Genomic DNA, 144179 nt, shown 5'->3' on the forward strand with positions numbered 1-144179 from the left:
CATACTGCTGCTGCCTGTCTCCAGGCAGAGCTTCTGCAAGTATTCACCTATATTTGACCTATAATGTACTTTATAGAAGAAAGCTAACTTTACAAAATACATCTATAGAGATCATCAAAGTATTTATCATTAACTGACAGTGTCCAGGAGTAATACCACACTATGAAAACATTTAACTTCATGTAAAACTGTAATAAAATGGCTGTAATATGAAGCCTTAAACCTCTGTTAGGTACTTTAATCTAATCTACTAAATCATATGTATGTAGTGTGGCTGTGCTATAAATAACACATATCTTTTTTTCTCATGTTCAAATATATTACTGTAATAACAAAAAATCAGAGCATCCAGTAAATCAAAGCCAGAAACGTTCAGAATCTACAGGAGACTTGAAGACATTAAAGAATAATAACTGTGTTTAACCTCCTAAGACCCGAACTCTTCCATATCATGCATTTTTAATTTCTCTTTGATATTTGGGCATGTTGGGAACTGACGAATGTAAAAACAAAGAATTGCGATTTTTTTTTTAACCTGATTTTTGTTCCTGACAAAAAAGAGATTCACATATGAGGACACTGGTCTTAAATTTCGATAGAACGGTTGCAGTATAATGTCCTCGTGAGTGGATATCAGGCCCTTGTAGAGCAAAATTGAGTATTTTGGTCTAGACAACCCAAAATGTGATGTCCACATATGTGGACGCCAGGTCCTAGGAGGTTAAATTAGCATTCGTGGTTTAACTTAACAAGTGAGTTCTCATATGTGGAGTGAAGCCCTGCACTGTAAAATGTGCCCATTTTCTAAAAAGCCTACTTGGCGTAAAAGCTCACAGATGATGTTGACTCAAGTCAGTGTGACTAAGGTCTAATTTCTAAAGTTGATCAGCTAATTGTTTTAGGTTTGACTGTGCCCAAACTGTGCCAAATAAGGAGGATGAATGAACTTATGATCATCAGGTGAACAGAAACATAACATTAAATGGGTGCTGCACCACACCAATTGGCTGTATAAATACATAAAAGGCTGTTTAGTTTAGCCTAGCAAACAAACTGAAAAGGTGACATTGTCATCTTTAAAGTATATTTAGATGATGATGCATAAGAATAACTGTAATAAATTACTTCTAGAAAACCGTAAAAATGTAACTTTTACCCTTAATATTCCTTTCCTCATCAGAGGTCCCATGCATGACAAACCAAAAGGCTTTATGTCACATGGACAGCCCATGACAAATGTTTTATAACCTATGACAAATGTAAAAATAATGAAAGGAAATTATGATTTATTTGGCAATTTTTGCACATGTAAAAATAATATCTTATATAAAAACATGCGAGAATGAGCACTATAACTACTTTTTAAATAATATAATTAGGGGTGTTCGGTTAATGGGACCACAAATTAGCCACAAAGAGTAATTCATAGTCAGCAAACTCACTATATGGTTAATATAAAGTATTTTAAATGGGTGAATAGTTTGTATTTTTTATGCATTTTAATTAAAGTTCATTAGCAAATGAACCGCTAAATTAGTTTATTTATTGTTTTCTTTCCTAATGGATGCCCTCTAGTCATTCCATACAGACTTTTTCCAACTCCATATGGTGAAAAATCACTAGCCATCACTGGAAATGACTTCACTAAGGTAAGTGATGAGAAAAGTAAGCACGCTTTTCTTCATAATAAACCCATTCAAGCATATGTTAAATAGAGAGATAGGGTAAACGAGTAGGGAAGAAAATGACAAATGAATTAAGTTGGCTCATGGTTTGAGTAGAGACTGAACAGGCACAGTATGTGTGTGTGTGTGTGTGTGTGTGTGTGTGTGTGTGTGTGTGTGTGTATACGCGCGTGTGTGTGTGTGTGTACACGTGTGTGTGTGTGTGTGTGTGTGCATGTGCGTGTGGATGTGCATGCATGCTGTACTGGTCAAAGGTGGCATTAGATAAAATACTTGCCTCTCTGGCGACCCCACTCCCATCCGTCATGGTAGGTAAACAGCCCTCTGACACCCGCTGACACTCCACCAGGACCCCGATCGTCCCAATGTGCCAAGTCACGGGTGGGCTTCTGTGGATAGTTAAATGAAGGACACACACACAGATTCACACAAAACCTCTTATACGCTACGTTTGAATAACACAGGAATAACCTAAATTTTCTTTCTTTCTGGGTACGTTTCTTAACAAAAGAAAAGAAGGTTCCCTGACTTCAACACATGCACAGAGGAAAAGATAACACACACATTTCCTCCTCACTGAGGGGTCAGTGTGGGGTGTGAGGTTGCTGGCAGTTTGTTGTCACATTCATGACAACAGTGATGGGGGTCTTCCGCCACCTGGTTTAGACTAGCACCTTATGCCAGATGTGTCTTTTCTGCAGCACATAATAAGTGAGCAGGAGTGCTGCAGAGCGGTGGCAACAGAGAGGCTGAGCTCTGCAGCCGCAGAGCGACCGCCTCGTGACATGCATGATTGAATGAGCGGCGCATCTGCTCTCCTTCCCGGCCTCTTGCAATAACAAAGCCTGATTTGAAAATCCTCCGCCTAGGGCTCTGGTTCATGCTTCATATGTAGCTATACGGGCCGGAGCCCTGTACTCTGTAACTGCTTCCAGTGCTTGTTGGAAATTTTAGCACGTCAGTGACGAATGTGGGGGAATTAAACTTTCTAGACACCACATTGAGAAAATAATCCTAGCTCCAGCTCTTTTTTTTTTTTTTGGTGTGTGTTTATGTAAAAGATTTGTGTAACAGGTCATTGTAGAAAAAATGCAAAACTCCTTTTTCGAGTCGGTTGACAAAACAAACTCACTTCAAGGTCCATTTGATATGATACTCTGGAGCTTTCGGTCACCCAACTGCGGAGTTTGCTTGGCTTTTACAGAATTGTAAGTGCTCAAAATTCTACTTTTTGGAAGACTTTTTTCACGCACTTTAAAGATTTCATGTCTGTGTGCTGTTGAAGATGATCTCAAATGATTAAAATGACCACAATAGCTACTAAATGTCCCTTGAGGTGCTGACATTTAATCAGTTGTTGTTTTTAAGGTAACAGATGAACTTTCAAACTCTGATTTCTTAGTGTACAGCAGTTCAAATCAATCCTGAAAAATCAGTTTCTTGGTACTTTAATGCAGTAATTATTACTAAGAGAAGATAAAGAGAAGAGAGTGGCAATCATTACCTTTCCACATCTCTACAAACATACTGTGAAAATAATTTTAATCACGTACTTTAAGATATTATATTCCAAGCAGCATCTTCTGAGTATTTCAGTAAGAAAAGAGTGTACAATAATTGGCTAGATCCTTGTTTTGTCTTTATTTTGCAACAGATTTCTGCATATTTAAAGCAGCATGTCATGCACAGATGCAGACCAAACAAAGGGAGCTCATGTTTCATGCATATCTTCAGCATTTGCATCTGCTGATTCACTGAGGCCACCGAGTCAAATCATGATGGCAAGAGGCAGAGCTTTATAAGCATCTATGTGCTTTGTTCCTTGTCTGAAATCCACCCTGTCCTTAAACCTGGTAGCCTTTCCACGTGTGTTGAATTGATACCAAGTGAGGACACTATTTTAAAATGCTCGTCTATGACCTGACAAACACACCAAACCCAACAAATTGAACAAACTTTAAAAAACATACACTTTATTTAAACCCACAGTGAGGAAATTCACTTGTTACAGCAGCACAAGGGACAGAAGGAAAAGACGAATTAAAGATATATTAGAAAAATACAAATAGAAAAGAGTAAATAAATACGAGAAATAGTGTATAAAAAAGCCAAAATCCTATAATATGTGCAAAGGGTTACTATATACACTAAAATACACCAGGATTTATTTATTTTTTGTATGTACATAAATTGCAGGGGGAGTGATGATAGCTGTGGATATATTTACAGTCTTTGGCACTGGAACCACACCGGAGGTCCACAGTGCAAGGACCTTCTCGAAACTGAGGTTTATACAGACAATCTGCAGAACCGAATAATTCCTCTAACTCTTGGTGAAAGTCCCTTTTTGTGTGAGTCCCCACTGAAGAGACTAGCTTCATAGAACAATTTTGGGATGTTTCTTGGCTCCTACTTAGATAGTAGATAGTCTCCACTAGTAGATAGTGGTTGTAACAGTTGTACAGTCATTCTTGAGTGAGCTCCCAGTGGTCATTTACCTTTAGGAAGTCTCTAGAACTCTTCAGCTCAAATGTGACTATTACCACTGCATTATTTTATATATAAAAACAAGTATCTGCATCTTTTTCCCTGAAAGTACTTTTCTTAAACTCCAAAACATGTAGGTTCAAGGTTAGGCGTACAGTTAGATCTGTACATTTTGGGACAAAAACATAATTTGTGTACTTTTACTTCTGTACAAATACCCGGTGGATTTTAAATGAAACAATCAATATGTAATTAAAGTCCAGACTTTCCTGGCTTTAATTAAAGCAGTTTAATAAAAGTATTGTGAATTATTTTTAGATATAGTGCCCCAATTTCAGAAGTTCAAAAGTAATTCAGTGGTTGACTGACAAGCAGCTCCATAACCAGGTGAGGCCTATTCCTTTAGTATCTCATAGGTTTAAGCAAATAAAAAGATCTGCAGTTGACTCCCAGTGTAGAACGTGATAGCTGTTCACTGGACCTCTAAATATGAGGTCAGAAGAAATGTTGATGCAAGTGCCATCATTGACTGCAAGGATTTTCATCCAAGTAATAAAACAATCCTCATATTCAGAATTATGTTAGTTTGCCCATTTACTTCTGACTCTCTGAAAATGGGGCATTATAAAAACAGATGTAATTCCTAAACAGTTAATCCAATAGTTTTGTTTAACCTCTAAAGTCTGCACTTCAATCACATATTGATTGTTTTATTTAAAGTCCACTGTGGTGGAGAGCAAAATCACAAAACACTGTGTCTTTGTCCAGGTACTTATTAACTTAACCCTAATCCTGAGAGGAGTTAGATCTCAGAGGGTTAAATCCATTTTTAATGTAGTGCTCAAGTAGAATTTAAAAGTCAAGCTGTCATGCTGCTTCATGTATTTGCTCAATTTGTCTGTACTCATTCCAGGGGACAGACAAATGGCTATGATGTCATGCTGCCTAATATTTGCAGAGTGGAAAGTGAAACACAAATGACCAACATACGTCTCCTCTAACAGTCAGCTGGATCCGCTTAACTCTGAAGGAAAATGGCTCTCCTACACTAGCCTCTACAGAAAAGATGTAATCTCGTGGATCTTCTTTGAAAATTAATGAGCAATATATTATGCTTTTAAAGCAACTTTCGGAACAGTTAAGATAACATAAAACTTTAATGATACCTCTGGGTAAACTGGGTCATTTCAGAAGAAAGAGAAGGTTATATTGTGTGAGAAAAGAGAACAAATAAATGCTTGCTACAACACTTTGGTTGGATTTAACAGTCATTAAGTGAAATTCTAAGATGAGTACATATTGTGTTTCCACAGAAGTGCTGATTCTGTTCTTACTATTGTCTGGTGGACTGCCTTGGGGTAAATGGTACGAGGCCAACTTTAATCCAGAAACAGGCTGTCATCAGCTGGGTCCTAAATGACTTAGCGCTCCCTACCACTGCTTTTACCCCAGCTCCAGTCCTTGACTTGTTATCAAGTCGTTAGTCATCGCTAATCTTCAGGAACTTCTGTCTAAACCTACCCCCGACTCCATCCACCCTCCAATAAACATTTTCTGGTGGCTACTTGCAGTTGGATCCAGCATCAACACAGCAATACTTTAACTTCTTTTAAGGTTGTTTTCGCTTTTGGTTGCCTGCTGCTGGCCATCAGAAAGAATTAAGGTTGAGCATTAATTTTCACAATTTTGGGACCCAGAAGCTACAGCTACCTTCTATACAATGCAGGATATGGGAGGGAAAAGTTATATGGTAGGGAAAAGTTTAGAGGTGAAATCGCATTTGAGTTAATTTACAAAGCTGTGACGACAATGTTTACAGAGCTCACCATTTGCACATTTCCATTTGCTATTTACATGTTTATGGGTTTAAATGTTTACAAAAGCCTCTTTTCCACTAGCACCTATTCGATTATGCTCAACACTGTTTTGGTCATTTTCCATTACAACTGAGTAGCGGCTCAATGTGGATGGGGTCTCTGGATTTTAGTTTGACTCCAGTCAAGTCAAGTAGGCACTGGTGGAAAAGAGGGTATGTGCACCTTTCAAAACAGCTATAGAAATGTGCTGACCTCTGTGGTTTTTAGTGGTGCTACAATGCAAATGTACCATATGTCTACTATGCACTATAGAGCCACTATGTAGATTAGCTAATTGTTAGCATAATAATAATGACTCATAATAGCAATAATAATATGCTAATGTTTATGCAGTACTATATTATCCAAGCATCTCAGCTGGCATATGCAAACAAACTCTTACACAAAGTTGGGTTTACAGCTAATGTGAACATGATCACAGGATAAATGCAAATGTTGGCATGTTAGTGGTGGGTAAAGCATCAGCAGACGATATCTGGTATAGATATTTTGATTAGCCTGAGAATAATCTCAATATATGCACCAAATTGCATTTAGTTGGTCACATCTGGTCAGAAATGCCAACTTCACAGTGACACAAGAGTCTCTATCAGAGAGTCATGCAAGTCCTTTAAAACACAGTGTCTGTGAACCGTGAAGATCTGAGTTGACAGGTAAATGTGGAGACACTTTACAGTAAGTGTGAGCCGAGTGGTAGTGCAACAGAAATATTCAGGGTATCAACAAATTCAGGAAGAATATGTTCAAATTTTCAAGGAAATCAAGTGAATCCTTCCATGATGCTACCAGAATTACTCAAAGCCAGTAAAGAAGAATTAGAATTAGCTGGAAAATGGATGAATCACTCAGTGTTTTGGCAAAGGTGAGAAGGGAGCGCTGCTCTCAGGTCAGTTTAATAACCTGATTCAACTGAAAGCACCCATCAATTAGTTCAGGCCTTGAAGATGCTAATGGGAGTCCATGTGTAGCACAAGGAGACAAGGAAACGGGCCAACAGGCTCACTCTCACCTACATACCACCCGACGAATATACTGCCCTTGCTGTCGTTATCTTCAAATGAAGAGTGGATGGGTGGTCTGGGAAAGGGAGGAGAGGGTGATAAAGCACTGAAGTCTTGTTGACAGGTAGTTGCTCGATGGGCCAGACTGTGTCTGACAGGCCTGCCAGAGAAGTAGTGTTGACGTGTCTTGTTCTTTGAAGAGACAGCTGGGTGTCTCTCTGTCCTGGTCATTGTTATAGGAAGCAAATGAGCATCTCTTCCGCTGCCACAGTGTGTTACAGGAAGCTCTTGACATGTTGTGATATATCACATTGTCTTCTTTTAGACTGATTCAGCAATACTGGGCTCAGAGTTGGGAAAATAGCATGTCATGTAATTTCCCAATTGTCAAAAGTGGACAGAACTGGGATAAATATCAAAGGAAAATGTTTCCATATGGAAGTCAAACTCTGATCTCCGACACCAGCTTTAAGCATATACTGTACGAGGTTTCATGTTGTAATAACTCGAGTTAGTGAAGTGAAAAGATTTATATTATAATTAGCGTAGGTGCAAAAAACCTCAAGTGCCTGTTTCTAAAATGCGCTTCAATAAGATTATTTCTTCAAGAGTTGTGCCACTTTGCAGAAACGCTGCTCTATCATTTAGCCTTTTCTGCAATGCTGCACACAATCTCACATTTTTATAAATGAGCCCGCTCGTTTTATTCGCCGTGTCTCAGCGCAGAGTGACCTTGAATTTACGGTTGGTTGGTTTCGGCAGCAAGCGATGATGGTTGGAGGAGCTCAATGGGCTGCGGTGCTGAAACCCAATAGGGGCTCCATATTAGGAGGCACTGAGTGAAACAGTCAACAGCAGTGTTTCAGGGAAGCAGTGGAGCTTTAACACCTACTGTAACGCCCTGTACTGCTTCCTGCTCTGGATTACATCTAGGCTTAGGACACGCACACATAGATGCTGAGACTGTCTCTGTGTTGGCCTCTCTTTACCCTGATTTTTTTCACCTTTCCCACCTACTCACATTCATGCAGGGGTTACCAAAACTGCGGGACTGCACCTACTCAAGCTCACATAAGCGCACGCACAAGCTATGACATCTAAGCTATTTCCCATCCCACTTAATACCTACTTGTTATAATCTGTTTGCAAGTGTTGTTAATGGACAACCAGCAAAACACCCAAAGTACTGAGCATTAGCAACATAAAACACACCATTCAGAACAGCCATGATAGGTTTTCACATACATGCATACACACACACTCACACGCATGGCACATGCACCCTGATGGAAAGCCCCTTCTGTAAGTGCTGGCCTCATTTTAGTAATTACCGTGTGGAAGGTGTAATGGAAGCCTAACCCCTTAAGCAACACACGAATGCAGACAAGCACACACATTCAAACACTTATCAGCATATAGAGCTACATATAAGTGTCTTCTCTACTTTTCCCCTGTTAATTCTCACTGTTACACACACTCACAGCATGAATTGTTCCTCTAGTCAGTCTGCCTATCAAAAATACACACATACACATACACACAAACATATGTGCCATCTGTCAAATGGCCAGTCGTATCTGTTATCAGCATGTCTTGGCCTGTCATACCTGCCTGTCGTCTGCAGCCTGTGTCCCAGAATGCTGACAAGATAAGCCTGTGCTTGTGTGTGCGTGCATGTGCGTGTGTGCTAGCGTCAGCGAACATTTCACGCATCCCACACTCACCCACTTTTAAGAGTTTCCCACGTTCTCAGGGTTAATCTTAGTCCCACTAGGCCCAACTGAAATGGCCAATTTACAGAGACAGCACATTTTTTTAACCCACATAGACATCCACACTACTCTAAGGACATGGATACAACAACACGCTTATGAATACAAGTGAAAGGACACACTGTATGATGTCACGCTGTAGAAACTGTTGTAGCAGAAATACACAGCGCTCACGAAACCATAACATCAGTTTAGCGCTGCGTTTAATGGCATAACTGAGCATAAAATAAAGCCTGGCAATTTAAACTGATACTTGTTATAAGGGTGAAGTTAGAGAAAACAAGTCATACACTGATACTGACTTGGAACATGGCCTTTCTCAAACACACAAGCTCTTAGGAGCTCAAGAGGCCACAACTCCAGAGCTTCACTCATTGAAAAAAGAAGATAAAAAGTGGAAGAGCTGTCTCTAGAGTTTTTTTTAAGTGTGACTTAAAACCGCGTAAGAGCAGATAACGTTCTGTTTTAGTTATGTGTCTTCTTCTCTATGTTGGCCACTCTTTTTCATCTTACTCTTGTTTGGCTAGTTAGGGTGGCTGTAGCTCAGGAGGTAGAGCTGGTCACCTACTGATCGGAAGGTTGGTGGTTCAATCCCTGGCTCCTCCAGTCTGCATGTTAAGTATCCTTGGGCAAGATACTAACCCCAACTTGCTCTCCAATGCATCCATCGGAGTATGAATGTGTGTGAATGTACTTAGAAAGCACTACGTAGAGATAAAGTGCTTGTGAGAATGGGTGTGATTGGGTGAATGAGGCATGTTGTATAGAGCGCTTTGAGTACTCCGGGAGAGTAGAAAAGCGCTATATAAGAATCAGTCCATTTACCATACAGTGGCCCTGAGAGGCCAAACGGACTGCAACTTAAGAAAACACCAGCAATAAGAAAAACGCTGCAAAAGCACAAAAAACACAACGGAAATAGGAAAAAAACAAAACAGAAAGAGGAAAAACAGAAATAGGAAAAAACTAATTTCCAAAAGCACAGGGGAAGTGTTTCTGGAGAGACAATAACCTGACAGACCAGTTGCAGGAACCAAAATATGCTGAAAATTGCACCGGGAGACATTTAAAAGAAGTGGAGGATCTATCGGTTTTGTAAGGAAAGAAAAGATGAAAGGTAAGTGTGTTATTAGCCTAAAAACTAAACTATTAGCCTAAAAATCCGTCATCAGTATTATATGAATCATGATAAAACACGCCTACCATGTTTTGGGTTCCTGCAACTGGTCCGTCGGGTTATTGTCTCCCCAGAAACATTTCTGTTGTGGTTTTTCCTATTTCTGTTTTCTTTTTTTCCTATTTCCATTGTGTTTTGTGTGCTTTTGCAGCGTTTTTCTTATTGCTGGTGTTTTCTTAAGTTGCAGTCCGTTTGGCCTCTCAGGGCCACCGTAAGTCCATATTAAGTGGTTACAGTTTGAAAAAAAATTGCAGCCGTTTGACTAGTGATGTCTTCAGATTGCTTACATTACCTCTGTAAGAGTTTCATTTGAGCTAATTCAATTGAATTAATTTTTATTTAAATAGAGCTAAATCATAACAAGGGTCGCCTCAAGGCACTTTATATTGTAAGGTAAATACCCTACAATAATACAGAGAAAATCACAACAATCAAACGATCCCTATGAGCAAGCACTTGGAGACAGTGGGAAGGAAAAACTCCCTGTGAACAGGAAAAGCAGAAGAAGGCTCAGGGAGGGCCATCTGCTGTGACTGGTTTGAGAAACAGAACAAAGACACTGCAAAAGAGATCCAGAGATCAATAATAACTAATAAATTAATGCAGAGTGATGTATAAACACACACAGAGTGAAAAAGGTGAGTGAAGAAGAAACACTGTATTATGGGAAGCCCACAGCGGCCTGTTGCAGCATAACTAAGGGAGGATTCAGGGTTACCTGATCCGGCCCTAACTATAAGCTTTATCAAAGACGAAAGTTTTAAGCCTAATCTTAAAAGCAGAGAGGGTGTCTGTCTCCTGGGCCTGAAAGCTGAAGACTCCGCTTCCCATTCTACTTTTAAATATCCTGGGAACCACAAGTAAACCAGCAGACTGAGAGTAAAATGCTCTATTAGGGTGATACGGTATTAGAGGGTCTTTACAGATAAGATGGGGCCTGATTATTCAAGGTCTTGTATGTGAGGAGAAGGATTTTTAATTTGATTCTAGATTTAACAGGGAGCCAATGATCCTAACAAGGCAAATTTTCAAAAACTAGGAATTACTATTGAGTTATGTCTCATACAATTTGGCATTAGTTTTCAGCTTCTACATTTGAATCTTTAACCTTTGAAAAGACAGTTGACGTTAACCAGTCTGAAACTCTACCCTTAACCTAAACCCTAAATCTAGCTCTAGATGGGTCATCAGTGACCTGGTGAATGTTAGAAGATCAATACTGAACAAGATGCAGCATTGTGCATATTTTATCCTTTAATAACAACTGCAAACTTGATGTGGTCCTTATATGTAACAAGCCTGTCTTTTTCACTCCCCAATAACCTGTTCTTGCACAACAGCGGTTTTCGCAAATGCACTCTGCAACCCTGATTTGTTTTTCTGTATAACTTTGTGATGCTAGAGATGAGAAAGTAAATATCAGATCCGACATTAAGTGGCATTTGACCTGTCAGCACCTTAAGTACAAAGTCCATGTGAATGGTCCAGAGCATTCACAGCAAGCCAGTGGCTATGCTATGTCCCACCTCCTACACATTATACCCAGGCAGAAATAAGAGTATTTCCATTGATGCTGACTATCTCATGCTGTTTCCTACATGCAAGGGCAGACTTTCCTCACACTGTCTGGAGGTGACATTTGAAAAACCCTTAGTTACATAACATGCTTTCAGCAAGCACAATCTCCCAAGAGCAGTTTGAGACACTCTACATCAACATCAACATCAACAACATCACAAACCACTAACCATGAATTTTTGGCTAGCAATAAGAACAAATAACTGAACAAGATCTTGGTTTCTCTAAATCTGGAACCTGCTTTAATTAGTTGGAGCGAGAGCTTCATTAAATAACATGTAATAACACTGCTGCACTTTCAAAGCTGACTACTTGCTTGCTTCTGATTATAAACTAAATCATCCTTTTCATCTCTTGAGACGATGTTAGCAGCCTGACAATATCACACCCTTGGACACTGTTACTGGTAGTAAAATATCATCCCTGCCTCTTCCAAATCCTTGACAGTGCCAGCAAATGCATGTAAACAGCTGTCCATTTGGATGATGGGTGTGGTGGTCAAAGCACGGTTTGTATTTACAACAGTGGTGTAAACATGAATTGCACATATGGGGCGGTCAGCTGCAAAAAGATGACTTGCACATTCCTGCAATACATAGCCTCGATTTACTATTGTGCATCCCAATCATACGAGTGGTTAGCATCACTATGTTTTAAACAAACTATCTTTTATACAGAAACATTTAGACAAATAGTTGTTGCAATCAACGGCATGAAACACGCTGTCTTTTTATACACTTCAAGTAATGCCAATGAAAAAAAGACAAACCCAGGATTATTACATTGTATTACATTGGAGACACACACACATACGCAGGGAGACCAAACAGTGGACTGGAAGACACAGTGGTGCTTGGAGGTGGGTGGCACTCCTCAGCGACTCTCAGTAATAAAAGTCGAGCGTGATTTGAAAAGGCCCTATTGTGGCTTCATTCTGTTTTTCCACGAGGGTAGCATTCCTCCCAAATTGGACAAAAGAATTTTAATGGGGCGGCTAATGGACTGTGATTAGATAGGAGTAGAGGGAGAGAGAGAGAGAAGGACAGAGAAAGAGAGAAATAGGTGGGCCTTACTGGGAGCTGGCAGGGTGGGGGTCTAAATGCTGTGATGGGGGGGGGGGGGCTTGAGTTTCAACAATCCAGAGAGAGGGGGTGATGGGGCAGCAGATTATCCCATTTACCTGCAACCTGTGAGGGGGAACTGGAGAGGAGGACAGAGAGTTTTTTTGCGGAGGTTAGGTTGCTACGGGACACAGGGGACTCCACTCCAAAGGTATATCTGTACATATAGTGGTGGGATGGATGGAAGCCTATCTGCTTTTAGTTGTAAGTGGATTCAGTGCTGTTGAAGTGGTTTAATGCAGGGCTTACTTACTGCTGCACCTTGTAGGGCTGTGCAGCAGTATATATACGAGCACAAAGATGCTACAAACAGTTTCATGTTTGGATAAACACCATGGTCACCTTTACGTGAAAGTTACCAGTAACATTTCCACTATCAACAGAGAACATGTCTGAACAGAGGCAACGGGACTGATGGATAGAAATGCACAAAATTACAATTTACAGAGGCAGGATATTTCATGTTTAATCACAGTGGCTTAAGAGGTGAGGAAATGGCAGGTTTGACTACAAAGAGTTGTTGCGGTTTTTATTTGGAGAATAACAACATAAGCAAGAACGGTTGGTGATCTGGTCTGATTCTCCTTTACGCTGGGAGCAAGAAAAACAGTCATACATGTACAGAATGAAATACACGGTGTAGTCTCATGAGTCAAGTGCCAAATACTGTGTGCCTACCTGGACACCTGGACTGGTCAGAACATACTGTACGAGTAGACATTACGGAGTAGAAGTTGCCAATTATTATTACACCCCCCCCCCCTTTTTTTTTTTTTTTTTAGGAATAAATCTTTAAAGCTGAGGAAACACTTCATCTTTATAATAGGAGCCATGATGAGCTCTTCTAGAGTCCTACCATGAGAATTTGAATAGTGCGCCAATGTTCTTTACACTTTATTAACAGCTGTAGAAATAATGTACTACTACCACCACTGTTCTCTGTGTGCTGCTGCTAAATCTCATGGCCTTCTCTGTGTGTTTTCTTTTTCCACTATTCTGTTATAGATTTGCTGCAGTGCTTGGGATTATTATTATTATTATAGTCCTGTTGCATGACCCAGTTTGGACCAAGCTTTAGCTGTTGGACAGATGGCCTCTAGAATACTTTGATATACAGGGGAGTTTGTGGTCGACTCAGTGACCGGAAAGTCCCCGGGTCCTAAAGCTGTGAAACAAGCTCATATCATTACCCCTCTATCATCGCGCTTGCCAGCTCACGTGAGGTGTTTGTGCTGATATGCTGCATTTGTTTTTCTCCAAGCGTGGTGCTGTACATCATGCCATGTTCTGTTTAGAGGAAAGAGGCTTTGTTCTGGCATTCGTTTCAACAAAATTATACTTGGTCAGTGTTTTTCCAATCTTACTGCCCTTACAATTAGAAGAAGACCTCAGACAAGCATTGAATTTGCTGGAATGTTCACTACTGAGAAGACTGGCCTTATAACCCTCCCCAGATTGATGGGCAGCAGCAGTTGCTTCTCTAAGATCATTGTTGATATCTTTCCTACTTGGCACACCTGAATGCTCCAAACCAAAGTGCCAAAACCTCTGCTTTTACTTCTGGGCCTTAGTTAATCAAGTGCATTTAATTAGCAGCACCTGGCTGCTACTTAACGTCTTAACTCCTAAGGTAGCAGTAAGTACTCCCAGACAGATTCCATAACAGTTAAAGTTGTTACAAATAAGTAACAATATCAGATTTAAAGATTTTCTGAGCAGAACTAGGGTCATTTTGATTTCTAGACTTATAGACTAGACTGATGAGGATAATGGAAGCATGTGCAGAGAGTATTCATTTTACAGTAGATCAGTTAGTCTGCCAGCAGAGACTCATGATCTGAAGAATGGAATGCTCCCCTGACAGACTAGCCATCAGAAGTGGGGTGATCTCTTCTATTTTCATATTCAGATCTAAAGATTCTTCTGTGTTCAACAGAAGAAATGGATGGCAACATGTAAAAAAGTGTATAAAAGTGTAACTATGCCATAGGATGAAGGATAACAACCAAGAATGTACCTTTTTATTCATGTTATAAATTTCATTTATTTAACTTTATAATTTAGTATTTGATCAAGTGGACTATTTTATAAATCAAAGTAAATTTAATGATGGGTACATATTTGCTGTTACTGTGGACAAATTTCTTTCTTCAGACTTGTCACAAACATTTTAGAGCTGAGACATTTGTCCCCCCTGTAATATCCCACCAGTATCACTATTCCATATAGAATTTTTGTCTTTCATTTATGGTGTTTTCTGAATTAAATTTCAACTGAAAGTGTGGCATTAGTTATGATTTTCACATACAATAATCTCTGACTTACATAATATTATAGCTGCTAATTATTGGGTTAGCTGTCACCACTGTACATGCAGCTTTTCGAAGAATTATGACAATAAAATAAGCTTTAATTATACCAATCACAGCCACTATTCAGATCTCAAGAGAACTGCCTTTGTTTTAACCACAGTGAATAAACATTATATTTCCTGTAGAAATAGAGCAGCTGGTTGATGCATAAAATGTGTGTTTAGCTTTGTGGTTGTAAGAAAGGTGAGAGAGGTTGCTGGGTCAAGGCTGGTCAAAGAGGAGGTGGGTCATAACACTTTATCATCTCCCTGTCTAAGCTAAGACAAACAGGATGTCAGTGATTAACCAGCTACTGGTTACTTGTTATCATTTGACAGTAACTATGAAGACTGCTGAAAGTAAAGTGCTGTGATTGATAAAAAGGTGAAGCTGAACTCTGAAAACAGGATTACACAGGCCTGAAAAACATACGCTACACTGCTAGCTTTTAAGTAAATCTAATTATTTCATGTAATTAAGGCACTTTGACCATTCAACTAGTCACACTCACGCCTTGCAAATTCATCAGATTTTATTGCCACACTTTCACAGTAAGTAATGTAATTGGCGTTAATAATAAATAATTAGAAATGTAACAAAATCATTTTACATCTTTGTGCTTGTATACTAGTGTGATTGGTTCTAACATAATTTCTATTCAGGCTTTACTTATATTGTACAAGTCTTCATACGAAATCCACATGAGATTCACAACATCTTGTGAGTGGTTATTTCTGGACAAATGAATAGGCAGTTATCTGAATGGAGATTGAACCACAACTGACATTGTTGGAAACAAAACCTGTCTTCTATGACTGAACAGGGTTTCAGGAAAGTACAGCTTCATCTATGGCTCAATCTACAACTGCACCCGAGAAAATGTCATGCTGATTCATGTTGGGGATAAAAATCATAAGTAAAATTACCAGCATCTTTACCACAGTAAACACATGCCTGTCACCTCACAATTGAAAATGTCATGAAGCTTAATTGTATACAACAATGTGATTAGCTTACATGTTTGGCAGTTATAAACAGAGGTGCCAAAAGTACACACATGTTGTACTTAAGTAAAAGTGCAGTAAAAGCTGAGTAAAAGTAAAAGTACTGACTCAACGTCTTTACTCATATAAGTGTAAAAGTACAGAAATTAAAAAGTAGCTCCTTGAAGGAAAATTCTACCATCTAATTCTATGCAATGCTAACTGAAACCTGTCCTATATTAATATCATAATAATAAAATAATAGTAGTATGTGAGAATACAAATCTAAATTCTAATTCTAATAAATGTACTCAGTTTGAATCTGCTGTGTAGGACACAAGCAGTGAAAGATCATTTAAAAAGTAAGACTTTTTGTTGCCTACATTATAGGTGGTGACTTTAGCTTCACACATAAACAGGATATGAATACAGTCAGGGATTACAGTGAGATATGCCATATAACCCCAAGATTGTAGTGTAGTGGTTCAGCATGGGAAAAAGAATCACAACTCACAATAATTTCTGTTGAGAGCTCCAGTAGGCTCTGATCAGCAGACCTGCAGTTTTTGTGGAGTTACAACACTGAATTTGAGCATTTTCATGAGCCATCTTGGCTGATTTCCATTTCCTACACTAAAAGTATAGTGTCATTATACTATACAGTATAAAACTGGTATAGAGATGGAATGAATGAATCTAAACATTGTCACCTTAAATACAAATTAGTCTGCAACACTTGATGTAACCTTACACTGACCATAAGGACCACAACCATCGACAAAATAAATAAATTGACAATAAATTTAACATAGTATGGCAAGCTAAGCTCTTTATCCCATACAAGCCCAGTATTTTCATGCCACTTTTGAATAACACAAAGTTACCATACTTAGTTTACGTTTCACAATATGATACTTACATAATACATAATTATACATAATAATCTCAGAACCACATCCTAATAATAAAAAATAATACACAAATAAAGAATTTATCAAAACAGATCCTTACAGGTGATGGCTCTTACCTTTAAATCTAACCTCGCTTCTTCCTCTCCTGGCCTGTCTTTCTTATCTTTCTCCAGTTATCTCTCACTCTTCTCTCCCTGTGAAAAACAAGTATACCTATAGCTAGTAACACACTGTGCTACAGACTGCACACAACCAGTTTGTGTGTTTGCTGTTGGTGAGTTGATAGAAACATTGAATTTGTAATTCCCTGACAGTTAAAAAAAGTTTAGACATTTAAAGTTTCAAAAGTTTAAAACTTATTTCATGATCACTGCTGTTCTGTAGCTAGCTAGTAAATGCTACAAAGTAGCAAGGCCACAGCTTCCAGACACCTGCAGTCGCTGCTGCCCACTTTAATGCCCGCTTATGAGCCTGTTTTGAAAATGTAAGCAGTAAAAAGTACAGGTATTTGTGTAAGCATGTAGGGAGTCAAAGTGAAACGTTTTCAGAAAAAAAATATTCAAGTAAAGTGCAGATACCTAAAAACTTTACTTAAGAACAGTAACGAGGTATTTGTACCTCATTATTTCCCACCTCTCTTCGTTTTAACCTCCTAGGACCTGGCGTCCACATATGTGGACATCACATTTTGGCTTATGTACACCAAAATATTCAATTTTGCTCTACAAGGGCCTGATATCCACTTACGAGGACATTATATTGCTACTGTTCTATCAAAATTTTAAAGAAATATCCTCATATTTCCTCATTTTACTTAGAAACAAAAATCAGGTTAAAAAAAAATCTGGTAATTCGTTGTTTTTACATTCATCAGGTCCCAATCAGCCCAAATATCAAAGAGAAATTAAAAATGCATGCCGTGGAAGAGTTCGGGTCTTAGGAGGTTAAGTAAAAACCTGCCCAAGGTCTAAATTTTTTTGTCTGGTTTTTGATTTCATTGGCATTAAATCATAGTTTTAGTTTATGTGATTTTGAATCTTAGTTCTCAAAGTGATTTCCGAATTTTGGTTTTTCTTTGTTATTCTAGCCTCCCCAGCGTTTGCTTGTGTTTCTTCTGTCTCTTTTGCATTACACGTATGTTATCATGCTTAGGGTAGGCTCCAGATACAGTCCCAGGCTTCTACCGACTGAACATGAACCAATGAACATGCTCCGTTTGCTGTGCATGTTGAATAGTCCATTCTTGAATGCTATGAAGCATGTCAAGAGTGATGAAACACAGGAAGCTCTGAAGGCGACTCGAGATACTTCTCCTGGCCTTAGCCGTTGGCTCTCCATCTGCAGCGTACGGTTCTATTGGGGTGAAAGGGAGACTGGTCCCCACATGTTCTTCACGCCACACTGTGCCATCTTTCGCTGTCTCAGTCCCCAAACAAGCTCTCTTTTTCGGTGGAGAAGCAGTCTCCTCATCTGCAGTGTGAACAAATTCAAATTGTGAGCAATGGGAAGGTCAAACAAAATCACAAATGCATGCATAGATACTAATTATAATTCCAGTATCTCCTCCTCTGTATCAGAATAATGTCTGAAATATCTTACTTACTAACTACATCCACTTACTTGTTTGAAATGAAAAAGGAAATAACATGAAATGAAACTAACCGGAAGACTGATCAGACAGCTCTGAGTCCGAATCCGGCTGAACTTCTAGGTCTTCTCCATCCGAGTCACAAGGGTCGACTTCCGTCAGGATCATTTCCAACGCCTGCTGAGTAGTGAGTCTTCTCTGCATTTTCTTTCCTTGGAGAGGAGGTCCGTACACCACAGAATTCTTTTGTGCCCCGCTAAGTGCCCGGGGCACACCCAGTGCCCCGGTGTGCCCCGGGCACTTAGCGGGGCACACCCAGTGCTCTATGATTGGTGCACAATCATCTCTATGATTGTGCACCAATCAGAGCACTGGGTGTTTTTTGTACTGGGTATATATATGATACAATCTCACTGCACTTAGCCTAACTCTTCATTGCCCTGAAGAATTCTGTGGTGTCCGAGTCACAAGGGTCGACTTCCGTCAGGATCATTTCCAACGCCTGCTGAGTAGTGAGTCTTCTCTGCATTTTCTTTCCTTGGAGAGGAGGTCCGTACACCACTAATGGCATTTATTGCAATTGTCATCTTGCGGGGGGTTCACAAGGTTCCATCTGTAAATGACTGCTGGTCAGCAAACCTGGGAAACCCACAGATAATTGGAACTATGGCACGAAACCGCTTCCAAGACATCATGCAACACCTACGCTTTGATGACAAGTCCACCCGCAGTGATCGAGCAAAGACTGATAAGTTCGCTGCAATTTCCAGTGTGTGGGGATCATTTGTCACCAACTGCATCATGTGCTACAACCCTGGTCTACATATCACCGTTGATGAACAGCTTTTCCCATCAAAGACTTGGTGCTGTTTCCTGCAGTATATTGCAAGTAAACCGGACAAGTTTGGGATCAAGTTTTGGGTGGCCTGCAACCTAAAATCCAAGTACATTTGCAATGCCTTCCCATATCTTGGCAAGGACCCCAATCGTCCCACTGGGGAGAGACTTTCTGAAAATGTCGTAATGAGGCTGATGGAACCATTCCTAGACAAGGGCAGAAATGTTACCACGGACAATTTCTTCACATCGCTTTCACTTGCGCAAAAACTTCTTGGACGGAAAACCACCATCCTCGGCACAGTCAACAAGATTCGCAGGGAAATTCCTCAATCCACTAGACAGACAGATCGCAATGAATTCACCACTCAGGTATGTTGCAGGTCTTTTGTGGTTCTATGTTTATGTGTTTCATTGTGTGTAAAAGGGCTATGGAAATAACAATTTATCTTATTTCTTAGGTGTTTTCAACCTCTGCTGCCACGCTGACGGCGTATGCGGCCAAACGGAAGAAGACAGTCTATATTCTTAGCAGCATGCACAGCGTGGTTCAGACTGATAACACTACCAAAAGGAAGCCAAACACTGTCACCCTTTACAACAAAACAAAGTGTGGCATGGATGTGATGGACCAGATGGTTCGGGAGTACACTGTCCGCAAAGGAACACGGCGCTGGCCAGTTGCCGTGTTTTATAACATGATTGACATGGCAGCACTGAATGCACATGTGCTGTATCAAGCATGCACCGGGACGAAGGAAAGACGGGTGGACTTCCTGGTGGCGCTTGCAACAGAATTGGCTCACTCTCATGTAGCTGCGAAGAAGGCAAGAAAAGAACAGTTGCTTCGGACACAACCCTCCACACCGAGCCCTGGAAAAAGAGCCATGTGTCAGGTCAAACACAAATGCAAGAGAAATCAGGCCACTGTGCGATGTGTTCACTGCTACAGATACACATGTGGTAAATGCAGACGACAGATACCGTGGCAGTGCCAGGATTGTGAGTGATTGCTGATAATGTTGTAATATACTCACTCACTTTTTATCATTATTTGTAAATATGTGTACAAATGGTGGGTTTTTTGTACTGTTTTCATCAATAAATGTCAGCAACAAAGGACATACACCCATGTGTGTTGATTTCTCCCTAAGATGGCAAACTGAAACACTCCACTCCCCCACCCCCTCAATCACTCACCCCCACTCCCCTCCCTCCAGAATTCCTACGTAACAGCCTAATCTACATATGAATGACTAGCCAATTTAGCTTCCACTTCCACCATTTGACTGCTCTCCGGCTTTTAAAGGTAGAAACACAAAATAATGTTGCCGTGGGGGTCTAAGTGTTATCTGTTGTTTATTCTCTGCTTTAAATCTCTGTGCCCTGCATTCTACTTAGTCCACAGCTCTACCCTCTACACACCCACTGTGGCAAAAAGCCATGTCGATAAGATACCCAAGTACTTTTTGACCAAAGTGCAGAATAAACAAGTTGATGCAAACATTTGATAAATTCAAACATTTCTACAAAATGATTTGGGATTTTGAAACTGATTGTGAAACCTTTTAGGCTTAAAGTATGGAATTCCTGCTTTATCTTCCTAAAATGTTGCAATCAATGGGCACAGTATTGCAAAGTATTTTTTATTATGTATCTATCTAGGCTAACGGGCCTCCAGTAAGAAAATAAAAAAGATTTTCACCTGTCTTAAAACTTACATACATTTCAATTAATAATATATTAATTAATTAAGTTATTTATAATATAGTATGTGGAACCAGCCACTTCAGTTGACTAGTCAGAACTGTTCAGACGCTTGTTAATACAAATATCTAAGCAGTAAATCACATGGCATCAACTTTTACATAACTAAATACATTTAGGTATGTAGACGTGGCCTAGATGACCTGCTGACAACACTGCTGATCTGATAGGATTTTCCCACACAAGCATCTTTAGGGCTTACCAAAAATGGTCATAAAAAACAGGCAGTTCTCTGGATGAAAATGCCTTGTTGATGTCAGAGGTCAGAGGAGAAAAGCCAGACTGCTTTCAACTGATATGAAGGCAACAGTAAAACAAATAACTACCCATGACAACCAAGGTTTGTAGAAGAGCATCTCTGAATGTGCAGAACAATGGCCTACAGAAGCAGAAGATCACACTGGGTGCTGAGAACAGGAAACTGAGGCTATGATTCACACAGACTTTCCAAAATTGAACAACAGAAAATAGAAAAATGTTGCGTGGTCTGATGAGTTTTGATTTTTGCTACAAAATTGTAGGGTCCACGTGAAAACATGGATTCATACTGCCTCGTGTCAGTGGTTCAGGCTGCATGTAATGGTGTAATGGTGTGGGGGATATTTTGTACGCTTTAGACCCCTTAGTAGCCCTTAGTGAAATACCACAGCCTACCTGAGTGTTGTTGATGGCCATGTTCATCCCTTTATGACCTCAGTGTGCACATCTTCAGACGGATAATACATCATGTCAAATTCATCTCAAACTGGTTTCTTGAACATGACAGAGTTTGCTGTACTCATGGCCTCCACAGTCACCAGATCTCAACCCAGTAAAGCACCTTTGGGATGTAGTGGAACGGGAGATTCATTCATAGAGGGTAGCTGACAAATCTTCAGCTACTACGTGACGCTGTCATGTCAATATGGATCAGAATATCGGAGGATTGTTTCCAGCAATGGCGAGTTTGATTCTTGTGAAGGAGTTGCTCACCTCACTCATCCAGTGACATCCCTCCCTAGCCAATCAGTGACGTGCAGTCTGTTGATGTCACGTTTTCATTTTGACTCAGCTCACTTGGAACCCTGGGCAAGTAGGTACCAAAAAGAGTACCTGGTACCAGGCACTACCACCTAATGGAAAACCCTAAAAAGTCGAGTTGAATTGAGCCAACCAGAATAGGTACTTGTGGAAAAGAGGCTATAATGACTTGGCCAGTGAGTGAGTATATATAGTTGTTGCTGTTGCTAAAGTACCTCTGACTTGATGTCTCTTGTTTTTATCTACAAAAAGGTTTTATTTGTGGTGTTTCTTCAGTGTACCCACTGAAAGTCTGAGGATTGAAAAAAAAAACATAAAGTAATGATCAGTTTGAGATTGTTTTGGTTCTTTTATGTATCTTCAAAAGAATTCTCCTTTCATTTTCTCTTTTTTAAGCTATATATTGTGATGTGATTGTGAGGATTTTTTTTGTTTCAGACTCTGTTATTTACTCAATAACAAAGCTATCACTATTCTAAATATATGGATCTCTTTTTCCAATCCCACCAGACTGCAACGACTTGAAATCTCTGTTTTCTCAACTGCGTGCAGTGAACACCCAAACACACACTTCGCTCCTACCCTCATCCCTATGCAGATAAACCATTCTGACACACACAAACACACACACATTCACACACTGTCATTCTTTTTCAAATTGGATAGAGACACAGCCATGCGATATTTACATAAGTAATAACAGCGGCTGCTCCGGGGGCCAGAGGCTCCTATCTCACAGCACAGGATGGGTAATTGCTATTTTGGCATGGAGGTGCTACCTGTGTGTGCGCTTAAGCATGACTCTGTGTGTGTGTGTGTGTGTGTGTGTGTGTGTGTGTGTGTGTGTGTGTGTGTGTGTGTGTGTGTGTGGGGGTGGGTGTAAGGAAGCAGCATCTGAATAAGAATCAAAGTAAGAGTAGTGAATTTGTAAGGGATTTGTGTGTGTGTCTGTATTTGCATGCTCGGCTTCTGACAGAATAAAGCTCTTTCTCTTCCTCTTCTTCTCTCTTTTTTTCATTTGCAGCACATGTCTAGATGACTGTTTGTGTTAGTTTGGGTCCAGTGGGAAACAGCAGGCTGCCTCTGTAGCCCACAGCTACACAGCTTCTCCGCTTGATATTTAGTGTTGGGCTGGTGCATGTGTTATCAGCACATATTGTCCCATTCTGCAAGTGTGCTGCTGTGTGTTTTAGATGGTTGGTGTGCGTGGATCTCGCTGCTGCCCTCCCTCGCTTTACTTTGTGTGTGTGTGTGTCTGAATATGCTTTTTTCAAGCAAATATGTGGGCAGCTGTCAGTTGCTCTGGACGACTGCGCTTCTGTGTGTTTTGAATGAGTTTGTTTTTGTGTTAGGATGTGGTTGCGAGATGGGACTCTGAGCCGCATGTGTCTGTTTTGCCAAGTGTGTGTGTGTCTGTGCGTGCATATGTGTGCTCCATCCTTACGAGAACCTTTTACATTTGCACACTAGCAGGTTTATTTTGCAGGAAAACATGCACCCTTTTTTTCTCAGAGGAAATAATTCAGTGGTAGTGCAAGATTAGTTTTAGGCTCTATTTAGAGTCTAAAGTTGTGTCGGAGGATAAATGATACCAATAGAGGGTCTTCACTGGTATGGCAAGCCAAACTGTGTTGTGTGTGTAATCCTCAGTGCTCTCGACACTTCTCCCCTCCTCTGTGCAACTCAGTATGCTGCTGTCACTGTGCAGTGGCGGGACGCCATAGCAACCAGCCCACCTTTAGGTGATTACCATGCTCAGCCCAACCTCATCCACCTCCATCAACACCCATGGTGCAAATACATCCCACCCCCGGGAGGAGAAGGAAGAGAGGAGGAGGAGGTGGTTGGGCAGGAAAGGGAAAGAATTGCTGGTCTAAACAAAATATTTCACCTCTGCATTTGTACAAAATTAGCTTTTCAAGATATTTGTTTTTTGTCATTCTCACCAGCTGTGATGATAAGATCAAAAACGGACAATAATTAGGCTACTAACAATCCTTTGCAGCGAAAGCCTAATGCAAAGATCTGTGTATTATGTAAAATAATATATATGGTTGCTCAGCAGCACACCAGATTTATCCATTTTCTTCCACTGAGTTTGGGTGGGAGGTTAAACCAGTCATCATAGGGGGTATTTTTGGATTTTATAGTTAGTCCTTTGTTTTTACTTCATGTTTTTAATTGAGTTTGGTTTCCAGAGTGGGCTTGTGCATTTTAGTTGAGTTTTTATTTGCTTCAGTGTGGGTTTTAGTTTTCTTTACTATTATTGGATGGAGGGTGTATGCCAGTGAAACTTAGTCCAACTAATACAATAAAAAAGCCTAATTGGGCAAGTTGTGGTAAGAAATTTTACTAAATGAACAGGGACTAAGACTAAGGGTATTTGCTCTATAATTTGCATATTTTAGTTATTTTTCCAACTTCACAAACTCATTTCAGTGAGTTTTGTTGTTTTTAGGAAGTCTAGATTTGATTTTTATTTTAGTTAGTTGAGTGAGTTTATTTTAGTTTAGTTATAACATTGAGAGAGACACTTACACTTTATAATCATGCCTAACCTGTCTTTGGACTGTGGACTTTGGACTACCTGCACATGGGGAAAATATACACAGTTCTGCAAACTTTATCAGCAAAAAAAGCACAAAATGCTTAGTGGTAATGCACAAATGACTTGTTGTGTTATTCATACACTGTTCTGTGATGCCAGGCTGAAATGGTTCAAGGCATAGAACCCTTGAACTAAAGTGATAAAAACAATAAGAAGTCAGTCATTAGTTAAAGTAGACACTGTACCTTTTAGTTAAAGATTAAAGTCGGCTTATTTTAAAGGCATTACCTGAAATGCAAAATTCTTCCAAGAATTACCCCACCTAGTACGATGTGATATGACTTGACTTAAGCTTTAATTTGCTGTGCTGCAATACAGACATGGCATGAAATTCAATATCTGTAAAATGCGCCAGCCCTTTTCTTTACTGTCAAACAAGACAGGATGATGTACTTATCTTACTGCAAAACCCAAGGAGGTTTGTGTTCTCTAGTGAAACACCTCACCTATTTTTCATACTGTTACTGGTTTGCTGTAACACAAAACACTGCCGGGTACACAAGCAGCTGCAATTAAAACATTCTGAAGAAGAAGACAGAAACTTTAAGAGTTCCTCAACACAGTAGCTAATGTCGTCTCACAACACACTGTGAGATAGACATAACCTTTAAAAAAAAGCAAAAAATACCCCACTAGGGTTACAGCACATATTTTTACAGAGCATTTGTATAGTTTTTTTTAATACATAATTGATTGTAAATATGATATTTGGTCAGATGTATTGTATTAGCTTGGTTAAGGTTTGGCATTACAAACTACTGAGTTGAGTTTAGAAAATGACATGGATTGGTTTAAAATACTCTAAAGGCCTTACATTACTGGTTTCCATGGTGATGCTTTGTCTGGATAAAATATGTTCCTCTGACACAAAATATGCTTCCTATTAAAATAATTTTAATAGATTTATGTTACTCATGTGACCATTTCTGTTCATGGAAATAAATAGATCAACAGATTGGCTTATTTGTGTCAGCAAATCACAAATATACATGTTAAAAGAAGTAAAAATAAAGGTTTCAATACAGAAACAATACAGTTGGCTTCCAATGTACCTCCAGTTCTGACTGATCTGGAGAAAACATCTCCATTAAAATACACACATACCTTGTGTTTTTGAATGCTTTTCTCTCTTTTTTCTCTCCATCCCCAGCTGCCCCTCCCTGAGCCTGGTTCAGCCCAGGTTTCTTCCTGTTGAACACGAGTTCTTCCTTCCCACTGTCGCTAATTGCTTGCATATAGGGGACTGTCTGATTGTTGGGGTTTTCCCTTTAATGTTGCATTGCTTTGAATTTATAAGTGTTGAAGTCGGCATGTATTTGGTTTTCATGAGAGACCATTGTTGTTTTTGTTGTGGACATTGTGTCCCATGTTGTATATGCTGCTCTTAATGTTGCATTTTAACATTTTGTTAGTCGGTACTTCTGCAATCTTGGCTCTTCTAGAGATTTTGATTTCAGCTGGACTTCCTGTTAAAATCATGTTTATAGATAGCATTTACTGTAACTGACGAGGCCAGACTACTGCTCACATGTCCGTCATCGTAAATACGTGATTTATTTTTTATGCCATCAGCGATGCCAATCCATGTAATGAATATGCAGATTTATGAATTCAGTCAATTAAATGCAGTGAAGTATGTGTCACCATTTAACATTAGTAAATCACTTATTCATTTGCTGCCTTGTTCTGCTGGTTTTGCAGCTTGCTCGTCTTGAGGCTGAGGTGGATTTGGCAGTAAAATGTGATTGTTTTATGGCTGGAAGCAGGAAGAAGGGGCTGTCCTTACGCCACATGATGATCTGAGGCTTTGCTTGGTTAGCAAAAATCACTGTGGCTGGGGAACCACTGGAAAATACAGTGTCAATTTTTTAAACCCCTTCTTTTGTAACATCAGTAACGCCAAGAGCACACCATAAAGGCTGTCAACTCACTTGTTATGAAGGCACCACAATTCTTCACATAGCACCTTCCATTTGTCCCAATTTGTCTGAGAGTAACAGCTGAAGGGCCAAATGTTCATTGTGTGCTCGTAAACTCCCACCGCCTTCTGTGCCGCCTCTTGATTCTCACTAAGTTGGGAGACGACGCGAGATGGAACGTGAACTCCATCACCAAATCACGCCACCAGCTCCGACGGTCAGCCAAGTGTCAGTTCATTTGTTACCGCGACGATGGTGTCTGCACATGTGCATCTGCGAATTGTTAACTATGCAATTAAAACAATGCATCAGACTGAGGGAGAGAAAGTCTGTGCATGGCTTTTATGGATGCAATGTGACTGACACATGTGCGCCTGAAAAATCCATGTGAAGAGCTATACGTGTGCATTTGTACAGCTTATCTTCTTCCACATGCATAAACTCACCAATCCACCTCCTTGTCTTTGAGGCTCCAAAGCAGCTGACACCATGCCATAAAATAACTTAGAGACACCTTAAATCATCTCCCCTTCAGTGCTTATTCCCTTTTGCGGCTGCCAAATGTATTTCGCGTGTAATCTTTCACATACAAATTCGAAAGCTGCCTAGAATCGGAGGTGATTTGTAGCTTGTGTTGACGCTTTAAGCACTGAGCGATTGCACTGCCACAGACATCTAAATGTATCTAACGGCAGCGGTTTAATCTGGCAGCCAGTTGAGTATGCGCTGGATCGTTACCCAGCCCCCTAACAACCAAAAATGATGCCTCTACAACAAAAAAGTAGCATAAGTAGGTTTTCATGGGGTTACAAAGAATAATTTGTGACTTTGATATGACTTCGCAGGCTTAACGCCTCATAAAACAAGACACAGCAACTTGTAAATCACACATTTTAGTCACAGCTTCAGAATAAAGGTATCCATAAAAGATTCTGTTATACTTTGTATGTATTTATATCAGACTTTCCAGAAAATGCCATGCGACTTCGATATGTCTTGATCAGAGAGGTTATATCAGAGCGTGGAGAAACGCTCTGTGTGAGCACATACCACCTACTGTTCACTCTCAAACCAGTGGCATTTCCCACAACAACAACTCAGGACTGCAACATGAAGGGTGGTAAACAACAGGGTAGACACAATAACGGCCCAGCTCTGAAAACCCCCAGGTAAATCTGAAATGACACAAAGGATCTCTAACTGGTCGCTTGCTTTTCCACAACAGCAGAGAGAGCTCGCGCCTGCTGGGCTCGACTGCCAAACCTGCCGTGATGCTTATTGATTGACACACTGCCGTCGGGGGGTAGAGAGCTGGGTGGCAGGGGCGTGAATAGGTCAGAGAACAGCCGGTCAACATTTCGTGGAGCACACGGATGGATGCTGCACGGTGAAGTGCTTGTGGAGGGAGTTAACATGACAAGGCAGAAGTGTGGCTTTCTCTGTGAACTGTTTACCCAGTTGTGACACTAGCAGGACTTTACCAGTATGGACTACACATGTAAAACCTTAACCCTTTAACACCTAGTGTATCATAAACATACAGGTTTTTATGTAATATAGAAGGTTTTGAGTCTTCTACATTTACAATACATTTTTAAGCAATAAGTAAACAACAAATTGTTTGGTGCAATTGTGATACTAACTAATATGACTATATTCAAATTAATAGATATATTTTTTGTAAATTTGTCAGAAGGTTGAATTGACACACATGCTAATGCTACAACTGTTAGCATATCCTGCTGCCTACAGTAGTAAAGCAGTATTTTTCAAAGGCGAGGGTCTGCTGTTAACTGAGAGACTGTTTGCAGGTCGAGATTACAGGTGTCATTAGAAACATAAAATTTCATCAGTCTATTAATATTTATAGCCATATTGGGATCACGTATAATGAAAGTTTTTTTTACATGCAGAGTTACCTGGTGTAACTTTGCACAGCAAAAAGTAACTTTAATTTCTTGTAATGAGGGAGACAAATTTGAAGCTAATTCTAGCTAAACTTGACCACCGTGTCAGGGTTGTGTTTACTTTACATGTTCGCTTGTAAAAGTAAGGCAGAATGCAAAATTTTTTAAATATTATATAAAAGTAAAACACTTATAAACCAGTACAAAAATGTGAGAAAAGCTTGGCAGACAGCTAGTATCCCACTTGGTGCAGGTTACTTTTTAAGCCCCTCCTTTAAAATTTATATGAGCTGTTAAAATCATCAAAAATATTTTGCCATTTAGAACAGGTCTGCAAGTTGCTTCAGGTAACAGCATCTTCAAATGTAAGTAAAACAACTAGGAAGATGACTGTTTGAGCATCTGTTTGGAAGATAAACATGGGCATGAAGTGGGGCATACAATATGTTTTAAGAGCTTTGCTTGATGGGGATAACGAGTGTCCATTGAAAAGAAATACTGGATGATAAAAACGGTTAATGTAAGGAATGTCTTAATGTGGAGCCCAGTAAATCATAGTGACATGAGCTTAGAATTAATGGAGTTTTCAGAGTAATTGCCTTAGGACATGTGGATGATCACAGGCAAAGATGTGTTGAACTGAACCCAAAACAAATGTGCTTAGAGAGTATAGAGCTTGTAAGAGTGTATCCATGTGTTTGTGTGAGCAATGTTTCCAGTCCAGTGGATTTTATCTCATCTTTGACATTCTGGTTCAGAGCTTCTCTCCCGCTGCTTCTTTGATCTCCTCTCCCCTTTTTCTCTTCTTGTCTTCTCCGACTCCCACTCGCTCTGACCTCCGGGGACTGTCTTCCTGACTGTGGTCTCGAGGAACACGGCATGAAGCTGGGGATCCGAAGGCGGTGGGCTGCGCCTTTAGCCTGAGGGGGGGTCGCAGGCCAGCAGGAGGGACTTTAGATGGAACAATGAACCAAACTGTAGTGGGGAGAGTGGGAGAAGAGGACAAAAGGAAGGGGAAGGAGGGCCAATAAATATGTGGTAAACCTCCTGTAAAGGTGGAAGATTGGGCAAGTTTGTTGGCTCAGTGTGTGATGGGTTTGTTTGGAGACTTTCTGAAGGTTAGCTTTGGTAATTTTTATTTAACATTTTCCTGCTATAATGAACTCAAGACTAAAACATAATGTCTCTGCCATCATGCGCTGTGTTATGAAATATATGCTTCCCTAATCTGAAATTAAAGCTGAAGGTACAAGCTTCTGGACATAAAATGCTGAAGGGAGACGTTGACTTGGACTTCCAAAGTGGACTTGGTGAGAAACATCCAAACAGCAGGCAGGGAAATGAAGATTCAGTAATCTACAGCACAGTTCAGTTCACTTTTGTCTCTGGTTTTCAAGGCTTCAAAGCTGACTTCAGCATCCTCTGATATCATTTTACATTTCATAAAAACAGAAATGTCAAATGGACTGCAGTTATACAGTGATTTTACATTTTTTTTCTACCAGTCAAAACACTACAAGGCGCATTTATCCATTCACACACGCAAATACACATGTGATGCTTTGTGAGCAATACAGAGGTTTGATATCTTGCACTAAGGCAGGTAAAGCTTTAAGGCTGAAAATGAGGCTAAAAGCAAAGTGACAAAAGCTGCAGTTCCCGGAGTGGCCACTTGAGGCTGCTTCCAAACAGGAGTAAACAGTATATATGGTATAGTACAGGGGTCAGCAGCCTTTCACATCCCAAGAGCCATTTGGACCCGGTTTCCACGCAAACAACACACTGGGAGCCGCAAATACATTTTGACATGTAAAATGAAGATAACACTGTATATATTGTTTGTTTTTTTTTACCTTTATGCTTTGTGTGAACAACTAAAGTGTGTTGCTTATGAAATCCATGAAGTGCTACAGAGAAAATTACATTTTATTTATGTAATTAACACATTTTGAACTCTTAAAGAAATATAGCAAAAGGAAAGACGCTGAACTAAAATGATCCATGTAGCAAACAAAAACTGTTGTGAGCCGCCACCCTTATATCGCCTTTGGGCTTTTGGAGCCTTGACCTGACTTTTAAAAAATAATTGGGAAAAAAAAAAGCATTATGCTGCTGAAAAATGAAAAATAGATATTTGCAAAATTCTGCCTAAATATGTATTTTACCTGGTTAATGTGTGTGGCGGGGCGTGGTCTGCAGCGTCGCTGCAGGGGAGGGGACGCACCTGAGCGGCACCCGCAATCACGCCTCACCGCCTTAACGTCTGTGCCATCTATGCTGTTGTGTTGGTGTGCGTCGGGCTGTGAGCTGAAAAGCTACAGCCGGCTGTATACGTACAGCAACCGTGTGTGAAAAGTGGTCAATAAAGACATGCTGAAAAGCCTGCTCATGCAAACATCGTCAGGTCTGCCGTGATATGTTTACAATGGAACTTCTGCTCCTGAACCTCTGCGCACCTCTGCAAATCGGGGCATCTTTACGCAGGACTGTAAGCTGTCGTCTGTGAGGCGTGAGCGGTGTTTGTTTTTAACATAGTTCACGGTGGAGAATCGCTGCTGACATAATGTGGATCCGAAGGTCCATAATTGGCCTACCTGGGGTTGAAAGTTGTAGCATGTTGACCTATGTTTGTATCAGCCACTAGATGGCACTGTGTCGCTGCAATGTGTGTAATTCACTGGCGAGCAAGAAGCTTGAGGGCAAGCGAAAAGAATAAGAAATAAAGTGGAAGCGGAGCAGAGATCAGTGTGTGCGTGCAGTTAATAAGAAGCTCGGTATACATACAAAAACAACACATGGTGTCAGAGTAGCGGATTCTACGCAATCCCTCGCCGTCGGACAGCGCAGACATGGAGGCTTACGGCGTTCCCACACCGCGTATGGATTGGGACTCCAGCAACCTGCCCGAGGCATGGCGGCGTTTCAAGCAGCACGCCGAGCTAATGTTCGCTGGTCCTCTTCGGGGGAAGGAGGAGGCAGACAAATGCAGCTACCTTCTTCTATGGGTCGGTGAGAAAGGACGGGACGTCTACAACACGTGGACGCTCACCGCAGACGACTCCCGAAAGCTTCAGACGTACTACGATAAGTACACTGATTACATCATACCGAAAGCTAACCCAATCTACGCCCGATATAAGTTTCATGAAAAGATGCAGGGTGAAAATGAGACATTTGAACAGTTTATTACGGAACTGAAACTACTTGCTAAAGACTGTGGGTACCCAAATACAGATGAAATGGTCAGGGATCGCATTGTATTTGCCACTAACTCGCCACACGTCCGAGAAAAGCTACTCAGCCAAGGCGCAGAGCTCACGCTAGAGAAAGCTATAGATATAGCACGATCACACGAGCTAGCAAAGCAGCAGCTAAAAACTATGGGTCACTCCAGGGGCCAAGAAACTGTACACGCCATCGGCAGGAAATCGCACAGACAAGAATATCAAACAAGAAGCGTGAGACCAAAAGAACACGCTAATGCAACACTAAAAACGTGCAGCTATTGTGCCGGACAACACAGTAATAAAGACACCTGCCCAGCAAAAGGGAAGCAATGTGCAAAATGCAAGAAAATGAACCATTTTGCGAGAGCATGCAGGTCAAGACTCCCTTTGCAGACAAAAGCCCACCTCAAATCAGTACACACTGTGAGAGAGAACATAGAAATGTCAACTATGGACACAGATGAGGACCAAGACTGTTTCTACATTGATAGCATCACCATAGAAAATGAAGGAAGAAATGATGAGCAAGCATATGCAGACATGCAGCTTGGTTCCCCCCCACAGACAGTGAGGTTTAAAGTTGACACTGGGGCGCAAGCAAACACAATTCCAGCTAACATGTTCCAGACACTCTTCCCACACGTGACACTGAAGCCTGTCACACACAAGCTCACAGATTATGGGGGACACTCACTCAGCGTGGAAGGAAAATGCCAGTTAAAATGCAAACACAAAGACAAGACCTGCACGTTGGAATTCCATGTTGTTAACACAAGCGCCCCACCTGTATTAGCAATGAAAGCTTGCCGTGACCTTAACCTGGTAAGGATTGTGATGGCAGTGACGGAGGAAAGAGGCAAGACAACCAACAGTTCACAGGCAATACTAGACGAATATGCAGACGTATTCAAAGGGATATGAGAATTTCCTGGTGAATGCAGTTTCCATGTAAATCCAGACGTTGCACCCACAGTCAGCCCACCTCGTCGGATTCCCATCGCTCTGCGAGCCCGACTCAAAGACGAGCTCGACAACATGGAAAGGAATCAAATCATATGCAAGGTCACAGATCCTACGGACTGGGTGAATGCACTTGTTGTCGTGGAAAAACCCAAGACGGGCAGACTCAGAGTATGTCTGGACCCCAGACCCCTCAACAAGGCTATACAAAGACCCCATTACCCTCTACCCACCTTGGAGGATGTCACCACAAAACTTGCTGGGGCCAAGTATTTCAGTGTTTTGGACGCCAGATCAGGCTACTGGGCCATTAAGCTAAGCCACGAATCATCTCTGTTAACCACATTTAATACTGTGTTTGGCAGGTACCGCTTCCTCAGGTTGCCATTCGGCATAATCTCAGCTCAGGATGAGTTCCAGCGACGCGTGGACGAGACCTACGAGGGCCTGAGGGGCGTGGCAGCCATTGTGGACGACGTACTGGTCTTCGGAGAAACCAAACAGGAGCATGACGACAACCTGAGGGCCATGCTGCAGCGCAGCAGAGAGAGAGGTGTAAAACTGAACCCTGACAAGTGCACCATCTGCGTCAAAGAGGTCAGTTACTTCGGTCACACATTGTCACACGAAGGGCTGAAACCAGATCCACAAAAAGTAAAAGCAGTCCAAGACATGGCGCCCCCACAGAACAGGGCGGAATTGGAAACAGTGCTGGGGATGGTTAATTATCTAGCAAGATTTGCCCCACACCTGTCAGAGATAAATGCTCCGCTCCGCCAGCTGTTAAAGCAGGACAGTGAGTTTGTATGGGACAAGAACCATGACAGAGCCTTTCAACGAATGAAGGAGCTGATCACTAAAGAACCAGGCCCAGTTCTCTCCTTCTTCGACCCCAAGAAAGCGCTACGACTCCAGGTCGATGCATCCAAAAGTGGCCTCGGTGCTGTGATGCTGCAGGACGGCAAGCCAGTTGCCTACGCATCCAAGTCACTTAACAGCACTGAGCAGAACTATGCCCAAATAGAAAAAGAGCTGTATGCTGTTCTCTTTGGTTGCAAGCGGTTCCACGAGTACATGTACGGTCGACATGTGACCATTGAGTCGGACCACAAGCCACTTGAGTCCATACTCAAAAAAACACTAGCATCAGCACCACCACGGCTACAGAGGATGATAATACAGCTGCAAAAGTACGACATCAGCATCATCCACAAGCCAGGGAAAGACATCCCGGTAGCCGACACGCTCTCCCGGAAATCCATAGAGTTTCACGACAAATCACTATGTGACGGGATGGATGCGCAGATCCACTCAGTCCTCAGCAACATGCCTGTCAGTGATCAGAGACTCTCAGAGATAAGAAACGAAACAGCCCAAGATCCTCAGCTCAACAGCCTGAGACGGACCACATTGAGTGGATGGCCTGATAAACGGTCTCAATGTCCGCCTGACATTCAGGAGTTTTGGAACCACAGGGATGAGATCTCACTGATAGACGGGATCATGTTTAAAGGAGAGAAAATGATCATCCCAAAAAGGCTCAGAAAGGACATGATAGAGCGGATTCATTCCAGCCATATGGGTATAGAAAAGAGCAAAAACAGAGCCAGAGACCTTCTGTTTTGGCCAGGCATGGGAAAGCAGATTGAGGAAGCAGTCGGAGCCTGCAGCACATGCCAGGAGAGACAAGCTGCTAACCCCAAGGAACCCCTGTTGTCACATGCAATACCAGAACGACCGTGGCAGGTCATAGCCACCGATCTGTTCACTTGGAACTCGGAAGACTACATCATCATGGTAGATTACTACAGTAGATTCTTCGAGTTGGAAAGACTGCACAGCTGCACTGCAGAAGCAGTGATCCACAAACTAAAGTCAGCCATGGCTAGGCATGGTATTCCAGAGTCGGTGATTAGTGATAACGGTCCGTGCTATGCTTCCAGTAAGTTTCAACAGTTCGCAAAGTCATGGAGTTTCACCCACACCACTACTAGTCCCCATTACCCACAGAGCAACGGTCTAGCCGAGAAAACAGTCCAGACAGCAAAGAAACTTCTGGACAAGGCCAAAGCGGAACATAAGGATCCCTACTTGAGCCTATTAGAATACCGGAACACCCCCGTGGACAACTTAAAGTCGCCTGCACAACTACTCATGAGCCGGAGACTTCGCTCCATCCTCCCTGCAACACCAAAACAGCTGGAACCCCAAGTAGTTTGCCAGCAAACAGTGCGTGAAAGGAGAGAAGTCTGCCAGCAGCGCCAGCAGACTTATTTCAACAGAGCCGCCCGACCTCTGCCTCAACTATATCCTGGCACACCGGTCCGGTTCCGGCAAAAAGACGGTTCCTGGAAACCAGCTGTGGTCACAAGTTGTGCCGACACATCCAGAAGCTACAACATAACCACAGATACAGGACAAGTTTACCGGCGTAACCGCCGACACCTCCGCAGAAGCAGGAACAGCGTAGGAGGTGAGGAGTTCATTCAACCAACAGGCATCAGCGATGACAGCCCTGTGGTATCTCAGCCCCCGCCTGTGGAGCCCCCTGATAAAGACATTACAACACCTGGATACACGACTCGTTATGGGCGTGTTACCAAACCAAGACAGGTCTTGGACCTGTAATATTGTAAAGGGTGCAGGCAGATCGCTGCCCTAGAAAAAAAAAAAGGCTGTTTATATGTTTGTTGTTCCAATGATGTCACTAAATGCATCTGTTTATTATGTTTGTGATATAGCCAGTATTGAGTCGAATGCTATGTTATCAATGGATGTGCTCAGGATGTTATTCCTGTAATTTCAGTTGCCTTAGAAATTTTACAAGCCTGAGTTGTGTTTTTTTTTTTTTAAGAAGGGAGATGTAGCATGTTGACCTATGTTTGTATCAGCCACTAGATGGCACTGTGTCGCTGCAATGTGTGTAATTCACTGGCGAGCAAGAAGCTTGAGGGCAAGCGAAAAGAATAAGAAATAAAGTGGAAGCGGAGCAGAGATCAGTGTGTGCGTGCAGTTAATAAGAAGCTCGGTATACATACAAAAACAACACAAAAGTCTCGATAAATTTATGGCGTTTCAGCGGGTACACCGGCTTCTGCGAGTGGGACGCTTATTTTGAGCGATGAAAAAATAAAAGAATATAATTGTATTTTTATATTTCAATATCACAATCATCTTCCAATTTAAACTACAAGTTAAAAAACAACTAACATAAATAAAACACACTTCAGCGGAATACTTCCCGAGCCACACTGTAACGACTAAAAAACCGCATGCGGCTCCGGAGCCACATGCGGTTGCCGACCCCTGGTATAGTATATACCACAGGCTCAGCTTGTGGAATTAAACAGCATTAAAAAGCAGGTTTACAACCTACTACAAAGACCTGGTTTGGATTAAAAACAAACAAACAAAAAAACAACAACAACAAATTCCTCCATCTGGATGCTGTTGAGACTTAAAGGTAGGAGTGTGGCTGCTTGGACTTTTTGCTTCTTAATTCAGATAAAACTGAGGTTATTGTACTCGGCCCTGAAAAGCTTAGAAATATGGTATCTAACCAGATTCTTACCCTGGATGGCATTACCTTGGCCTCCAGTAACGCTGTGAGGAACCTTGGAGTCATTTTTGACCAGGACATGTCCTTCAACGCACATATTAAACAAATATGTAAGACTGCGTTCTTCCATTTGCGCAACATCTCTAAAATTAGAAATATCCTGTCTCAGAGTGACGCTGAAAAACTAGTTCATGCTTTTATTACTTCCAGGCTGGACGACTGTAATTCATTATTATCAGGGTGGTAAATGGTAAATGGCCTGCATTTGTATAGCGCTTTTCTAGTCCCTAAGGACCCCAAAGCGCTTCACACTACATTCAGTCATTCACCCATTCACACACTGGTGATGGCAAGCTACATTGTAGCCACAGCTGCCCTGGGGCGCACTGACAGAGGCGAGGCTGCCGGACACTGGCGCCACCGGGCCCTCTGACCACCACCAGGATGTCCAAAAAACTCACTGAAAAGCCTTCAGCTAATCCAAAATGCTGCAGCAAGAGTATTGACAGGGACTAGAAAGAGAGAGCAGATTTCTCCTGTTTTGGCTTCCCTTCACTGGCTTCCTGTTAAATCCAGAATTGAATTCAAAATCCTGCTCCTCACATACAAGGTCTTAAATAATCAGGCCCCATCTTATCTTAATGACCTTGTAGTACCATATCACCCTATTAGAGGACTTCGCTCTCGCTCTGCAGGCCTACTTGTTGTTCCTAGAGTATTTAAAAGTAGAATGGGAGGCAGCGCCTTCAGTTTTCAGGCCCCTCTTCTGTGGAACCAGCTTCCAGTTTGGTTTCGGGAAACAGACACTATCTCTACTTTTAAGATTAGGCTTAAAACTTTCCTTTTTGCTAAAGCATATAGTTAGGGCTGGACCAGGTGGCCCTGAATCCTCCCTTAGTTATGCTGCAATAGATGTAGGCTGCTGGGGGATTCCCATGATGCATTGAGTTTTTCCCTTTCCAGTCACCTTTCTCACTCACTATGTGTTAATAGACCTCTCTGCATTGAATCATATCTGTTATTAACCTCTGTCTCTCTTCCACAGCATGTCTTTTATCCTGTCTTCCTTCTCTCACCCCAACCGGTCGCAGCAGATGGCCCCGCCCCTCCCTGAGCCTGGTTCTGCCGGAGGTTTCTTCCTGTTAAAAGGGAGTTTTTCCTTCCCACTGTCACCAAAGTGCTTGCTCATAGGGGGTCATATGATTGTGGGGTTTTTCTCTGTATCTATGAAGCGCCTTGAGGCGACTTTTGTTGTGATTTGGCGCTATATAAATAAAATTGAATTGAATTGAATTGAACTGAATTGAATTGAATTGAATTGGACTGACAAGTGTTCTGACAGCTGTAGCTGATAGCGGTCTGCTAGGCCTCATCTCTGCTGGAATCACTGAATTGGACCTCTGAGCTGTATTTGTACTTCAGTTTTGTTCAGTGAGGTTCCAGTGTTTTATACGTCTGTTACACATCACTCATTAACACATATTTGCGTCTATTGCATTGTAGTGCAGTTTATGGATGGATGAATGTTGCTTGCTAACCAACGTTGCTAGCATTAGCTAACAGCTCAGCACTTTACCCATTAAACCAAATATGACCACTTCTGACTTCCTAAAAAGTCACACTAGTGGTGTCCATAACGCTGACTTTGAGGGTTCAAAACACAACTCATTTTACCTCCAGTCTTTCTAGTACTCACTACCCTTACACAGAGTTTGTAGGACTGTTAAAACTCTCTGTGGCCCATATGGTGGTCCTCGAGGTGACGATAGACATATCGTGTATAATGGAGAGACACACACACAGGGATCTGACAAAACTGCGGTATGTGTCACATCAGGATGAGGTATAGATAGAGATGAGATATGATATAGCCACTATTGGAAGATAGCTTCATTGTCCTCGAGCTGTATAAGTCCTGTGGACTAAATCATGAAATATTGTCTGTCAGGATGGTTTTTAGTTACTGCATGAGGTATGATGTTCACTTAATTTAATTACTGTTGTGTGCTATGAATTCTGTACACCTTAACTTAAAAATCAAAACTTACACAATGTTAAAGCTGGACTTTGTAGCATATCAGTGTGTTTGTGTGTGTGTGCAAACTCAAGCAAAAGATTTGGAGTCGGTGTGCATGATTGGCACACAATGCAGATGTGTGGGCAGCAGATGCCATCTGGAGAAAGCGGAGTTTGCTGGTGGAGGGAAGAAAGAGGGGTGGTGGTGGTAGTGTGTGTGTGTGGGGGGGGGAGTTACCCCCCCCCCCCCCCTTCACCACCACCACCACCCACCCTCCCTCAACTCCAGAAAAGAAAACCACCAGTCTGACAGGAGCATAAAGGAAACGATGGGAGTGTAATCAATCAAAAACACAGCCGCTCAAATAAAGGGAGACAAGAGACACCACCCGCCCACTAGCAGCCTGTCCCGACCACCACTGCTGCCCCTCGTCATTGCTTCAAACCTTTGCCACCGTTGGTCTACGAAGATCAAAAGCACCACTCCAGTCACCGATCAGGCTCCACATCTGACTGACGAACAAGAGGTATAATGTATATTTTGGGTTGTTTGACCAATTTCAGTGGACACCAGATGCTTTGTCTGCATCATTACACTGGACAAACTAGGAAGACCATAAAGCCACAATGAGACAGAGTGTCCAGGGCCGACGAGAACAACATAAACCCACACACTCATCTCTCCATCTTTTTCTTAAATCAGCCTCATTTTTTGCAATCCAAGATCAGGACTCAAGAGCTGCCCTTTCAGAGCATGTGAGACACAAAAACACTCTATATGTCTTTCTTTTTTTTTATTGGCATCTATGAGGGGGAAAACAAAGCCACAGTATGTCTGTTGAATCACTCAAGACAAAGGCAAGTCTATTTGCCATGAGATCACCACTGTGAGGGAACTCCTGGATGTTTCCTTGTATGGGCACATATAAACATATCATAGCCACGGTTTGGAAGCTTCAGTTTGGTGTGACAGCTACAAAAGCAGATAAGAGCTGGTGCGCTTGGCAATATATCCACACAGACACATTCATATATGTATGAAACGAGAAAAAACTAACAACCAGAAAAAAAGGCATTCACACACCTGCTGAGAGTGAGGAAAGTTTCTAATGGCTCTCGCCCTTGCTGGCTCGCCTTTGCAACCTGGGCTGTGAATGAAGCAGTCTAAATCCAAAATGCATGCAGGTGCATTTTGGATTTTTAAAACAGCAGTTTGCACACAGCGCTGGAATACTTTTCTGATCTTCGTGAAAAATTCTGTTTTGACTTTCCAACCCCCAGAAAGAACAGGCAGCCATACAGCTGATAGGGATACAATGACAAGCCCAAGGACAATGAAGGCAGAGGGCATGCTGAATCACTGCCTTCGTAATCTGTGAAAAGGCCACATTTCACTCCAAAGGAGACACAACATTCAAAGGGTGCCGGTCGTGGTTTGCGGAAGCCTGGCTGCAGTCACCGGCCGCAGTGTGTGGTGATGCAGAAAGCCCTAATCTGCCCACACAGTGACAGTCTTCTCTGCAGATCGTTGAGAGGCCGCCTGTCAGCCACAGCAATGGGCGCATCTCACGGGAGCAGTAGAAAGACCTGTGTAGGAGGACAAAGATGAGTGAGAGCACCCTGGGCAAAATCTTAAACGTGGACACAGCTGGCTTTTCTCAGATGTGAACAATGCCGCCTTTGTTTCAAGAAAAACTGCAGGGGTAACAACCATTTGCTTTTTGCTTTTTTGCAGCAGCAGCAGGAGCTCAACAGACAACCAGGTCTGCCTCTCTCACGCTGCACTGTGCCTATAGGTTTCATCGTAAATACCCATAAAGCCGTGATAATATCAGAATAACAGCAAGTGACAATAATCCAATACAAGCTCGCCACCCATCCTGAAACGTGCATTGTCAATTTTACAAAGTGCAATTCTGTGTAATGTTAGGGGAGGTCATGCTCACACTTGCTCTTTAATCCAATTTTTCCCCCTTTCATTCTTTTGGAGAACAGGCGTCGAGTTGTCCGCTAGGTGGCGACCTTGGTCCGGTGCGGCTCGCTCACCTCGGACTCACCTGGAGCCGAACTATCAGCACAGTGAGAGTGCTGCGGGCGCGAAGGACTGAGACTGACGCAGTGCATTTCACTCCCATACTGGAGAGTTCAGGAGCGCTTTCTACAGTTAGTTAAGGTGTTGCTTTTTCTAAACCCCAAACACACACACACACACACCAGGCAGATTGTATCTTGTAGCTCACAGTCAGTGTGAGTTGGACAAATGTGCGCTATGATTCCCAGTCTCATGCGTCTGAACTGTAGTGACCACTGTTTGGTGTGTGCAGAGGTGTGTGCCTATTTGTGTGAGTGTGTGTGTGTTGGGGGGTAGTTAATGATTATTTTCCCCCGTCTCTTCTCTTCCCACCCCCAGTTCTTCTCGTTTCCTATATGGATTGACGGAGTCCGCGTCAGAGCGCACGGAGTGGACCCGCCTCCTGGCTGTGGAGCGCTCAGTGCGTTTCTCTTCCCCCTCTGTCCGCTTCAGACCCATATTCCACTGGGAGAGAGAGAGGAGAGAGCGAGGGAGTGAGTGAGAGTGTGTGTGTGAGAGAGTGAGAGAGAGAGACAGCAGGACCTGGGAGAAGAGCACCGAAAGAAAAAGAGGAGAGGGGAAAAAACGCAGCACCGACACAAATGGCACTCATGGCAGGGATTTTGTTCACGGCCACTTTTCTTATTTCTGGGATTTCTACATCTCTTTCTTCGTCACGGATATATCCCCCAAATGAAGGTAAGGTCGCTGGGAGGAAAATTAACTGCGGCGGGACTTCATCCCCGCTCCCCCGCGTCTGTGCGGCTTTTGCGCCGCGGAGGCTCACTTCGCCGAGCCCCAGTAGTTGCGAGTGCGTGGAGCCGCGACGAGTTGGGTCACCTTTACGCACTCAGCGGCTTCTGCGGAGCTTTTATGCGAGCGAAACTGGAGTGAGAAGTGCCTGACCGAGCGCGCATCCGTTGTTTTGGGTCGGACTTGGATCGTGCCAGCTGCGGAAAGCCTGGGAGTACTGATACTTTTGCCCCCTCTCCCCTCCAGCAATACGTGCTGTTTTCTGTAGGACAGTGAAGGAGACATCTGCTCCCCCCCCCCCCCCCCCCAAAAAAATAAATAAAATAAATACAATTTAAAAAAGCACTTCGCACAAACATGTGTCGAAAAAGAGAAACCAAATGAATATACGAGTCAGTTTGGAGACTCGCAAACCACACATCCGACTGACAAAGCAGCTCTTAATCCATCATTTTCAGAAGCATCCGCAGCGATGTCTCCTGCTGTCACTTCGTCATTTAGGGGAAAAAATCCGAATAAATTCTAAAAGTTTAGCTTTCCTGCCTGGCGCATTACATTGACGCCGACACAACAAAATATTTGTCGTCGATTCATTCAAGATTTTTTGCCGATGATGTGTCAGATACACGTTTACTTAAAAAGGATCAAGTGTTAAAATGAGAACTATTTAAATGAAGTGTGGTGTATCTCATTCAAAACATGCGCTCGGAGGTCTTCGGGGCTGCAGTCGCCTGCTCGAGTCCCGGAGCGCCGCGTGTTAGGTCCGCTACAGATGAGGCTCAAACCCACTTTCTACTGTAAACACTAATAAAATCAATACTTTATTTTATTAAAGACGAGCCCATTAGTTGCACGTCTGTTCTCTGACGGACTCTTTGGTGTGCGTCTGTTCTGCTCGGCACAGCAAAGCTGTCCGACACAACAAGTCCACAGTTAGAAACCCCGAGCGCCGTTTAGTTGGGACTCAAAAGATTCAAATTTAAAATGAGTCTTCATTGTGCACGATGATGTATTTCATGTGCTTACGTGCTCGGTTTTTTATTTAATTATTTATTTATTTACAACACATGCAGCTGATTAAGCTTTTTTCCTTTCAGTGGGAATTTAAAAGAAATTTTAAAGGACCGCAAATATAAAATAAATTTGATCCCTTTTTAAATTATAAATATATGCGTGAATTTTTCTTGTGCGTGATGTTTTACTTTTTTGGAGAAAGTATTGTGTTCGGTTTTCTGTCTGTCACTGTGTTTTTTCCCCTTTTATAAAATGCTTTTTCTTTTTTTTTAATTTTTATTTTAAGTTTACGCACGAGGATTCAGTCAAACGCGTAAAGCCGACGGTGAGCAACCGATAAAATCACGATGTGAAAGGCTCCGGGGGAAACGCGTTTGTCGTTGATAGAAGATCCCTTTGCTTAACGAAAATCAATCAAACCACATCTCTTAGGCACAGCAAGGAATTACGCAGAACAAAGCCTTCACATGTACATCTTTGTAACACTTGCTGGCCCACAGTTTTTACTCCTGAACCATCATCATGAGAAGATTTCCTCAACTACATAAATCGCTTTAAAGCTTTGTGTGTGTGTGTGTGTGTTTGCTTTAATCATTTAAAAAAAAGGAAGCCATTTCTCCTCCTCAGAGTGTAAGGCCTAATTGGATTATATGCCAGTGCTGATGTTGTGTGGACGGTCTGAGACTGCATGCTCACTTCTCTCATTCTTGTTTTCCAGTCACGTTATTGGACTCCAGAGCTGTACAGGGGGAGCTGGGATGGGTCTCCAACCCGACAGAAGGAGGGGTAAGTGCTGCAAAGAAGTGTCCCCTTGTTAGGACGCATGGTCCCCTATTGGGAAAAAATAGAGAGATGATATCCATTGTTGGCAGGAGCTGTAGAGTGATCCGCCAAATAGATACACAGCCCCCTTTGATAAGATTCTGTCCTGGAGAGCATTTTATGGGAATATCTTTGTTGTTGTATTGCGTGTGTGTTGGTGTGTGTGTGTGTTTGTGTGCATCTGGGCTCAGGATTAGATCATTTCACAAAAAAATGAATAAATTCATTTTTTATCTTATATAGAGGCCACCTGTAACCCACCTCGAGACCCACATCGGGTTCAGGAAGCTGCTTTGAGAACCATGGGGTGTGTAAGCACCCCAGTAACCTCACAAGCCCTGTTCCTCTTTCTCTTCTGCTCCCCTCCTCTCCAACCACTCTGTAATGGTCAGATGCGGGGACCGATACTCCAGCGGGCGTCGGGTTTCCTGAATAGACCGTGGATTGAATCGGCCTTTGTGGAGAAACTTTATATCCCTTTCCACCATTGAGTCGAAGCGAAAGCGAGAGGGAGAGGAACTTGGCAGCTGAGAGAGGGTCCTCTGGAATGGATGAATGAGGGGGGGAAAGTGCAGTGGGGTTCAGCTCTTGCCTGCAGTATGACCAGCTACAAAGCAACGGGGAATAGGATCGACAGAATGTGTGATCTCTGGTGGTTCTAATTGGGCTACAGTGGATCTGGTACGAGAAAGAACAGGGGCCGCAGAGGGCCCCACGATGGCCACAAGTGTTAGATTTTAGTTAAACGTAAGGCACATGCAATGCCTTAACCTAGCCTAAACGTGACTGTATAGAAACAGGTAAATATGTATTCAGATGCATGCTGGGAACTAACCCTCACCCTAACTAGCCTTTTATAAATAAAAAAGTAGGTTTTGATGTTTTAGATAAAATATTCATTTTTTGTCCTCTGATTGTCCAAACCTGGGGGGAAAAAACAAATTTCAAAGGCCAATAAATAAATAAATAAATTTTAAAATCACAAATCTTCAAAGCTTAGAGGTCAGGGTCACTCAAACGACATAAGGTTAGTGATCGTCAGTCAGAAGTCACTTCTTCCAGTTGTCCTGCTTGCACAAATGTGATGAAAACCACAATTAAGCCTTTTAATGTTTTATGAAAATGAATACAAATTAGCAACCGTCATGTCAGCTAATGAATATGAACCCAGGGGAGCAGGATCTCATCTTGTGCATCTGTTGCGAGCTCTGTTGTCGGCCTCTCTAAATGAACTTGATCGGTGCTGCGCTCCGGTCCTCCCCTCAGCCATTTTATCACAAGCAAGTGATTGACAGGGTCCCGGCAGCCGCGCAAAGCCTGCATTCACCCTCTCATTATGACCAATTGGCCTTATTCTCCCTCTTTCTTGCTATCGGCGGGGGGAAAGGTGCAGCGTTATCTCAGCGGTGCTTGATTTCCACAACAAAAGCGGGGCTGAAGCCAGAGAGCAGGAGGGAAATGATAGACATTTTTCTAAATCCTACAGCCACAGCTATGTTTAGCATTATCGTACCACTCTGCTTTGGGGAAATAAGGCTTAAATCCAGATTGTTTATGATAAGGCGTCAAGTAAAATCTGGCAGCCTGACTCACATGTTTCAATTTTTTTTCTTTTTTGTGCAGTTTTCTAAATGGCTGAAACGACAACGGCCAAAAGCTTGTCTGCTCTTGTTTACAGCCCAGCTCAGTCAAAGGCTCTATTTAAAACACACGGTAAAAAAAAAAATCAGAGGCAGCGGGCTGCTCCGAGGCTCTCGAGAAATACTTGCGTTTCCTCAATGGTGCCGTGTAGAGAGAGAAACTTTATTACGAGTTGAACAAATATTCTCCCTGGGTAAAAAATAAGTCAGACCACACCGGGTAATCTGTGCACCCCCCGCGCAAGCTCATACTGACATCAGTGCCAATCATGTATGCAGATGTAGAGCAGGCGCACATTAGATCATTAGCAATCTTCTAATGCCTAGGTGTGTGTTTGTGTGTGTGAGACGAAGATTTTGTGTACAGCTCACCAAGTAATTGAACTGTAGGCATTGCTGAGCCAGAGACCTAATCACATATTTCCTTCATAGTGGAGGAGAAGCAATAAATATTAATATCTTTGCACAACTCTATTAGGTGTCATTCATAAAATATGCATTAATTTAAGCCATCGATGAACTGCTCTGCTTGGCTAAACCAACAAAATGCTCTTTTGCGCTGTATTGCTTGGCGCAAACTGGCACCGTGTAATATGTACTTGGTGCTTAATTGGTTACATATTACACATTGGCAGTTAGGAGAGCTTTTATGTCTGGCATTTTCTAGATGTTCTTAATGTTGAACAAATTTTCTTTACAGGTTCCTTTTAGCTGCTGTTTGGAAAATACCATTTTCACAAGCAGATTTAAAGTTTAAACTCTCGTCATCCACCCAGTCATTAGGGAACCACTTAGGGTTAGGTTGCTGAACAAGCACAGTTTAAACTGGAAGATCTAACTTTTCCAATTAGCTCTTCTATGCATTTGGCCCTCTGTTGAACACTTTTAATTTGGGAAAGCTACATACAGGAAAATTCCATATAAAGGGGTAGATTTGAAACTAACTCTAAACCAGTCACTGGTGACCTGGTGGAGATGAATAAAGTTTAAGAATTTCCCTCTGGGATTAATAAAGTCTCTCTGATTCTGATTTTAACATTTTATTATTTGTTTCCTTTCCCCAGTGGGAGGAAGTGAGTATTATGGATGAAAAGAACATCCCCATTCGGACGTACCAGGTGTGCAATGTCATGGAACCCAATCAAAACAACTGGCTCCGCACTGACTGGATCCCCAGAGGAGGTGCCCAGCGAGTCTACATTGAGATTAAGTTCACTCTCCGAGACTGCAATAGTCTCCCGGGTGTCATGGGAACCTGCAAGGAAACCTTCAACCTTTACTACTACGAGTCCAACAACGACAAAGAGCGCTACATCCGAGAGAACCAGTTCGGCAAGATCGATACCATCGCTGCAGATGAGAGCTTCACTCAGGTGGACATTGGCGATCGTATCATGAAGTTGAACACAGAAGTCCGGGATGTGGGAGCCCTGAACCGCAAGGGTTTCTATTTGGCTTTCCAGGATGTTGGGGCGTGCATTGCACTTGTTTCTGTCAGGGTCTTCTATAAGAAATGTCCTTTAGCCGTGCGTAATTTGGCCCAGTTTCCAGATACTATCACTGGAGCTGATACTTCTTCACTTGTGGAAGTTCGTGGTTCATGCGTGGATAACTCAGAGGAGAAGGAGGTGCCCAAGATGTACTGCGGGGCAGACGGCGAGTGGTTGGTGCCCATTGGGAACTGTCTGTGCAACCCTGGATACGAGGAGCGCAATTCAGAATGTCAAGGTAAGGAACTGATATTTGTCTATGGCATTTTTTTGGCTCCTTTCTCGATTTATAGACCACCGTCCCCCCTCTCCTCCAGTCCGTCCCACCCTTACAATATCCTGTCTCTGTCTTTTTGTCTTTATCTCGTGTGTTTTGTTCTCTTTGTTCTTCCCTCTCCGTTGGATGTTTTTATCTCCTTGCTCCCTAGCTCTCTACAGCCTTCTCTCCAGTGTTTAGTTGGGTGATAGAAGCGGAGATGACTGTAAATGGAGTAATTAGTGGGCCCACTGGGAGGTGTTGTGCAGTGGGATGCATCCCAGGAGAATTGGTGACACGGCGAGAGGAGACTAGTGCCCCAACTGGTTTGCACTAACGCTGTGTCTTTCACCCCCCCTAACTGTTCTTTCTCTTATTCCCAATAGAGCCCCAAGCTGTGGAAAAGAGATAGACAGCTTTAGAGGAAGAGAAGGAGAGAGAGAAAAGGGTTTATAATTCCAAGCAGGTATGAGAGGAGTAAAAATACACAGCTGGGAGATGGGGCTGAAATAGTTCTATTTGGTAGGAGAGGAATAGCCCTTTGTGGACAATTATTCTACTCTTGGCTTGCCGTGATCCTATACCAGGCAGTTTGATGAGGTTTTAAGGTCAGCACAGAGTGCTTCCCCCTTCAGACTTTTTAAAATCACAATCATGATAGAGCTTGAAGCCTGTTGGTGAATTTAAAATGATCCTAGGAATGCCAATCAAAAACCCACCAATGGATCATTTCAAATTTCTGTCAGTTTCCAAGCTCTTCATAAATGGCATTTTTGATTGCCTCTGACCCACTTTAACTCCCTTGTTTCATTGCACCCAGTGGTCTGTGGCTTATGGTATACAGTACTGTGATGTTAATAACATCTAGTAGGATTCAGCAGCTGTTTTGTTGATCAGTCTTTTGCCAAGCTGGGGGCACACTTGTAAGCTGGCCAGATGAGCGGATGCCAGTTCTGCCAGGAAAGTTTATTGGTAAACCCCGGTCGTCACCACCCACCAACATCACACAGAAAGCAGTGGGCCGCAGCAGTGAGGGGTCAGAGGCTGGGCACGGGTGATTAACAGGGGGGCGGACTACTACACCTCTCCTAATTTACGAGGCAGCCTTTATCTCGGAGGACTAATTGCATGACAAACAGGTCTGGTGATTTAGGGCTACCACTGGCTGCTCGGGGGTGGGGGAAAGGCAAAGGGGTTCAAGTAGTCACAGATGGAGGTTTGTGTGTATAGTTCAGAGTTTATTTGTTGAGCGCACTGTACGATCAGTAAGAATTCTCCTGGAGTGTTGCCACCTCCTCGGGGTTCAGATGGCTCCAGCCAGGTTTCTATATCCAGAGTCAGTTTTAGAGAAGCAGAGAGAGAGAAATCTGCAATCAGTTTACCACAACAACCTCTTATGACTCAGTATGAGAACCCTGATCTCATATTGTATACCATAACTTCCATTTTGTTGCATCATTGGAAATGACTTCTTATCTCTTCCCTTTAATTCTCGTTGAGATAAATAGCTGTTATAGTCATCATAGAAGGCAATAAAGGACTTGGAAGCTTTGATTTTATGTGACTAATGCAGTATTGTAGTGTTTGCCAGCTTGGCACCAGCACTGTTGCTCAAGCCAATATATCCATTTAGTCCCCATATCACTGCATCTGCTTGAGTTTGTTTAAGTTTACAGTGCCAGTACACCCACTCTATTCACTTTTACCTACAGTTCTACTCTCTTTCTAAATTTCACTTTCAGCTGGATAACATGTGTTGGCTTTATTTTGATTGTGGGTCAGGGACTTGTGGGTTAAAAGGTGCTGGTCCTCAAGTGCACAGATGAGCTGGTTAATATTTCCCCATGTGACAGGCTCTGGGGGGGAGGGCCTCCGCTTTTCTATGCCCGTGTTGACAAACAGACTTACGCAGAGGTTTGGGGTTTCTTTGTGGTGAGGGTGAAATTAAAGGAAACATGAGTTAAGGTGTGATTTTTTTTTTCAGTATTGTTTTGCTGTTTTGAAAATGTGTATGAGAGTGTCAGCCTATGAGGTGGTTTGATAAAGTTCAAACTGTTTTTGTTTAAAAGGTTTTCTTTGGTGCAGTTGTGTGAGTGGTGTGTGTGTGTGCTTGTCCTGTGTACGTGCAGGGTTACAAGGGCACCCTGGCCCCTGGTTCCCAGCCCAGGATGAATGGGCTCCCCTCCATCATTGTTTGGGGCAGCAGCGGAGCCGTCTGAGACTGGTGATGTTTGAGGGGGAGAAGGATTTAGAGGGGGAGCTGACAGGGGATGTAGGACTTGTATTCTCTACCCCTGGCAGAGGTCAGGGGTCATCCCCTTCCGCATCCATCTTACTGCAGTGTATGACAGGGTTGGGGATCCAGGATTGATTAAGATGTCAGGGTTTTGACAGCTGTGGTAGGGGGAGTGTGTATGGGTGTCTGTGCCTTAGGTGGACCTAGGGTGACTAGGGTGTATAGCCAGGGCCAAGGCAAGAGGGACAACCGGGGCACTGTGGGCCAAGGGGCCCCCTGATCTAAGGAGAGGGGACTGTCTGTTTGTGTTTGGGATCTCGTTCCCTGTTAACCACCTCGCCCACTCTGTGGGGAGGGCGCGGGGGTCAGCTTGTTGTCTCACTCCTCATCTGGTGAGGGAGTCCCTGCTGTTGGAAGTGCGGGAGTGTCTCTGAGGTAATGCAAAGAAGAGATTGGTGGGCACTTTGGCCCATCATGTGTATCATCATGGAGAAATGATAATTGCCCGCTTTTTTCTTGATTAGAAGATTGATCGAAATAACGTTTTTGGCAGTTGTTTTTTCATGAATCAGATTTTAAGTTGTTTCCCTCGAAGCTGCTTCTGTTGTCATGTGTGTTTGTTGGGGATGAGTAGCTTGTTTAAGGTGTGAAGTTGACAGATGCTTCTGACACTGCAGAATGCTTGCACATAGTTGAGCTGTGAAGCTTTCACTCATAACTGCCTCTCATCACAACACAAACAAGTTTCTACTTCTTTGTGAGCTTTCTCTAGAGCCTTATCCTAATCCTAACTATCAAAACTAAATGTTCAACCTTTAGTCTAATTCTGTTGTAAACCCAGTTTTAACGTGATTCCGATTCATCAGCTGTGTGGTCTGTCCCACAGATCAGACAGAAGGCCCTGCCTTGCATGTTTTAAACTGTCAAAGTGTATGAGAGGACATTATATGAACTGAGGCTTACTCTGACCATAATCACTACTTTCCAAAGACCCTAACCCCTTATTTTTTTGTATTTAGGTTTAAATACAAACATGTAATATCGCCCCAAAACCCTGCTTGGATGCATCTTGCATGTGACATCACACAGAGCCAAAAGTAGGAAAAACTGTCTGAAACACTGATCACATCATTTAGTATTATTATAGGGTCTTTACCACACAACATAAAGCAACTTGAGGCGATTGCTGTGGTGATTTGGCGCTATGTAAATCAAATTGAATTGGATCAAATTGAATAATCAAAACTTGTACCATGTTTAATATGAGCATCCACTAATGTAACAGCATATAAAAGACAGAAAATAAGCAAATGCATGGTAAAATCCACTTTAAATTCCATCTGTGCATTTGTGTCCTCTTTAAATCCTGCTTGTGCACGTGTGTGTGTTCAGGACCCGATTGTGATGTCGGTGTGCGATCGGAGCATTTTTGCTTCAGCAGTCTTTGCTGAGCTGGAAACTCTCATTGGTATTGGATTAAGAGGTTTTACGGATGAAGTTTCTCTCCTGTGCTCCGTTCATTATATGTGTGTGTGTGTGTGTGTGTGTGTGTGTGTGTGTGTGTGTATCTAGGTCTCCCATTCTATCCCTCCCTCTGTTGACAGTGTTAAATATGCGCTTGGGAGCATCATTCTAAATTCACCACGTAATTCTATTTAGCCCGCCGGTCCCGGGTGACTTTAAATCCACAAACTCAGTCCCTTGTTCTCTCCCCCCACCACCACTCCTCCAACCCCTGTTTTGCTCCCTTTCTTCCTTCTCTTCTACATATACACAAATTAAGCATTTGCATCTTCCTTTTGGTTGTCTTTTTTTTTTCTTTCTGTTCCATGTCTTCTGTCTCTTCAGATTTCCTGTTGCTTCAGCGGCTATTCACAGGCGTTCCTCCTCTTTTCATATGTCTCTTTCTCCTTTCATAGCCCTCCATTTTTACTGCCGAGTTTCTGTAAGCAATTTTCACCCATTCACGCTGTCTTTTTTTTCCTCCTTTTCTCTTCTTCTTTTAACCCCCCTTTTCTTCTCTCTGCTCCGGCCGTCGAGGTGGTTAGTGTTTGTCAGCCTGTCTCTGGTGGCAGCAGCAGGAAGTGGGCTGAATAATGAGATTACCTTCGCTGTGGGGAGGGAGGCGGCACACCAAACATCATCACCCGTCACTCTCCCAGCGAACACACATGTGCGAGTGACACCCGAGAGCGTGCGCACAAACCCCAGTCATCTACATCTTGGGATAAACATTTGCCACACGTATGCTCGTGCAAACAAACTCTATATATCCAGGCAAATGCATGGAAATAGACGAAGCAGTGAGACGCATGCACGCGCGCACTCACAATCTTTAGTTTTAATTTCGTGCGCACACAGACCCGCACTCCGAGCAGAGTGCAGCAGAATGGAGGTGAATGTACTCATCACTCTCGCTGCCACCAGAGAGGCTCATTTTGTGCCGCTGAATAGAGACGAGGAACGGAGGCTATTACCAACGGAGAGCAGCAAAGAACAACAGATGCAGAAAGAGAGGACAAAATGTCTCACGAGGAATCCTTCAACTCCTCCTCCCTTCTTCCTCGTTCCTGCTAAAATAATTGCTTAAGGGATTTTTAAATATTCTGCTGTTGTTTTCTTCTGATTAAAAAAAAAGAAGCAGTCCTCTCAGCTCACACAAATCTTCCCTCTACTTGAATGGTAAAGAAGGGGAGGAGGGAGGTGGGGTGGGGATGCTGGTGGTAATACAGCCATCATTAGTCGAGGTGCTGAAATGCTTTTCCTGCTCAGGCGGCCGTCCTGCCTCTGTGTTTGTTCCCTTCATGGCTCGACACTCATCACCCTTCTCTGTTTCTTCTCGTCGTGCCCTGTTTAATGCGGGAAGCCACCGGTGATCAAGCATGACCCGGGTTGATAGCTGCAGTACTCCCACAGTGCCAGCTACACCTCAGGGTGTATGACTATGCTGCTACAAGTATCCATGTTTATCCATGTTTTTCCTTCTTTCTTTTTTTTCTTTTTCTATGCAACTTAAGCTCCTCTGTCACAATTTACAGTTGGGCCTCATTTCTGTTTCTAACACCAGCTGGAAGAGAGATCTAGTAACTATATTTAAAATGAGCTAAAGGATTCAATAAATCACCAGGACTGTTTTCTGAAAAAAATTATTTAAAGGCGCACTAAATGTTGTTGTCATTGGAATCAGATTGATATAAGTGTTTTGAATAGATTTAAATCGAGCGCAGCACTAGGTCAAGCAATTCAAACTCCATTCAGTTTTTATTTATACAGTACCAAATCAAAACAACACTTACCTCAAGGGCTTTATACTGTAAGTAAAGACCCTACAATTATACAGAGAAAACCCCAACAATCAGTTGAGTCCCTTAGGGCAAGCACTTGGTGACAGTGGGAAGGAAAAACTCCCTTCCCACTGTCACCAAGAAATCTCCCGGAAAGTGGTGGACTTCTGCTGCGACAGGACAAAGACACACTGTGGAAGAGAGCCAGAGATTAATAATAATTAATGATCAAACGCAGAGTGGTGTATATTACACTAAGGTGAAAAAAGTTGAGAGAAGAAGAAACACTCAGTGCATTATGGGAAGCCCTCAGAAGTCTATTACTAAGGGAGGATTCAGGGTCACCTGATCCAGCCCCAACTATAAGCTTTATGAAAAGGAAAGTAGCTACCAGGGGGGCAGATCAGCTGATCTCAGTGCTAACCCACATCAGCTGACTGCTCAATACATTCTACACATATCTTCGGCCAGACTCTCTATGAGCCCACTCTTTATCCTGCTTTAGCCTCCTGCTGCACATCTGCAAGCAGATTCACAATCCACTTCCTCCTGTCATGCTGCTTCAATCTGTGTCATATCTGTTATCGTCAGGGCTTGCTCTGTTCTGTGCTTTTTGTCTTGCTGCCGCTCTCCCATGACAGAGCACTCCTGCCAAAGACAAGTTACTGCAGACGGAAATCTTTCTTTGATTACAGTGGGTCTGACTGAAAAAGCAACAAGTGTCAAATCGGCTCCATTCGATGCTTTGTTTAGGTTTTTCATTAGGTAGTTTAGCCACACTGGAAAAAATGACAGGTGTTGTTTTAGCTAAATTAATTAGGGAAATTTGGGGACTTCTGTTTTTGGTTGGACACTGTGGTACACAGTGGGAACGAATGATCCACAGAGTACAGAATATACCGTTGCTTCCCTATTAAGGCCACAAATCTCTAACACTGTACAGCAACTGTTGATGAACTTGGACCTGCTTTAAACTTTTGAATAATCCGTTTTTTGTAATGATCTGCTTTTTCAACCTATAATGGAGCATTTAAGCCTTCAGCTCATTTTAATTTCATTGAAATACACTCGATATTGTGAAGACACACTACTTTTCTTAAGTACACTATGTTTGTAACAGTGCAGCTTACATGGTTGTCAGCTGGCATTAACAACATATGGGCCATGAGGATGATAACATTTCTCCTCTCCTCTCCTCTCCTCTCCTCTCCTCTCCTCTCCTCTCCTCTCCTCTCCTCTCCTCTCCTCTCCTCTCCTCTCCTCTCCTCTTTGAAAAGCATCCTCTCTTTGAAGCCCGCGATGGGAAGAGGGAGCGATTAAAGCAGTCAGCAAGCAAATTAGCATGTCAAAAGGCCCTGAATCAATACCCCAGCTCTCTACCAACACAACCCTGCAGTCCTTTCACCCCCACCCCTCCACCCCCCATGCATCTCTGCCATTCCCCCATTCCTCAGGCTGTTCCCCTTCTTCTCCCTCCTTTTTTCCTGCACACTCTCCCTCTTGCTCCTTTGCCCTTTTCTTTCTCCTTCGCTCACTTTTCAGATTTTCCTTACCCCCCCCCCCCCCCCCCCCCTAAAAAAAGCCCTGTTTTCTCCCCGAGCTGGCAGGCAGACGGAGAGAAGAGGTGGCGTTTGTGGAGGGAAATGGATGGATGTATAGGCAGAGAAAGGCCGACGGAGAGGGAGAAGTGGACAGCCATCAAGTGGGCATGGGTGAACTGTTTTGGAGATGGAGAGAGAGAGAGTGGTTATGAAAGAGAACGAGGGCCTCTGCCACCTTCTTTGTGCTGAAAGAGAGGCAGAGCGGACCTCACTCGCCAAGAACAGCAGAGGAGATCCGAGATGAGGAGACAGGGAGGGAGAAAAGGAGGCAAAAAACACGGGAGGGAGTGAAGTGGAAAGAGATTTAGTTCCAGTCTGGCAACCTTGCCTTTCTTTTTTTTTTTTGCACTTCATCTGTCGGTTCACCATCGCACGGAAATCCCTTCGATCTGGGGCAGTGTGTTAGTGATCACCAGCGCAGACGGACGCGGAGTAAATGTGTGTGTGTCTGAACCGTTATCTGGCCCGTGTTTATTCAGTGCATCTGTCTCAGCAGGCGTATCACATGCTGTATCAGAAACTTCTATTAACATCCCGAATCGCAGTGCGCGATCTCTGCCTGCAGACAAAGCAGCTCAGCAGCCCCTCAGATGAACGGCCGGCTCTCCTTCAGTATCTGACAATGGGAGGCTGATTGCAAACACCTTGAAATGTTTTATCTCTCCCTCTCTCTTTCTCCTGCTGATTTCCAACTTAAGATCCCCCCCCCCCACCCCCCCTTCCCACCACACACACAATCCAGCACCATCCAATAGTATCTAGGTGGTCTTTTTCTTCTCTTTCGTCATCATCCTTTTTTTTCCTCAGAGGGCAAAGAGTTCAGTGGCCAAATCAAAGGCAGCTCCGTAGCAATCAGTTAGGGGTTATGACAAAAAGCCTTGCAATAAAGGGCGGCTGTGTAATCTGATGGGCCCTGAGACTGGATGCAGTGCCCATTCTAATGAGCCGAGATCCCCCTTTTCTAATCACAGCATAGGAGGAAGTGGCACAGTGCTTCATTCTCCCTGGAAAAACACACACACACACACACACTTAGAATGTGTGATTAGAATAAAAGACTACATGCAGATTGTTGCAAGGAAAACAGATTAAAGATGTGAAGTGGGAGGAAGTATTCTGGGCATCCAAAGCCTCCTTCATCTTAGACAATGGAAGATGAGTTTGGAGAGCCTAAACTGACATTACGCTCGCCTGCGTGTGAATCGGTGCTTCAGCGGAGGAGTCGGTGCATTAGGTTATGGCTTGTTTTTTGGTAATGAGAAAGCTTAAACAGAGAAGCTGGTTACAACTTACAGGTTACATTTACAACACAGGCTTAAGTGCAGAAATTAAGACATGTAGGGCCAACAATAAATAGTAAAGTTTATTTTTTTAAAACTTAAAACATATGTTTGACTGCTTAAATTGACACTTCTAACAGAATTCAGCTCTAGCATGTTGATTTCCTGCCTGTTGGAACCATGAAGTAAATGTAAAACTGCTCTGACGAGTACCGCCTCTGTTCTAATAATGGTTGAAGCTCATATGTAGTGCCATATTTAGAGCTATCCACATTGCCACACCAATGGACCGTAGCTACATCTGTACTGTAGATGATGAACAAGGAGAGTATTCTCTTTGCCTTTACACTGCAGTCAGTCCCTGCAAGGTCTGCGGCTGAAAAATGAAGAAATACACAAGTGTCAAATGCTTGTAATGACACTCAAGGCTGGCTAAAAATGCAAGTCATTGTTGGAAGCTTCCCATGTTAGAATTCCCATCTTTACACTGCAAATGAACGTGTTTTCAACTCAGTACAAAAAACAAGAAGTCTTAAAGTTATGCCAGATTAATGGTGACGTAAGTAGCTGTGGCTGTGAGCTCTCTGCTAGACCTCACGTTCACTAGCTTGAATAACTGAACAGAATTGTTTTGCTGTTGGTGCTTTTTGGTGCATGTGTTGTAATAGTTATTATATGGGATATGGGATGATAACCAAAAACCATGTGGTTATTTGTGTAAACAGGCTGTCAGTGAAGTCAGATTTTTTTTTTTTTTGTTAATGTGAGAAAATTTGGAATTTATATGTTTCAGTTAGCCGGTATCTGTGTCTGTCTGCCATCTTGTTGGGGTTTTCTCTGCATTTCTCTGTAGGTCTTTACCTTACAATATAGACCAAATATAGACCATTGACCAAATACAAAACTTTCAGATTGTTAGTCCACAAACCAGTTGGTCATGTCTACGTCTGTTATTTTTGTACAGTTGATGATTCCGGTGAAAAAACAGCCTACAACTACATTAGCCCATGTGCTGTATCCTCAAGGTCTGCAAAGCTCACTGTCTGTTAGCTGTAGCTTTATATTTCTATGCAATGTGTGACACCAGTTTCTCCAAGAAAAGCAAAGCTTTCTTTCTTACCTTTGTTAACACGTTTTTTGCCGTCTACAGTTTTGATTTCACCCCAGAATTTTGAGAACAGGTGGCTGACACATTGCTGAGATGGGTATGCACACAAATATGGCAACGTACATGTGTATCAAACACACCGTGGGCTTGCCTCTGAGGTGTAACCTCTGTGCAGGAGAGCTGAAATGTAATTTGGGGATGTGGAGCTCTTGCTGCGCCGGTGGACCCAAAGTTGCTGATCTCCAGCCAGAGGCTGAGGTATGTCCGTGGCAGGGCACATCTCTGGGATTAGAAACCTTGATCCTTCCTGATATCTAGTGAGTTTTCAAATACTGCTAGAAGGGGAAAGAAAAAAAAAGTAACGTGTTCCCTTGAAGACTTGTATCGCTGGAAGAAAAAAAGAGGAAGGGAGAGAAAGCGAGGCAGACAGATAGGATCAAGCTTAAGAGAAAAGACAGCGATTGAAATCAAACAAGGGCACCAAAAAGTGACTTTGTTTGACAGAAGGAATGTGTGTGTGTGTGTGTGTGTGTGTGTGTGTGTGTGTGTGTGTGTGTGTGTGTGTGTGTGTGTGTGTGTGAGACAATAAAAGAAAAAGCAAGATGAATTGATTCCTAGTGGCCTGATAAATGGCTGGAGATGTGAAAGGTGAAGTGGGGAGGGGGTATGGGTGGTGATCCCTCTTTGAACAAGCGTAGTGTAGTCATGTCATGACCTCTGGCAGCTGCGGTAGATATTACAGTCAATATCAGCTGTGTGTATTGTAGACTTGATTCACCTGATCTTGAACCGTTTTCATTGGGCCTACAGGGAGCATGAGTGAACTGACCCTTTAAAGAGTGCATTGAGTTGGAAAGACACCAGAGCTAACCTCCTCAATAAAAGCAGCTTCTGCTGTGTTTTTTTTTTTTAAAAAGGAAAAAAATTTCAAACCAAAGCTATATGTCCTGATATGTTGTGTTTACATTAGTATTGGGTTTTAGTGTGCTGAAATCATAGACTGTATATAGTAACAGACAGACCAAGCCACCAGGGCATTTCTTCATTTTTGGATTCTGCTTTTTGAAACCTCAGCTTAAGCATTTCGGCTGCCACCATGTTGGGACTTTCTTTTAGAGCATTCTTCCATTGGCATCTATGGGCATTGGTTCAGCCTCAAGTGGCCACATTAGGAATTGCAGGTTTTGGCTTTACTCTTCTTGGCTTTACTTTTCAGGCCTGGAGGTTGGAGCTTGATTATTGACGGCATTAAGCGGGAGAATAAAGGAAGTTATGAGCGCTTTTCTTTGCTTTCACAATCAGCAAAGCTGATAAGTGCAGAACGTCAACTTAAGAGGTGATAAATCGCAACGATAAGAAGAGATAAGGAAAGGCAGAGAGAGCTGTAGATATGCTTGTGTTGGAAGAATGTAAAGAGTTAGAGGAATGTGAAAAACACGACACAGAAACTCGACCGCGGTGGTGCCCACACACTTACTTCAAAGCACGCTGTGCATTTTACCTCATATCCCTTTGTTTGCCCCCTCCAATATCATCCTTGTGCATGTGTGTCTGCTGTCACATCAAAGCTAAAGGCTAAAACACATTAGCAGAGTAACCTTGTCAGAGCAGCAGCCATTAACCCGAGGCTCCTGTTACAAACCCTGCACGCCCTTCACCCCACACACACCCTCTCCACTCTGCCCACAAGGCTAGGTTTAACTATTCTGGGGGTTAGGCAAGGTAGCGTATGCATCCAGCTGTTGGACACACATATACGCTGCCAGCTTAGGAGTGTACACACATCATGTCAAGGCATGCAGCATGAGCAGGAGTCAACACAGTTTCAAACTGGGGGGAGGCTCAGGATGGGAGGTGTCATTTCTATGATGGCAGTGACCTCGTTTCTGTTTCAAGAGGAGAGAGAGACAGAGAGAGGGGGAAAGTGGTCTGATGAGGCCTGAGTGACACCAGGTGAGGTCAAAGGGCAGGGCAGGGACAGTCGCGGTGGAGACCAGCAGGCCGTCACTGGGCTGACATGAGCTGTTGAAGAGCCAGTGACCCGGGACAGTTTTTATGTAACCTGTGTGTGTGTGTGTGTGTATGTGTGCACTCACACACACACACATCCAGAGCATCAAAAACGTGTCCCCCAGTGCAGAGACACAATGGCAGCGCAGCATTCCCAGGGCTACACACACACCTCATGTGCACACACATGCACAATAGAAGGTGTTTTGAGGCCCCAGACAGCCTGTCGTCTGGGAGCTACAAGTAGATTACCTAAACAAACAACCTAAAAATACCTCCCTTTTTCACCCATAAGTCGACCCTTTGCAACCTCTGCACCGAGCTGCTTCTGAGAAACCGTCAAGGTTGATGTTAAACTCGCCCCCGAGACCGCAGACAACGAAGCAATTTAAGTTTTTGCATGTGTGAGCTTAAGCGCTGACAGATGTGCGCGCACTTTCATTTGACAAACTGTACGTCCCGTGTGCGTGTGGTGGAGCGTGTTTGATTTACGACGGGGTCGTGGTGGAGTCATCTAAACTTACATGTAAGCTCGGTGTAAATATTTTACGTGGTGAATTTGTCACTGTGGAGTCGTTTTTAATGATCCAAGTGTAAGTCGGAGCCCTTTTTCTTCCGCTGTAACTAAAGATTAAATAAACCATGTGTTCCGTTTGAAAAGACAACTGAAATTAATGTTGAAAATCCACAGCTACAGGCAGTGGTTTAGCCATTCTGCTTTCATGTTTATCTGGATATCAGAATACATGTGATGGAGGTTAAGGTTTATTTTTGCTTTGAGCTATCTGCAGAAATGTAGCAATTACATCATATTTGAACAATTTTCCAGCTGCAATGTTTCCACCTGAGGTCACACACCTGTGTCAACCAGGCCAGAGAGGGCGGATTTATGGGCTTTTTTGGAAAAAAAACTTTAATTAATTTAATTTACGCTTTGTTTAATCTGGACATAAGATGTTTGAGTTTCCCAGCAAAAATGGACATGAGAGTGAACAGTGGTTCCAGAACAACACCCACAAGAACATATTAGTCTTACACACATACATAAAACAAACAGTGCTCATCCAAATCCACATCACCTTAAATTTATTTATTGAGACCAGCTGCTTAGAGTTAGTTTCTTTTGCAGCTGGTTCCACGCCGAGTTTGCAGATAGAAGGAACATTTAGAGATTATTATGTTAGTTAAAAACTACTCATATCTAGATCTTGAAGCACCTTTTAATAATTATTGAGGCTCTTCTTTCTGCAACAGAACAACAGAAATAGAAAAAAACACACGAAAGTTGACCCAACACAACAAAAGTGTTTTTAGGGTGACAAACCAACCAGAATGTAAGAAGCTAACAGGAAAAGGTTAATAGCAAACATGTAACTACAGTATTAGATGAATGATGCAATTAAAAAACACATTACCTTACATCTCCCTCACAGCGCCGGTGAATCCTCCAGCAGTTCGTCACATGTTTTGGTCTCTGTCGCTTCTGTCACAGCTGGTCTGTCACATTAATGTGTCCCCAGAAACACTTCTGTTTTTTTCTTTTTCTTTTGTTTATTATTTATTTTGTGCTTTTGCAACCTTTTTTCTATATGTTGGTGTTTTCTTATGTGTCATGGGCCACACTACTACCAAGAAGTTGTCATAGTTTTGTATTTTGTAATTAGTTTTTGGTTGTTTCATTTTGACTTTTTGCTTTTAATTTAGGCTAGTTTCAGTGAGTTACCAGAGTATTTTGGGGTTGTTGTTTTTTTTGGTTTATTGTTTGAAAATGTTTAGTTTTAGTTTAGTTTTTATTAGTTTCAGTCTTAGCTTTAGTCTTTATTAATTAATAATGTATGGGAGGGCATGTGTCAGAGGCAAGATTTAGGAAAATGATTCCAGGTATTAGAATAAAAACACTGAACCTTTTGAAAATAGCAGATTCACAGTCTTATAGTAATCCAAAGTCTCAATAAACACCACCATAAAGGCCTCAGCAGGCGGCTTTTAATATTGACTTATTTTTTTGGGAAAGTAGCAAACACTAGAACTCAGGATATTTTCTCTATGCTTTCATTTTATTTTAATAATTTTTTTTTAATTCACAAAATTGTTTCAGTTAGTTTTCCTGTTTTGGTGAAAGTCAAATTTTTCTTATTATTTTAAATAACCAGCTAACTAACAAAAATGATTTTTTCACATCTAGTTTTAGTTTTTAGTTTAGCTTTTGTTAATCGTGCTTCCCAGCCTCAGTGGTAATCAGCAGCAAGCAGTCAGTGCTACCCTGCAAGAGAAATAGCAACATCATCATACACATGCATTAATCACAAAGGCACATTTTTTGTTTGTTACTTGCATTAATCTTACCAAGTTCGCTTCGTAGTGTGTGATGTATATATTCAGCTGACGCATAGCTAGATTGTCCTTTGTTTAGCTGTCGTGATATTTTCTCCCATTTTGCGCAGAAAGCTCGTGATGTTGATGTATTTCCCAGTTTCAGAACGTATGTGTGACGTATTATGCACTGTGCAAGAAAAAATGGATATGCGAGTGAACAAGCTGTGCATTGAGCATGTGTCACCTTGAGTCTGTGCAGTGATTTGTTGTGTATTTGTACTGCAATGTCACAAGTGGTTTACACTTGTTTACAGAATTGGCTACGAGGCCCCATTGAGACCGCTTCCCTATCACTTCCTCTTCACCTATTCTTAGTGTGTGTTCTCCTCACACATACTCCCCTTTCCTGCCTCATTCTCCTTGACTCACCGCGAGCAGAATAGTTAAACTCCCCCAATTGTTTAGCAGCGTGTGCGCCCCTGCGAGTGTCCCCTCACACAACAACATTAGCATACCACCCCACCTCCCACACCTATCTACCTATTATTTATTTTTTTTGTCATAACTGAATTGAAATGCGGCTCTTTTCATTGTAAACAATGTCAGGAAAGTATGCTAAACACACACACATGCAGACACACACATATCCAACATGAGACACTAACCCCCCCAGAGAACCTGAGGAAATTGGACCAAGACAATGCCATGATTGTGTTTGTTTACCTCCCCTGGTCCCTGCTGTGCTGCCTGTGCTTAACCTCCTTACACAAAGCCTGTTCAGCTGATATGTGCATCTTTGTGTGTATTTGCATGCATGCATGGCTCTGCAAAGTGAATCTGCATAGTCCAGAGGACGTTTGAAGGGCTTTTGTGTTCATACCTGAGGGTCTGCAGGTGCACAGAAGTTTGCATGCCTCTGTTTGTGTATGTTTCACTTGTCTTGTTTGCCTTGAATTATAGCCCATTACCCACCTGCTGTGTGAATCTCAGGTCACAAAAGGTCCTTAGTCAGTTGGCACGATGCCCGGCTTTGGGTGGTGCCACCCTTGCCGACCTGGCATGGGCGCAAATGTGGAATCTGAGTGGCTCCCACCTAACGCAGCCAAGTCAAATAGTGTTTCACCAGACAAAGATGGATCTGTTTGCCTGCACCTCTTCCTCATCTTTCCATCCTGTTGCTGTAGCTCTTCTCCATTCGTTTCAAAGTCCTAACAATTTCTGCTCTCTACCCTCCTCTCTTGAAGTCTTTTTTTTTTTTTTGAAGTGCCTCATTCTTTTCCTTACATTTACTTTCAGGACTCTCATTCTTTAAGCAATTGTATTGTATGTTGTGAAGTTGGCTGGGTGGAATACTTTAGATTTCTGCGATATGACCATTGTACTAATATTCCTTCTTAAGGTGAACTTAGAGGAATTAGGGAGGAAGTTGGGGCCTACGTGTCAATAAGAACGCCGAGACCTTGGTCTACAGGAAGTCCTCAGAACAATATTGCAATTTCTTTTTACAATATGGCACCACACTGTGCTCTTAGCAAAAACGGCTTCATAATGAAGCAGGAAACTGTTCGTTAGTCTCTTGTATTATTTCAGCAGCAACCCCTTGGGATGAAAAATGAAGACAACATGTCACCACTTGAGCTTGGCTTCAAAAGTACCTCTGTTCACAACTGGTTTAGTTTCTTCGTTCATATCCACTATACATCGGGTTAACTGATGGATACCTCATTCAGTTAAATGCTACGAAAACCCTTCCTGTCTGACATATGCACACAGTGAGCTGCTGTTGGTTGCTAGGCCTAACCTGTGTGGTACAGTGTGGTACACGACCATCCAAGTGGTTTGTGCTTCAGTTCTAATAAACTTAATCGTATTTTATTAGTCTGTTATTTAGCACTGATTAGCAGACAAAAGCTAGCAGGAATTGGTAACTGAGCACTCCATGTGCTCCAAATTTCATCGCTTTTGGCTCCAAAAAAACCAAACTCACCAAGGCTTCACTGGTTTTGCGGAGTCCAAAACCAATAGGTGGCGTCACTGTGGCTGCGTCCATATTTCATATCCAGTCTGCGGTATAGTCTATATTTGGGTGAACAGTGCTGTCAAAGGTCTTTTACAGTGTCTGCAAAAATTCAGTACTGACTTGTGGAAACGCTGCAGGTTAGAACATTTCAGATCTGATGTTGAATTTGGATGAAAGGCCAAGGCATCAGCACGAGGGAACAGTTTGTTTTACGGGCGTAACCTCGGTTCTCGGAGCCTTCTTTTGTTATAATTCTCCTTTTTTACAACACGCTTTGCTCATCTGGTTCATTGGCCGGTGCTCCTATATGTCAGGTACAGACATTTTAATTAGGGCAGCGTCTTGGGTGGTTCTCGGGTGATGGATTGGTGTGGCTGAAAATACAGTTATAAATCATCTGGCCTTCGACAGACAAACTGCTGGCAACCCTCGCGCTTGCTGGCACCGGCCGCCGGTAGCGAAGCATCGGTGATTGTCAGCAAGGTTGGCTTGGGTCTTATTAACGTTGTTAGCCTCGATGGCTTTTGTTTGAAGCCTTCATTAACACCAGTGAGGATGTCGGCCCAGATGTCGCTCCCAGACTTTTTCACTTTTGCATCTTAAAGGATGCTACAGCTAATATAGGACCTTTTCCCCTGCCAGGTCAAGGTCAAGATGTGTGTCGAGTGTATGTCATCAATCATGGTGATCAGTTTCGGTGGCCGTGTGTCCCTCATCCATCACGCTGATGTGTTTCGCTGGCCGTGTGGCTCTGCGTCGCTGTCAGGGCTGGAGGTAATTAATAACCAGAGTGACAGAATTAATGAGTTAACCTGCTCCACTCTCCTGCTGTCCCAGTGACAGACGCTAACGGTCAGCAGCTAGTTAGCCCCGATAATATGCCACTGGCTCAGGTGTGTCGATATGGAGGCTATTTTGTTTTATACATTCATGTTCGTGTGGGGAATATACGTTCAGCTTGTGAGTGTATATTCCATAGCTAGGGGATAAAGAGAAACATTATTGGAATCTTAATCTTTTTTAGCAGGAGTCTCACCTGAGCAACTTGCCTTCCACAGAGAGGGTAAAAAAAGAGATTGAAAACACACAAAGGCAGGGGGATAAGGCAGAAAGGCAGTTTGAATAGAGATCGTTGGCTCCTCAAGGTGCAGGAGAAGGCGAGACTCTCCTTGCCCTCAGGTCCTGAAAGCCGATCGCTTGGTTTTTTGAAAGAGCGGCTTTGTGAGGATGCCTCCGACCGCTCCTCTGAAGAGCGCTCACTGTCTGTTATGACTAAAAAAGAGTGACCGAGTTTTCATCACCTATAGAAGATAAAGCACGGCTTTGAAAGCGGGGGGAAAGGCAGCAGTTTGAACTTAATTCTCCCTTTTTTTGATTACAAGAGAGGCAATTGTTCTGCCTGGGCAGGCCTGGTTATTGTGCGCCGTGCGCTGGGTGTTACATTCCCGGGGTTTTCGGATGCTTATTGTAGTGCAAGTTCGCTCTCATGCTTTCATTCCCTAGTGTATTGGTTACTTTGTTGTGTAGGCTGCAGAATAGCTTGCCTATCAGGCTTAGCATGCGGGTCACTCAAGGTGGGCTGCAGTAGGTGGGTGTGTGGGTAGATGTGGATTTATTTGGCGGCATCTATCGCTGTTCAAAGCCTGGTGTGTGGGTTGCTGCCACTCGGAGGAAAACTTAGCTGTGTTTTTTTGTAGTTGGCTCGCCTGTGGGTAGCTATCATTGTATCGTTAGCTTTTTCTGTGCTCCTATTTTTTACAGATGGACGCATCGATGGTCCCATTTCCCCCCCTCTCCATTAAACTAAATCAGCCAGCAGAGTCCCCGACTGCACAGACAAAACTACTCATTAACTCTTGCAACTCACTCCAGTCTCCTTTTCTCCAAACGGGCTTTAGCTCAGAGACAACAGGGATGGGGCAGGGGAAGGAGTGACAAAGAGGGAAAAAGACTAAAGCTAGAGAGGAGGATTGAATGAGTGAAAGAGCTGCTGGGGTAGAAAAGGGGAAGAATGTGATGTCCCCGGTCTATGAGGGATTCCATTTTTGCCTTTCTAGAATAGAACAGTAAGTCACCAGTCTCTTTGTCTGTCTTTGATCTCTCAGCTCAGGGATTTGGCACCTGACAAACCCCTCTCTGTCTCTGAAAGGAGGCTTGCTGAGAGAAAGCCTCTGAGAGCGGGAGACAGAAAGAGTAAAACAAATTAAGGAAAAAAAGAGTTAGAGAGCATCGGGAGCGAAAAAAGAGACGTATAAAAAAGATGGTGTGGGGGGAAAAAATTGGGTTAGACTTTTGAGGGCTGCATGAGAGGATATGACGAGGGCGTCTCAGCTCAGATCCCATTAAAACTCAATACACATGTGTTCCTGTGCGCCTCTATTTGCGTCTGTATAGGTTTGCCACGGCTGGTCCGGACAGTGATAAATCCAGCAAGTCTTAAGGGAGATTCCTCTCTGAAGCCACGGTCTCTTGGACCACCCACTATTGTGGTCTCTTTCCTCTCACACACACACACGAAGGCTCCTAATAGGAAGCAAATTCCCCCAGCTTTACTTGGATATCAACCTCTCTTTTCTTCCAGTTATTCCCTTTGCAGGGCAGTCGCTGCTATAAACAAGCCCTGATATGTTGACATCACATTTTCAAACACAAGTTCTGAAATCCTGAGTTTCAAACCACAGATGAAGATGCCAGAGCCTGTCTATGGCAAAACGGGGGGATTTGGAGTTCTGCAAAGAATTCTGGGACAGCCTGTGAGGGTCAGCTTGGGACAGCTTAATAATTGACGGGCAAAAAAAAAAAAAAAAACTTCATCAACCGTGCACAGTTTGAGGTAGGCTGCTCTTAGACTGTCTTTAGACTTTTAAGAGGCTCAGACCCAAAGGCTGTGAAGCATGGGACTCAATTAACTCTCCCACCAGCTTTTAGGATTCGGGGGTTGGGTGGGGGGCACCTTCTCAAACAGCTGCTTGACCCCGCTCTCAGCTCCGGACACTTTCCTGGTCAGCGCACATGTACAAACCCTGACTTTGTGTTTTGTCGACTGAAGCGGTCACAACCTCTCGAACAAAACCCACAAACCCTAGTGTCCTCCTGTTTCTAATGATGACACCGGGCGCTGAAAGATTCCTTTAGAGACAGGGAGATAAGACAAAGTACCCCCTTACTAATCTCCTCACTTTTTTTTTTTTGCTACTGTGAAGAAAAAGAAATGGAGGCTTCATGCACCCCTGCGGGCTACAGTCAATGAGGCCCTTAGCTTAGTGCTAGCGAGCAAAGCGACAGGGATTTAGAGCTGATTGAGGGAATGGGACTGGGCAAAGAATGGCTCAGCAGGTAGCAGCTAGCTTTGGCTCTGTTAACGCCACGCTATGCTAATCCAGCAGCTAGGGAGGAGAGTCTGCAGGCTAAATAGCCTGACTTTATTGCGCCTCCAAGACAGGGATTTCCCAGTATTTTAGAGGGTTTGTGGATTTCCTCTGCTGTTTGTGTGTGCAAGTGTGTCAGCCGGGTGGCGGAATATGTGTTTTTGTTGGAAGACCCGGCTTCCCTCTTGGTGCGGTGAACGTGGACAGGCTCTGATTTGATTTCTGGTGTGGGTAACTCATGCAAAAGTTTGTTTATTCGACTATATGCAGGTTTTCTTGATGTATTTATGACTGTGGTGTTGAAATCCATATGCCTTTCAAAACGTACTTTGAGATCCGGGTTGTGCGTGAGCTTTTGAAGAAAAGGGGAGATTGCTTTACCCCTGCAGACTGTGAGTGTGTAATTATCTGACTTATATTGGGTATGAGTTTACCCATCTGTCTTCATTGGAGTTCTTTTTTTTAACACCATAACAATATAGACAGACACTCAAGTATTTCATTCTAACAAAACCCAAACCACAGCCCTCTGGCCTCCATACCATTTGTTGACCCACTGCCAAGCACACGGCTGCCTCACTGACTGACAGGTTATTCGGTCCAATCGGTGTTGCGACTGTCTGCGCCGCACCTTTCGGAGAATTGTTCTATTGTCCTCGTCTTTCTGGTTCAGCGCTCAGGGGCTGAAACGTAACCCTGCTAGGTTTCTCCGACCATTACAGAAATGGATAGAGGAAGGAGAAACTCCTTGAAAGACGAGCCCTCCAATCAAACTGTCACTCAAAGGAAAGGCGAGCAATGTCGCCAAAAGTAGGAAAAGTGTCACTTAGGTTACCATTTCAGGCTGTGAGGTGTGTGTCTGTGTGTGTGTTAGGCCCGGGCTCACAGCCTTGTGAGAGTGACAGAGCTCCCGGTGTGCCAAGTGTGGTGGCATTTGTTTGTTAAATGGTCTGAAATGCCATCGGCTCTGGTTTCATTGCAGCTCCACATCTTGCCAACAGAGCATAGCCTAAATTTGTGAGAGAGACAAGAGGTAGTTATTTGATCTTCTCCTTTTTTTTGGTCAGAGGAAATAGCACCCTTTCCTCCAGTTCTGTTGTTTCTGGTAATGGAACGCAGGCTGGTGAGAAAGGTGAAAAGAGAGAAAGCGCTGAAGTAGAAAAACGAAGACAAAGAGAGAGAGGAAGAGGGGGGGACTGGTGAAAGGAACAGGGGCCTCTCTGCAACATGTTGTTCTCTGTTGCTAATTGGGGGGAATTGGTCAAGCCCACACTGCTCTCTTCTTCTCTTCAGGGATAAAATACAGGTAAATTTCAAGTTCAGTCAGTAGGTAATAATCCTTATTACTGAAACTAGTGTTGAGGGACACGCTGGCGAGTCTACTGATTTAGCCTTTGGGAACAAGAGGCGATTTCTATGGGCTTTAAATGTATCCAAGTGATATCTAATAGTCCATTCGTCGTTTATGAATATATATGTAAATCTGACATAATATTTAAAAAGCTACACAGAGAGATGTTGCTGATGCTTTTAAGATTGCATTTCAGCAAATTCAATTCCTTTTTGGCACACACACTAAAAAAAAAGATTCTTCATCCTCAATAAATGTGATGCAATAATTTTGAGTAAATTCCAACTAATATCTAAAATCAAATAATTAATCACTAAGGAAGATGTGCTTGGTGTAGACAAATCAAGGCCATTTCATTTGACTAGATTCCATTAGATGTTAGTTAAAATTTTACACTGTACTTATGTAACAAAATTACATGGAAAAGTGGCACGTAATTAAATTAGTTAAAGTCAGCATTTCATTATTCATCCAAAGCCTTTTCAAGTGTGATCAAAAACTACAAAGTAGCTACACAACCAGAAACCTTCCAGTTCTAAAAATCGTGACCACTGCCTTCAGATTCTCCACATTTGTTTCCAGTTTGCAGAGAGTACAAACCCCAGGCGACTGCATATATTAACTGTGGGTGTTTCTGCTGTGTTCACCCTCTTTGGTTTGGACTAAAATATCTCAGTAACTATTGGATGTCTTGCCATAGCATTTGCTGCAGTGTAATTGGTCCATTGCAGTCCATACAGTGGATAAAGATTTTGTGGATTGTTGTAATAACTTTGGTGTTTCGCTGACTTTTAATCTTAATCTATATAATCAGATCTAAATTTTTGTTCCATACTTTGATTTGTGAGCAAAAACCCTTCAATGACATTCCAATGAATTTTAGCTGCAAATGCTGTGTCGAAGGACAGAAGCATACAGCTAAAACCACCACTAATTTATTAGTGGGCTGCTTGGGAACTACAGCCTCCCAGCTTCTTCCAGAACTTTCCCCTCTAGTACAAAAGCATTTGAGTCATAAACATGTATTTCATATTGTCCAGATTTGCAACCCTAACCCGACTTCCTCTCTGTGTTTTTGCTATCTTTCAGCTTGTAAGATTGGTTACTACCGTGCTCTGGCCACCGATGGCGCCTGTTCCAAGTGTCCTCTTCACAGTTACTCTGTCAGAGAAGGCTCCACCTCCTGTGCCTGCGACAAGGGATACTTCCGCTCCGAAACGGACCCGGCATCCATGCCCTGCACCCGTAAGTACACCCACATGTAGCATAACGATACACAGCACGCAGTTATGTTACCAGTAGGCCGTGACAGGCTGTGGTTTGCAGTGATTTTCTAAACAGCCAAAGATAGCTGTAACCAAACACTGTTTTGGAAAGGAACCCCGACACACACACTGAGATAGACCGCCTCCACCGAAACACGGGCATTGATTCTAAAACATGCATTGCCAGGCCCTCACACCCACACACACATGTACACGTACACGTATACACACACTGACAGATAATCATGCAAATTGTGCAAACATAAAAAAGGCGCATGTTGGTTTAATAGGCGTCTTTTGATCTCAGGTGGTACTTAGTCATCGGTCACAGTGACATAGAACTAATGAGGGTAAAAACCGCTGCATCCCAGATTCAGTCTTCCAGACGGTGAACAGGAATGAAACTGTTTGGGGGAGGTGATGAAAAAGGAAAACAAGGGCAAGACATATGTAAAATAAAGCAATGGGGACCAGGGGGATAAAGGGAAGAAAGCTAGAAGACAGCAATGAATCAAGCTAGAGGAAGGTGTTCAGTGGTAAATTCATCTGTGTGTGTCTTCACTTTCCTCCTTCCGGTTGTATGAGTGAACTGCTAGTGAATCTGGTCCTTCCAAGCCTACCCCACTAACTCACCACGTCTGTGATAACAAATATTGCCAACAATCCTGCTGCCTAATGATACCTCTTGCCTTTTTTTAGACCTCGTTCCCACTCTGAGTCACAGAACTGGGAGTTCATAGTGGCAGAAATGCACACAAACACGGAGAGAACAGGAAAAGCCACATAACACCCGAATCCCTGCACTCCCATCTTACGGGAAAATAATAAGATTGATACATTCGTTTGAGAGCCGTTTGTGTTATGAATGAGTAATTTTAGTGTCATGAAGTAATTTTAACAACGAAAACATCTGTTAAGGTGCTTAGCTCATAGTTGGCTCGCCTTTCTGTCAAGTTCCTGAGGAGTCATCACTCAGCAAATCAGCTCACTGAATCAGAGTGGATGAAGTACCCCCCCCAGCCCTAATTATTTCCCTCTAGCATAGTATCTATACAGGATCCAAAGCAATACACCACTGTGAGCAATTTGTAAAATTGGAAATGTTCGACTTTGCTACAAAGTACTACAGAGTTTACACGTATTTTCCAACTGTTATTAAACATGAAAGTAGGAAAGTATTTACTCAGAGCAGCGAGTACAAAAGCTTTTATGCAGTGGCTGGATGTGTCACATAAAGTGGCAATAGAAAGGAGTGAAATGGGTATTTTATTTGAAGGACAGACAACAATGTAGAGCTTTAACAAAAAACTCCATTAAAGGGGACCTATTATGCATTTCCTCTTTTTCTGAAGTACACGTACTGTTATAATGGTGGATGCTCATTAAACATGACCGAGGTTTCAAATAATCGGCTCGCATGTCGACTTAATTTTTTTTCGTAGTGAGGATAAATTACTTGCAAAAAACATAATAACACCTACAGTGTGTATATACGTTACATGAGAAATTGGCATTAAAAAAAATCGGAATTTTGTTTCTTTTTTTTTTGGCAATGAGCTTGATGCATAAAGGCCTGAGGCAAAATAAATAAATCTTTTAAATCTTGTGCTGTAGGCTGTTTGAGAGCTTGATATTCTAGCAGGAATTCTGCTTGGATGCTTTTCATGCTGCATAAGGACATGTAATGTTTTCAGCAAACAATCTCCACCTGGGCGTTCAGCTTCCTGTAATAGAAATTAAAGTTGAAAACAAGAAGAAGAAAAATAAGTGCAGTGCTGCTGATTATGAATCACTGAAAAAAACAAGATAGTTCAAAAACAAAGAATCTGTGCTGCAAAACATATTTTTGAAAAAAAACAAAAAACAGGATTCCCTGCTGTTTATTCTTTAATACACTTACACCTGATTTGAATTGTTTTTCAATTGCAGTGCAAATATTGATAAATCCCCAAGTATTCATAAATGAAAGTAACAGACTGCTAATCCACCCTCCTGCCTCACTGTTCAGCAACATCTCATATAAACTGGATTACTAGCCGTCTTTTAATGGACGAGCAGGGAGGTCATCCCCATTGTCTCGTTAGTCAGTACGGCATTTCACAACGGCGGCTGCAAGTAACAGCTGTCGAAGCTCATTACTCGACTGATTTTATAGGACCCTGCTTTGTCATTCCAGCTACATTCCTAACTTGGCGGTTAGGAACTGAACATTAGCCCGACTCTCTCAGCGACCTTTGCCCTGCCTCGTCAGCCGGTCAACATTTGATCTTTGAACTCTCACCCTGTCTGTCGACTGCTGTTTTCCTTCCCCGTACATTTCTTTTTTTGTTTTTTGCACATCTCATCCACATGTTAGAGCTCTGTAATTACAGCTGTCACTCTTACATCCCTACTCATCCACATTTTGTTTTCACTCTCTCCCTCTCTCTGTTTCTCTAAAAACCCACTCAGAGTCACGAACAGAGCAGATGAAGAAAAAAAGCCTCTTAAATTCATTTCCCAGTTTGCTTTGCTGAAGGTCAGGCTGGGAACGAGCCAGCATCTCTGGTAATTGGGGAGCATGTCTTTGTGTGTGTGTGCGCGTGTGTGCGCGTGTATGGGTTATTGAAAACACTTTTCCTCTCTCTTAGTTTGCAGTCTAGCAAAGTAACATTATGATTAAAACTGGATGTTGTAGTTTCATCATTTGCACGACTCCAGCTGTATTCTAGCTCTCAGTGCCCGCACCTTTTTCATTGGGATGTTCTTTTGGCCAGCCATTAATGCACGCTGCATGTGAATGGAAACGTTGGTTACTAGTCAGATAGTCATCTTAGGAGATTTTATGTACTATAACTATTTTTTTGAGAATTCTGGGGTTTCATTTTTCTTTCTTTTTTTTGTTCCATCAACCTTGAGCTCTAGTCTTTTTCATAGTTGGGATACAGGTTTTAGCTGTGGTTACTTTTGTTTTCATTTTTAGGAAAGATTTTTATGTTCTCAGCAGGGGTGCAACCAAGGTTTTGCCAGAGGGGGGGCACTGGCCACTACTATGGCCACCCTAATTGCCAGAATTTTCTGGCAATTATTTCATGCTTCAGGCTTTACAGCCGTAAACAAGAATAATTATTTAAGGACTTTATATTACATAATAATATATAGAGATATGTAGCACTCATGCCTTCATAAGTAAATGACAAAAGAGATCAAAGTGACCAAAAAATTGGTTATTTGGACCTCAGTTTCTGTACCACCCCAGTCTATGTAATAGTGTCTAATAGTCTCAGCCTGGCCACCTCTATAGAAATGATCTTGCTCTGCAGCTGGAGCACTGAAATCCATACACGCATACACTTCTTTTTTTTTTTTAATAAAGTAATCAGGTAGAAGATATCACCGAACACAATTTAGTGTACAATATTAAAACTAGGTAAAATACCCATGTGAGTGGGTATAAATACACCCACACACAAAGCAGTAATGAGGACCAGTGACAGACACCCGTGGGAGCTGCTTGCTCTGCTTGTGTTCAGGTTATAAGGAGGGGTTGTTCTCCATTTTGGGGTTTCTGTTGGCCCTTGATGTGTTTTTCAGATTTTTCCCCAGTTTTCTTAGCGGTGGTTTTGTGGAGGAAGGAGGTACGGAGTAAGGAATGAACGCAGACTGTGGAGGACTCAAGGGGGGCATTGAATGAATCCCAGCCGGATGGTAATAGCAGGGTCGTAGCTCTGGCCAATTTAGCCCGGCTCTTTAACTTGGTCCTGCGCTGCACTAGGCTAACAATTACTGATAGAAAGAGACAGACAGACAGAGATAGGGGTGGAGAGGGTGGGAGCTTGCTGTGGGGAAAGATGGAGAATGGGAGTGGAGTAAAAATGAGAAACACAGATTAAGGTGGGGAGGGGGGGGAGTATGGAAGTGAAAGAGCAGCAGGAAATAAAGAAGTAATGCTCTGAGCAAATTGCTAGGCCATAAACGAACAGAAAGGGAGGGAAAAGAAATCACCAACTTTCTTTAGGAGAAACTTTCCAAGTGTCCCCCTGGATACCTCCCATAAGGAGCGTGAATTTTGAGGCCATGTTGAGCTAACGTTGTATGAAGGTTGTGCGAGCATGAGCTCCCGTCTCCCCCTGCCATTCTTTCTCCCAGGATTAATTACCGGGTGTCAGTCACAGCCGACGGCTCTCCCACGCTCCCTTGTTCCCAATGGTGCCTTCTGGGAGAGCGACAGGTACAGGCAAATGTAGTTTGCGTGTGTGTGTGTGTGTTTGCAAGGAAGAATACTGATATGGTATTTAAGATTTAGATTTTATTTTTATTTGTTTATAAAAGCAAAGCTACATAGTGCAGTTGTTAGGTTTGTATTAGCAGAACAAAAAATTCTTTATGGGATGATTATACACATTCTCCTGTCAATGGACATCCTGCCCCCTAAAGACCTTTACACACCAAAAAATTGCTACTTTTCAAAAAATTGAAATTCCAAACTTTTTGGATGCAAGCTTGTTTTATAACGTACACACCAAGAACTGAATTTTTTCGAAACATTTGTCCTACGAAAATGCACTACGAAAAAAATTGAATTGACGTCAAGCAATGATGAGCTGGTACTGATGTTTCTACAAAAGAAAAGGAAAAAAACGATTCTCGCAAGCAGCAGCAGGGAGAATTTTATTGTTTGATCCAGGAGTTGAAACTGTATCCCGACTGCTTTTGTACACATATTGGGAAGTCAGTGGGACAGTTTGAGCTCTTGCTGGCAGAGTTGGGACCACATCTGAGGAGACCGAGTAATCATTTCAGAGAGTCGATTGAACCGGAACAGCGTCTAATTGTGTTATTTTAATATTTGGATATTCAATGCTGTGAGTGCGCTTGTTCCTAAATGCAGTGGTCTGATTGGTCAGATCTGTTTGTTTCATTCAAAAATCTGAAAAATCCAGCTTGGATAGAAAAAGATGAATGCCACAAATTTGTTTAAAAAAGCAAAGCAAATACAAATGAGTTTGGATAATAATATGATCTATATTTCTCAGTTTGTACATTTTTACCAGGGAGCTGATTTTGGGGTTTGAATCATGTTTGATGGATTAGTTCTGTCTAACACCCTTTCATCAGCACAGTATATGTAATTGTTCAATACATACACAAGGGAAAATTTTTCCTTGTGAGTTGTTTTTTTTTTAGCTGTCTCTTATATGAAAAGCTAAAGAAAACTCAGCTAACATAAGGATGTCTAGTTTTATAGATTTGAGGTAATGGAACTGCGTCTGTGTTTCCATAACATTTCAATTATTAATTTAACAGCGTAGCACTGCTGTGCAAATGATCAGCCACCTTTGTCCTGTTACGTTTATGACACCTGAAGTCCAGATAAGAGCCCAGTATCTCAGCTAGTGTGTCAAGAATTGGTGTAAAGGTAGTAGGTGTGAGTTAAACCTAGCTCACTGACAAAGCCGCTATTGTGATAACGCTTTGAGTGGGCACCTTAAATTAGAAATCCCATCTGTAACTTGTTCCCATTGTCTGGGCAGCAGATGTGGGGAATAAGGTGAAAGAGCAAATGAGGAAAAGTGGGCGAGGAGATGAAAAGGCAGGGGCAAAGGATGGTGGATGAGTCCTTTATCATGATTTTTAATGGGAATGTATTAATAGATTTTCATGGAGGGCTACACTTGGTAAGGGGAGGCTGAGCGGTGGTGCTATTAGCGCAGTCCATTCTGCATCCTTTCATCTCAACGCTCATGTACTGGGCAGTTAAACCGATACCTCTCCTTACCAGCCACGCTCATTATTTGCTCTCCCTCCTTGTATCCAACCCTCCAGACCTGCTCCTTACATACTAATCAGGTTTTTTTTCTTTTGCTTTCTGGGTGAACAGACGGTGTTTGTCTTCTCCATCTCCTTCCTCTCAGCCTCTGCCTCCCCTCAGCATTTGCGAATTTACCGCTATCTGCCAGAATAACGCTGGAGTCGTGTCCATACACGCACAGCCAAGCGCCTTCCTAGCGCACAGTTACTCGTCTCCATTAATACGCTGACACTCAGAGCGCGCTTCTTCCTCCTCGGGCGACCATGCGTGCACAGCCCCACACGCGGTCCTCCCTCTGCTGCTCTTGGTGTCTCTGTGAAATCATTCATTGCCATTCTCCTTCTCCAAAAATAACACTGATAATTAATTTCCGTTGTGAAATGATTCGTCTGCGGACTGACTAGCTTTCATATTTCACCCTGCATCGATCCCCTCAGCCAGCTCGCGTGCGCTTCATTAGTCAGAGGGAGAGAGAGAGTGGAGAGCAGTGAGACAGGGAAAACAGAGACATGGGGAGAGAGAAAGTGAGAGTTAAGTCAATTACCGCCGCTTATGTTTGAAAACAACGCAAAAAAACACACTAATTACAACGGAGCTGACATGTAAATTGGGATTGATGTGCCAGGAAGTTTGTCACATAGCTGCAGAGCTGCTTCCATATAAAACTACAGCATGTGGCTTTTTATATCAAAGCAGGGACTAAATAACAGGCTCCAAAGCAAACTTTGTTTAAAGTTATTCACTGACTGCCATAAAGTCCCACTGTTAGCAGTGGGCTCAGGCATCCCACCACTTTCCAGCTGATTCGACAGGAATCTGAAAGAAAGTCTGTTGGCCTATTGGATTTCTGTTAGCATTCTGAATTAACTGAGGTGAAACTGGATCCTCCCATTCTGTAATGGACAGGACATTAAAAGGTAACTCAAGAAGCCTCAGCTCCCAATAAACGGAGAACCCAGTCAATTACAAATTCACAACTTATGCATAGAGAGGATTAATTGCCACAGGTATTCATGAGGATTATGACAACTGTCCAGATCAGCAGTTAATTTCAGACCTTGATGTTTTTTTGCGGTTTGGTGAATATGATGACAGCCTGTTCCTTTAACGTGTTATTTTCACTGAAGTAAAACCTTGCAAGTTAAGGTTCACCTATTGTGCATTGTGTGTATCTTAAATCTGTAGGCTTAGTCTGCCTTATTAACTCAAGTTAATTCATCATGTTTTACCAGTTGACATAATTATTACATAACATAATTAAGTTGTTCCAAGAATTCTTTTTTTGTGTGTCGTGAACATTAGTAGATGGATACTGAACACAGTATTGCCAACTTAGCGACTTTGTCGCTATATTTAGCAAGTTTTCAGACCCCCTTAACAACTTTTTTCTAAAAAGTGACTAGCAACAAATCTGGCTACTTTTTTCTGGTGTTATTGGAGACTTATGACGACTTTTTGACGTGAAAGCACATAGGAGATATTCACCCCTACTAACTACTACCCTACTAGCTAACTCTGCCAGAGGGCCTATTTCATGTCACTTTTGGGTTGGAATTGTGACATAAAAAAAACCCAATAATTGCTAAAAGAAATTTAATTTCTAGTTCTAAATATATTCTAAATGCTTTTAGGATGATTTTTTTTTACTCACTATGTCTCTTTCACAATGTTATTTCTCTCTCCTACAGGGTCTGTTACAATTACACAGGCATGACCAATTATGCAAACTGGGCGATGACGTCATTTAGTGACTTCTAGCAACTTTTAGGACAGCCAATAGCGATTTTACTTACTGAGGAGTTGGCAACACTGGCTGAACAGGCCTGTTAATATGTGTAAAAACAAAAAATGGTTAACGGGAACACTAGCTGAATGTGTTACGTTTAGCTCATTTAACAGTCTTTGAAAAGAGTCAGTAGTGGGGGTGGGGGTTGGGTTTGAAATTGTGTCCATCTTGCAATAAATTGGCAGAAACCCCGCTGCTTTAAACCATACGCTAACCACTGCCGCTTTAGATAGCTTATTAGCATAAGCAACATGAGCACACAGCTAATTAGCTTATAATTACTTAACACATTACTGAAGCTGCTTCTTAAACCTACAGATTGCTGTTTAAATCATTACAAAAATATGTTCTAAACAAAAGCTGGCTAAACTCAAGCTCAATTAAACTGCATATTCCACCACAAAGCACCGCTAACACATGAGTAGCTAACAGCTTAGCAGTTACTGTAAAAGTAACTGACAGAATAAAGGACAGTAAAAGACAGAATCGTGAAAGTGTGGCTGCTTGTATTATGGATTTCTTCTCAATTTCAGTAACCACAAGTCAATGTTATTGCATCTGTGTGCTTTTTTAGCATTTGGCATGCTGCTTTTTACAACGCCAGCTCTCCTCCCTCCCTCTGCAGGCCCTCCGTCGGCACCTGTGCATCTCATCTCCAATGTGAACGAAACCTCCGTAAACCTGGAGTGGAGCCCACCCCGGAGCTCTGGGGGTCGCCAGGACTTGACATACAACGTAGTGTGTAAGCGCTGCGGTTCTGACGGCCGGCGCTGTCAACCCTGCGGAAATGGAATCCACTTCAGCCCACAGCAGCTGAGCCTGAAGGGAACCAGGGTGTCCATCAACGAGCTACAGGCCCACACCAACTACACCTTTGAGGTGTGGGCGGTGAATGGAGTCTCACCTCAGAGCCCAGGGCCTGAGCAGGCCACATCAGTGACCGTCACCACCAACCAGGCCGGTAAGGCGATGGGAGCTGATTCAGCCGATCCTAACATGGTTTCCTGTGACCCCATAATCATCAAACATCTGTTTAATCACTTATTAACATATATTCCAAACCCTCCTTACGCTTGCTTACTTTAGTGAGTTCAGGGGGGTCTTCTGGTTTTGCAGGAGATCACAAAACATAAACTCTCACACTGTGTGAGAGTTTATGTTACCAGAGTGTGCTGGCTCATGTATGATACAGAGCACGGGTTCATTTGACTGAATGCTTGAAAGTACTTTTTGGGGGGCATGTCAAAAACATGTTTATTAAAGTTGTGAATAATTGGGGGGTAGGTTGGGTGATTACTGAGGAGGATGATGATGGATTTTCAGCAGAGGGAAATGATTTTATGCAATATTTCACTGGAGTTTTGCATAATTAGGCATAAGAAGCCAGGGCTGACGATGGGGGCACCGTGCTATATTTAGCACCCAAACTAATGAATTAGATGAGTGGTATTGATCTGGGGAGGATTCATTACAAATTCTGCTGGATTACATGTGCCTGTGTGTGTAATTATTGTCATAGAATACAACCACAGGCTCCCCTTCTGAGCAGGAGAAGAGCCCTCCAGCTTCCATGCTGTATTCAAAGCCTCCCGTTATTTAGTCATTTAGCCATTTTGTGACCAGTTGTTCTGTAAATGGATTTTATGACCCGGGTCTTTTCTCTTCATCCCTCCCGTCTATCCTCCGCTTATAGACGATCATTACCTTGGTCTGCTTTACTGCTCTGCTCTTGGGTGGCAAGCTAAGTGCCTTTTTGTGTCTTCTTTTATCGCTAATTTCCATCCCTGGGAAAAGCGAATATCTTCAATAGGGCTTGGACTGGCAATTTAAGGACACAGTGGCTTGATTTATCAGCCGGGGTCAGGAAGATAGAGATGAATGGATGTACTGCCTGTGGGAGAGCTGCGAGTACTGCCAGAAAGGCCTATGTGGGAGCTGTAATGCAGCACACCCTGGAGTCCGGGCTGAAGGCTCATAATAGCATGTCAGCGTGACCATGCTGATGCACAGTTGCACAAAAAAATGCAGATTTTTTTTTTCTTACAGAGATTCAGTCCCAAACACACACACACACACACACACACACACACACACACACACACACACACACACAGAGCCCCCTAAGGTTGCTGGAGGCTAATGTGCTGACTTGAAGTTGTAAGATACAGATGATGCTGCCTTTGGCTCGTCACTGGTGCATGTTTCACAAATGTTCGCCAGGATTAGTTATATGAAGCTGCAGCTGGAAGCTCTATTATAGTGTGTGTGTGTGTGTGTGTGTGTGTGTGTGTGTGTGTGTGTGTGTGTGTGTGTGTGTGTGTGTGTGTGTGTGTGTGTGTGTGTGTGTGTGCGTGTACTTGCACATGTGCAGCACTGACTGCATGCATGGTGAGAAGTAAAAAAATGTTTTGCAGAGATGCTTGCATGAATGCAGATGATCTACATTTGCTTCTTAAACAATGTCCTCTGTGTGTATCCGTGTGTGTGTGTGTCTCTTATAATTTGTGTGTGTGTGTGTTAAAAGAGAATAGCTCCAGACTGATTGGATTTCTTCCTGCTAATGCTCGGTAGGGGCTTTAGAAGCTCTGGTTTCAGCCGCTGGTAATCCAGCCGCTGGTAATCCAGCCAGTCATCTGTGGCTGTCCCTCTCTCTGTATCGCCTCCCCTCATCCAGACACCGAGGATTACACAGTTATTATGATAGATTTATTAGGATTTATAAGTGCTGTGGAAAAGACACCCCCGCCCCATTAAAGTTCAAATTTCGGCTAGGGAGGAAGAAGTGAGTTAGGCAGGTTGGAAAGGATCTGGATTTTTTTTTTTTTTCGGCACGAGAGGAAAGTGTAGGAAGGTGCAGTGGAGAAAAATGAATGCCATCAGATAAAAATGAGCAGTGCAGCTTAATGTGCGTGTGTGTGTCTGTGGCCAGGCATGTATTTATGCGCGTACAAGAAGGTCAGATTCCATGTGTCGCCACGAACAATTCCACTGTCGTAAATCAGGCGGGGTGTAACCCTTTCACCCGGGCTACAGGAGGAAAGCGAGGGGAAACGGGGATGGGGAGGGTGAGATGTCCAAGCTTTGAACTGACCCCTGGCTGTAAATGGATGTTTTCTTCCCCTTTTATAAGATCGAGCGCTCTATATGTCGATGTGTGTTTGTGTGTGAGAGAGGGAGGGGGCCATTTATGTCCTGATACAAAATACTTCAGGTGGCTAAAAGTGAATTCATGCATAAGGATTGTGTGTGTGCGTGTGTGTGGGCACTTCCATCAGTGCGTGTGTGTGTTTCCATCGTTCTGGCAACAAATGGGCCGGCATACATGTGGAAATGTGTTCTCGGGAGGTGGAGGCTGACTCTAGATAGGTGGAGGGGGCGAGGAGGGAATCTTGTAAGCAGGAGCCATTTTCTCCCAACACCCTGAAAAATGGCTCCCTCCTCGACTCTTTCTCCTTGGCGGCGAAGGCAAAGAAAAAAAAAGAAAAGAAAAAAAGAGTGACTCAAATCTGGCAACCAGGCTCCAATCTGGCAACCACATGTGCAGCCCCTGTCTGTTTTAATGTCAAACTGTAATCGGCCGCGTATTCGCGCAAATCCTCCACCGCAGATGCTCCTCGCTGCACAAATACTCCGTGATGAGCACGCCCGCTCAACGAGCTGGAAAAGGAGAAAGAAGAAAATAAAAAATAAAAATCTTTTCTGCCGGGAAGGTTATTTTTCAAACCAAACCCTGAACTCTGTGTGCCTCTGCCAGGTTTTTACCGATTATAATTTATGCATGTGCGCAGTGATTGAGTTTTTTTTTTTTTTTGCTGTCTGAGCTGTGTGAGATAATGGGGCTAGGTGTGTGTTTTTCTATGTGAATTTCTATCTTTCTGTTTGTATAATGAGTTCCTTTGTGTTGCTGGGATGTGTATGTCTGTGTGTGTGTGTCTGTGTGTGTTGCAAAGCATTTTTTTTGAGAGAGAGCACAATTCTGAAATAAGATCTGAATATTCATTGCGTCTAACACTTATTATTCCACCGGCGTGTTTAGCCCACGCGTTCAGAGGGGGGCGGTAAGAAATTACAGATCTGTCCCACATATTTAAATTCATCTACAGAGGTGCCAGCAAGTCTAGCACGCTGTGCCTCAGGTGAATGTTTCAATTTTAGGATCTCAAGTTTAGCTGTGCACGATTTGTCTGTATGCATTTGTGCACAGTTTTATTTTGTTTTTTATTTTTACCACGTTTTTTGTTTTTGTAGTTTTTTTAAAGAGACCTTAATGGATCTCTTCTTCTGTGTGTGAGCCGAGCTGCCTGGTCGTGTCCATTAGAAGGGATCACTCAGAAAATCTGTCATCTTTATCCTCACATTAGTCGAGAGGAAAATAAAAACGCAACAGGAGCAGCAGAACACGATTAAATCGCCATATCTGTCATCTTCGGAGGGGAAGATAGATGTGTGGATTACCTCCAGGGAATGAAGGCCCGTGACCTCCTCGGGGGTTTTCCTTTCGGAGTTGGAGCATCCTCAGTCGGCCCCAGGAGGGCCTTCAAATTGGCTCTTGCTGCCGGCTAAGATTGATCGGAGGGCTACAAATGGCCGCCGTGTAATTGTTTAAGGGAGACGCAACACATTAGGCCAACAGGATGACACAACCTTGGGTTAATCTATTTACTAAGAGATGTCTGCAATCCCATCCCTCTCCATCACAGTCGACCCCCACCAGTCGCAAGCCCTCTGCCTCCCCCTCCCCTCTCCCATCTCCCCCTGTCGCTTCTTCACCCCAATGAAACTCAATCCCTTGGTTGGTGCTTGAATTCCAGGCCTGTTTGAACTCAATCCCCCAGCTAAAAGCAGGGTTTTGTTAGCATTAGCTTGTGGGCTAGGCTCCCTGGAGCCCCCGCTCAAAGTGATGAGAATGTATATAATGTCATAGATAATCCAATCATAATCGGTGGACTGTGAACCCCTCATTAATCATCCCCACTGTAATTTTTTAAAAGGCAGATGGTCTGGAACGAGTAAGGTTACAGTAATCAGCGAGGGGCAGAGGTCAAAGATCTGCTCCGTTTGGAGTCGTAAGAGCAGATGCCATAAAAAAACTGTGTTACCTGGGCGTTAGTGGGAATGTTTGTCTATGTGGTGCTTTGTTCTGACTCTGTGGGCGAGGTTGTTGGGAGTATTATTTAACCCTCTGTGGTCTCGGTGCCCTGAGTCCTAACCCTAACGCTGTGTTATTAGAATATGTGACGTTTGGTTTTTGCAATCAGGGGCCAAAACCAAAAGCAAGCATTTTAACTGACACAAGTATCACAAGTATTTGCATTTTTCCCTCTACTTTACAGGAACTTTGCTGATGATAAATCCATCATGGTTTTATTTTGGTCTTTTTGTCTGTGTTTATCTGTGGAGCTTTATTCTATCATCTCGTGACTGCACTGCTATATCTCCCAAAACTCAGTCCTTACACGAGTTGTTCCTCTGTTTACAACTCTATCTCTCCTACACCTATGGATTTTCTCTTCGTAAAGTCGTGAGCGTGTATGACCCAATTTACGTGTTGTCACACTCCCCGGAGATAGAGGTTTGATTTGTGCAGCGGCGACACACTTGGAGGGAGGGGCGAGCATAAGCCATTATCTGTGCTTTAACCTTCATGTGTTAAAGGCGTCTGAACACAGATAGCACGGCTGCTTGAAATATGGCCTCATTATCAGCTGCTGCAGAAAAGGCTCGAGATAAGATCGCTCTCTGGAGCTTTAATGAAAACCAATTGATTTGCTCTCTTAAAGACAAAAAAATGCAAAGGTGTCGAGCCCATTTGATTTTATTCATATACTTTGCGGTTGAGAAAAGTGCCTGAGACGCTCGTGTCACGGGAGAGCTTGTATCGGTTTTATAGACGCCAACGTTTAGTTCACGCTCCTTCTGTCAAATCAACTGTGTGGCCGCATGGTTTCGCAAGACCCCTGATTCTGAATGAGAGCCAAGCTAAAGAGAAGTGGAAGCGATTGCCTCGTGGCTTGTTTGACTTTCTCAGCATGAGCAGGAGAACGCGTGGGACAGAACAGACTCAATGTCTCCAAGGGTGAAAACAACAGCTAAACATATTTTTTCTCTTCTGTTTCCTCTTTCTTTGATCGTCTCACCAGCTCCCTCTCCAGTGACTTCCATCCAGGCCAAGGATATCACAAGACACACCATTTCCCTGGCCTGGCAGCCACCGGAAAAAGCCAACGGGGTCATTCTGGAGTATGAGGTCAAGTACTACGAGAAGGTGAGGGACGGTGCGAGAGATTTTGTTTCTGCTGAACCGTCAAAGCAAAAGCAGCCTCTGAATAAGTTGTATTGTCTTCTTTCTTTTTTTTTTCCTGTCCCGCTGTAGGACCAGAATGAAAGAAGCTACCGCATCATAAAAACCTCATCAAGGAGCACCGACATCAAGGGCCTCACCCCCCTCACCTCCTATGTTTTCCATGTGCGGGCTCGCACAGCGGCCGGCTACGGAGAATTCAGCGGCCCGTTTGAGTTCATGACCAACTCGGGTGAGTTAAGTCACACTGCCTGTTCATCTTCGTCTTCTTCTCCCTGCAGAGCCAAGAGAGGCCTGATTCCAGCTCCGCCACGGCAGTGTCTGAAAAATTCCTACAATGATAGCATCTCTTACAAGTTTGTCTCTTTCATTGGAGAGTCATTAATCAAAATTGCTGTTGTCTATAAAAGATAAATGATATTGTCCTCCGGCACCTGACTGGCAACTTGAATATCTTCCATTATTCACGTCTGAGTATCAGCCTCAGTAGACGTGCCAGCTGATGTTTAAACTGTATGAAGCTTTGAAGAATGGCACCATTTGTGGCGTTTTCAGTCAGAAGCTGCTGCTAGATAATTCTCACTGCTCGCCAGAACTCTTTAATTGAATCAGTTTCAAGCCAAAATAAATGTATTCATTTCTCTACCAGAGTCTAAGGCACACAAACCCTGTGATAACCGGAGCAACAGCGCCTGTGTAGGTGGACTCTGATCACAATTTCAGATTAGCCTCTCAAACCTCACTAACCCACTAGTGGGTTACTTACTACAGTGATATAGAGTGCAGCCAAAACTTGTTCAGACCCTGAGAAGTTTATTTGAAATTCTAGTGGAGATCCCACAGTTTCCAAAGATTTCCATTTGATACTGAGTAGCAAAAAAAAAAAAACTTGGGAAAATCTGTTACAAAATAAATCAAATGCTATAAGACAGAGTGGAATAACATGACCTTATAAAACTCCTTTGAGGGGAAATGAATGAGGAAAACTGTGCAAGATGTAAATGAAAGTCTGTTTTTTCAGGAAGAATTTTACTACTGACTAATGCCCGACTTGTGCTTCAACTTGAAATCTGCATAACCGGGAACCCCTCTTAACCCTGAGGCCACAACCTTCTACGTAACCTGACGTGCACCTCCAGAGAAATGTAACTACACGCAACCCGCCTGCAACGACTCTCATTGGCGTGGAAGGTTTTGGTGCAGGGTTAAGAAGGGTCTCTGATTAAAGTTACGACACAGATTTCTCTCTGAAGCAAAGATTTGGCATCAGACTGCATTTGTGGTGGTGAAAGGGGCACGAGTTGGGCACGTCTATAACAATACATATCGTACATACTTTGTGACGATAAATAACTGAGTAGTAATCTCTCCAGTCTGACAGCACGGTACATACACCAGCCGTCCACCTGCTAGAGCTTCTGTTTATGGTGGACTTGGCCTCTAAGATGATGGTCTGTGTGCCAACGGGTGACACACAAAACAGTTGTTATGCACCCGAGTAGCTTGTAAGTAGTGGTAAACAGCACCATCACTCCAATAATAATATGTGGCCTATTAAATCTAATCTCAGCTTTCTGTGTTTTCTTAGCATTCAGCTTTTGGTCCAGTGAATATATTTCCACATAATGTTTCCCGTTACTGATGACACAGAGGGCTAGAGAGATCCACTAGAAGCCCAGGTGTCCCTTTTGTAATGCAGATAGAGACAGCAGCGCATGATAATGACACGGTCAAGCTCACATCCTAATGGGCTGTCATTGTCTCCCAATGAAGCATGCGAAACAGTGGACTTTATGATCAGAATAGTAAAATGGAGGGAGAGCGAGCAAACACTGCGTGGGGACAGGAGGAGGCGGAGGGATGAGGGGTATCGAGTTACTTTGCTCTTTTTTTGTTGTTTCTCGTCAACCTTTTTTCTCTCCTCTCTCCGATAGTCCCAGCTCCCATTATCGGCGACGGGGCCAACTCCACAGTGTTGCTGGTGTCAGTGGTGGGCAGCGTGGTTCTGCTCATCATCCTCATCAGTGCTTTCGTCATCAGCCGACGGTGAGCTTCGCTACCCACCCCCGCCCTTCCATCGAACTCTGTCCCTTCTGCTTTCTGTCTATCTCTCTTTCTCGGCACACAGATGAGGGATGTCTTACTTAGTGCCGTCAGGAAATGGAAGTCACTCAAAAGAGCACACACATACACACACTAACACTCCCAGACAGCTAGTGCAACTCGCTCACGTCGGATGAGTGATGACTCGCCACACCGGAGATGTGATTGACAGCTCCGACAGCTGAAGGGATGCAATCAGCGACCCTTCGCTCCCTGTCCTCTGCATCCAGCCCGCTCCCTTCGCATAGTCCCACCCGCCTCCACTCCACCCCGTCCCTCTCCCACTATCTCTCAGCTAGTGGCTGTAATCCTGCCGCTAGTTATTTTCTCCTGCTGCACCTTGCTGACCGCCGCGACGAATATGAGAGAGCGACGGGAGGGTGGACAATGAGATAAGCGGGAAAAAGTAGGAGATAGAATAGAGCGAGGACGAGGCTGAGAGGCATCAGGTGGATTTGCAGTGACCCAATCTCAGGGTGTTAACCAGCGAGCAGGACAAAGCACCATCACACAGATGGGATTACATGCAGATGGGGCTGCCTCACCTCAGGGTGTAAAACCACACACACTCTCTGCATGTGTTTGTGTTTGTGTGCGCTTCCATATGTGTTAGGGCTGCGAGTGCGTACATCCTGTGGAAAAAAAATAAAGTTTTGTGTGCGTGTGGTGTGGCAGTGGGGGGAGGGGGGTGTCAATGGCTTGTGTGTTGATTCTTGAATTGACCAAATCACTGTTTGCATGTGTGTATTGGTGCTGTGAATGATAGGGAGTGAAGGGGGCTGTTGATTGTGTGTGTGTGTGTGTGTGTGTGTGTGTGTGTGTGTGTGTGTGTGTGTGTGTGTGCTCTCTTTTCCATGTGATTGCCTCTCTCTGCAGCCAAGCAGGTGGTTGTCTCAGGCTTTTTTATATGCATGTGACGGCCACTGTCATTGTGCTGCCGCGTTCATCCTGTGATTGTGGGGAGGGACTGTAATCACGTAGCCGTTTACCATCATTACACAGCCGTAGAAGAGGACAATGTCTCGCACATCTGGTCATTTCCACCACTGACCTTAACACGTCAATAATAAGCACAGGTGTCAGGCAGCCTGAGGGATTCACAGGGATTTAAGTGCATCTTCTCTAGAATTGATTTATAGCTTTTATATTCGTTCAGCTTCTCTGCTCCATGTTGTTGTTATACGCTCAGTGCCCTTCAGGAAGCTTCAATGTTGGAAGATTTCTCACTTGACTTTGATGCAAAAAATATATCGAAGTAAAACTGTTATCAACAAACATCTAAACTAAAGGCACTTATAGTATTTATTTGGATTATTACTATTATTGTTGCACTGATATGTATTTTATGAAGTAATCATTTAGTTTTTGCATAATACTAATAAGACTGTATTATTATTACACAGTCTTAAAGGGTATCGGTACATATTTGTGCTATATTTACGTCTACAATTGTGGATTATCATCTTTAAGCATGGTCAAAATCTCAGGTAACAGGGTCAGAAAATGGAAAAAGTAGTCCACGTGTGCAATATGAACATAAAGATTAGGGTTTGGTTTCCAGCATTGTTTTTGTCACCTCACGAGGATTTCTTTAGTAACTAGTCACCTGAAACCCTTCCTTTAATGGGGACACAGGTTCATGTTGGCCCCATAGATTTATTCTGAGAGCTATAGATGAATTTCCCTGAAATATGGAGGAAGAGCTAAGAAGTAACGTCTTTTGTTTGAGGAAGTCTGGTAGCCAATCAAAAACACACACATGCCCCTTTTTCCAGCCAACTGGGGGCAAAATATCAAATCAAATCAAATCACTTTTATTGTCACATCACATGTGCAGGCACACTGGCACAGCACATGCGAGTGAAATTCTTGTGTGCGAGCCCCACAAGCAACAGAGATGTGCAAACACAACAACACAAACGAGCAAAATACAAGAATGGCCAACCTGAAACTAATAAATATATGTACAATATATAATAGTGTATGCATTTCTGGATGTGTATACTAAATATTTTCCTACGTGTGTGTGTGTGTGTGTGTGTGTGTGTGTGTGTGTGTGTGTGTGTGTGTGTGTGTGTATACACATTTTTACAAATTAAATAGTAAAAAAATAAAAAATAAAAAAAATATAATAATAGTAATAATAATAATAAAATATATAAAATATATAAAATATACAGAGTTGAATATGTGCAAAACAAGTGGCATTTATATACAGTGTGGAGTGCATAATGTTGAAGTTCCAGTAGTGAAGCTGAGGTGTCTATGACGTGTTCAGCAGTCTGATGGCCTGATGGAAAAAGCTGTCTCTCAGTCTGCTGGTACGGGACCGGATGCTGCAGAACCTCCTTCCTGATGGAAGCAGTCTGAACAGTTTATGGCTGGGGTGACTGGAGTCCTTGATGATCCTCCCCGCTTTCCTCAGGCAGCGCTTCCTGTAGATGTCTTGGAGGGAGGGAAGCTCACCTCCAATTATCCGTTCAGAGCACCGCACTACTCGCTGGAGAGCTTTGCGGTTGTAAGCGGTGCTGTTGCCATACCAGGTGGTGATGCATCCAGTGAGGATGCTCTCAATGGCACAGTGATAGAAGGTCCTGAGGATGCGGGGGCTCATGCCGAATCTTTTCAGTCTCCTGAGAAAGAAGAGGCACTGCTGCGCCTTCTTCACTGTTTTGTTTGTGTGTACTGACCACGTAAGATCCTCAGCCAGATGTACACCAAGGAACCGGAAGCTGCTCACTCTCTCCACAGCAGCGCCGTTGATGGTGATGGGGGTGTGTACTTCTCTGCACCTCCGGAAGTCCACTATCAACTCCTTTGTCTTTGCGACGTTGAGGGTGAGATGGTTGTCTTGACACCAGTGGGTCAGGGCGCTGACCTCCTCCCTGTAAGCCGTCTCATCACCGTTGGTGATAAGACCCACCACTGTAGTGTCGTCCGCAAACTTCACAATGATGTTGGAGTTGTTAGTGGCTGTGCAGTCGTAGGTGTAGAGTGAGTACAGGAGAGGGCTCAGTACACACCCCTGTGGAGCACCAGTGTTCAGTGTGATGGGGGATGAGGTGATGCTGCCCAGTCTGACCACCTGGCGTCTGTCAGACAGGAAGCTAAGGATCCAGCTGCAGAGGGAGCTGCTCAGTCCTAGATCCTGCAGTTTCCTGTCCAGCTTCGAGGGAACGATGGTATTGAATGCTGAGCTGTAATCTACAAACAGCATTCTCACATACGTGTCTCTCTTCTCCAGGTGTGACAGGGCAGTGTGTAGTGTCAGGGCTATGGCATCATCAGTGGACCTGTTGTGGCGGTATGCAAACTGTAGAGGGTCCAGTGAGTCGGGTAGTGCAGAGCAGATGAAGTCCCTGACCAGCTTCTCGAAGCATTTGCTTACGATGGGGGTCAGGGCTACAGGTCGCCAGTCGTTCAATGAGGAGATGGTGGAGGATTTGGGTACAGCGACGGTGGCCATTTTGAAGCAGGCTGGGACTACAGACAGAGAGAGGGAAAGGTTGAAGATGTGTGTGAACACTCCAGCCAGCTGAGCCGCGCATGACTTGAGGACGCGGCCGGGAATCCCGTCTGGACCAGTAGCTTTGCGTGCGTTCACCTTCCTGAAGCACTTCCGCACATCCTCCTCAGACACAGTGTGCGCACTGACGTCATCCGCGGTGCGCACACTGTCCGGTCTCATGGTGTTCGCTGCGTCGAATCTAGCGTAGAATACGTTTAGATCCTCACACAGAGAGGCCGTGGTCTGCGGTGTGCTGGTTTTCCCTCTAAAGTCTGTGATCGTGTTTAGTCCCTGCCACATACTCCGAGGGTTGTCAAACTGTTGCTCCACCCTGTCCCTGTACTCACGTTTGGCTGCTTTGATCGTCTTCCGGAGTTGGTAATGTGCGTGTTTGTAGTCCGATGTGTTCGATGTATTTACTTTACAGACATAAATGTGCCACACATAAGCAAGAAAATGAGCTTGCAAAAGGTTTTAACTATTTTTAAAGGTTTTATCATAACATGATATTTTAAATCATCTTTCCTGAGAGCTTGAAAAAAGAAGGCAAGTGGACTTGGGGCAAAAGACACATGAACTGGATGATTGAGAACCCACAGACAATTAAAATCCTTGTGATGAGCATTGTTTAATTATATTAAAAAAGGAATATCCATATCTCATCTTATATGTATAAGATATAATTGTGTTCTAACTTCCTGAGATTTGAAGCTTGATTCCCTGCCATGAGTGATCATTCTGCTTTTCTTTGCCCCCTAGAAGGAGTAAATACAGCAAAGCCAAGCAGGACTCTGATGAAGAGAAGCACTTACATCAAGGTAACTCATAGTTAACACTCCGCCTACAGACCTTATAATTGTAAAACATTATTGCTGTCAGGTATGCTCGTGTGCACAAATGAAGCCCATAAAATGGGAGGAAAAACAAACTGTTTTGAAGTTAATGTACTTGCAACCCAACATGCTCCAAACACCTCATTATCAAGTCATCAGCATTGTTATTTGTGTGCCACAAAAATTTCAAGTTAATGAGCTCCATCTTCATCGGAGTCAGCCATAGTGACATGAAAAGCGCTGGAGTCAGTGTGTGAAGCGAGGTATGGAGAGAAGAAAGGAGGAGGAGGAGGAGAGGATCCATAGAGGAAGGCAGCGTAGCCTGCAGCACGATGGAAATAAAGAACAGATGGAGAGTAGTAGTCGGAATAAATTAACCTTCACTTTTTTTTTAAACTTCCTTCTCTCTTTGCTTCCTTTTTTTTCAAACTTCGTTCCCCAGGAGTGAGAATATATGTTGACCCCTTTACCTATGAGGACCCCAACCAGGCCGTCCGTGAGTTTGCCAAAGAGATCGATGCCTCCTGTATCAAGATTGAGAAAGTGATTGGCATTGGTGAGGAGATTTTTTTTTCCTACATTACATGCATGAATACCTATTGGAAAAAGATCACATTTTGTATTTGTTTCATACAAACACACCTTTCTCTGTGATATGTGGACTTTTTGTGGCCTCTTTGAGATTAAAATCCATTGTTTTCCCAGACTTTAACATGTGGCTTCTGGCTCTAGAGAGGTCAACAAGTTAAAAAAAAAATCAACAGTGGCTAAATACGTTGTCCATGCTATTCCTTGGGCCAGAGAAAAGTCATCCAATGACAAAATAATAAAGAGAAAGAATCAATATCCATTTCCCCCTCTCTCTGCTCCAGTGGGTGGAGGGAGGAGGGGGAGTAAAGGATTAGAGACCCTGATCAATGTTTAAAGTGGAACCTTTCTAACCTACAGACACACACACACACAAACAGACGTGTAGGGGCACACTCTTTTTGATTTGATTTATAGTCTGTGGATCAGAGTGCTCGTGTATCAGCGCTTCACATTTTCATCTGGTTTTTTTTTTTTTTGCTGTTCTTGCTGTTGATTCAGGGGAATTTGGAGAGGTCTGCAGTGGACGCCTGAAGATGCCCGGCAAGAGGGAGATCTGCGTGGCCATAAAGACTCTGAAGGCTGGCTATACAGACAAGCAGAGGAGGGACTTCCTGTCCGAGGCCAGCATCATGGGCCAGTTCGACCACCCCAACATCATTCACCTGGAGGGCGTGGTCACCAAATGTATGTCAAGGATTCATTTTTACAGAATGTGTTTCAAATGAGGGGAGGAAAGTGTTTTGCGCAGGTGAAATTGCTTCTGGAAATTGCAATAATGCTTAGCTCACACACATACAATTACTATTATATTCTAAAAGGGCAGTCATTTCTGCTGTCTCCCTCGAAAAATGTAGCAATAAATCATCACAAAGTGCAGTTCTGGGTGACTTTGGAGAAAGGTGAGCGTAGGGACAAGCCTGTTTTTACTCACACGCCTGCGCACTAGTGTATATCTTAATGCTTCTGTGCGGACATTTTACAAAGATTTCACAATATTCTCAGATAAATGCGTATTTTTGAGCATCGTCCGCACATCCCATCCTGGCTTATCCCCAGGTGGGTTTCTGTCCAGATGGAAGGGGTCCAGCATTGCCGTGGAGGGGGAGGTGGTTGTAGAGGTAGCTGGGCAGTTGGGAGAGGGGTGGGTGTGGGAGTCTAATGGGCCCAGGAACAGGCCCTGTAGCACGGCACCAGACTCATTAATCATGGTGTCAGCTGTAAATGTGTTTGGGGTTAGGGAGTGATACCCTATCCCTTCTCTATCTGCTGCTGCATGGCCACAAAACACTGGCCAAATCTCCCTCCTCCTGCCCTCAGTGCTCTCTCCGTTTCTCCCCCTCTTTTACACCTTCCCCTGATGTTATTTGTTCGGCTATAGGTATGTGTGTGTGGGTGTGTGCTGTGTGTGTGGGTGTCTTGTCAGCACATGCCAACATCCGGTACCTTTGATTGCATGCATGTGTGCCTGAGTGTTACCATGTAGCCTCGGCTACATGTGCCTTAATGTGTCGTGATACTGCTCATCTCTATCTGTGCTAGATAAAACTGCCATTCTCACTGTAGAACACACACACACACACACACACACACACACACACACACACACACACATATATATGTATAGATATACCCACACACAAACATGCAGCCCAGCCGGAGCTGAAAGTGAACAGCAGCACAGGCAGAATTGCTTATCACCTATCACACCTCACATGGCGGGGAATGACCTCTCAGACCTCGCAGCGGCGGCGTGAGAACGACAGAGAAAAAAGGCGGACAGATGGAGAAAGGAAGAGAAACCAGAGACGAGCTGCTGCCAGGGAAGGTGCAAATAGAGATGCCGGACAGTTAGGAGCTGATGGATGAGAGGAAAGACAGGGCGACGCAGAGAGAGGGAAAGCAGAGGGTGCTCGAGCTACTCAACCGGAGGCTGAAAACAAAAAGATGGGGGGGAGGAAGGAGCGACGCAGCGGTGACAAGAGAGCTGGAGTGAAAGGACGGCGAACCAAACGCAAGAAGGGCGTCCGAAAACTCCCACTCCACCTCCTTCCACTCTTACTTTTGAGAGCTTGACACGAGGTTTGGGCAAATTAGTCCTTCACACTTGAGTGTGTCAGTGGAATCTATTAAAAATCCATTATTTGAATTGCGCCCCACTCTCCATTACAATCAAGTTAAAAGGAATTCTCAATCTGGCCTCAGTTTGCTGGCATGTCCAACAGAGCCAATTAAGGCTTATTAATTATGGAGGAACTCCAAATAGGGACTAAAATACATAAATGTGCAAAAATCTCTCGCTGAAGACTTGCTGGCTGTGGTCCACCATCTTGAAGGCTATATTTAATGTTTCTATCACGTTGGTGTGTAATTAAAAATCGAGCATCCATTAAAGCTTGAAATCAGACGTGATGTTCTTAATGGGTGATTTACATGAAGTAAGAGCGTGCTGGTTTTTTTTTTTTAAAAAGGTCCGCTTTTAAAACCCAGATCTTTGTTTGCTGCTAACGCCAGGGCCTCCGGAGGACATTTGCCCAACGTTCCCCCAATATTGTCCCCCTGACGCGTTTTTTTTCCCCCCTCTGCCATCTCCCTGTTTTGTTGGCAGGTGATAATCGGCCCACTGGTGGGTTCCTCGCCCAGAGTTCATTGCCAAAGGCGGCAGGGCGTATTCAGTAAACAAGGAATTAGCATGCAAATGGACTGGAAGGAAGAGGGCGGGGCTGGGAAGGCGAGAGTTTAAGGTCGCAGGTCAGACTCTCCTCAGACTTGATTGCGGAGCTGTCAATCACCGGCGGCCCTGAGGCAGAGGCACGCAACAAAGGGAACAAAGATGGCTGACAAAGACGGCCCCCTCTGCTCTCATACAACTTTCGCCGAACTTCCTCTTTTTAGGGCATCGCCGGAGTGCCCCGTAATTAATGGAGTGCCAATCACGCAGCGGGTAAGGCAGTGACTGACGGCCTCTTGGCACGGCCAGAGACCCGCAGCAGAGCAGAGGAACTTCACCTTCTCAGCGGGCTTCTGCAGCTCTCGACATTCTGCTGGAGCACTCGAGAGGCTTCATACAAGCTCCCCTTAAGGCGGAGGCTTTAAGTCAGCAGTTTTCTATAAGGCTGTAAGCTTTTAAGTCCACCTTAACTGTGCCACTCGAAATGGAGCACAAAGAGCGACGCTGTTCTAGGAGGCGAATGTGTGGCAGCACTTTTCAGCATGTGTTGTTGCCGTGGCTGGTTAGGCACCAGCTTGCTGCAGTTTTGGGACAAAAACAAGCGGGTCGCCCTTCCTTTCCCTTTTTTATCTCTCTTCTCCTCTGATATGCCCCTCCCTCCCTCCGTCCTAAGAGACAAAGACAGACAGACAGAGACCCACCAGGGAATGTCCACCCTCCCCGCCGCCTGCCCCGGCTCAGATAAAGACGCAGACGCTCCCCCAAGAGAGACAGAGAGGGATGGGGTGAAAAAAGGCCAGAGAGGATTGGCAGGGTTCACGGAGGATAAAAACGAGGAGAGGGAATGAGCGAGGGAGGAGTGGGGGAAAAAAGAGAGCAACAGAGATGAGCTAGCAGGAGAGTGACAGATGCGTCGAAAGTTGGCAGAGGAGAAAGAGGGCAAAGGGACAGTGAGTGACAGAAATAGCGAGTTAGGGGGATTCTGGGTGGGTGACTGTGATGAGACTTTGGATAATACGCCCAGAGTCAGATCATATTTGCATAAACACAAGATGGTGTGTGTGTGTGTGTGTGTGTGTGGTGTTTTGTTTCAGTGGAGATGCCTTTGCATGTTAAGGGAAAAACGGGGGACGTCAGGGCAACGGTAACACACAGCTAATTAAATCACTATGGGACAGAGATGGATGGCCTCATACACACAGACACACATGCATTTTCCCTGGAGAGCCCCCTCCTGCTGCGTTGAGCTGTGATGTGCGTCGTTTACCTCTATAATCATCTGCCTTTCCTTCTCTCACTCTTATTCCCACTCTCTCTCTCTCTTTCTAGGTAAACCGGTGATGATTATCACAGAGTACATGGAAAATGGATCCCTGGATGCATTCCTGAGGGTAAGTCATGCGTTTCTGTCTCCACACACACGTGTTCATGCGTGTTTGTGCATCAACGCTGATCCCATGTTATCCACCAAATTTACAAGTGTCGGTTCACAAACATTCGCACTTTGTCCTTCCCATTTATCGTCTCGCTTTTCTCCTGACAATGAGGTTGAAACAGGTGAAACTTTGTGTTTCTCAGGTTCACAGCACTACAGGTCCACTATACATCTTAACCAGTTGCACAGTGCTAGTTAAAGGGAGATGTGGAATGGAGTGGACTTTTTATAGGTCTTTTCTAATCTTACGGATCTTTACGCTATAAAGTTAAACCTTAAGACTATTACTTATTACTATACCCAATGAGCTATTAGGAGTGACCCTTCACAAGTGTCCCTGTATTTACTTAGCAGACATTTTTGTCACAGTGTGGACATTTAACAGTAATAAGGATGAGCGTTTCTCTTTTTTCCCCCGCAGAAGAACGACGGTCGGTTCACTGTCATCCAGCTGGTCGGCATTCTGCGTGGCATCGCTTCCGGCATGAAGTACCTGTCAGACATGAGCTACGTCCACCGTGACCTGGCCGCTCGCAACATCCTGGTTAACAGCAACCTGGTGTGCAAGGTGTCCGACTTCGGCATGTCCCGAGTCCTGGAGGACGACCCCGAGGCCGCATACACTACCAGGGTGAGTGCAAGCATGTTTGTGTGTTGGCGAGCATCTGTCTGACTGAGTCAGCGGGCTGTCTGTACCCTCACTTGTCGGCTTTCATTAATCAGCCCAGCTTTCAATTACAGGGAGGAAAGATCCCCATCCGCTGGACGGCCCCGGAGGCCATCGCTTATAGGAAGTTCACCTCGGCCAGTGACGTGTGGAGCTACGGCATCGTCATGTGGGAGGTGATGTCATACGGCGAGCGGCCATACTGGGACATGAGCAACCAAGATGTAAGTCAGAAGCAACGTAATCATATGCAGATAGTCATGAATAATGCACAGGGTGAATTACTGTGAGATATTAAGGCTGGGTAATGTCAAACAACTTTATAAGAATGCTTCATCATTTTAACGTAGTTATACAATTACCTGCAGCTGTGATGAAACACCAGCAGAGCGTTCCTCTTCCTTATTGCAGTGAGCTCACATGTGTGGTTCCACTAATTATGAAAAAGGGAAAAAAAAAAGATAATGTATTGTGTAGGTGTGTAAAGTACAGTAATTAAGAAAAAAGTTATAAAAATGACAAAGTAATCAAACTGCCTGAAGTTTTTATAACACTTCTGCTCAGTCATAAAGTCTTACAGCCACATTTATCTGCTATCCAGGTGATCAAGGCCATTGATGAGGGCTATCGACTGCCCCCGCCCATGGACTGCCCCGTGGCACTCCACCAACTCATGCTAGACTGCTGGCAGAGAGAGAGGGCCGACCGGCCAAAGTTTGGGCAAATAGTCAACATGTTGGACAAACTGATCCGCAACCCCAACACCCTGAAGAGGACCGGGGGAGAGACCACCGTCAGGTGAGAGGAAGGAGAATGACGCAAGGGGCTGAAAAGAGGAAGAGTTTTCAGTTCCGTTTGTGCTTTGGAAAATGAACGATGACAGGAAATATCATAAGGTGATGGTTGAGTTAGTGTTGAGTGTGTTTTCAGAGGATATTTTAATCTTAGCAATGAGCAGTCCCAATATTGGTCACACAGTCTCGGGCTTAAACAGTATCAGTCCATATGCATAAAAGCAGGAGAGTGAAAATAAAATAAAAAGCAACATCTTAAAACAGTTTTCTCTGTCAGACTTCTAAGATTGCTCTGATTGCGTAATAGGAATTAATTATTAATAATCAGCTTGCTGCCTTGTGGCTGTTAAGGGAAGATCGCTCTGGAATCCACTGAATGAGCTAATTAACATTATCAGGAAATTTGACAATTATATAGGTTTATTACACTTAATTTAAAATAAATTGGCAATTGTGTTACAGGAATTTCCCATTTAGTTTAATTAAACAGCCTGGAAATGTGCTAGTCACACATTCACTGCCACATTTGCAAAGTACAGCAAATTGTATAAAAGTAATACAAATACTGTTTGGATACTTCAATGGGTTATTTTCTGTTTGGGCTCTATGATGGTTCTCGAGGACCGGCCAGCTGCAGGAAAATGAGAGCCGTATGTTGAGAGTGGGCCTGAGACAAGTTAAGATGCTCTGTGTGAGAGCAGAGTCTGAGAGTGAGGTGACTGCCTGCTGTAACACGTGCGTTCACCTGTCAACCTCGATATCACGTTGACATTCATAATTAATGCATCTGTATTTTATACTCTTCATCATCTGCTTCTCGTCTACATACAGTTCTGTATGAGAGCATCAAAATTTCCATAACACATAATATTTGAGAAGCCACACCAACGTACTGACACGCGCACACACACAGCGTCCCACTCTGTCACCGCTATTTACATTCACCATTAAACATTATCTGCCAGCACCGTGTGGCTCGTTACAACGCAAACAACCTCCATAATGGCTTTCTCTGCAAACTAGCTTTAATGGTGCTTTACACACAGGAATCTAGGCGCTCTAACAGGGGGAGGAATTACAACGTTACACCGAGTTAAAAACAAACACGACCCTACGTCTCCAACACCATTACTCTTGAGCAGCCAAACGTGTTAAGGATGACCTTTGTGTGTTTACAGACTCGACGCAGGCCGACGGGAGTCTGTTTGAGTTTAACGAGTGTGCGAGCGCACACGAGCGGGTTGCGCGATCGCACACAGATGCGCACTCCTAATAGGATACAGCGAGAGCAAGCGTGGAGTCTGTGTAGAGTAATTAGCAGAGCTGAATCCTATAACTGCAGCTCTACGGTTACAAAAAGGAAAGAAGAGTATGTGTGTGTGTGGGAAGGTATCCCTGCGCATAATCTTTTCCACCTACTTAGAAGTGACGACTTAATAAAGAGCCTGACATCCAGTTCTCACAGCTCTACTCGACATCCTTTTTAAAAAGGAGAGAACGATAAAGAGGCCGAGAGCGCAAGACTTACCCAAGCGGGACAAGTGTGACTCAGACTCACCGGCCTCGTGTAAATGTTTCACAGCTGCTGCCACAGAAAGGGAGAAAGGCAGGGAAAAAAGAGGGAGGACAAATATGCTGATGAATATCTGAATGTGAAGAGGGACTCCAAGCACACTGTAAAATTCACCGAAGTGTGCCCAGGTTGTGTGTTTTCCGTGAAATAAGGATTAACTAACTGTATCGGTGACACCAGAGGAGGAGCTGTGTTTGACTTGGCTCAGTTTTTGGGTGCAGCCTGCAAAATACAGACACAAAAAAAATACAAAATTGCTAAGCTGACACATTTGGTGTTTCAATCAGGGAGGACAAGCTAGGGAGAAGTGTAGCTCGGTGCTTTTTACAGCTTGTAATTGTCACACATTTTTGACACTACAGCACAGAAGCATAGTTAAGAATTATGGAATAATTCCCGCAATGTGGCCGTTGCTGCAGTTGAGGTGAATCGGAGGTAATCAAAGATGGAGATGATTATGCTTCAAGTAAAAAGCACTTGAACAACTGGCTTTCATCATCTACATGCAAACAGCTGCATACAGTGCAGTAGCTTTAAACACAACGAGGAGTTTGATTTCGTGAAATAACCTTGTCACTTTTCTCCACCTATTACAGGCCCACTACCACCCTGCTTGAGCCAGGGAGTCCCGAGGTGTCCGCGGCTGTGGGCACAGTGGAGGACTGGCTGCAGGCCATCGGCATGGAGAGATACTGCGATAACTTCACGGCCGCCGGCTACACAACTCCAGAGGCCGTGGTCCACATGACGCAAGAGTAAGCACTTTGCCCACAATCATACTTTTACCATGCTGCAAGTGATTTTGAAGGATGAGGAGAATGAAACAGAAAACTAAAGGAAATGCCAAGCATCACAGTGAAATAGGAAAGTTTTTGTAAAAGTAGGCAATTTTATGATTTTTCTTTAACTTGTTACGCTATTATTGAGTTTGTAATAGCTCACACAAACCATTACAAACAGTTTACAAAGAGGGTGCTGCACCACCTCCTTGTGATTGTTTTGGTTACTAGTGGGTCGACAGGTCGCTCTTAGTTTCCATGGCAGACGGTGACTTGTTTGCAAACACCCACTTATCTACCACAGAGCAGAAGAAAAACCTGCAAAAGTGTGGCACAAACCGGAAACAGAGTAAGTGAAAGTTGTTTCAAAAGATGAAACATCTACTTTTAAGATGAATGGTCTCCCCTTTCAGTTTGCCATCCAGTTTGCAAGTAGTTGGTGAGAGTTTGCAGGCAAGTCAGTGATTTCCACGCAAACTACCCGTGCCTGCAGGAATATCCTCACAACCAAAACAACTGTGAAGAGGTTTTAGGGCAGCATTACAAAGCTGTTTGGGAACACAGTTGCCAACTGGCTGGGGCAAGTGGTGTCACTGGGATCCTATTTAGACATTACTAGAGATCTTAGGAGACATGATTAGCAACAACTGTGTTTATCTATTATTTTATGACAAAACGGTGAAATCACATTTTCTCATTAAACCTTTTCAAAGAGAGACAGATTAAAACACCTTCATAAATATAAAGCTAAACTGAGCATAAGACATGAAAACAGCCAACCTGCTGTTTCCAAATGTAACAGCTTAGAAACATGTTGTGTTCATACGCAAACACTCGGTTTTACGTCAGGCAAAAATAAGCTAATTTCCTGAAATAATCCTGGCAAACTGTGCTTTTAGAATTTACACTAAAATAAGCTAAGCTAGTTTTCAAAAATAATTCAAGGAATTAAGCTACTATGTTACCTCTGCTTCAGTTATATATGAACTAAAATAAACTAAATGAATCTAATCCAGTCACCTCAAATAATTTGAGCACACTGCTAGCGACTTAACTTTGCTTCAGATGTTAAGGATAAGCTAAGCTATGCTAGTTAGCTCAAGTAATTGGAGCATGTTTTTGGCTGTTTCCCTCTGCTTAAGTTTTTAGTCAAGTTAAGCGGTTCCCCCGGTGTCTCTGCTTCATTTTTAGCACACAGTTTCTGTTATCCCCTTATTAAGGTATTCTGTGACACATTTAGAAAGGAAAACATGAGTTAAATTTGTCACTTCTTTATTATATCCACATTTTTCTTCTGCTAAGATTACACGATTAGAGTTGCCGTGTTGGCAAGTGAAATTCCTTATACAGCAGTTAAACTGTCAGACCAGTTTCCACTGGTAGGCTGTAAAATTCATCATGTGGATCAGACCTCCGTGTGCATGTTATTGTTGTCCTCGGTCCTAAAAGGCCTCTTCTCCCAATCCTTTTCAGGGACATGGCACGCATAGGCATCTCCTCCGCAGCGCACCAGAACAAGATCCTGACCAGTGTCCAGGGAATGCTATCCCAAATGCAACAGATGCAAGGCAGAATGGTTCCCGTCTGAGAAGATTAAAACAAAGAAAAAAGGAAGCAAAACGACTTTGTTTCTTATGAAAAAAAAACAAATAACAAAAAAAGATTAAATATTAAAAAAAGAGACAAATCAACTATGAAGAAATAGTTTACCTCATCCATGCACTTTAAATTGGATCTAAAAGAAAAGAAGACATTGATGAAGAAGGGAAAAAGTGTTGCAAATGGCACCTTTTTTTCAAAAATCATACCTTTACCTTGCCCTTTTAGTTGTTTTTGGAGAATGGGACACTTCTATCTGCAGCATTTATGGATAGATGGAGGGGACGGCTGGAAAAGTGCTTCCGAGAGGCCAATCTGGAGTGCCTTTAATGGTCTGGAATGAAAAGCGGGGGAGGGGGATCGTACCTTTTCTTCCTCCTTATGCAGAGAGTGTTATTTCTGGAACTTTCTCTCTGGAATAATCCACAGAGCATTTTTTTTTTTTTTGATTTTCTGTGTTTATTGTACATGAATTGTTTCTGTGGGACTCAGAGGCTGCCCCGGCCACCATTGTTCTCTCTCTCAGCTGGAACTGTTTGATATCTTCCAGAAAAAATGGACAATCCTAGCCGTCAGATATAAACAGTGAATCTCTGACAGGCTGGGGGTTGGATTCTTCGGGGGGGAGGGGGGGGGAGGGGTCAAGATGGCTGTGCAGGGAGGGCTTATTTTAAGGAGCTATTTGTGTTGCGTTTTTTTGTTTTTTGCTCTGTTCTGGCCTGTTTTTTTTCTCCCAGATCGCTGTATTATGTTGCCCTCAGGACATTTCTGAGAATGTCTTTGATCTTCCAGAGGAGCCTTTCCACTCCCCTGTCTTCCCAAAAAAACAAAAACAAAAACAAAAAAAACACAGTCAAAAAAAAAAAAAAAAAAATCCCACCCTGCTACACCTTCGATAAACACGCAGTTCGGATTCTCCCATCCATCTCCCCACGTGGATCGAAGTCTCATCCCCATCACTACTGCAGGACCAACCAACTCTTCCACACCACTTTTGACGGACGCCCGTTTGGACCACATGAGTTGGTTTTATAAGCGGAATGTGAGATGAAGAAATTTGCCAAGACGTTATCGGACACGGGGGGCAACAGGGATGCAGAAAGAGTCATCAACGTCAGGAAATATTCAAAGAAAGAAAAAGAAAACGATGGATCAAGGTGAGAGTTGACAGTCTTTTGTTTTCATTTTGTTACCAAAACTTAGCAAAGAAACAACTCTATTAAAGAAAAGAAAATACAGACATTGGATTAAAGCTCCCTTTATTATCGAAGTGTGCTTCTAATATAACCACAGAGTGCCTGTGAGAGTCATTAGATCCCCCTATCACTGGCCCCTCAGCTCTAGAAGCCGTGTTAATTAACAAGCAGGTTGCTCCACCTCAGGCAGCAAGAGCGGATCAATAGCCACTGGTCTGTGATCAGTCTGCGGGCCTGATGCCTCTGGCATATTAATGAGAAAAATTTATCAGCGGCTGACTCCCATTGAGCCTGACAGAGCCCAGCAGAGCTCCAAGGCACTTTCCAAGAACGAAGAGAGGCGCTCTGGGGTGTTAACTTTCTTCTGAGCCAACACACCAGCACGTTGTCACGGTACCAGAGGGTCCTAACGCAGGGTCTTAATTAATTTTGGCATATCAGATGCTACGTACTGCTCTCTTGTTGGTTAACCCGTGGCCAGATTTATTTGACTTTTTTTTTTAAAAATAATTTGAGCATCATAATTTATGTGCATAAATTAGCACTTGCCCACAAGGTAATAAAGTGAAGGTTAAGCTTACACAGTTCAAGGCTTAGTTTCATTTATTCAACACTGATTTATTGGACACAGCTACCACTTTGATACTGGTAAAGCAGTATGGATGTGAAACAGCTGACTGTCCTCATTGACAAGAGAGAAACTAGATACCAAAAGTAATTGTTCATATTTTACGTGAGTACAGTGCCAGTTAAACCCCCAGATGCAAACCCCCGTCTGGTTCTGTGATGGAAGGTTGTTAACACAGTGGAAAGTAAGATGAACCAGATCTAGAAAATGAATGTTTACATGTAGGCGAGTGGAGTAAAAAGTCCCTACTTTCTGAAAAAAGCCAAACTATCTAACACTGTGTGCAGTATTATGGAAATCCTAAACTTCTCAGTGGCATTTAAGTATACATTCAACTCAATTCAGTTCTATTTATGTATCACCTCAAGACACTTTGTATTGAGGCAAAGACCCTACAATAATTCCAATAAAGAGACATGTAATAAATATCTTTAAAGAGAATGTTTCAGTTGTCAGATTGGCTCAATTAGGAGTGTTTTCATACTTGAGGCAAATCGATCAGTTGTAACATGCAAAAGATCCTCGGTTTGAGATTGTGAGGAGACACGGATCCCTGGGAGGGTTGAGTCAGGAAGGGAATCTGGTGTAAACATTTGATTTATCTGCTGTGGTGACTCCTTGCAAACAAGTGAGCAGCAGAACCCTCACCAGCATTCTCTCAAAAACTCTGTTATTAAAAGTCGAGTGTTGGAACGTTTGGTTACTTCTCGCTGCGTTTTAATTAATTAATTTTTGTCTATGCAGGATTAGCCAAAGCTCAAGCCGGTGTAGTCGCATTGCTTGTTTTGTCTTAGCAACACACCAGAAGAGTGTTTCTGGTTTTGTTACTGTATATGTGTGACTATATACATGTTTTGTTACACAGGCAGTTGTTTCTAATTATTAGTGTTTCTTATTATATCAGTGTCTATCATTTATTAAAGATCTTCTTGAACGTGTGGTCAATCACTTCTTGCCTGTGAAATGTTGACAACTTTACAAAGGAATTAAATCGTTGAGTTTTTGACGTGCGCCAATAAGTCGAGGGCATGTTTCATATATTGTGCGCACAGAGCAACATGTGGCACGCAGAAGTTAGTACACTTCTTGCCTGGAAATCCATATTTCGCCCCCTCAGGCCGGCAGTTCGCAGACTCTGGACGCTCTGGCTTTGGCGCTCGGTTTTTGTTTAGCAGATGAGTCGAATGTTCCATGGAGCTGGAGCCGGAGAGCAGGGTTGTTGGTCAGAACTGGATGCCAAGCAGAAATTGTTTATGTTCTAAACCACCGTGACTGATGCAGCCTCTCATTCCTCCTCCTCTTTTTTTTTTCCTCTTTTCTTCCCAGCTGCTGCCGTCCATCACAAACAGGATCCCATCCTCGCTCGCTCCCTCACCACAACTGGATTTCTTCCCCGCTATTCCTTCTTTGTCTTCCTCCTCCTGGCTACCCTTCCACTCCTCACCGACACAGAGATGACAAATGTATACCCCCTCGAGCGTCTGAGACGTCCGCTGTCCCTCAAAACACGTCAACTTGACAAACTCGTCGCCGTCCATCAATCCGGCCCCGCGCTGGAATTACTCTGAATGAATTTAACAGCATCAAAAAGAGAACAAAGGAAGAATGTAAAATAACGGAGGAGCCCCTCTCCAGCTGATGATGATGATGATGATTATTTTTTTCCTGAAAGTTTGGTTTTATTTTGTGTGTTGTTTTTTGCTTTTTTTAATTATTGTTTCATTCTGTTTGCATGTAAAGTAACAAGAGTTTTATTTGAGCGAATGCGATGACGAGTGTGCACGTGGGTGTGTGCGTCTCTGTGAGTGGCAACGTCTTTGAAGTACTATCAGTAAATGTGTCTGTTTTCATGCCACTGTGCAGGAGGAGGAGATAACAGAGTTGTATAGTTTTTGATATTAAAAAAAAACACAAAAAAGACTTTTTTCTTTCTTTTCTTTTTTTTTTTTTTGCTTTTTTGTGTCGTCTAAAAAGAAAAAAAAAGGAAAAACATTGTAAGGTGTGTCGGTCATGTTGTGCAAACTTTACTCAGCAACAGCATTTGTTAAAACAACTTTCATGGAATCCGACCCATTCCTGCTCCGGCAGCGACGACGGCTTGTGAATGGACACATGGAGACTACAGAGCTGCACGTGACTAACGGTCTCCCCGTGCGTACAATCGCATCAATCTGGACCTCAGACTACTGCGAGCCCGTGACAAGTCGAGGAGGAAACGTTGGCGCCGTCTTCTCCACGTGGATGTGGGGTGGGAGGGGAGAACAGATTCTAAATGACACACCTTTAAAGAAGCAAGTGGCGTGAGGAATATGGTGTCTAAGGAGGGAGAACTGTTTATGCTTTTTTTTGTTTTTTAATTTTGTTTTTTAATTTTGTTGTTGCTTTTTTTTTTTTTTTAATATTCAGACCACAACATACAGTTACAGGTTTAACGATGGATATTTTGCTCATTTATCTCTTTAAACTATACTTATGTGAATGTTTTGAACTCGTAAGTGATGCTTCATGTAATATGAAAGAAACACCTCCATCCTTAATACAGCTCTACTGTTTCCTTTTTTTTTCTTTTTTTTTTTTTAGCAGTGTGTTTTCGGATGTTGGGGTTATCTGTGGACAAAAGGACCTGTTTGGAAATATGCAAGACATGCTGGGAAAGAGAATGAAACTAGAATGTACTGTAAAATACTTTTTTCCTTTACTTAAATGTCAGATGATTTAAAAAGAAAAAAACCAACAAAAAAAATCAACAACAAAAAGCAAGAGTTAATGTTTGTCATTGTATGCCTTCCGATGCCATATGATCTAGCCATGTAGATCTAACATTCTCTCAATCTTTTTTTGTACTTGTTTTTTTTGGGCCGGGGGGGGGGGGGGGGGGGCATGGTCATGATTTTTTCAGTTTTTTTTCTTTTGCTTTGTTTTTGTTTTGGTCAATGAACTCTAGGTACATGTAACTTATGTCATTTATTTATGTCCTTTTATATCTAGTTTGTAAAATAATAGCCTAAAGTGAAGAAAAATAATGGGGTGCCAAAGTGCATTCTTATTAAAGTAGAAAGTACATGATGATCGTTGTGCCTCTCATTTATGCGTGCACGTACGTGGCGTTCCCTTCATCTGTTGTTGGAGCTATTATGCCCGTAAAGGAGAGCTGATAACCTAGCTATCACACATGGAGCACCGTGTTACATGATTGGGTGTAATTGATGGCTTATGTAACTAAAGGAACGGGCCAAGGTAGCACATCAGGCAGATTCGTAGCTGTGGCCCGTCTGTTGGCAGTTTGTTCGCTCTTCAGCACACGCTCAGCAGATATCATGACTCTGGACAACTCCTCTCGGGCCAAGAGGCAGCAGCAGGGGCTGCTCACTTGGCATACAGTATGTCTATTAATGTGTGTGTGTATGTGTGTTTAATCAGAACAACATCTGCTTCCTGCACTCATTTCCAGCAGCGATAAACCACTGATTGTCCTCAGTCTTTGATAAGGGCCGAGGGGTTGAGAGTGGTGGTGGGTACAGTTTCAGAAACAGCTTGTGTGAACGTTGAGCCAAGTGGCATTTTACACGTTCCTTGAGCCATCACCAGCGCAAGGCAAGCGTACATTAAAGCCTGAAGTCTGCAGTGGGAGATGGTTATCGGCCTCAAAGGGGGAAAGTATGCCTCCTTTGGAGATTATTGGCAAGCTTAAAGGGGGAACACGAAAGACGATTAGTCAGAAGACTTGGGTTGATAAATTTTCCCTGAAGCTCAGAATTCTTTTTTTCCTTTTTGATTTTGCATGTGTAAAGCATGCATTTAAACACTGGGAATATTTTGTGCATGTCAAGAGAAAGTCAGGTTTATCTATGTCGTGGGAATTGACAGTAGATTCTTTTCTGGGAAACGGAGACCTGTACAAAATTCTAGGCCAGTGGATCCATGGAGATGTCAAACTATTTCACTGAAAGTCATTTTAAGATATCCACAAGGGAACCTGAATATCTGTAGCAAATTTCATGGCAAGTTGTAAAACAGTTGTCAGGCTTCTGTGCTTGAAGTCAGAAGTATATGCCTGAGATGACCATATTAGGATATTCCTTCATGTGACGTCAATGAGTAGAGAAGACAAAAACAAGCTTTCAGAGCAGTTAGAAACCTGAGATTTTACCCCAAAAAGATTCCTTTTATGTATCTTCCATTTTAACCGTATATGTCAGAAAACAAGGAAAGGCATAAAAGGTTTACTTTAAGATTCGCCATCAGGGGAGCGTGAATGTGTACTACATCTAACATTGTTGGCATATTTCAGTCAAAGTGGTAAATCAGCATAACTAAAATCAAGAAGGTGTGAAGCTTAAAAAAAAACAAAAAACCCAAAAGGCAGGAAATAAATCAAAGAAAAGTTCTTGATGCAGCCCTAATTGAAAGAAAAAAGGAGAACAGAGCAGAAGAAACCGAGACACTGGGAGTGCAGAAATACTTGGCCGACTGCTGGACTTGGCTAACCAAAGTCAGTTAAAAGTTCAGGTAATGGCCATTATTCAGCTGGACTGCTGCCTTCCTCTTAACAAAATCAGTGCAATCCAACACCTCTGTCAGTAAAGATTCTCTTTTAGGGCCAGTTTCTCAGGGAGATACTGAAAAAGAGGTCTCTCAGGTACTTCAGCATGTGGCCCTTTTTATGGGTAGAAATAAAACACAGATGTTGGGGGAAAGAGACAATCCGATATTTGGGTCACTGTTGACTTTATCTACCAAATAATGAGAAGCTTTCCATCTCTAACAAATCTCTAAAGATTACTTGTAATGTGGGATACACAGGCCTAGTTGGTTGGAATTTTCATGTTTTACTCCCAGTGTCAGTGCTGAAAACAATGTTTCTTTTAGTGAATAAGAACATGAATTAACAATCTTTCACCAGGGACACCTATGCAACTATTATTCCCATGAAACATTGTTTCAGGGGTAACATCCAGGGGCGTGGCATCAGAAGGCTCCCTGGTTAACAGACTTGGTACGGTGGTGCAGTGGTGGTGTAAGGTTCTGTATGGATTGCAACCTTTCTGTGACTGTTACCGTGGGTTTCCTCTGGGTAGTCCAGTTTCCTCCCACAGTTCAAAACAAGCATGCAAGTGGTGATTCTAAGTTGGCCGTGGGTAGTTGAAGTGTGCAAAGCACTGGGTATGGCTTGCAGTCTAAATCTCTTCGTGCGGTAAGACTAAAAAAGCCAATTCATTTCCATTGCAATATGTAAACTGTTATATCCAGACCTTCCAATTCCACCTGTTGCTGGGTGCGTTGGTATAATATTTAATAATATATAATTGGGATGGCTGTGGATCATGTGGTAAAGCTGGTCATCTGCCAATAGATCAATCCCTGACTCCTCCAGCCTGCACACTCAAGTATCCTTGGAGCAAGTTGCCCCTGAGGCTTGCATCAGATGCTTTATGATCGTGTGTGTGACTGAGTAAATGAGAATTGACGTACAAAGCAAGAATTACAGTACAAAGTGCCTTGAGTGCTCAGTTGAACAGAGTAGTACCAATCCATTTACCATTTAATAAAATTAATTTATCGCTATTGTGCTAATTATAAATACAGAACATAAACTTCTAATTCACATGCCTACTATTCTCTAACCTACAGACAAATTACCAAGTATTAACCTCCTTAGCTGAAATATAAGGCCAGTGCCGAGGTGCCTATGACAGCAGTTCCTCTAATGACCACTTGAGGCTGGCTTCAAAAACAAATCCCTATAAGGCTCCCATGTTGGGCGATCGTGGCTCAAGAGTTGGGCGTTCGTCTTGTAATCGGAAGGTTGCCGGTTCGAGCCCCGGCTCCGACAGTCTCGGCTGTTGTGTCCTTGGGCAAGACACTTCACCCGTTGCCTACTGGTGGTGGTCAGAGGGCCCGGTGGTGCCAGTGTCCGGCAGCCTCGCCTCTGTCAGTGCGCCCCAGGGCGGCTGTGGCTACAATGTAGCTTGCCATTACCAGTGCGTGAATGTGTGTGTGAATGGGTGGATGATTGTGTATAGTGTAAAGCGCTTTGGGGTCCTTAGGACCAAGTAAAGCGCTATACAAATACAGACCATTTACCATGTTAAAATTGCCAAACAGACAGCATTAGAAAGCATGTTAACAGGCTGCTGCATAAAATGGTTTTGGTTTTTGTGGATAGATTCTTCCTCATAATAACACAGAGGAGGGTGATTTAAAAATACTGGTGTCTGCGTTTATTGACAGGCAGCTATAAGGTCTCTCCTCCATTATTTTGATTCACAAAACTAGATCTTTTCACTTTGCACTATTGGTGCCTTGAACATTTCTAATAGATTATCTAGTACAGCTTGATGTTTGGTGCAGACCATGGTGAAATTCTTCTATTTGATTTGCCCATTAGCGCTAATTATTTAATATATGAGTTGAATGAATGCTGCTTACTAACTAAGATACTTTGTGTTAGCTGATAACTTAGCATAAGGTAACTTCTAGCTCTAACTAACATGGCAAGACCTAAAACTTTAAGTCTAATAATGTGACTTTCAAGGTTAGGGTAGGCCCTAGTCAGCCTGTGCAAGCAGGTTACCCTGGTCTCCAGTAATTTGCACAGAAGACGTAGACTTGCGTGGAAACATTTGCCAACACTTTGCCAAAGGGGTATGAAACTGTGAAAAAAAAGTAACACAAACCAGAACACGGGATGAATTGCCTTTAAATTTGAAGTTATCCCTTTCCAAATGTGTTGGTTGCAGCGGTAATGCAACCAGCTCTTAGTATGAAGACAAACAGTCTCTGTTTCCAGTTTGCACTGTGAGTAAATGGTGAGTGTTTATAGAGAAGTTGACTTTTTCATGCTAACTACAGGCAACCACAGTAATCTGTTAACACCCAAAACAAGCACAAAGAGGTTTCTGATGCAACAAGATAGTATGTCACGCTGGAAACAAATGTTGCCTATCCCTGCTGTAACCCCTTTATTTTATTTATCCCGAACACGACAGGAAGGTTAAGGTGAACCTAAATTAAAGTTTATGGGAGATATTGTTTTTTTTTTTTTAATCTCTTCCTTCTTTCAACCTCTAGCTGAATCTGGTGCCTGAGATGAGAAGTTGTCATTACATCTCCTAATGTTTATGTAGCTACTGTGGCTCTCTAGAACTCGCTAAATTTGTAACCAATTTTTAGGTAAATGTTTTGGGTTTTTTTTTTACCCAACCATGCCCATTCCTTCCCCGGCAAAGGGCCTCTGGCTACATCTCAATCAAGCCTCTCTTCAGTAACCCCTCTCACATGCAGACCTGACAAAGGAGTCTAAAATGATGACCAAGTCAAGACACAACAAGCCTACCACTTCAGCCCTTCTTCTAGATACACCCACACAATGCTACAAGCCTGAGTGCTTTTGTCATCCAATCTAATTAAGAAAGCCTTAGGTGAAGTGGCAGCCCTCAAACAGGCTTAACCCCCACTGTCACTGCAACCCCTTTTCATCGGTCACTTTGCTTCATAATTCAATTTTCTGATCTAAAAGATGAAACCCCTCCAGGCTCGTCCTCTAAGCCGCTCACAACGGGGCACAACACACTGACAATATTACTCTGTCTTTTGTGTTGTCATTCTAAAGTGCATCCTTAGGTCTGAACAATATTATAATCCTTAATCCAAACACTTCAGTGTTAATCCCCAGTTGCGTCTGACTCAAGAGTTTTCTTTTTCGTTTTCGATCGTTTTTGTTTTTGTGAAGGGCGAATGAAGAGGCAAACAGAGTGTTTTTTTTTTATGGAGAAAGAAAAAACCCCAAAACGAAACAGAAAAGCTGGGTGAAGAAAACAACAAGAACTGAAAGCTTCAGTTGGGAAAATAGCCAGGCAGAGCCCCTCAAACGTCTGAGCATATTGATTGAGAGGCTTCCGGCACAGAGTTGACCTTGTGTCTGGTCCGCGAGATATTACGTCTCCGGGCTTTCGATGGACAACACACATGTAGCATTAGATGTGAAGGGCCAAAAAATGTCTGTGCTGGAACAGAACATGAGAAAATTCTGGCAGCAGGACAGAGTGTGTCTTAATTTAGCTACATTTGAAATCACTCTGTTCACAGTCAAATGTTGTGTGTGTGTGTGTGTATCCATCAAGTGCGGCTTTGGTTCGGAGAGACAGAAACTATCGCAGACAAACACCCGAGAACATGAAAAAGCACTTACGGGAGAAGCACCGTCTTTTCGTTGCAACCGCGCCTAAAGGCAGCTTTTTTTCCTTTTCCTCCTGCAGAGCCTCCTGTGAGTAATGGAAATGAATGAGAGACGACTAAGAATCACAGAACAAAAACAAACACAAGAAAACAGAGCTTTGAGTTGGTATAACAAAAGAAACAGAGAGAAAAAGAAGATAAAGGGAAAAGTGAGCGAAGATTGATCGGTGACAACTTCGGCACAAAGCTAAGAAGACTGAGTCGAGAACTTTACAAGTAATTGGCAGCAGATCTCAGAACACTGATTCAAGGATGCTTGAAAACAATAAAAATAAATATCTAACAGATGTTAAATGTTCATTGAAGCTTTTTCAAGGCAAATACAAGAGAAACTTCTGGTTTCTGTTGTGAGAGCAACTTAAAGAAACAAAAGGGCGGAACAAAAATGCATCGCTGAACTTATATGTCCAGAATTTTACATATTTAGCTGTACTGATATCTATTTGGGTTCTTCTGGTGGCTTTGTCAGAGTGATGGATCGATGGTGGACCAGTCCTCCACTGCAGTTCAAAGTGAAATATCACACAGAGGTTCAACACTTACCTTTAGTGCCAACTGAAGACACACAATTGTACATCTACGAGATGTACAGTGGGGCAAAAAAGTATTTAGTCAGCCACCGATTGTGCAAGTTCCCCCACCTAAAATGATGACAGAGGTCAGTAATTTGCACCAGAGGTACACTTCAACTGTGAGAGACAGAATGTGAAAAAAAAATCCATGAATCCACATGGTAGGATTTGTAAAGAATTTATTCGTAAATTAGGGTGGAAAATAAGTATTTGGTCACCTCAAACAAGGAAAATCTCTGGCTCTCACAGACCTGTAACGTCTTCTGTAAGAAGCTTTTCTGTCCCCCACTCGTTACCTGTATGAATGGCACCTGTTTGAACTACTCATCTGTATAAAAGACACCTGTCCACAGCCTCAAACAGTCAGACTCCAAACTCCGCCATGGCCAAGACCAAAGAGCTTTCGAAGGACACCAGGAAAAGTATTGTAGACCTGCACCAGACTGGGAAGAGTGAATCTACAATAGGCAAGCAGCTTGGTGTGAAAAAAATCAACTGTGGGAGCAATCATCAGAAAATGGAAGACATACAAGACCACTGATAATCTCCCTCGATCTGGGGCTCCACGCAAGATCTCATCCCGTGGGGTCAAAATAAGATAAGATAAGATAAGATAACCTTTATTAGTCCCACACGTGGGAAATTTGTTTTGTCACAGCAGGAAGTGGACAGTGCAAAAGTTATGAGGCAAAAATTAGAATACAATAAGAATAAATACAGTACACAACTGTACAGAATAGAATAAAATAAAATACTATATACAGTAGAATAAAATAAAATAAATATACAATAAGATAAAAATAGAATACAAATACAAATACTATATACAACTGAGTAAAAATACAACGATGACAGAAAGGATTATTGCACGCAAAATGATCATGAGAACGGTGAGCAAAGATCCCAGAACCACACGGGGGGACCTGGTGAATGACCTGCAGAGAGCTGGGACCAAAGTAACAAAGGTCACCATCAGTAACACACTACAACGGCAGGGAATCAAATCCCGCAGTGCCAGACGTGTTCCGCTGCTGAAGCCAGTGCATGTCCAGGCCCGTCTGAAGTTTGCCAGAGAGCACATGGATGATACAGCAGAGGATTGGGAGAATGTCATGTGGTCAGATGAAACCAAAGTAGAACTTTTTGGTATAAACTCAACTCGTCGTGTTTGGAGGAAGAAGAATACTGAGTTGCATCCCAAGAACACCATACCTACTGTGAAGCATGGGGGTGGAAACATCATGCTATGGGGCTGTTTTTCTGCCAAGGGGACAGGACGACTGATCCGTGTTAAGGACAGAATGAATGGGGCCATGTATCGTGAGATTTTGAGCCAAAACCTCCTTCCATCAGTGAGAACTTTGAAGATGAAACGAGGCTGGGTCTTCCAACATGACAATGATCCAAAACACACCGCCCGGGCAACAAAGGAGTGGCTCCGTAAGAAGCATTTGAAAGTCCTGGAGTGGCCTAGCCAGTCTCCAGACCTCAACCCCATAGAAAATCTGTGGCGGGAGTTGAAAGTCCGTGTTGCTCGGCGACAGCCCCAAAACATCACTGCTCTCGAGAAGATCTGCATGGAGGAATGGGCCAAAATACCAGCTACTGTGTGTGCAAACCTGGTAAAGACCTATAGTAAACGTTTGACCTCTGTTATTGCCAACAAAGGTTATGTTACAAAGTATTGAGTTGTATTTTTGTTATTGACCAAATACTTATTTTCCACCCTGATTTACGAATAAATTCTTTACAAATCCTACCATGTGGATTCATGGATTTTTTTTTTTTCCACATTCTGTCTCTCACAGTTGAAGTGTACCTCTGGTGCAAATTACTGACCTCTGTCATCATTTTAGGTGGGGGAACTTGCACAATCGGTGGCTGACTAAATACTTTTTTGCCCCACTGTATCTATGAGATGTATTGGCGAAAAATGTGATGCCGGTGTTAACTGTTTCCATATGATGTCCAGTGACTTTAATGATCCCCTGACAATTCCAGTGAAATCAAAAGCTTGAACTTTTGAGCTCAGAGTGAAATGTTTTCCCAATTATGGGAATGGATTTCCATGAACTGATCCACAGACTTTCCTTCTGGCATCAATAATCTTTTTCTTTTCTTTTCTTTAACTGAAATATTATCACGACTGTTGAATGGATTGCGGAAAATTGTAGCACAGAAATCAAAAATCCCTGGAAATGATTTTTTAAAATAAGCTTTGAAGACTTCCTGACCTTTCGTCTACATCTAGTTCCAGCATCAAGTCTAAATTTACCTAGTATTTTGGTCTATGACCAAAAAGCTCAAAATAGAGCTGCGTTTGGGCACAGACACTCTAGAATTGAAATCTTTTACCTCCTAACATCCACCAGATTGCCTTTGGTGTTGGAGTGTAGCTGTTGGGGTAAGATTTATAAAGTTTTCTCCTATTTGGAACACACAAAGGGGAAAGCATTTAGTAGAGGAACTACACTGCCAAAATAAATGTATTTATGAGAAAAAGATGTACTCTAATAGTTTCTAAAAGTTTGGTTATTTAGTATGATGCTAAAACAAAACTGCTAATCACAGAATCACAGAGCAAGATGAACTTGTCTTGATCTTGGTACCGTCGCTCTTTGCACTGCCAGTGACTAAACTAGCAGTTTATCCCTGCAGGACACAGAGGGATGGAAAGGAGATTTTGGGAAAAGGTGAATGAAGACTTTCGGAGGCTTCCACAGTTTATGAACTCACTATTTATCACCTCATAAAGCATGGCTGTTTTCAGAAATGTCATGGCCATGAACATCTGTCTGAGAGTGAAGACGTCAACACTGGAAGACACATTTGTATCAAAGCCAAACTATTTGCAAGTTGAAAAGGTGACCAGTCAACGACTGCACCTTCTTTTCTGGGGAAAAAAAAGCTACAAGGCTACAGACGGTGAAGCAATAACATGAAGAGCCATTAAGTATGGAGTCTTTTCATCTCTCCCCACCTGCTTATTGTGGAACCCGTTTCTCTCCAGGAGCATAATCCTCACTGATTGTTGGTCCTCTGGGAGAACGAGAAGCTTTATCAGCCCCACCAGACTAATCTCACCTCCAGGCCAAAGGGTGCTGGAGGGTGGCTTGTTCCCAAATGAAGCCAAAGGGAGGTCACCTACTTGACCACTGAGTGGCTTCTTATCCATGGCTGCTGGCCACACGGATAGACTGACCCCACCTGATAGGCTAACCTTTGACCTCCCTGAACGCACACATGCACAACACAACCAAATATACAAACATGCTAATCTTAAAAGCAAAATACTTTCTCTTAGCACCAAGTCTCTTGTGTGAGGCCTTCTCAACATGCAAGCTGGATGACAGATAATCAAGTTAGCCCTTGCACTCTTCTTCATCCTCCCCCTCTGGGTCTGAATGGAAGCCTGATGAAGGTCCAGCAGGCTATCAGCTCAAGCAGAAACCTGATTATCACGGTGAAAGCAATGTTCAAAATCCCCTTGATAACTGTCTGATAGACTGAGATGGACAGACAGCTATGTATATACAGAAAGACAGAGGGGGAAAATTGGAAAGGAGGAGTGAAAAGAGAACTGTTGATGAAAGGAGAACTTGGGAGACAGCCGAGTGATTCAATTCAAACTCCCAACAATTGCCCCTCAAACTAGTTTTTTAACCTCATTTTATTTAAAAAGTTGGGGAGAAAAAAGGTAAGAAGAGCGAGAAAGCGATAGAGTGAAGGGGAAAAGGTAACATGTGACACAGCAGCCATCCATCATCTGCTGTTTTGATCCTCGTGCTGAGAAAAGGGAGTCTAGATTAAAAGAGACAGAGAGCTCAGTAATGCTGCTGAGAGTCGGGCTGTGGGATTTTCTCTGTTCAGCACAGCTTTGGCCTTTGGTCTGTTGACAGCAATAAGATTCCTATCACTGCTCACATGTGGGCTACAACACATGCAACCCAACACACACACACACACACACACACACACACACACACACACACACACACACACACACACACACACACACACACACACACAAACATATGGACACATGATCTGTACAATTTTAATCCTTAGTTTTCAGCAGGTTGGGGAATGGAATTAAAATAGCGCTCGTGCCAGGGAATAGTGATACAACATTCTATGATAAGATCATGAGAAATATAGTATGCAACAGCTTAGCTCATTTGTGTGTAAGCATTTCTTTCATGTCTGGCTGCTTTTTGTTAAATTGGGATATGCACGGTTGTGATATAAAAGATAAAGTGGTTTAATATTTCACATTAAAAATGTACTACAACTTCTACAGCCATGCTAAATACAAACATGGGAATGGTTTGGCTTATAATATACACAACGTTCCTGCTGAAGCATTTTCAAAACAAAGAAAAAATACTTATGGGACATGGAAAAATATACAAAAGAGCATTGCCCAGTAATGTCATGTACATTGGTAGTCTCTATCAGTAGATAGCATTGATAGCTAAAATATAATCAATAAAATCTCACTCTCAGCATCACCTTTGGGTAGTATGTGTGTCATCTATCTATCCTCAGTATTATGAAAGCAGTGTTGGATCACATTAATAGAGAACAAAACAAAAGGCAGCCAACATCCAAAAAAGAGGTTTTAATGTCCTTGAAGAAACCTGGAGAACTATCTCTCCAGGTTTATTGGAGACTTTATTAAGGACTATGGTCACGAGCTGTGGGTAGTGACCAAAAGAACAAGATTGTGGATACAAGCGGGCTTCTTCTGAAGGGTGGCTGGCCTCTCCCTTAGAGATAGGGTGAGAAGTTCGGTCATCCAGGAGGGGCTCAGAGTAGAACAACTGCTCCTCCACTTCAAAAGGAGGCAGTTGAGGTGATTCGGGCATCTGACGAAGATGCCTCCTGGGCGAGGTTTTCCGGGCATGTCCTACCGGGAGGAGGCCCCGGGGCAGACCCAGGACATGCTGGAGAGAGATTATATCTCTTGGCTGGCCAGGGAACGCCTTGGTGTTCCCCCGGATAAGCTGGAGGAGGTGGCTGGGGAGAGGGAGGTCTGGGCTTCTCAGCTTAGGCTGCTGCCCCTGCGACCCAGCCCTGGATAAGCAGAAGAAGATGGATGGATGGCTGGATGGATGGATGGATGGATGGATGGATGGATAATGGAAGACAACAATGGTACTTAGCAATGGGCTGTTTGTCGTATCTCTCCTATGACAACCTGAATCCTCACAACAAAAAAGCACTGCCTGTCCACACACTGAACAAACGTGCTACAAACTGTGAAAAAATGCACAGCTAAAATGAAAATGCGGCGGTGTAACTAACAATTTTCTCACTGATGATTAGGAGCAACAGTTCATTACGGATTCTCCTTCATTATATAACCCCCTTATCCTCTGCAGCCTGCTAACAGCCCACTTGGGGAGTTCTAATAACAGATGCGATGTTTGATCCTTAGCAGGGAGCACAACTCAGGCTTTCACTCTGTGTACAAACTGCTATATCCAAAGAAAAGCTTACCTTTCTACATTAGGTTAAGCCTTCCCACATATTAATTAGGGGCAATGACAAATCAATTAAATTGATGTTTTTTGGCTCCCTGTTTGAAATAAGACTTAGGTGCAGCTATTGTGCCTCAAGCAAAAAGTTTTACCTGAGGGATTGCGATGTCTTGATTGAATCATTACCAACAAATCTCTTAATAGAACACTCACAGTGTGGGTACTTATGTTTCTGCTGTTTGGATTCTTGATGGATTCCCCAATCACAGAACAAGAAGGTCAGCTCAACAACAGGCTCTCAGTAGGCTGTGGGTACAGTATGTTTTTGTATGAAAAATATCCTGATGCATGCTGGAATGGGCTCCAGTCCCTCTGTGATCCCGAATGAGAAATTATTGAAAACTAATGACTCACAGAAGTTTTTTTCCTTAAGATCAGGCATCACCAAAAGCAGCTGAGCTAAGCTCTGACAGAGTGATATAATCTGATTTGAGGCAGGAGGAGTGTGCTCAGCTGGGCAGTGAAAATGGAGTGCTTAATAAAGTCGTATAATAAGCATCGCCGGTAGTGTGCCGACATATTTATTTACAATTCTTTCACCCACCCTCACTCAGCTTGTGTCCTTACATCCCGTTGAAGACATCATTCAATCTGTGATCTCCAACCCCTGCTGTCCTGGCTCCTGCACCCCCCTCAGAGTGAGGGATTCTGGGACCGGTCTGGGTTCTTCACCCATGCGCGACCCCATCGACTGAGCTGCTCTACACCGCCTAAATGATTGATTCTAGGCTTTGCTAACTAGACTCCTGAGTCCAAAAACAACTAAGGCTGACTGGCCAGTCGGTTGCAGCATGTGTGTGTGTGCATGTATAATAAGCCCAGGAGACCCAGTAAAAATAAATGTGCAGCAATGAGCCAGAGTGTGTTTCTATATGTTTGTGAGAAAATGTGCTTATGGGGATAAAAGTTTAAGATAGCAACCCTTGTTAGGTAATTACGGTGTGTACATTGGAGGAGTGTGTGTTTGTATAATTTTTAGTGAGCGTGCGCTTGTATAAAATGTATCAAAACAGCTATATTTCACAAAAGTATCTGCAGATTTCTTTATTATTTGTCTCTTTGTTGTGGGAGCTTTTTTTTTGCCTGTAAATCTGATGAGTTGACTTTAGTTCAGGGGGACCACACAGCATGTACTGATGGAGACAGGGCTGTGTCATAATAAGATTACAGCCAGGCTAATTAAATGAAGTGGCTCATGCTTTGGTTCACCGGTTAGCCTGCTAGCGCTTTTTGAACCCATGACACTGATCGTACAGTCCATTAAGTACTAATAAAAGGCCAACAGTAAACGTGCCCAAAGAAGAGGGGCTTTGCATGGAAGTTTAAGGGCAGAAATCATTACAAGTGACAGCAATATGAAGCACAAAGCCACTGCTCCATGAAAGGTTCAGTTTTGGTTATCAGGATGTAACCTTTATTTTCAGCTCAGCTCTGTTACTGTATCTATTAATAACTATAATTGCTGTATCTATACCATCATTACTGCAGGTCAGCGGAGCTATCAAGGGAACTTGTGGCTAGACTATTACCATGGAAACCAAACCCTTATTAATTGGCAATTAAACTAGGTCAAGAAACTTGTCTTAACAAATCACAGAGGTTCACTTTAAATGTCCTCCTCGTCCACGAGCATGTGTGATATTACTAAAAGAACAGTGAACAGCTAACCAGTGAAGCATGAAGGCGAGGTTTGCATATTAGCGGGTACACGGGCAAGAGCAGGAAGTAGATACATGATTAATGTGGACTTGTTAATCTTTTCTTACTTGTGTCATATTAAACGTGGCCAAAGATTCAAATAATGAGGTCAGCATATGTGGACCGCTAATCCCTGTGAGACAAAACCTCAGGCAGCAGGCTTTAAACACTTACATATTTTTCTACTCGTGGATTTACAGTGATGTCAGTGAGAGGGGACATCCCTTATAGTATAGCTGTCTCAGGCACACAGCTCTGACTGTGAGCAAAGAAACCCCCACCTACTATTCAAATATTTTCCCTGACAGGGGCAGAGTCCGGAGAAAGCTGGCTTAAAGGGAGAAGTGAGCAGAAACGGCTTGTTTCAGCTCGAGGATTAACTGGGGAGCATGCACTAAAGCTCAGAGAAAAACAAATAAGGACTGCTTTGATTTGTGAATCATGCTAAGCAACTCTAGTGGAGCCCAGCACTAAATATATAGAGCATGAAATGAACATAATAGAACCTCTTTTACGTTTTTCAGGAGTTTTCTTTTCTCCAGTCAGAATTCATAGTTAATTATAAGTGTAGAGTGGATTTCATTTTTCTTCTTTGAGATGTTTTTAAAACTTAAATACTGGGAACTTAATAGGATGAAACTTAAAAATAGTCAAGATTAGAGGAACTGTTGTCTCTCACATAAACATCACACACACTGCAGTGTTGAGGTCATTACTCAGAAAACAGCGTCACACATTACTTAGTAGTGCAGTATGTTACTTAATTATGCACCAGAGTAAGTAATTTGTTACTCTACTCCATAAAATCCATCTATTCTCTTGTGCTTATAGAATGAGAGGTGGGGTACAACCTGGACATGTCAGCAGACAGAGAACATGCAAACTCCACACAGAAAGGCCCCAGCCAAACGGTGGATTTGAACTCAGGAGCATCTTGCTGTGAGGGAACAGTGCTGACCACCATGTTGCCCTGGCCTGAAACCCACTGTCACAAAATTATAGGTTAGCAATATAAATCTGAGTCTACTTGATGTAATGTAACAGAAAACCAACAACACAAGCCGAAACCAGCCCAAAGACGCTTCAAAGCAAAGTGATTCTCTACCAGAAATATGAACAGGTAAAAAGTGACGCTGCAACCTGATGATTGTTCAGGCTCTGGCTGCTGGCCTGGGGTCTGCATGCACTCGGCTTTAACATCATTCTGGGTTCTTAGTGTTATCATGCTGTCTGTGCACATGTTTGCTAACACAAGTTGTGTTAGCAGCATAAAGTAATTGTAATTTTTATGTCATGGGTCACCCTCCCCTGACCCTCATTCTGACCGTGACATTTTAGGGTGAAGATCCACAAGGGAGCAATCATAAGGAGGTTTTCGGTACAGCACTCACTTTGTGACCAATTTCATTTAGCAACAGCTGGCAACCTCCAGCAACTACTTGCTGACTGTAACAGGTGCTGCTAATTTTCAGGTTCTTAGGTGTTTCTGCTGCAGGCCACAAAGAGTCCTGAATATTTTCATAATTTATGCTGGCTACATGATTGTGAGATTGTTAATTCTATCAACAGACTCCTATAATCATCACCCCTCAACTTTCTCTCTCTTTCTCATCTAAATGAAGTTTCTGCTGGACTAATTCAAGCCTTGAAACAGAGGAGATTAAATATCCATTGCAGACAATTGTGAACAGTGCAGGTAAAAGAAGCAGAAAGTGTGATCACTGTGTGAATTCAGTTTGCTTAAAAACAGATTTATGTTTTTTTCTTGATGCAGTTTATGTTTGAGGGGTACAAAAGATGCACTTCTGCATCGTAACCACAGACTGTATGTAAAAGATCAATGCAGCCACCCTGACATCACCCATAGGTTTGTGGATTACAGCATTGGAACCTTAAGTTTAGCACCCACAATTACATGTGATATTAAATGGAATTATCATGTTTGACTAGTAAAAAGCCAGGTTTTAAGACATTGCTGAAAAATCTGAAGGGTTTCTTTTGAGTTTTGAGTCAGTGCTGCAACATAACTGAGCACGGCACATTAAAAATGCATACTTTATACATATATTTATGTATACGTATATACATATATATATATATATATATATATATATATATATATATATATATATTAGGGGTGCAACGATATTCGTATCGATATTGAACCGTTCGATACAGTGCTTTCGGTTCGGTACGCATATGTATCAAACAATACAACATTTGTAATTTATTTTATCAATTTTCCTTCTGACGATGCTGTCTGTGTTGAGCGCTCAGTGAATCTGCGTTCGACTGCTCCGCCTAGGCTGCACTGTCGAGCGCAGATCCACTGAGCGCTCAACACAGACAGCATAGTCAGAAGGAAGAGCGCAGGGCAAGCTAGCGAGACAGAAGTTAAGCTCCTTGCAACAGGCAAATTGAACCTCATTCAGATCTGGCGTTTGGAATTATTTTGGTTTTCATGTGACGTATGACCCTGAAGGTAAGCGCGTCATGTACTAAAGTAAAACAGTATGTTGGATGTGCCATGCAATGCTCAATTACATTGGTGTGAACTAGTGTGTTAGCGCAGTTAGCTCGTTAACGTGTTGGCCGTCTAGCCCCATGCACGGAGCGATCGGCGGTAGCTCGTTAACGGAGATTTGCCGTGTTGTGGGGTTGAGGTCATTTCAACGAGATTAGCCTGAAAGCACTAGTGGGAACACAACGAATATGACTGCACATTTACGCCGACATCATCCTAGTGCAAAGACAAGTGGAAGCAGACAAAAAAAGCAAGCATGCTACTAACTTTAGCCGAGTCATTTAGACAGCTGTTAGCACATGATTCTCCTTATGCTGCTGAGAATATAGCCCAGAAGAAGCGGATAGTATAGCTTTTATTTTGGAAAGAGCCATTTCTCTGTAATAAACTCTCTTTTCCAAAGATGAGTGATTCCTCAATCAGATACAGGGCTCGCAATATCGCTAGCCCGACGTCCCGGAGCTAGCGATTTTTTCAGTCGGGCTACCAAAATCTATCTCTTCCCTGCCCGTCGGGCTATTGTAGGAAAAATATATGTCAATGCTTTTGGATTCTTTCAGAAATGTAGCTGGGTAATTATGTCATTGGCATCGGTGAGCCACTGTCAATATGTGACATATTGAAATCGCGTTTGAATTTGCGCTTGTTTTTTTGCTTTCACTTTGCAATCGAGCGAACTGTGTATAGAGAGCGACAGCACTGATCTGTGAGTGATGATAATTTGTGCACCAATTCCTCTGACATCGTCTTATCAATCGTTAGCTTACTATGCAAACATGACAAGTGAAATCTCCCGCAGCAAGCTTAAACATGTGAGAGGTTGATCGCGCAGAGAATCGCTGAGCTTATGTGAGTGCGTGTGTAAAAGCATTTCAGTTCTGCTGAGCCAAATAAGACAGGTCAGGGTGAAGAAGTGACAGCCAAAGAAAAGCTTACCACAAAACGGAGAAGTTATGACAAATCAGACTATAAGGCAAAAAGAAAGTGCAGCTTTATGGTTTCATGGACAAAAGAATTTCTGTGGCTGCAATATGATGAGCTAAATAACCAGGGGTGCACATAAGTGGTCCGCAGGTGTGCATTCGCTGTCAAAATAAAAAACACGCACAAGGGTTAGGGTTAAATTTAAAAACTGTACTTTTGAGTTAAAATATATATTTATAATTTTAATAAATGACAAATTAAAAATGCATGAACATTTTTTTGTATCGAAAAAATATCGAACCGTGACACCAAAGTATCGAACCGAACCGAACCGTGAATTTTGTGTATCGTTGCACCCCTAATATATATATATATATATATATATATATATATATATATATATTTCAGGCTAATCTCTCACTCACATAAGCTCAGCGATTCTCTGCGCGATCAACCTCTCACATGTTTAAGCTTGCTGCAGGAGATTTCACTTGTCATGTTTGCATAGTAAGCTAACGATTAATAAGACAATGTCAGAGGAATTGGTGCGCAAATTATCATCACTCACAGATCAGTGCTGTCGCTCTCTATACACAGTTCGCACGATTGCAAAGTGAAAGCAAAAAAACAAGCGCAAATTCAAACGCGATTTCAATATGTCACATATTGACAGTGGCTCACCGATGCCAATGACATAATTACCCAGCTACATTTCTGAAAGAATGCAAAAGCATTGACATATATTTTTCTTCCTACAATAGCCCGACGGGCAGGGTAGCCCGACTGAAAAAATCGCTAGCCCCAGGACATCAGGCTAGCGATATTGCAAGCCCTGTATCTGATTGAGGAATCACTCATCTTTGGAAAAGAGAGTTTATTACAGAGAAATGTCTCTTTCCAAAATAAAAGCTATACTATCCGCTTCTTCTGGGCTATATTCTCAGCAGCATAAGGAGAATCATGTGCTAACAGCTGTCTAAATGACTCGGCTAAAGTTAGTAGCATGCTTGTTGTTTTTGTCTTTGCACTAGGATGATGTCGGCGTAAATGTGCAGTCATATTCGTTGTGTTCCCACTAGTGCTTTCAGGTTAATCTCGTTGAAATGACCTTAACGCCACAACACGGCAAATCTCCGTTAACGAGCTACCGCCGATCGCTCCGTGCATGGGGCTAGACGGCCAACACGTTAACGAGCTAACTGCGCTAACACACTAGCTCCCACCCATGTAATTGAGCATTGCACGGCACATCCAACATACTGTTTTACTTTAGTCCATGACTCGCTTACCTTCAGGGTCATACGTCACATGAAAACCAAAATAATTCCAAACGCCAGATCTGAATGAGGGTGGGGGAGGTCCATGTTGCAAGGAGAGCTTAACTTCTGTCTCGCTAGCTTGCCCTGCGCTCTTCCTTCTGACTATGCTGTCTGTGTGGAGCACTCAGTGGATCTGCGCTCGACAGTGCAGCCTAGGCGGAGTAGTCGAACGCAGATTCACTGAGCGCTCCACACAGACAGCATCGTCAGAAGGAAAGTTGATAAAATAAATTACAAATGTTGTATTGTTTGATACATATGCGTACCGAACCGAAAGCACTGTATCGAACGGTTCAATATCGATACGAATATCGTTGCACCCCTAATGTATATATATATATATATATATATATATATATATATATATATATATATATATATATATATATATATATTTATCTGTACAGTGAACTTGAGATGACCACCAACACTGACATACACATTCACAGTGTGTATCAGTGTCAATATTTACCAATAAACTTAAACAATGAGTTTTAATCAAAGAATCATGTTGTCATAAAACCTTGAGGCAGAGATATTTGTAAGGAGAAAGGATTTCTGCATGTTTTGAGGAAGTGCTGAAGACTGAAGTGACACAACTTCAACTTTATGAATGACACTGATTGATTTTATTATTTTGATATGATGTTGCATTTATTAATGATGGCTGCTGCTCCTGTCTCTTCCATCAGGTGAAGAATGCTACTCATGCTCGTTCGGCAGGTCCTGCTACTCCTGTTGCATCTCCAGCCGATCCTGCTCCTCCTTCAGTTCCTGTTGCTCCTGCAGGGACAGGAAAAACGCGTGGGAGCAGCGCCCTTTCGCACATTAGCGAGAGGGCGCTGCTCCCACATAAAATCTGGGCGCACAAGATTACCTACTCTGAGCCCTTCCTGCACGCGCGCAAGAGTGCGCAACGCCCACGCCACCACGCAATCCAGTCCACTTCTCAAACACGCACCAGATTACACCACTCGGAGCTCGTCCTGCAAGATGGCGTCACAACCAGCCACCACTCAATCTGGGCCACCTCTCACAAACCCACTGAGGAACGATCCATAACCTGGTCCGGAAGTGGGGGGGAGGAGGTTCAACGTTCCAGCGTTGAACCTCACACTCCTGCACGTGCACAAGAGAGTGTCACACTGGACAACCTCTTGCACTCGCAACAAGATTACACCCCTCCAAGCCCCTCCTACACGCGCACGAGAGAGGGCCACACCCAGCCCACCACTCAATCCGGGCCACCTCTCGCACGCGCACCAGATTATGTCACTCCGAGCTGCTCCTGCATGCGCACAGGATCACACCACACCCACGCCACAAAAACACTCTGGTCCCCTCCACACTGAGTTTAGAAAAGTTTAACATTAAAAACGCGTGGGAGCAGCGCCCTCTCGCTAATGTGTGAAAGGGCGCTGCTCCCACATAAAATCTGGGCGCACAAGATTACCCACTCTGAGCCCTTCCTGCACGCGCACAAGAGTGCGCAACGCCCACGCCATCCAGTCCACCTCTCAAACACGCACCAGATTACACCACTCCGAGCTCCTCCTGCACGTGCGCGAGAGAGGGCCACACCCAGCCACCACTCAATCCGGGCCACCTCTCACACGTGCACTTAGGAAAGGTCCATAACCTGGTCCAGGAGGAGGGATTCAGGAGGTTCAACGTTCTACAGATGAACCTCACACTCTGAGCTACTCCTGCACACCTCTTGCACATGCACAAGATTACGCCACTCGGAGCTCGTCCTGCAAGATGGCACCACAACCAGCCACCACTCAATCTGGGCCACCTCTCACAAACCCACTGAGGAACGATCCATAACCTGGAAGTGGGGGGGAGGAGGTTCAACGTTCCAGCGTTGAACCTCACACTCCTGCACGTGCACAAGAGAGTGTCACACTGGACAACCTCTTGCACTCGCAACAAGATTACACCCCAACCAAGCCCCTCCTACACGCGCACGAGAGAGGGCCACACCCAGCCCACCACTCAATCCGGGCCACCTCTCGCACGCGCACCAGATTATGTCACTCCGAGCTGCTCCTGCACGCGCACAGGATCACACCACACCCATGCCACAAAAACACTCCTGTCCTCTCCACACTGAGTTTAGAAAAGTTTAACATAAACGTGGACACTGCATGTCCCCTTAATAATTCCACTTTAGCAAATGTCACTTGTCGAGCGGTCCTTACCTTAAAAAATAATCTTTTTTTCTTTCCTCTCCTCTCTTTTTCTCCTCTGTAATCCAAAGTGCATGTACCAGCTCTGCCAGCATTCTTCAAAATGTGTTTTTTCAATAAATGCAACGACAACATTCATTTGAACAAAACGCATTCTAAATGCATCTGACGCATTTGCTAAGCTCCACCCTCGGCTACTGTTGAGCAGCAATAATTACCTGGTATATTTCTCGATGTAGCACAGTGTCTTGTTAATTTATTAGGTTGAGTCGTTTAAAAGAACATGTCACAAACTTGTATTGATTCACAAATACACTACCTAATCATATGTGATAAGTTGGGACTAAATTTAAGTTGTGTAATTGACTGTGTGCACGTTAGCATATGCTACTTCCGGTGCGGAAACTCCTGTGGGGAGCTTTGTTTCCGGTGTCCTATTCGCGCCTGGTTTATGGTCCAAAACAAGTTAAGCAAATGAATGAATCAAGCGGCGATTTACATTTCTATAGATGTCTTGGGCATTTACCCAATATATCTGTAAATGATGTTCATCGACTTGTTGATATTTTTTCCCCGCACCTCAGGGCAAAAGAGAAAAGGGATTCAAATGTTATATTTCTCAGCTGTCCCTCGTTTATTGTGGGTGTTATGTTCTAAAAATAACCAGCGATAGGTGAAATCAAGTTGCCAATTTTATTTTTTGACGGTGCAAAACGTTTCGTGGACATCGTGGACATACAGTACTGCACTTCAGAGTCACACTGCTAGCGATCGATGCAGCGATTCTGTACTGTACAGGAGAGACGTCACGGAGGAGATCGTCTGCAGCGATCAGGACGCAGGACACAATGTGATGTAAAAAAAAATAAGCATGCAAACTTGCACTAAAAATCTGCGAAACAGCAGGTGAAAGGTGAACCGCGTTATTAGCGAGGGACCGCTGTAATTTTTAAGGTAAGTCACAACATACTCTTCGTAAATACTAATGTATAGAAACCTTTACCAGCAATTAAATTTTTTGAGTCATTTCACCCTTGGATGCACAACCTACCAGTACCTACTCTCTTCCACGAATGGGGTCAAAAATGACCCCAAATAGAAACAATGCATTTTGCTATAAACTCAGTTGTTATTCTTCAAAATCTTTAAAACAAAGAGTTGTAATATTTTCATATTTGAGGTATTCCTCATAAAACATGATTGTGACATGAGGCCCTTTGCATTTTTATTTATTTTTTTCATTAATTTTAAGAAATTGCAGTTTTTGTATCACTTGTATCACTTTTGTATGCTTGCTCTGCATATACTGCAGAAGCTGGGTCTTCCCTCTGAAAGGCACAAGTTGTTCATCCACTGTAACACAATCACTGAGGATGAATTTCTGCCTGCAGTTGACCAGGAACAGGTCCCATATGTAGCGGAAAGCTGCCATGTGGTTTGTTTTCAGTCCATAGGCTCTGGTCCTCTTGTCATCAAAGTGCAAGAAACTGCAAAAATCTTTAAATCTTTGAATTGACATAGTGGCCTTGAACAATGGGTTATGCAGAGGACTCCCAAAAAACACACTGACTGGTACATCCCAGTTCTTCTCACTTTCTGCAAGAATGGTCAATCAAATGAAGGCCAGGAGCTTTTGTTTGATTACATTTTTCCACTCTTTTCCCCTGTCTGTGGCTACTCTTCGTGCCTCCATGTTTGTGCATGTCAGCACCTCTCCTATTATATTATCAGACATGAACATCTTCCATGCATCTATTGGAGAGACAGTACTAGACCCAGGTGCAAGCCCTGGCCGACTAATTCAGAATATTGTGGCTAGAGCAGTAAGATGGGCTCATTCTGTTAGACTAAATATTTATTTCCTCTGCAGAGGACTCATCAGAGGACTCCTCTGTGTCTGACTGGCCTTGTTCAGTGGGGGGGGGGGGAGATGTCAGATTCTGAGTCAGTGCCTCCGATGGGCTCGTCATCCCATCCGTCCTGGATCATTTGTAGGGCAAGGTCCACAGCTGGCCTCATAGCAGCCATGTTACTTTAAATATTAAAAAAAAAAAAAAATCAGAAAGGACAATGTTTGAAATGCACAGGAAACTTTAAACAGGGCTGCACATAAATGGTCCGCAGGTGCACATTTGCTGCCAAAATAAAAAACGCATACCAGATAAGAAGTTGGGACGCTCGTTTGTGTAAATTAGATGTTCTGGAGGAGGACAGACATTTGTTCAGAACTCTTAAAGATGTCGAAAAAGCAAGCTCCGTAAGCAATTACTTTGGTGTTCCTCCACCGCAAAAGAAGTGTGTATTCTCTGAATTTCCGGGAATACTTTTATTTTGACAGCGAATGCGCACCTGCGGACCACTTATGTGCAGCCCTGACTATAAATCATATATGTTACAGTGTAAAAATTAATTCCTGATCCATCAGAAGTGTAAGTGGGACAGTCAGAGTTGCTAAGAATGAAAGTTCCATAGAAGATTCCATAGGAACTGCTTGGGGTAATTTTTGACCCCACTTGTGGAAGAGTGGGGTAGTGATACAAAAACTGCAAAAAATAAATAAAAATGCAAATGGCCTCATGTTACAAACATATTTTATGAGGAATACCTGGAATATGAATATATTACAACTTTGCATTTTAAAGATTTTGAAGAAAAACAACCCATGGGGTCATTTTTGACCCCATGTGTGCATCTAAGGGTTAAAAAAAATAAAATAGGGTGTTTAAGTAACTGGACTATATGAAATATATGGGGTCATTTTAGAAGAGAGAAAAAAAAATATTACCATATGATTTATTTTTTCACAATCGATTTATTAATGAGCCAACTTTTTATATATACTAGCTACTTTCCTTTTTTTCCTCAAAAAAATCTTACATTTACATGATAACTTGTCACTAAAACTGCCAAATAAATGTAAAGTACAATCATTTTCCTTCTGTAATGTGGTGGAGTATAAAGTTGCATGAACTAGGAGGGAGGATAGGGTGAAGGAGAGATGGTTTCCTTCAAGCCAAACCATCCCAGCCATCCAAAAAAAATCAAATAGGCGGCCTGACAGACAATCCTCCAATTACTTTAGCTCACAGCATGCTACCGGAGGAAGGCAAGGCTAAAATGGAAACTCAGTAACTGACCTTTAATGTAATACGGCGCCGATGGCTCACCAAAGAAAGGCTCTGGAGTTTGTGCGACTGTGTATGCGTGTGTAAGAAAGTGTGTATGTGTGTGATGAGTTATGACCGGCTCTCATGGCGGCATTTGGAAAGTTGAGAGGCAAAGCCAGGTGGATTAAGAGAACTTGCCCCTGTGAGCACGCTGAAAGCGGGTGTGTGTGGGTGTGCGTGTAAGAGAACTGAAATGTATAACAGAGGCATAAAAATGCCGCCTTAAACAAAAGAAAACAAAATAAAGAAGGCAAACCACGGGCACTACATTAAATGAAACAAAATAAAATGTGACTCAAATAAAATGTGCACTGAAAACCTAACCAGACAACATAAACAGTGGTTGTGTCGGCTCTGAGTTGGTTGGAAACTCTAAAGTCAAGGATATGTACTTCCCCTGCCTCTTCACCTGTAGGCCATGACCTTTCTGACCTCTAAAACAGGTGTGTCAGTGGGTCCTCACAGAGGCAATTTCTTAGAAACACAGCTTCAGGCTCAAAAACAACAACAAGTGACGGATGGCACTGAAGTGGAAAAAAGTCAGAAGAGGAGCGATTGACCTGAGAACGTTAAAAAAAAACACACAGAGGAGGATTACATTCTGATTAAATATATATTTGAAATACATTTATTTGATTTAAATCAGTGACATTTATTTCCTGTTGGCTGAAACATTAACATCATGGTTTTTAAGCCAGATGTCACAAACTATGAGTGATTCTGACTGAGGACGGGCGTACAAGCTACGAACATGTCAAAAACAACACAGTCTAAAACAGATGTAGGATACATAAAACCTTAGATAGGCTTTTTGATTTTATTCAAATCATAAACTTAATGTATTATTGAAGAAAACTAAGATATTTAGTCTATATTAGTGTTATTTTTTTGTAAACATCTGTACAATCATATTACTTTTAGGCAACCAGATATGTAGCCCATCTTGGCATTCTCTATTTGCTTTAATTTTTAGAAGCCAGACCCATATTTTTCTTTATTCTTTTATTTTTGCTGCTATTTAACAGCCTACTAGCCAATTTGCTATATGCAAGAAAGCTAGCCAATTTGGTCGCTAACAGGAATATAGCTCAAAACATTATTGTTCAGAATATGTATTTGTGTCTGCCTGCTATAGGGAATTCTTCAGCAAAAAAACAGTATTGGAAATGTCTAATAAATCATAAATCGAGTGTGTTTATGTTTTCATGTACGTCTAGAAAATAGCAACTACTGGCACTGAGCAACTATAATGCTATTGCTCTAGTTGCTAAGTGCCAGGAGACTACTGAAACAAGTCACGGTTAAAAAAAGATGTACATGCTCTTTAAATTCTAAAGGTGTTATATATTATAACATAAAAACAATTGGGTCCATCTCAGGTATTAAAATTTGATAAATGCAGCCTCAAATAAAGTACAAAACGTGACATATTAAACTGTTTAATTGTTAAATAAGTGTTATATAGTTACATAAATAATGGCACAATGTTATTTTTCATGTGTTTTCAGGTTTCATCTCTGTTTGTACTTAAATAGTATTTAGCCCTAACAAGGACTAGAAGACTGACTCTGAGGTAAGGACTGATTTTCATTATGTCCTGATATATAATATCTTAAAAAATTATTTTTTAATATACTTATATCTGTCTGCTAAACTAAACATCACAGTGAACATTTCTTCACTAAATAACAATATTCAAACTGTCAAAGCTGATAAGATGGCCTTTAATTTTGATTTTGTAGCTCTCTGTTCCTTAAAAGAGAAAAAGAGTAGCTGTTTTATGCAGTTACTGGGCCCTAAATCATAACGTTGATTCTGAAAGATTTGCAACCTGTCCTGACCACTGAGCTGGATAGCAGTAGCAGTAACAGTAGTAAAACCCTAGGAAAAATATCAAATGGGAGAAGCAACTGTAAAAATCACATAAATGATGACAGAGTAACATACAAAACACTGATGCCATAGGAATAAATACTGAATGAAAACAGGCCCGGTAGCAGAATTAGACATGTAATCTATAGTCAAAATCTAATGTAATACAAATGCTCAGTAGAACATTTAATGCCGGCAAACACTATGGAGAAACTGAACTCAGCCCTCTCACTGATGGATGAGAAAAAAGGTAGAGGCAGATGCTTCCTTCACCTTGACTGCAACAACTTTCATGGAGAATGCATAATTTCTATCTATCTGGACAGGATGAAGGATGAGACTCCAGGGCCCATCAAAAATAACAGAGTTTGACAAGTATGAAAAAAATTAATATTTCTAGAAATGATATCATGTGAATGATAACAGTAATTAGCACCTAAATTACACCTTTTTATCCTGTGCTGTAATCCAGAGATCATACTGTTATTGCATTCCATTACATCAGTTTCTCCCCTTTCAGACGAGACGCATTCTCTGAAAGAAAGAAAGAGAAGCTCCAATCACTGCTTGTCGTCCCCGTCTCCTTTCAGGCAATGAATAGCATTTACTTATTCATCTGTTTATCCGTTTCGAGCGACGCATCAATGCATTCATCAAAGCTACCCTAATCCCATGTTTTGCTCACATGTGTTTTTGTAAGCGCGAGTGATGTCGGATTGGTAAACATTATTATCCCGGGACGAGGTGTAAAATGACAGCGAGACACAGAAAAAGAGAGAGGCAGATGAGGGAGCTGCTTAGGGGAGATATCATTTGTGTCAGTGGAAGTGAACACCTATCGATTTACATCCAGAGCTCCTCCGCGCCACAATGAGAACTCATGTATAATTCATGCGGGACCTGTGAGAGAGCCATAAATACAGTCGCTCCGCTCGTCAGCATGGCACCCTCTCAGCACTTATGGTCACCCAAACCCCGGCTAGTTAGCAGAGCAAGTCAGGGAGAGTTAGGGATGAAGACGAGAATATGATGATATAATGTTTTTGCTGCTGAGCTGGTTGCACAGTCACACGCTTCCATTGTAACAAACCCATGGATTGGAGGGTGGTGGTGGTGGTGGTGGTGGTGGTGGTGGTGGTGGTGGTGGGGGGGGGGGGGGTGTAGTCCTTCATGATTTTTGAGAAAGGCCGACATCTTTTGTTTGGAGTTGTACCCCAGAGTCATAGGGGCCTTCTTCAGCCCCTCCGCTTTGACGACCTGCACGATTTACATCCCTCACTCTGTCGTAAAAACAGTTGCTCGCCTTTCATTCCCTCCACCCTGCCTTTACAATCTGGAGGGGAAAGGGTGGCTGAGTTATGGGTTTTGTTTGGGACAGAAGAAAAATAAAAATGCTATATGGCCCTGCTGTGTCAGAGATGTCAAGGAAGATTGTCTGCTTCACATGTGTGGAGAATTTAAAAGGGGGAGGGGGACGTGTCGTGCACGTAACTCTTTGCGCATGCTTGGTGCGGGTGCTGTTGCGTCAAATTGTCATTACATCCCATTAGATAGACGAATAAATCAACTGAATGCAACACATGCAACAGAGTTGTGATAATATTTGATCACCAGGTTTGCATGAGATGCAAATGCAAATGCAGCATATTAAATGTGCAACGAGGGGGAAAAACACATTGGATAAAGCCTACAGCAACATCCAAAAAGGCTACAGAGCAACCCCTCTACCACATCTAGGTTTGTCAGACCACATGTCCATGCTGTTGATCCCTGCATACACTCCCATTAGGAGAAGAGCCCCCCCAGTCACAAAAACTGTGAAAACCTGGCCAGAAGGTGCATCACATCAGCTGCAGGACTGTTTTGAAAACACGGACTGGAGCGTGTTCGAACATCAGGACCTTGAAGAGCACACAACATCAGTGCTCTCATATATTAACTTCTGTGTCAACAGTGTCACTGTGGACAAACGTCTCCGGGTGTATTCCAACCAGAAACCCTGGATGACTAAAGAGGTCCAGGTCCTGCTGAAGCAACGTGACGCCGCTTTTAGATCCGGTGATGGTATGCAGTACAGTGCAGCTAGATCTCAGTTGAAAAGAGGCATCAGAGAGGCCAAGGCAGCGTACAAGAGAAGGATCGAAGACCACTTCACCACCAACAACTCACGACAGGTATGGCAGGGAGTTCAGCACTTAACCAACTACAAACCTGGCAATACCACGTTGACTGAGGGTAACGCGGAGCTTGCAGAGGAGCTGAACCACTTCTTCGCACGCTTTGAGGTGAAGGGACCAGAGGCAGCAGCAGCAAAAACATCGGACAGCAGCAGCCCAAGCCTCATAGTGCAGGAATATGAGGTGAGGCGCACACTGAGGGCAGTGAACCCCAGGAAGGCCACCGGACCAGATGGGGTAACCGCAAAGGTCCTAAAAGAGTGTGCAGACCAGCTGGCTGGGGTCTTCACTAAGATCTTCAACACTTCACTGTCCCAGTCCTGCATCCCGCCGTGCCTAAAGTCAGCCACAATTGTCCCACTGCCAAAGCGTACTAACATTAGCAGCCTCAACGACTACCGACCAGTTGCTCTAACACCTGTTATAATGAAGTGCTTTGAGAAACTGGTCCGACGTCACATCATGTCCTGCCTGCCACCCACACTCGACCCGCTCCAGTTTGCATACAGAGCTAACAGATCAACTGAAGATGCCATTGCTACAACGCTCCACACCACCATCTCTCACCTGGAAGTGCAGGGCCGTTACGCCAGGCTGCTCTTTGTTGACTTTAGCTCTGCTTTCAATACGATACTCCCGGACAGACTAATAGATAAACTGCTGGAAATTGGACTTCCTTCCACCACCTGCCGCTGGATCAGAGACTTCCTCTCAGACCGTGTACAGAGAGTTAGAGTGGGGCCTCATCTTTCCTCAGCCCTCAGCCTCAACACCGGCTCTCCACAAGGCTGTGTACTGAGTCCCCTACTGTACACTCTGTACACACATGACTGTGTTAGTTCCCACCCAGACAAGGCAGTCATCAAGTTTGCAGATGATACCACTGTGGTGGGGCTCATCTCAGGGGGAGATGAGACTGCATACAGAGCTGAAGTTCAGAGGCTGTCAGATTGGTGTGCAGACAACAACCTGGACCTCAATACCACCAAAACAAAAGAACTGGTAGTTGACTTCAGAAGGAGGAAGTCCGAGCTGCAGCCTGTCAGCATCAACGGGGAGTGCGTGGAAAGGGTCTCCAGTTTCAAGTTTCTGGGTGTGCACATAGACACAGACCTCCAATGGAGCTCTAACACCTCTGCGGTCTTAAAGAAGGCCCAACAGTGTCTCCACTTTCTGAGAATCCTCAGAAAAATGGACCTGAAGAAGGAGCTGCTGACCGTCTTCTACCGCTGCTCCATTGAAAGTGTGCTGACATATTGCATCGGTGTGTGGTTCTCCAGCTGCACCACAGCACACAGAAAGGCACTCCAGAGGGTCATCAACATGGCCCAAAAAATCATTGGACATCCTCTTCCCTCCCTGAAAGACCTGTACAGCACTCGCTGTCTCAAGAGGGCACGCAGCATCCTCCGGGACTGCACACACCCAGGACACCGGGTGTTTAAGCTGCTGCCGTCTGGCAGGAGGTTCAGGCTGCTGAGGTCCCGAACAAATAGACTCAAGGACAGCTTTTACAACAGGGCAATAGCCCTGATCAATGTAAATAGCTGACCTGACTGGATACCTCCCTGGACTTTTTAGGGGGAGGTAACAATGTTTAAAACGATAACAATAATATTTATATTTATAACAAGGTGCAATAATAATTAATGTGCAATAATAACAGTGTGCAATACACATACACTTATTCTTCTTTTTTATACTAAGTTAATATACTGTGTTGTGTTGTTTGTTACGTTGTGATGTGTCATATCGTGTCGTGTTGTGTTATATGTAGTGCCGACGTAGGACAGTTTTTCCAATTTCATTGTACTACTGTACTATGTATGACTGTGCAATGACAATAAAGAGTTATCTTATCTTATCTTATCTTATCTTAAAATACAAAGCTGGAAAAAGGGCACTAGCACTCTCCTTTTCAATACAGTACACACTTTGTTTGCCTGTGCCGCAGTGGAACCAGTGCTGGCTAATCACCTGATCTCCATTTCTCAAAACAGTGCGTTGCCCTACACTAAATCTCCACACCACCGAGGTCACCACCTCACAATGTCTCGCCATCCATCTCCTCAGGCTTTGCGAGACCCTCATAACCTCCCAGTTTCCTCCGTTGGAGTGCATTTTTTCCCCTCGCAAACACAGAGTAGAACAAACCTTTGTTTCATCTCCTCTCCACCGTAAAGCATCGAACGACTGCTCCGTCCTTGAACGTAAAAGTATTAGGGAGACAGACAAGGTGGATGGAGGTTGCAGAGGAGGAGGAGAGAAAGTCAGAGAAGGAAAACAAGGAAAAAGAAAGGGCTTTTTCATAATGACAGTCAGCTTAATGAAATAGCAGTTAGGGCTCATATATCTGCCGGCCCCAAGGTTCAGCCATCCCATCCTCCCCTCGGTAAGAGCTGCTCGGCTGAGGCGAGTCCGATTTGAATGAGCAGAGCAGAACAGAGCCGAGCCAGGCTGGTGAGGGTCAAAAGAGGCTGGGGAGGGTCAGGTTGAGCTAATGGGAGCCGAGCCAGGGCTAAGGGAGGGTCAGGGAGGGGCAGAGCCGGCCTTGAGAGCAGAGCAGTCGAGCACATCAATCCACACAGGCAAGACAGGAAGGACGGGACATCAGTCACCGGAGCTGCAAACCGCAGAATGCAGCACACCACATCCAAAGTTACACACACTGAGAAGCTTGAACACGTACACACGGCTGTGCACACTGACACAAATACTCCATTTGTCTTTCTTGCTTTGTAGCTTCAGATCTCTGCCAGTTTTACTCCCCCTAACACTCAGCTCTTCCAGTAACTGATGCAGTACGGGGTAAAACACACACGGCTTAATTAGCAGCAACCGAAAGCATCAAAGAAGTCACCTGCGGTGCACACTGCACACGTACAAGCCTGTGTTTTGAGCACCGCTGCAGTGTGACTTCGCAGAGTGATTTGTGGGGCTTTTTGCACGCCACCAGGTGAACGATGCAGCCATTAATGCTCAACAGCACGTGAAACGGGCCTACACGGCTGCCATATTGACGTGCATGTGATGAGCTGCAGATGAACTGGGCCAAGGGTATCTGCTACAGTCAGATGAAAAGCCATCCTGCACACAAGGGAGCCTCTATCCACAGAAGAGCACCCTCATTTCTAGGCCAAGAAAGTTGTATGCAAGGAAAACTGAGACGGGAGGAAGCCTTAGCGTGCAAGCGCGAAGCCATTCGGTAATGAGGAGTTAGACAGGATTTTAAATCAATAAAGTATGTGTTTGTGCAGGACTGGAAGGGCTTAATGTGTGGTTTTGGGTGTAATTAGCTCATGCAACAGCCAGTCAAAACAAATAATGCAGTATATCAGAATGTGCGTTTCTTCTCTTTGGCCTTCAAACCCCTTGGATATAATATATCAAGGTAGAAAACCTCAACTGAGAAAAGACAAGGCTATGCTAGAGCTAACAGTCAACGAGCTCTGAATCATGGTGTGATCATTAATGTAAATTATACAATGGTATAGCTTGAAACAAGCGAAGCGAAGTTTTTTTTCCGTGGCCTTGAATAGAGCTATTTATCAAAAGCATACAATTTGAAGACAGCAAAAAATAAAAAATAAAACAACAGGAGAAAAGTGAAAGGTCCCTGTCAGGGATGCCAGGAATGCCTGAATCTAAATCAACTCTCTTTAAAACAACTATTTGTCCTTCATTCTCAACAGCTCACATTCAGAGTCATTCTTTTAGGTTCTCTGAGGGGTCACTAAACAAAAAAGAAACAATTCCTCACTTATAACTTTATGCAGTCCATGTGTAAAGATTATCTTGGTGTTACTTGGGGTTAAACATACCTTTAACAAAATGCACTTTTAGTCAATACACTGAATTGCATATGTGAAAGCACTGAAAATGTTTTACTGCAAAAGGCTTTTCAGATTTACCAGGTCCTCACCAACTATTGAGTCCTGCTTTGGGTTTGTGCCATTTTGTTGCGTAAAGCTTCTAGGTTCCAGCTGGGTATGGTTCTGGTTATTTTCACTTATATGTCATTTATTAAGATATTTCTCCTTTCTGCCTTTATGTTTGTCATGTGTTGTAAGTCGATCTACAATGCCCAGTGGGGAGTAAGAGATCAGGACACAGCATGGCAAATGTGTTGCATGAGCCTGGCATGGTAACAGTCAGTCATGATGAAGTAAACGAAAAATATAGCCTCCAGTCTCAGTCTGGGTTTCTTTTTTTTTCCAGATTTGGCAGGAACAGGGAGATTGTTGTAGCAAGTCATTCTGACAAAAGCCCTGCAACAACATGTGTTTACTTTCAAGATACGGGCGGCCATGACTAATGAGTCATGTAAGCGATGAGCAAGAGTGGAAACAGTGTAAAATTGTTATCGAGTCAGGAAGTCAGGAGACGTAGGAGGCTGGGGTTGTAGGAAGGGTCAACAAAACATCAAACTTCCATTGGGAAACCATTGTTTGCTTCCTTTTTTCTGCAGTTAATGTTGGTTTCCTTTGACCGTGGCACCGCCAATAAAGAATTGTTGATGACCATAATTTGAAGTCAAAATTTAATTTCAGCCACTTTGTTTACATAAGTATACTGGTTATGGCCAGGGTTTATGAGCATGGACATGGATATCCTTCTTGGACTACAAACCAGTATATTATTGCCTTTTAAACAAAGAGCCCTTATCAAGTTTTCTCAACATTCAAGAAGGCTGAGACGTGAGAGGTGAAGGCCTGCTAAATGTAATCAATATCAGGATTAAAAATAGGGATAGCAGTCGACATGCAAACACACTTTGACACCAGTGAGTGATCATGAAAGGCAGGTATTTCTAGGTGCTTTGAACGTCAGCAATTGTTTTACATGAGACAAGCAGGCATTTTCACCCAAACAATGATCGTTACTCCATATTTTTTTTTCTTCCCTTTTGCTTAAACAAAACTTGAACCTCAGTGGTTCATTTTTTATACTTAATGAAACACACAGGCAAATGATGTCTGCACATTTCTTTGTTTAATTTGGAGGAGAACCACTCAAATTTGCAGGGGCGGTCATTACTCTAAACGAGCCACACAATAATCTGTCAGCATTTTTTATAGGATTTTTTCTGTAGTGTTGTAGTACTGTAGTTCAGAAAGACTTTGAAGAAACCTCTAAATATCTGAGACCAATAAATAAATAAATAAACCTAACACACATGACTTGGCGAGCTACCGCTTACTGAAAGACAAAATGCACTTTGATTATTTGGTTTAAAGGGATCCTTTGGGTTTATGCCGCTGCTTTTCTCTCTTTTCTCCGTCTGCCGTGTTTCTTTGCTTCTGTTTATGTGCAGGGGAACGCCAGCAATGAGTTTTCCATTCATTCTCCTGCATAGCAGCCCATTTAATAAACACTGAATTTCAGGCCGGCCTTTTTGCCCCATATGTGAGTTATGAAAATGTAGGAGTCTAATAATATGTAAGTGCGCAATAATAAACACTGAGTACATGTGTGGGTTTACGCTCTGCCGCTGACCCCGAAACCTGAATGTGTGATAAGACGTAATGAATTTCTCTGGCTTGACATAAAACATAGCATTGACTTTGTGTTTACCCTGCAGTGGAATGCCAGATACACAGACCTGCTTCTCTCCCTGAGGCTTTACATATCGGATGACCGCCATCTCACACTGACGCACACACCTATAAGAGTTTTAAATTCATCACATTTTTATTTGTAATTTTTACAACGCTGTTAAAATGAGGACAAGGTGTCTGGGCGTCTGTGTGTGTGAATGCGTGTGCGTACGATGGTGCTTTTGCCTCTGACTTTGGTTCCGACTGTGGAAATATTTCTTTCAACCTCTATCTTTATTGTCTCAAAATCTATTTGTCTGTGAGCCGACCTTCAGAGCTAACTGTATGTACTTTTCCCCCCAGTGCCAGGATTGATAACTGGATTATAGGCTCAATATTAAGTACACAATGGCCGTCTTTGATAAAGGAAACACAGTCAGAGCAGGAGGCTGGGAGGGGAAACTGCGCTTCGCCGAAACCACTGTGGATTACTAAATAAAAGAGCCATAAAACACAGCCCTTTGGCTCTACCGGAGGAAAGCTTATGCTAACACACAGCGGTAATAATTTTAATATCTGCATTTAGAGCAAGAGACCACACGCTGTAAATTTCCAATGCACCTAGTGCTGTGAAATACACCTCTCCACTGCTCTCACTCCCTTTTTTAGTCTCGGCCTTGCGCTGCATTTTTTCCTCCCAGCGCTCTCCTGGTGGGCCTTTCCCTTCCTTTTTCTTTAGACATATGAGAAATATGCAGAATCAGCTACACAGAAACAGATGGTCTTTTTTAAAAAAAATTATTATTAATTTTTCTTTTTCTAGTCCTCAGAGCAAAATATGGATTTCTTTAACTCAAAAACATCTAACCCTTTTTTTTGTTTTTTAAAGCCTTAAAATTGAATTTTATGTGTTTATATTAATAATATCTGCATGAAAACGGTTTTGTCTTTCTTCTCTTATCAGGAGCAGGTTGAGGAGTGTTTGAGGAGGTTTTTTTCTTCAGAAGATTCTGACAATCCCCCCATATGCCAACTCCAAAGAGCGAAAACAAAAGAAGTGAGAAGGTAAGATGCAAATTTAAAAATTGCCTCAAATATCTTTATTATTTGAACAGCAGTTGTACATGAAGCATGTTTAACTTAAAAAAAATGCTTCTAACTTCCAGCTGTCAGTTTTTGTTTTGACTGGATCTGAGCACGAGCAGGATCTCTGTTTCTGGCCAGAGTCTTCTCTAACACACATTTAGCAGCATTTGGCATTTTAAGGTTCAGAGGTGGGCTGTACTCATCTATCCACCATGCTTTAGCCACGTTGTCTCTATGCAGAGTTAACAAAACAATGGTGACGAGCACATTCACGGTTCTACACAAGCCATTTTAGTTAATGGGCCACATGCAGCCCAATATGAGCCAAGGTGGGCCTGACCAGTAAAGTGACCGCATAAAACCCCATCTTTCTTTAGTGTAAAGTAATGTAAAGTTTTTTGCTTTGTTTTAATGAACCAACCACTTAAAAACTAGATGCCAAGCTGTCCACTTTCAGCAAAATTAATTATTATCTCAGCCCAGGAGGTTGAGTTTTGGTTGGTAGCATTTGTGCATGTCTCATCATTCTGTCTAAAACCCCGACAGCTCAAAAGGTTTTGAATTAATTCTGTTAAATCCTTGTTGGGGTGTACAGTGGGGTCATGTCAACAGTCCATTCAAATTTGGCTCACATTCACCAAGGTTTTTAAGATCAGCTTAATGATTTATTGGCCCCAAATTGACAAAATGCCTTATAACTATGATTCTCATATGTCAACATATATTAAAGAACTGTATAAAGATTTAAAATATCATGTAATGTCACTGTTTAAAAATTATAGTTTTGATTGTTTGGCTCATGTGTTAGCTTGAAATGAATATCCACTATTGCCCATTGACGAGGCATTCACAGGAAATGTAAATCCAAGCGCCATGAGCTGTCCTTTGGACCGTACCAATATCAGACTGCTAAACAAACAAAATGTGTGATTTTAATGGACACCTGATGGTGAATGCTGTATTGCCTTGTTTTATTTATAATAACTGTCCTGTTTATGGCCATAACATCTTTTCAAACTTTTCAAACTTTTTCTTGCTTATTTCTTTCAATTATATCTGCAACTCTGGACAAAACAAAATTTGTGTATAATCTACAAGCTAATGGTAAAAAAATGTAAGAAAATCCATCGATTTCTGTCAAATTTCAGGCAATACAAACTCATTTCCTTTACTGTATTTACTGGTCATGCTTACTATGTCAGCTAAGAAACACGATGGAGTGAATCTATTTATTTTTGAACACACAAGCAGAAGAGATTTTATCAAACCTTTGAAATTTTGAGCTTACTTTGAACCCATTCAGGCATCTGGAAAGTCATATCAAACCAACTTCACAAAGTCCAAATATTTTGTTCAAAGTAGTTTTCCATTAGCCTACAATTTTGCAAGAATATGATAAGAAGTGCAATTACAAATGTTAAGAACCGTGCATTTACTTTCTGTCCTTTCTACTCTATCTCTGCATCTGTTCAGTGTTAGCGAGATAAAGATATCAGCATGTAGCTGCTTTATCCTGAAATTCTTAGCTAATGTTGCTTATGCCCATAGAAGCATCAGTCAGTAAGCGCTGCAAAAATATTATTCTTTCTTTGTCAGGAGATGTTGGGAGTTAATGACTTCTACATATCTGCACACACACTCCTATGCAAACCTAGCTTTCACCCAAATCACACACATAATTAGTAATCTTAGTGTAACTACCTTCTTCTTGTTTTTCTATTTTTCCAAAAATCAAACTCCATCTCTTAACGAAGACCATGGAGTAATACTTGAAGTAATTCCGAAAATAATAACTGTATAATAACAATTTTTTTTTAAACATGTTAAAACGCTGGAAGGAAACACTATAAAAGAAAATGTTAACCCTAAACTACACTGCAGATTCCAAGCCTAGTCTTTAGTGGTCTGCATTGTGAAATTGTATTTATTTGTTCTTTGACTCCAGGAAATGAGTCCAAAATGACATTGCTAGATAAATCTGCATAATCATCATAAAGTATTTTGGTTTTCCAACATCTGAGCTAGATTATGTGACATTTAACTAAAGATTTTATGTATTTACTGTATGAAAATGCTCAAAATTTCATCCATTGTTATAATTTTTTTCCAGTTAGTCTTTTGTAAAGCAGTATAATCAGTTAAAACTGACTAAAATGTTATAAAATGGTCTGGAAAAAGGAGTCTGTCCTGTAGATATTGGTCCCTAGGTCATAAGTGCAAGCTGTTAAATATTTTAAAGACCTCTGTTAACCTCTTCTGTCATGTGTTGAACATGTGCTGGTGTAGTCACAGTTATATGGGGTGGAGCTCAGCACACTGGTGCCCAGAAAATGGAGCTTATCATGATATTTCTATAGTCTAGCCAAATGTGACTAAACCTATCCAAACAGCAGGTGAAAACGAATGTAATCAGTAACTGAAAGTACCCCAGGAGTCAGCCTCTGATGGTTGAAAGAGGGTGTGTTTGTGCCATACATGAGTTTGTGGCTCAGTGCCTCCTTGCAGAGGTCATTTCAGAACAGAAATCATCTCTATGTTCACTTTTTCAGAGGACTTGATGGGAAAAAGTTGGTAAGAATACACTGTGTACTATTTCCAAGGTCAGAAAATGAATTTTCACATACAGCATAGATCCTAATTTGGGCAAACACTCATGACAGCTTTTATGTGCCTTTAAGTCATGAGACTTGACCATATTATTTATGTTCCATATTTTCTCGCTGCCCATCACATCGCATTCATACACTGAAACACACAAGTCCCCCCGCACCTCATACACGCAAATACAATGCAATACACCACACACACACACACACACACACACACACACACACACACACACACACACACACACACACACACAGTGTGGCAGTCCTCTGGCTATATCTGTCGGTATTGGTTTATAGAGGGAGCCAGGCACCTCATTAGTGGACAGCTGCTGCTGCGTCTCCTTCCATACTTCACATCCTCCATCTCTCCATCCTCTCCCTCTTTACGCTGCCCTCACCCTGAACCTGTCCTGAGGGGAAGATAGGGAATGAGGGAGGAGGAATGGGATACGGAAGAAAGAGGAGAGGAGTGATATAGCCAGAACTCTTCCTTCATGGTCAGTTCATTTTGTCTGGATCAAAAGAATGAATGTTTGTGTGTGTGTGTGTGTGTGTGTGTGTGTGTGTGTGTGTGTTGGTAGGGGAGGATACTCCTTTTTTACTGGTCCATGTGGGTCAAGGTCTGCTGATGATAAAGTGTGCATTCACACTATGCCGATCACATAGTGAATTAGATGAGTCAAAGTGAGACTTATGACAAAGCTGCGATTCCTTCAGACCTGTTAACCCCTTTGTGAGTCGCCTGCTTTTACACACATGCACAAGAGAACCAAAGGAAAAATATATGAAACGTGTAAGATGGCCACAGAGAAAGAAATAAACATGAACTTTCTGATCTGAAACATTATATCAGTCGAGTATCGTGTTTTCAGCAACATCCATCTGACAAAACACTTATCTGTCCCATCTTGCGTATCTTTTTCACCACTGGAATAAATCCAAGCTGTTCTGCTCTGAGAACCTTTCACCAAAATCCTCCCCTGAAGGGGAGCTCCTCTTTCATGTCTAATCGACTTTTACAAGCCTCGTCCCTCATAGGCCGACTTTTACAGTTTCTGCTCCTGATTGGCGGGATGACTGAGTGTGCCGAGTGGCACAGGTGCAAAACATTACTCCCTTAATAAGAGCCAATTACAAACAGGTGTGTCTGCGGCGCAGGCAGGGAAGGTGACTCTCTTTCGGAAAGGGGAGGGCGCAGCTTCTGAGGCAGGGGAATCGTTACATGACTGAGCACGGCGCTGCTTCGTGAAGCGAAGCGACTCGTTTTAATAAGGGGTGGACTTCTGCCTTCATGAGACTGTGGTCAGGGGCACGTTTGAGGCGGCCGAGCCCCGGTGAGTCAGTGGTTCTGCTGCACATCAACGCCGTGAATGACGAGTCGGTCCCGATCATTTAAAGAACGATTAGGATTCTTTATCTTTAGCCTTTAGCGTGTTTCAATTCCTGTTTAAAGCTTTAGGGATTCTAAAACCTTTTAATTCATGCATTTTTTTTTTTTTTGGCACTCACCACTTATAAAAGTGTCCAGACCATCTGAACTGAGCCTGGCTCCTTTAATTGTCTGGGTCTGAGTGCTACAACTGATATATTAATCAGAGTCTAATCAGAGTCTGTGTCCATAAGAGTAACGGCATGGATTTCCATCTACATCATCTTTGACTATCAGTTGCCTCATAATGATTCCTGCACTGGTTGGCAACATGCTGGCAGCTTCCAGTTGCTAGGGAAAAATGTGCATTACCTGAAAGGTTGGCCAGTGGTTGCTGGACGTTGTTTGCTGTTGCCAGGTGAAATTGTTTGCAAAAATGAGCATTGAATCAAAATCTGTGTCTGATTGGTTTAGTCACTAGCAGACTTGCCACGATTGCCCGTAGTTTGCATAAAAGATGCTGGTTTGTCTGAAAACAGACCAGAATCAGAAAACATTGAGAGCAAAAGCTTTGCCTTATTATTGCAACCAACGCATCTCAAAATCTTGCAACTTTTACTTTGAAGGCAAAGGTTTCCGAGGCCTTCACAGTTTCGCAACATCTTACCAAGCAAAGCTGGAAGTGTTTGCAGACAAGCATCTTCTGATGTCCTACACCCTACGATGTCCTATGTCTACTAATTAGCCTATAGGAATGCAGCATCATTTAGAGATTTGGGTTTAACGATCAATGTGCTCATCATGTTTGAACGTTACCGATTAATTATCCAGTCTGTAAAATGGATTGAGAATGACTATATTAGTCAGCGTAAATCTCACAGAATCTAAAACAACAGCATCAGCTTCACTCATAACTTTATTTTGTTATAAAGTTCAACAGTGCTGAATCTGTCAGTGTGTTAAACTGGGACTGCTCCAGGTGATTATAAAGTCTTTTGCAGGATATTCTTGGAGAAATCCTTGCAGCTGGCACAAATGAGCACAGAAAATATAGGCTGCAACTGTTGGTCAGACTGCGGTAAACAAATCTCCTCAACATCTTCAAACTGACTGCTTCATGGTGTTTCATTGTAAATAAAACCGATTTTCTGTGTATATATCAGATGAAGGCTGACATTATAAAATTATTACAGCAATCTTCTACCACTGCTCCCTTATATTAGTCTGACAGCATACAATTAAGACTTGTACAGAACTCGAAATGACAACACATCACATTGATGTCATGACCACATGCCTGAAAGGAGGTTAATGCAATAAGCCTTTGTCCCTGCAGTTCGTTTGACTACTTATACTGTAGCAGAAAAAGCACTAATACCATTAACAATAGCTCAGTTAAGCAACTAATCCAAAGCAATGAAGCTGTAATGGTATTAGTTAGACATAGATTTGAAAGACAATAATACAAAAAAAGTCTTGAATTGAAATATTCATACATTCATTTCCTATCATCCAGGTCACATGGGCAGCAGTCTAAGCAGGCCTCCCTCTCCCAGGTGCCTCCTGCAGCTCTTTTGGGGGATATTGAGGTTTTCATAATTGCACAATGTCCAGTATCTTCCCTGGGCAGATACAGCACACTGTGCAATACTGAAAACCAGTAGGAAGAAACTATTTAGGCTCTGACCACCATCCCAGGTGATACAGGAGCCTCCTCTTGAAACAAGGCCTGGGCAGGCTCACATGGTACCTGAGCTGGCTCAGTCAATGGTTTTGGAGAGCTGAAATTCAAAATGTCCCTGTTTTCAAATGTACGTATAAGTTATCCAGCTCAGACTTCAAGCTTCCCTAAATGCTCCACTTTTTCTGCTCTTGAATCTCTTTGATGTTAAAGAGAAAGGAATGCGCTTAAACAGACTATGAGCTTGGCAGCTCTATCTACCTGCCTTTTCCACCACTCTGTGTAGGAGTACTCTGTAAGTGATTCAAGAATGATAAGAATCACTGCTGTAAAAAAAGAGATTTTTCACTTGTAAAGGAAAGTTATATTTTGGGGGCTTTTCTAAAGAAATATATATTTAGCTAATGTTAAAATCCTGGGCTGTTTTATCTCTAAAGTATATTGTTGAGGAGTCAGAAGAGTAAGCTGTAACATAACAACCCTGAAATATTTGTCCTTTATTGATATTTATGATTTATTGATTGGTAACAGCCACATTTACAAAGTATCTATGCTGCTCTTTATTGTTCTGCTAACTCCTGCAAGATGTTTTTACATGTATAAAAGGGTAAGGAGAGACAAGAGAATCACTTACTAATAGCAGAACAACAGTTTTCCTGCTATGATACCATTAAGGTTTTACTTCAGTCAGCATTTTAGCACATTTCATTTCCCTCAAGTACACCTATTATATATGCGGTGTGTTTTCGTGTGTATGTATACACATATATTTAGAACGGCCCCAATTCTTTGTGGCAACATCATGTAGGCTGTCATGCTTAAATGAAGCCCGGTTGTTACTATTCTCCTCTGTCCTCTCACATGTTTCTGCAATACATCTTGTTGCTGCAAAAGTTCATAATGTCTACTCTATGTTGGATTTTTGGGATCAGATACAATCTGGATAAGATAAGATAGGATTTAAATAAAGAAAATACAAATTATATTCAACCAATCAGAGGACGGTTTGTTTGAATGAGGGTGGCATTGAGGAATGGGAACTAAAGCAGCTTCTTTCAGAAAATGGATCAACAGCGGATGCATCAAGATCAAATAGAAGACAATTGCTTTTGAACAGTTAAAACTCCAAGAATAAGAATATCGAGCTGTAAACGTTCATAAAGCTTTTTCTAAGCCTCCAATA

At 42.8% G+C, this 144179-nt stretch overlaps 1 protein-coding gene across 2 annotated transcripts; it reads left to right on the top strand.

The window, feature by feature from the left end:
• Positions 1-40784: 40784 nt before the first annotated feature.
• epha4l (eph receptor A4, like) lies at positions 40785-99786 on the top strand. Of its 2 annotated transcripts, none has more exons than XM_085245024.1 (17): positions 40785-41121; positions 42908-42975; positions 45716-46379; positions 68061-68216; positions 76439-76774; positions 81954-82078; positions 82187-82346; positions 84049-84160; positions 88485-88543; positions 89001-89114; positions 89648-89833; positions 93147-93208; positions 93674-93883; positions 93994-94143; positions 94521-94717; positions 96883-97041; positions 98539-99786. In XM_085245024.1, the coding sequence occupies exons 1-17, from the start codon at positions 41025-41027 to the stop codon at positions 98651-98653; spliced, it is 2970 nt and encodes a 989-aa protein (XP_085101150.1). In that variant the 5' UTR covers positions 40785-41024; the 3' UTR covers positions 98654-99786. The 2 variants fall into 2 exon arrangements, with proteins under 2 accessions (XP_085101150.1, XP_085101151.1); XM_085245025.1 differs by having other exon boundaries at positions 88488-88543.
• The last annotated feature ends 44393 nt before the right edge of the window (positions 99787-144179 follow it).

Source organism: Mchenga conophoros, linkage group LG14 (assembly GCF_057382185.1).
Source record: "Mchenga conophoros isolate Kocher_MC1m ecotype Shallow Benthic linkage group LG14, M_conophoros_male_GT1.1, whole genome shotgun sequence".
Classification (NCBI taxonomy): domain Eukaryota; kingdom Metazoa; phylum Chordata; class Actinopteri; order Cichliformes; family Cichlidae; genus Mchenga; species Mchenga conophoros.

Excerpts from the sequence above, each read along its gene's own strand:
- epha4l (XM_085245024.1), top strand. The coding sequence starts at position 41,025 with ATGGCACTCATGGCAGGGATTTTGTTCACGGCCACTTTTCTTATTTCT. Across the intron at positions 89,834-93,146 it reads GGAGGGCGTGGTCACCAAAT|GTAAACCGGTGATGATTATC; the intron begins GTATGTCAAGGA and ends CTCTCTTTCTAG. Across the intron at positions 93,884-93,993 it reads AGGCCGCATACACTACCAGG|GGAGGAAAGATCCCCATCCG; the intron begins GTGAGTGCAAGC and ends TTTCAATTACAG.